Source organism: Vipera ursinii (genome assembly GCF_947247035.1).
Source record: "Vipera ursinii genome assembly, chromosome: 12".
NCBI classification, from domain to species: Eukaryota; Metazoa; Chordata; class Lepidosauria; order Squamata; family Viperidae; genus Vipera; species Vipera ursinii.
Genome location: NC_139525.1, coordinates 379978 through 514677, shown reverse-complemented (window position 1 = coordinate 514677; position 134700 = coordinate 379978). Strand labels below are relative to the sequence as shown.

General features: G+C 54.7%; 10 protein-coding genes across 22 annotated transcripts in view; 7 read left to right on the top strand and 3 right to left on the bottom strand.

The window, feature by feature from the left end:
- The window catches only part of TAF1 (TATA-box binding protein associated factor 1), a 19746-nt gene extending 13426 nt beyond the window's left edge, over nt 1-6320 (top strand). Inside the window, 11 exon segments of the mRNA XM_083372165.1 lie at nt 190-257; nt 846-968; nt 1324-1416; nt 1737-1821; nt 2108-2175; nt 2290-2406; nt 3080-3205; nt 4277-4375; nt 4619-4766; nt 5468-5645; nt 5744-6320. Coding sequence (XP_083228291.1) covers nt 190-257; nt 846-968; nt 1324-1416; nt 1737-1821; nt 2108-2175; nt 2290-2406; nt 3080-3205; nt 4277-4375; nt 4619-4766; nt 5468-5645; nt 5744-6002 — 1364 coding nt within the window. The 3' untranslated portion in view covers nt 6003-6320.
- A 170-nt stretch (nt 6321-6490) lies between these two features.
- Nucleotides 6491-20477, top strand: OGT (O-linked N-acetylglucosamine (GlcNAc) transferase). Of its 3 annotated transcripts, none has more exons than XM_083372085.1 (22): nt 6491-7006; nt 9459-9639; nt 10218-10461; nt 10993-11061; nt 13915-14031; nt 14491-14570; nt 14719-14914; nt 15061-15201; nt 15702-15802; nt 15901-16054; nt 16141-16242; nt 16330-16509; nt 16624-16782; nt 16945-17034; nt 17442-17567; nt 18062-18232; nt 18340-18456; nt 18626-18793; nt 18940-19092; nt 19197-19449; nt 19528-19651; nt 19829-20477. In XM_083372085.1, the coding sequence occupies exons 1-22, from the start codon at nt 6970-6972 to the stop codon at nt 19998-20000; spliced, it is 3135 nt and encodes a 1044-aa protein (XP_083228211.1). In that variant the 5' UTR covers nt 6491-6969; the 3' UTR covers nt 20001-20477. The 3 variants fall into 3 exon arrangements, with proteins under 3 accessions (XP_083228211.1, XP_083228212.1, XP_083228213.1); XM_083372086.1 differs by having other exon boundaries at nt 6492-7006; nt 9489-9639; XM_083372087.1 differs by lacking the exons at nt 6491-7006; nt 9459-9639; nt 10218-10461; nt 10993-11061 and adding an exon at nt 11106-12714.
- A 221-nt stretch (nt 20478-20698) lies between these two features.
- LOC310645976 (BTB/POZ domain-containing protein KCTD12-like) lies at nt 20699-30083 on the top strand. Of its 2 annotated transcripts, XM_083372110.1 has the most exons (6): nt 20699-21376; nt 21454-21603; nt 21690-21818; nt 21951-22088; nt 22171-22209; nt 28178-30083. In XM_083372110.1, exons 1-6 carry the CDS (start codon nt 21374-21376, stop codon nt 29069-29071), a joined length of 1353 nt encoding a protein of 450 aa, XP_083228236.1. In that variant the 5' UTR covers nt 20699-21373; the 3' UTR covers nt 29072-30083. The 2 variants fall into 2 exon arrangements, with proteins under 2 accessions (XP_083228236.1, XP_083228235.1); XM_083372109.1 differs by lacking the exon at nt 20699-21376 and having other exon boundaries at nt 21394-21603.
- Nucleotides 30084-42350: 12267 nt separating this feature from the next.
- On the top strand, nt 42351-56960 carry LOC310645833 (uncharacterized protein; the record flags this gene model as incomplete). The annotated part of the gene is made up of 5 exons (XM_083371852.1): nt 42351-42453; nt 43252-43311; nt 44077-44191; nt 51022-51288; nt 56807-56960. 5 exons carry the CDS (start codon nt 42351-42353, stop codon nt 56958-56960), a joined length of 699 nt encoding a protein of 232 aa, XP_083227978.1.
- Nucleotides 56961-58533: 1573 nt separating this feature from the next.
- LOC310645977 (Krueppel-like factor 5) lies at nt 58534-71978 on the top strand. The gene is made up of 4 exons (XM_083372111.1): nt 58534-58808; nt 65672-66569; nt 67071-67130; nt 69185-71978. The coding sequence occupies exons 1-4, from the start codon at nt 58641-58643 to the stop codon at nt 69361-69363; spliced, it is 1305 nt and encodes a 434-aa protein (XP_083228237.1). The 5' UTR covers nt 58534-58640; the 3' UTR covers nt 69364-71978.
- Nucleotides 71979-74882: 2904 nt separating this feature from the next.
- On the bottom strand, nt 74883-98214 carry KLF8 (KLF transcription factor 8). 7 transcript variants are annotated; one of them, XM_083372135.1, is made up of 5 exons: nt 97955-98214; nt 78252-78780; nt 77484-77586; nt 77213-77349; nt 74883-75980 (listed from the first exon to the last, which is right to left on the bottom strand). In XM_083372135.1, the coding sequence occupies exons 2-5, from the start codon at nt 78742-78744 to the stop codon at nt 75799-75801; spliced, it is 915 nt and encodes a 304-aa protein (XP_083228261.1). In that variant the 5' UTR covers nt 78745-78780; nt 97955-98214; the 3' UTR covers nt 74883-75798. The 7 variants fall into 7 exon arrangements, with proteins under 7 accessions (XP_083228261.1, XP_083228257.1, XP_083228256.1 ...); XM_083372131.1 differs by lacking the exon at nt 97955-98214 and adding an exon at nt 96286-96300; XM_083372130.1 differs by lacking the exon at nt 97955-98214 and adding an exon at nt 82467-82597.
- A 6321-nt stretch (nt 98215-104535) lies between these two features.
- On the bottom strand, nt 104536-108937 carry LOC310645989 (ras-related GTP-binding protein A). Its single transcript, XM_083372140.1, has 10 exons — nt 108698-108937; nt 108488-108521; nt 108311-108410; nt 107910-107976; nt 107417-107639; nt 106774-106869; nt 106311-106433; nt 105758-105849; nt 105191-105306; nt 104536-105001 (listed from the first exon to the last, which is right to left on the bottom strand). Exons 2-10 carry the CDS (start codon nt 108512-108514, stop codon nt 104904-104906), a joined length of 942 nt encoding a protein of 313 aa, XP_083228266.1. The 5' UTR covers nt 108515-108521; nt 108698-108937; the 3' UTR covers nt 104536-104903.
- On the top strand, nt 108919-113325 carry LOC310646003 (uncharacterized protein; the record flags this gene model as incomplete). 4 transcript variants are annotated; one of them, XM_083372160.1, is made up of 4 exons in its annotated part: nt 108919-109166; nt 110007-110096; nt 110521-110583; nt 110911-113325. In XM_083372160.1, the coding sequence occupies 4 exons, from the start codon at nt 109052-109054 to the stop codon at nt 110916-110918; spliced, it is 276 nt and encodes a 91-aa protein (XP_083228286.1). In that variant the 3' UTR covers nt 110919-113325. The 4 variants fall into 4 exon arrangements, 3 of the variants coding, with proteins under 3 accessions (XP_083228286.1, XP_083228285.1, XP_083228287.1); XM_083372159.1 differs by having other exon boundaries at nt 108988-109195; XM_083372161.1 differs by lacking the exon at nt 108919-109166 and adding an exon at nt 109226-109320.
- A 2234-nt stretch (nt 113326-115559) lies between these two features.
- CLCN5 (chloride voltage-gated channel 5) lies at nt 115560-127364 on the top strand. The gene is made up of 13 exons (XM_083372093.1): nt 115560-115664; nt 120042-120195; nt 121485-121636; nt 121970-122069; nt 122150-122337; nt 122442-122564; nt 122749-122955; nt 123124-123204; nt 123310-123852; nt 124827-125013; nt 125601-125999; nt 126113-126329; nt 127001-127364. The coding sequence occupies exons 2-13, from the start codon at nt 120060-120062 to the stop codon at nt 127089-127091; spliced, it is 2424 nt and encodes an 807-aa protein (XP_083228219.1). The 5' UTR covers nt 115560-115664; nt 120042-120059; the 3' UTR covers nt 127092-127364.
- A 226-nt stretch (nt 127365-127590) lies between these two features.
- Nucleotides 127591-134217, bottom strand: LOC310646009 (tumor necrosis factor ligand superfamily member 10-like). Its single transcript, XM_083372167.1, has 5 exons — nt 133953-134217; nt 130587-130733; nt 130165-130201; nt 129901-129996; nt 127591-129488 (listed from the first exon to the last, which is right to left on the bottom strand). The coding sequence occupies exons 1-5, from the start codon at nt 134193-134195 to the stop codon at nt 129043-129045; spliced, it is 969 nt and encodes a 322-aa protein (XP_083228293.1). The 5' UTR covers nt 134196-134217; the 3' UTR covers nt 127591-129042.
- Between the last annotated feature and the right edge of the window lie 483 nt (nt 134218-134700).

The following is a 134700-nucleotide window of genomic DNA, read 5'->3' as shown; positions in this document are numbered from 1 at the left end:
GCAGTAAGACCCTCAGAAGGGAAGTCTTGCTGTTTTACTATTGGTTTTTTAACTATTTGCTTTTGTTTCTGCTACTATGAATAGCCTAAGGATTATTGCTATCCACGACAATGTTATAGATGTAACCAAAGGGAGAGGGGTTGGGGCCCCAGGAGGAGCCTCACTCTGATATCCGCTCTGTTTTTGCAGGGCCAAAGCACTCCTTGACCCAGATTTCTCAGTCAATGTTGGACCTCTGTGACCAGAAACTGAAAGAGGCAAGTCTCTTTGTGAACGGAGAAAGAGCGAGCAACTGAGACGAAGCTTTAATTAAGCTTCATAATGCTATTATTAAAGCACCAATACACTTTCATAAAAGCACTGGTAGATCAGAGTTAGAAAGCCTTTGCACCCTTGCTGCTTGCTGCCTCTGGGCAGAGAGCTCACCATAGGGGGGCAATCCTTGGGGTACCTGCTTGAGATCAGAGGGCACAGACGTGGCATATTAAATGCTCCAACTTGACCTTGCTTGAAGTCAACCAATTTTAATGCCATGCTTTTTTTTCAATTTAAAAGTATTAAGTATTCCCACAATTAAAAAGGTAAACTGTATTGTGTGCCATTGACAGTGTGTAAAAAAGCTTTGGGGGCATGGAAAAATCAGCCAAAATTTCTGGAAAAATTGAGCAGCAGTTTGGTCCCCGTAATGAATGGGAGGCTTCACTGTTTGACAACCTACAGGTTGAAGAGCTAGAGCAGATTTGAAGTCTGGGTGGCAAAATTCATTTTGAAAAGTGAAACTGGAATTGGTTCGAGAATGTTGATCTCCGTAATTCTTGCCTTCCTGAACCTTGATGTCATTTCAGAAAGAAGATAAATTGGCTCGTTTGGAGAAGGCCATCAATCCCCTTCTGGACGACGATGACCAAGTAGCCTTTTCCTTTATTCTGGACAACATTGTGACCCAGAAGATGAAAGTGGTTCCTGATGTAGGTGTGCCCGTGGCAGACGGCGGAGGGGATGAAAGGGAGCTGTGGGGGGAGGGGGGCTGCGAGAGGGGCTCTTGGAGATGTCAGGAGGTAGGATCCCTGCTTCCTAGGGGACCCTCTTCTGCTTTGGTGCAGCTCATCTTCAATAGCCTTTTCTCCTGAGCTGCACTTGAGCAATGCTAGTTTTCGCAAGCCTTAATGGGCAGCTAGGAAAAAAACATACTTGTTCTGGAGCTTTCTCTCCTCCCTACCTTTTTGTGAGATTTGAATTGGGATTTGTTGGGAAACAGACATGCCTTTTGCTTTGAACTGATGTCTTCCAAAAGCTCTTTGTCGATGTTCTCTTTGCTTTCAGTCTTGGCCATTCCATCATCCTGTTAATAAGAAATTTGTGCCAGATTATTACAAAGTTATTGTCAGCCCAATGGATTTGGAGACTATCCGCAAGGTAGGTATGGAAGAAGTGCCTTGAGAGTGGCTGAAGCCAAGAGCTGCCCTGATGAGCCCCCTTCTGGGTCTGAAGCTCAAAAGCAGGTGGGGAGGGGATCGCCTTCCTCGGTTATGGCACAGTTCATGCGAAGTCAATCAGGAGAAGGCGTGAGGGTTTTGCCTTTGCTCCCCTAAACGTCCTAAGGGCTATCTTAGATAGGTCCTTGGGTGTGTTGCCTAAGATGGTGGGAAATGGAAACATAGCAGGGCAGCTAAGGAGGCCTTTGAACAGGCCGCTTGGGATCGGGGCTCTTCCTACGGTCCACTGATTTCTTCTAGAATATCTCCAAGCACAAGTACCAGAATCGAGAAGTCTTCCTAGATGATGTGAACCTGATCCTTGCAAATAGTATCAAATACAATGGTAGGTTTTCTTTGGCCGGAGTGTAAGACCATCCTCGGACCAGGGGTCTGGCCCACCGGAAAGTTTGCTTGGTTAAAATAGGCCATTTCTCAATGCCCCCTGCTCACTCTGGGGCCTCGCTGCCAGGCTCCCCTTTGTCTTCTGGCCCAGCCCTGCTGAGTGGGATTGGGCAGAGTTGGAGGAGGCCTTGCGGGCAGGTGTTGCCTATCTTTCTCTGCTCCCTGGCCCTGGAAAGCCAGTTGTCCCTTTGTGTTTCGAGGTACCTTGATTGGGCTTTTCAATGCAGGGCCGGACAGCCAGTACACCAAAACAGCTCAGGAGATTGTGAATATCTGCCACCAGACCTTAGCGGAGGTAAGGGGCACTGCTCTGAATCTGTCAGTCAGAATAGCTGTCAAGCAGAATCAGCTGTTTTCAAGTTTGGCGGCCTTGGATATTTTGTTCTTTCTTTCATCTTCCCTCCTTCAGTATGATGAGCACCTGACTCAGCTTGAAAGAGACATCTCAACTGCTAAAGAAGCAGCCCTGGAGGAAGCTGATCTGGAGAGCTTGGACCCCATGACTCCTGGGCCCTACACGCCACAGGTGGGTCTGGTTGTGACCAGAAGTGGGGCAGAGAGGGTGGGGGTGGGGCTGCACTTTTCTTGATCTGGTGAGGTTTCTGGGTAAACAGCTCAGTTGGACTCGTAGCTCAGGAGATGCTTGGTGGAGAGAAAGCCAGGACGGATTTTAATTGGCGTGTCCCTGGGGGGGGGGACTGGAGCTGGAGGGGGGAGTCCAGTTCAGTGGTAACCCATTGGGTCTTTCCCTGCCTTCGGTTTCTGCCACGATTGTCCACTGAAAGTGATTCTCAGGCTTTCCCTCTTGTAGAAGACCCACCAGGCTGCACTGGCTTCAAAGACTGTTTTCAGCCAAGTCTTCAAAAGCAAAATAGAAAAAGGTCAATAAAGCAGTGAAAGATAAGCGATAGGAATGAACACAGAAATGACTCGCTGGTTTTCCTGTTCCTTTCTGGGAATGTGGACCAGTGAGGGAGCAATCAATTTTCACTGTTCTTGCAGCGAGTCTGAGGGAGAGAGAGTGCACAGTGGAAATGCGCAGAGCTTTTTTTCTGAATAGGGATCAGCCTCATAGTCAGCATGCTTGATTCAGGATAGCTAAGAGAAGAAACAGAGGGGCTCACTTCTGAAAGCACAGGGAACCTGTATCTCATCTGAACTCCTGTGACCCCAATTTCCTTCTTCCAAACGCCCCTTAGCCACCCGATTTGTACGATACCAACACCTCTCTCAGTATGTCCCGGGATGCGTCCGTCTACCAAGATGAGAGCAATCTATCTGCTATGGACACCCCCACCACGACACCCGAGAAGCAGTCTGCGCAGGTCAGAAACGCACCCCAGCAAAATGGGCTGAGATCTCCGCAGGAAAAGAGAGGGGCGCCGACTGCAGGAAGGAAGAGTAGCTTTCCCACAGGAGCTGTAGACATGTTGAAATAGGGCCTGGCACAAGAAAGGCGGTACCTTCCTTCTCATTCCTGGTCAAAGGTGTGAAAACAGAGCTCTGTATAGGAAGATCTCTTACAGAAGGCCTTGCTTGATCAGACGATAGTTTCTGGGAATGATGGGTGCTACTATCTCATTGCTTTGAAAAGCCTTTGAAAGGGATTCCTCTATATTCTGAGCAGCCAGGAAAAGAAATGGGACCCAGCCCTGTTGACAGAGAGGAGGGGACTCCCCATGCCTTGCCTCTTGGCTCCAATTTCACATTAAGGGAGGAAAGTTTCTGAACATCCACAAAGCTTTGCACTGCCAGATTGTTGCTCCTTTTCTGGTTTCATTTAAGTGTGAAAATACGTGTGCCAGAAACGCAGAGGGTCATTTGAATTCTGGTAGTAATGGATGGAGGGTTCGCTTTGAAAATAATGGGGAAAGGGCAGTTCTTGGAAAATATAATATAGCTTAGCTAACCTGAGACAAATATGTTTACCCTGGTATGGTTTTTTAATGTGTTGGGTATAACTATTTGGTTTACACAAAGGAGAGGGAGAAAGTTGAGAAGGAATGGGAAGGATGCGTTCCCCGGGGGCTTTAGTGGGCGTCCACTTGGATGTGGTTTCCGTCAGCTGCCACAAAAGGTTGATTTCTTCCAGTCCAGGGAGGCAGTTCTGTCTCTAGGCCCCTGCGAGGCTGGAGAAGAGAAAGCTTGTTCCCAGGGCCTGGCACTTGGTGTTTTGGGGCTTGGGCCTGCTGCTCAGCTAGTCTAACGGGTAAAGCCCCGCAGAGCACAAGCAGGCATTGCCACGGTGGAGGCAGCAGAATAAGGGCGGCCAGGAAGTGCCCTCCACCCTGGGCGATTCCTCCCCTGGTGGCTTGGCTGGCCTGCTTTAAGAGCGTCTGTGTCCCCTCGGTGCCCGCTCCTTCCTCAGTGGCGTTATCTCTGTGTTCCTCACTCAGATGCGGCAGGGCCAAGGTAGGCTGGGCGAGGAAGACTCTGACGTAGATATTGAAGGGTTGGATGAGGATGAGGATGGGAAACCTAAGACTCCAGCCCCAGTGAGTATCCTTGACCCCACCTGTAGCTCACCTGTGGGCTTCTGCTCTCGTAGCAGAAGCTGAGGCAGTGCAGGGCCCTCTGGAGCGATTCTATCAGCAGCGGATGAAATGCTAGCCAAAGCAATCAGTTTTTAGGAAGAGCTGGCACTGCCGGTGCACCATGTCAGTGGGAAGGAAGCCAAGCATCCTTTTGCTCTGTTTCAACTTCTGACCTCCCCTTCTCCCTCCTGCTCCCCGTGACAGGAAGTGGAGGACGCAGAGGGAGACCTGGCTGATGAGGAAGAAGGCTTGGTTCAGCAGCCTCAGGCCAGCGTGCTCTACGAAGACCTGCTCATGTCAGATGGGGAGGACGATGACGGCAGCGATGAGGAGGGCGATAACCCCTTTTCATGTGAGTCGGCTGTTGGATTTCTGAAAAGGGCAGGAAGCCGCTGCGCAGGAACCATGCTGCCCTTCTTTGTTGTATCTGCTCCTAGTTCCAGGGAGAAAGACCCAGGAAGGCGTCCTCTCCCCCTCTTTCTGTACAAATATCGCCAGAGACACGGAGGGGGGAGAATGCAGGCTAAGCGCGAGACAGAAAAGGATGCTGATTTGAGCACAGGAAGTTTTCACTGGGTCGTATCAGTTTGTAAAGAGGTTTTGCTGCCTTCCCGGCCCAGGGATTTTTAGGAAAGGGGGGGAGAAGAGTCTCGGATGCTGTTGTGAAAAATGAAGCGCAGATTAAATAAGTGGAGAAGAGAGAGAGGTTGTGAATTAGAATAGGACAGTCACCACAGGAGCAATTGGGGAAATGTGTTTTATTTATTGGTTAGCATTTTTATACGACCCAGTAATTGATGCTCTCTGTAAAATGTATAATGATAATATAAACAGTACTTAATGTGAAAAAACCCAAACCTGCTTATTGGAGAAGTTCCAATGATTTACTATCTTTTTCTGATGTTTTTGGTTCTGTTAATTCAAGTCATGGCAGTGTGAAATGCTACTGAGGAAGTGAATGTCCTTGGAAGCCCACAGCAGTGATGGGGAAGTAAAAATGTTGCTGGCAAGCATGGCGCAACATCAGAGTGACCCTTTGGTTGTGTCTCCTAGCTATTCAGCTTAGTGAGAGTGGGAGTGATTCTGACGTGGAGCCCAGCGCAGTTCGGCCCAAGCAGCCTCACGTCCTCCAAGAGAACACGCGGATGGGCATGGACAACGAGGAGAGCATGATGTCCTACGAGGGGGCTGGAGGAGAGGCTTCTCACACCATGGAGGACAGCAACGCCAGGTGAGGACAGGCCATCAGGCGACCGATCATTCAGCAGAAAAATCTTAACGGTGTGGCTTCCTTTGGCATATAAGGACCTTTCTTGCTCCTTTTTCCAGTTACGGTAGCTACGAGGAGCCAGGCCCAAAGTCCAATACGCGAGATGCCAGTTTTAGTAGCCTGGGAGGGTACGAGATCTCAGAAGAGGAGGAGGAAGAGGAAGAAGAGGAAGAGGAAGAGGAGGAAGAAGAAGAAGAGGAGGAAGAGCAACGATGCGGCCCTAGCGTGCTAAGCCAGGTTCATCTGTCAGAGGATGAGGATGACAGCGAGGACTTCCACTCCATAGCTGGAGACAGCGATCTGGATTCTGATGAGTGAGGATGGCCTGGCATGGAGGCGGTCTTGGAGGGGAGCCACCCTGCTCTTCTTCCAAGCTCTGAAGAACAGGAGACCCTGGCCTTGGGGCACCATTGCCTGGCCTGCAGCACCGGACATATGTGTGTGTGTGTGTGTGTGTGTGTTTGTGGCCAACTGGCGTGCATGGCATAGCCAGCCTGGGAAGGGGTTGGTACCGATGGGCTGGCAGCAAATCCACAGGCGGTCCCCAAGTTATTTGGCATAGGGGGGCTATCAGGAAGGAGCAAGCAGGATGTGGACATTCTTCCCTAACTGTAAATAAACCTGTTTCTGAAACGCCCCGGGGACCTCTTGCTTTGGGGGGGCCGGGGGGGGGGGAAATGATGCTTCCCACTGCTGGGGAGGGAGGGACCCAGCTACAAAGGGGAGGGTGGTTCGGGAGGGGGAATCAGCACCGTTGCCCCCCCATCTCCGTCGGGGAGAGACGGCCATTTTGCCCTCTATGGGGGAGGGAGACGGAGCCCCGCCCCCTTGCGGTGCCCTTCCCCCGCCGTCCTGCAGCCGAAGTCTCGCCCTTTTCCTTCCCGTCGGCCATCGCGCGCCCTCCTCCCCCCTGGTTGCCCCCTTGTAAGGGAGGGGGAGGCTCGCCGACTAGCTACGGCGCATGCGTTTTGCGGGGTGAAGCGTCCGGCGGAGGACTACGGAGACGGCGCCGGGAGGGCTGTGTTTCTGCGCTTCTACCTGGGGCCTCGTTGGGAAGAGCGAGAGGCAGGAGGCTGTGAATCGCGCAGCGCCCTCCCCGTAAACCTCGCCCTTGCGGGAGGGAGCCAAGTCGCCCTCTCGAAGTCCGGGGACTATTTCGGGGGAGGAGGAAGAAGAGCCGGCGAGGCGCTTCGCTCGGGCGCTGTCTGCTTGCGCGCCGCCATTTCGGGAGGCGCAGCCTGAGGCGCGAGGAAGGCCGATTGCGAGCGAGGCGGCTGCTGGAGCCATGGCGGCGTCTGTGGGGAATGTGGCCGACAGCACAGGTATCTGTCGCCGCGGCCGCGCCTCCCGCCATTCACGGGTGGGGAGGGTGGCCGGGGTCCTCGTCGCGAGGGCGCCGGGCCGCCTCTCGCGTCTCCCTGGCCCGGAATCCTGCCCGGGCCTCCTCCGAGGCAGCCTCTCGACCCAGCTGGGCGGCGGTGCTAAGCCCTCGAGCAGCAGCGGCCCTTTAGCCGTTAGTGGGAAGGGGGACTCGGGACAGCCGGTGGTTTTCCCAGAGATGCGGCAGGGCTCGAGGCCCGGGGCCTCTGCCAGGACGGCGGGAGGTGCGCTGGATACACGTGGGGCCGGGCCTCTCCCTCCTCGGCCTGCGGCTGAAAGACCCGCCCGGCGCTGACAGTCGCCCTGCAGGCCGGGACGCCGGGACGCCTGCTTTTCCCAAGGTGGATTGGCCGCTCTTCTCGGGGAGGGGGGGTGCGACAGGCTGATGAGCTGCACATGCGCAGTTGGTCTGTGCGGTGTTTGGCCAGCGCCCTGGACGGGGCCGCTGCCTTCTGGCCCTGCCGTCGCCCCGGGATGGGGAAAGGTGGCCCGAGGACCCCCTCGCCACACTTCACGTCTTCCTTCCAAACAAAATGGTGGCTGGAGCACCCTTCTTCCCACATGAGGGTAAATTACAACTCCTGGCAGACTCTCAGGCCTTCGTGCCTTCCCATTCTTGTTTTAAATGCTGGAGGATTTGTCACTTGCCTCCAAGGGTAGTTATCCAGGGCAGCAGCTGTTGATAGCCTGGGGTCTGGGAGCTTATTTCATCGTAGTGCCATATGCGGGTGGTAGATAAAGATACCTGCGACCTCTGGGACAAGTTTGGCTTCTTATGATCACCAGAACAAACTTATGTACGAATATAGCATACAAACCTTTGAATGGAAATAACTGAATACTATATAATTTTTCATGTTTCAATATTTCAAATAGGATAACTGTAATTTTTAAGGAAATTTCCTAATTCATTTCTCAAAATTAGTGTGTGGTCTTGCTGTTAAAGGAATTGCACCTCTGCTGTGTGGCTCTTCCCCCCCACAGATGATAACCTTTCTTCTGATTAACTTGTGTTTTTTTTTTAAAAAAAATAGCTTCTATAGCAAAGGGATTTTGTATTTGTATTTGCTTGTATTAAATTTCTACCTCACTGTTGTAGACAAGTGAAATGCTATGGCTGTTTTCCTTCTATTTCTGGATGAATTTTTAATGTATAGAATCTTATTGCTGCATTACATAATAGTATAAGGTTGTTCTCAAGTGACTATATATAAAGAGTGAAAAGACAGTTCAAAATTATCAAAGAAATTCTTGCTTTGAATACATTTTGGGCAAGTGACTTTTACTTGCCTCTTAAACAGATATATAATTTTTGTTAGTAATGGAATAAATCACTTTGGGAAGGTTACAAATAGTTCAGATGAAAAACAGCTAAAAGGAAAAGAATTGGGTTCTCTCATACAATTTCTCTGTGGGCCCTTTATTGAGCAGCTCCTAGTCCCTTGAGGACTGTGATAATCAACTTTTTTTAAAAAAAAAAAAGTGGGCATTCTGATTCGGTAAATTATTTGCTAACTTACCATCTTGATGGAAAATTACCGGGAAGTGTTGTGCAAGCTTTTATCAGGCTTTTTGCAAAGCTTGTGCAAATCTTCCTTTTCTTCTCTGAAGATAAGTTCAGCTTCTCATCAAACTACTAGTTGACTTATTTTATTATTTGTAACACTGTAGTTTGTGGTAAATAATTTACTTCTTTAGTTCACAGCAGTTTATCAGACTTGAATTAATTTTATACATTGTTTCAGTGTTAATTTTCAAGTGTATTAGAAAACTTGATTCCTAGTCCAGCAAATGTTGAGTTTCATAATCTCCCTTCTCATGATTTTATCGGGGAGAGAATATTGCTCTGGTGCTGACAACAGATGATGAACACACAGGAAAACCAATGATCTATAGCTTTTTCTGAACAAAGTCTGGAGGTCGTCTCAGCAATGTTAAGTTTATTTGGTAGATAACAATACTTACTGTATGCAATCATTTCATTGCATGGAATCATGTTTTTATTTTCTTACATGGAACATTTTGATTTTAACATTACAGTAAGGCTTGTGTTGAACAATGGTATATTCCTCATATTGGCCTGTTTGAAAAAAGAATGAAAGATTGTCACCTAGACTAAATCAGATAGTCTGGGTCATGGCTGAGCTAAAGCTGAAGATGCTAAGATGGGGTTGGGGGAAGGGGGAGAATCGACATCTTTGAAGCTTGACAATGACCATCATTGAGTTAGGGAGTCCCTATGTCTCTGTCTAATCATCAAATACCTCTTGGACGTTGGCATTTCATCTTTTAATTTGTACACCATTATTTACCCATTGTTATTATCCATTGTTTATCCATTTTCTAACGTTTTGTTTCCCCCTCCTTCCCCTGAATGTTTTGGTGATCCCTCAGAACCAACGAAACGTATGCTTTCCTTCCAAGGCTTGGCGGAGTTGGCTCACCGGGAGTATCAAGCAGGAGATTTTGAAGCAGCCGAGAGGCACTGCATGCAGCTTTGGCGCCAAGAGCCTGACAACACGGGTGTGCTCTTACTACTCTCCTCCATTCACTTCCAGTGTCGCAGGCTGGACAGGTAAGGAAGCTGGTGCCTCTCTCCCTCTGTGTGTGTGTGTGTGTGTGTGTGATGTTTTCTGTGTTTGTATTATTGTAATACATGACAAAAGATACATTGCATATCAGCAGACCCTGGCTCTTAAGGCCGTCCAAGTGAGATTACCCTTGCTGCTACTGCAGCAGTAATTGTTGAAAAAGAGATTGTGCCCTGTCCCAGTGCTCTAGAGTAAGGTAGCTCTTGCTCATTGTTCTCTTCAGCAGGATGCCTTAAGTGGAAACTCAACTTCTCTGCCTGTCCCACAGGCTCACTGGAAGCAATAAGATTAAAATCTGCTTCTGTGGAAGAAGTGAATGTGTGCGTCCTATCACAGCTACCCAATTGTGTAGCCCTCAGGCTCAAAAAGATGGGAAGGTGCCTTCTAATGAATGGCAGTTAACTGTGGCCATCTGTAGGCAATTTTTTTTATGCACAATTAAAATGTCTTTTTCAGATGTTGAACTCTGATTCTGTTGATAGTTCTTAAACCATCAAAGATCCAGTGAACAATTATTACCTTGACAAAGGCACCTTCAGTCTTCAATCTGTGTCTTCTCCAGGTCTGCTCACTTCAGCACTTTGGCGATCAAGCAGAATCCCTTATTGGCAGAAGCCTACTCCAATCTGGGAAATGTGTATAAGGAACGTGGACAGCTGCAGGAGGCCATCGAACACTACCGGCACGCTCTTCGCCTCAAGCCAGACTTCATTGATGGATACATTAACCTCGCTGCTGCTTTGGTAGCTGCAGGAGACATGGAAGGGGCAGTGCAGGCCTATGTTTCTGCCCTGCAGTACAACCCTGTGAGTAGAGATGGTGCCGATCTCTTGGAAAAGCTTTTTTCTCCAAAAGAAGTTTGGAAAGGCCCCCTTTAACGCTGTGGGGGTAACAATGCTGGGTGGGCTGCTGACTTGTGTGAACCAATGTTCTCCAGTGTGGTGCCCTTGAGAAACCCTTGGTGGGTAACAGCTCCTGTCTATCCTGTTGGGAGAATTGGTATTTGGAGGGGTTTCTGTTCGCTATCCTGCACTGCTGCTTACCTGAGCAGCTTATTGGCTCTTCTCATCTTCTGCAAGGACAGGTGCCATCTCTTAATTTAGGCATCTCTCCTGCTCTTCCTGTAATGCGTTCCCCCATGCTTCTAAGTACGGTTCCCCCATGCTTCTAAGTATTTTCTCAGTTCCCAGTAAATTCCAACACCTTCCAGTCTTCCCCTTTACAGAAGATTATTAAAAGGACACTAGAAGCTTAGTTGATTAGTTTCTTTATTGCAGTGCTCTCGTGTTGATCTGGGTCGGCTGTGCTGGTGGTGATAGAACCCATTTGTTTTTCAGGACTTGTACTGTGTGCGTAGTGACCTGGGGAATCTGCTCAAAGCCCTGGGTCGCTTGGAAGAAGCCAAGGTAGGTGTTCTGTAGAGTCAGTCTTTTGAACAATGTGAACGCTTGCGCCAAGTCTTCCATTCTCCGTTGGCCTCCAAGAGTCCCGAGACGTGGCTGAACACTGAAGGCTCTGAGTTACCCCAGGGTAGTGGCAGGGCGAGATATGGCAGGCCCGTGTTAACCCTTGCTTTAAGGCGAGAAGTGGAACACTGAGTCTTGCTGCAGAATGAGACTATCCATTATGGTGAAGTGACTGGCAGGGGCGCCACTACTCTGATCTGGAAATAACATGGCCCCAAACTGAGGCTTGCCTGCTGATGCCAAGCCAGTGACTTAGTCCGTGCTTCCTGCGAATGCTCTTCTAAAGTCCTTTGTGGCTTGTAAGTGTAGAAGAACCTTATCAAATGTTACCCTATGAATATGGTATTAAAAAGATTCTTTAACCCCTCCCCTCCCCCGGCCCCAACCTGGTTAGTGGAAGAAAGGCTAGCAAACATCATGGTTGCAGTTGGGTTCTTCAGACGGATCTGTTTTTGCCCAAATGTTGAATAAAGGTGTTGGTTTGCTTGGAAAATGACCTGATCAAAGAAAAACTTGCTACATTAAGTGGAAAGGTGGCTTCTAGCAGTCTGGTTTCCAACTAAGAATTTGAATACCAGGATGGGTTTTGAGGCTCTTGGCGTGACAAAAACTTAGAATGCAAAAACAGGGAAAGAACAACTGGGAATAGTCTTGTTACAAGCCACCTTACGCATTTGCGCAGCAGGGGTGAGGAGTGTGGAGGAACCAGAAGGACCTCCGCGGCAGTCCTTCACTTCACGCCCCGCGCGCTTGCTACCAAGTGGAGTGTATGAGGAGTGTAGCTGTCTGGCTGGCTGCTGTGCCTCTGGGCTGGGGAGGGAATTTGGCTTGCCTGAAGGATTGGCGTTTGGGCTATGGAACTGGGTCTGGCCATGTAGCTGCCCTGGAAATGGATGCTGGCGGGTGTGAAATGTCTTTTTGAGAAGACCAGCAATGCTCAGCCTGTCGGGTGGACAGCTAACATGAACTGCACTTCACTGCAGCTTTTAGTGTGACTGGTATAGGCCAAGACGCCGCGCCTGCCTTAGATTGCTGACTTCTTTATTTCAGAGCTTGGAGACACCTAGATTGAAAGTGTGACTCTGTTTCTGTGAGAATTCCACTAAAAAAGGGCAAGATAACTAAAGAGACATACTTGAAATAAATTGCAATGTATTTCTTTGGCTGTCAGTGCATTTGTAAGATCAAACCAGCAAGAATATTTGCTATTTCAAGTAAAATTTAAGTTTTGTGGAAATTTCAGAGCCTTTCTTCCAAATGCCCTGCTGTTTGCAGTTATCCCCGATTAACCCTTTCCCATCTGCATGTCTCCCATGTTACAGAAAACTCCTGAACCCTTGTGTTAGACATATCCAGAGATTTTCAATTGCTTTGTTGAACTTTTTACTAATGATCTTGTTTTATTTTCTCTCTTGTTTTTGGTTTTTCACCATTGATATTGTATTTAGAAGGTTTCAGGTGGGTGAAACCTCCTATTCCATGCGTAAGGTGCCTCGCTGAAGGGAGCTCGAGGCCTGGATCTAGGGCAGACACACTCCTCCTCCTCCTCCTCTTCCAGCAAGGAACGCACCGAAAACTCTCATGAGAAATATGGTAACGGGTTTGTAACTGCCACAGCAAAACCATTTGCCTCCATGCCTGAATCTTCTGTCTTGTGGCTTCAGAAACAGTTTAAGTATTTAATGTACAAGAAGTAATGTTAGAGAATATTTTATAGTCCTAGCCACAATTCTTTCAAAGATATATTGTAAAAGTAAATTAAAGATATAAGAAATAATAATTGGAGTTACTATAGTTAAAGCTTCTAACTCTTCCTGGTTGTTCATTTTTTTCCTTTTTCTTCTTTGTTTGGATTGCAGCGTTCTGCTCTTCTGATGATGCGCTGTGATCCTGCAGTAGCGCAAAGGCTGCGCAGCGGAAATGCGCCTTGCGTGCGATTGCGCCCTTGTGAATGGTTGATCAGATATGATTCATCTCTAACTGCGTGGCTTACCAATCCCTGTGCTGTAGGATTTTTGATACAATTGGGTTTGCAGTGCATTCGGATTTCAGACACAAATTGAACACTAACAGTTTTCACAGAGGCCTCTCTGGTAGATTAATCAGTCTGGCTGGCCGTTCACAGTCTCCAGGGCCGTTCTACACAGTGCAGCAGTTTGCAGCGATAGCGCAGCGGCGCGCTGTTAGGGAGCGCTTGCGGCGTCTTGCGCTTGCATTGCAGGGACCTGAACCTTTGGGCAAACCTGGTATTTGAGGTTTTGGAAGCTGAAGGAAGCACTGAGATGAAGAGAAAGGCAGGATCAGGGCTGTGCCCTGGAGTTGAAAGGGGGCAGGGTCTTTTCCAGGCTGTCTCCTTAAAGGCACCATTGGCACGTGCTGCCTGTTTTAGGTAGCTCATTGGGAAAGTCGTGGTCAAGCGTCATCCAGCTGCTTTAGATGCTTTCTATTCAGCTTGTTTTCCAAGCCACTGTGTTAAAAGTTGCTTCTGTAGTTGATGCTTGCTTTGGATTCCACAGGGATGCGGTGAACCTGGAGGAGGTGGAAATTTCCTGAATTGATTAAGGGGTATGATGTGCAGGTGCAGATCAATCTAACTGAAGATGGTGGGTTTGCCCTTGGGTTTTGGTTTGCGCCAGCGCAGGATCAGCCAGCTGTTTACAACCCTTTAGTTTTGGCGCAAGCAAGCCTATACTGCAGGATCACTTTTGGCTGGTTGGAGAAGAAATACTAACAATGTTTTTCTCAATTTTCTTTGTGCAATTATTCCCTCCCCTTATCTTTAATCCTTCCAAGGCCTGTTATTTGAAGGCAATTGAAACGCAACCCAATTTCGCAGTTGCATGGAGTAATCTTGGCTGTGTATTCAATGCTCAAGGAGAAATCTGGCTTGCCATTCATCACTTTGAAAAGGTAACTGGGAGTGTTGACGTTCCATTTTCAAAATGCTTAGCAAAGAGAGGGAGCCTGGCTACCCGGGACAAAAGCAGGGTTGTGTCTCTCTATTCGTGGTCTGTGTGAATGAAGAGTGATGCCTTATAAGAAGCGACCAAAAAGAAAAATGGCTTTTGGAACCCCTGGATTTTTATCACTTCCAAACTTTGGGAGGATAATTATGAAGAGGAAGGAGGCCTGCAGTGTGATAATCACAATTAAAATGGGTGGTGGGTGAAATCTTAAGGATGGCTGTGTAGTCCTCTTGTTCCGTGTAAAAATTTACTATAGGAAAGCTGGTAAACTAGGAGATGAGATGAAAGAGACTTCCCAGGGATACTGCCTTCAAATGTGATTGCAGTATTACCTTTGTTTCAGTAGGAAATAGAGTCAGCTGGTCTAAAGCAGACCTCTTATGCTTGTTGTCAATTTTCTAAGGCTGTGACCCTTGACCCAAACTTCTTGGATGCTTACATCAATCTGGGGAATGTTTTGAAGGAAGCCCGGATATTCGACAGGTAATCCAACAAAACCAATCCTTCCCAGGCTAGGGCGTGGCTTTCTGTCTACCTGGGGGTGGAGGTAGGCCAGGGCAGTGTTCTGTGTAATCATTAATTCCTGCGCCCCGTGGATCATCAGCTTGATTTGTAGCATCTCTCATTTTAGAGCTGTTGCAGCCTACCTGAGAGCCCTGAGCCTGAGTCCAAACCATGCAGTTGTGCACGGCAACCTGGCCTGCGTCTATTATGAACAGGGGCTGATCGACCTGGCCATAGACACCTATAAGCGTGCCATTGAGCTGCAGCCACACTTCCCCGATGCTTACTGCAACCTGGCCAACGCCCTTAAGGAGAAAGGCAGCGTAAGACACCATTTCTCACTGGCTGGGGTGGGCTTGATCCAGTAGTGGAGCCTGGTTGCATCGTAAAAGCTTTGGCTCCAGTGTCTGAAAGAGTGTGGTCCTTCTCTTTTTTAAAATACTAAACTTAGCTTAATCTACGTTAACAGGTTGCTGAAGCAGAGGAATGTTACAACACAGCCCTTCGCCTGTGTCCCACTCACGCAGATTCCCTCAATAACCTGGCAAACATCAAGCGGGAACAAGGAAATATTGAAGAGGCTGTCCGCCTCTACCGTAAAGCTCTTGAGGTCCGCTTGTCAGTCATTATCCATGACAGTCGGCCTCACACGTGCTCCTAGGGAGCCTGGCCTGCCTTCCTTTAGTGTTTGGTAGCAATGAAATAAAGGTTAAGAACGTCTGCCTGGAAAAGAGGGAAGATTATTCTCTAGAATTTTGATTACCTCTTGGAAAGGGTTACATTGTGCTTCTGTTTCTATTGGGCCTCTTCAGGGATGTTGAAAATCCCTCTACTCTTTGTGGCCAGCTAGTGCAGGGAGAGAAGGATCAGAGAGCAGGAGCGATAGAAAGGAAGGGCTGTGTGGGAAAATATAACTTGATGAGTTAAACAGGGTGGGATGAGCAATTCACAGCACACAGTGGTTCTGGGCAGCTCCAGGATGATGTGGGGTATGTCATTCAATATACATCCATTATTTTTCAGTACTTTTTAAGTTAAAAATGATAAAAGTGATTTGGATCCTAGAGACAGATTTTCCTGGAAGAACTAAGGCCATTTTATTTCCTGCAGGTTTTCCCAGAATTTGCAGCCGCCCATTCCAATTTAGCAAGTGTTCTACAGCAGCAGGGAAAGCTGCAGGAGGCTCTCATGCATTACAAGGAAGCTATCAGGTAAGGCTTTAAACGTTTGGAATGGCTGAGAATTGATCGGGATTCTGCTGTGAACAGTGCTCTTCCTTACAACCCCCCCCCCTTTGTCTGTGGTTTAGAATCAGCCCCACATTTGCCGATGCCTACTCCAACATGGGGAACACCTTAAAGGAGATGCAGGATGTCCAGGGAGCTCTGCAGTGCTACACACGGGCCATCCAGATAAACCCTGCCTTTGCCGATGCTCACAGCAATCTGGCTTCCATCCACAAGGTAGGCCTGGTCTGGTCCAAGTCAGGCCTGGTAGCCGTGGCAGCAAGTCGCTCCTCCTCACTTGGCTCCTCTTCCTCTGCTTTCAGGATTCAGGGAACATACCGGAGGCCATTGCTTCATACCGCACTGCTTTGAAACTGAAACCCGACTTCCCGGATGCCTATTGCAATTTGGCACACTGTTTGCAGGTAAAGAGACTCGATTTGAGTTCTTTGAAAATCGGGCAGCTTTTCTGTATTAGCAAGCTACACAGACCACTGCTTGTTCTTTTTAAGATTGTTTGTGACTGGACTGATTATGATGAACGAATGAAGAAGCTAGTTACCATAGTTGCTGATCAGCTGGAGAAGAACCGACTCCCTTCCGTCCACCCTCACCATAGCATGCTGTACCCGCTGTCTCACAGCTTCCGAAAGGCTATAGCGGAACGACATGGAAACCTCTGTCTGGACAAGGTGGGTTCACTGCTCAAAAGCTTCGCAGCATCCATTCCTTTGGAAGACACAGGCTTGGAAGGAGGGGGGGGTCCCTTAATGCACTACAAGTAGCTGCCATTTTTTCCTTGCCAGATCAATGTGCTTCACAAACCCCCATATGAGCACCCTAAGGAGTTGAAGGCCAGCGAAGGCAGGCTCCGTGTGGGCTATGTCAGCTCCGACTTTGGGAATCACCCCACGTCGCATCTCATGCAGTCAATCCCAGGCATGCACAACCCAGACAAATTTGAGGTAAGGGGCCTTTGAAGGAAGTTGGCACCTTGCTTGAACTGATAGAATGTCCTGATCTGGAAGTTGCGCCCTTTATAAATGCAGCCCTTTTTGATCACGTGCTGTAGAAAGCAGCCTCTGGTGATCCTGAATCCCAAACATCGCAGTGTTGCTCCCTTCTAGGTGTTTTGCTATGCACTGAGCCCTGACGACGGCACAAACTTCCGAGTGAAAGTAATGGCTGAAGCAAATCATTTCATTGATTTATCTCAGGTAAGAGTGATTCCCAGGATGCAAAAAAAACTGTTGGTGTCTGAGCACAGGAAACTTCATAGAATAGCATGGCTTTGTTGTAAATTTGGTGGGGTGTAGTCTTAAACTTGAGATGAAAATGACTTTAGTTCCAATGTTGAGCAACACAGCGCAATCATGCTCTCTACTAGTTAACGACCTTGGCAATTAAAGGCCGCGCTCTAGCATTCAGAATAACTGGTCCATCTTTATGGCTTTATGTTTGGAGATTTAGAAGTTGCATCAAAATTTTTGCCGTCTTCTTGAATCTGTTTTTGGAAAACAAAAGTCAAATGTTGCCCTGATACATCAGTCCATGAATGTTGGTTGCCATCCTTGAACAAAGCAGAAAGATGGCTTAGCAAAATTTTTAAATTTTGGCCTCCTAGGTTCCATGCAATGGGAAAGCCGCTGATCGCATCCACCAAGACGGCATACATATCCTCATTAACATGAATGGCTACACCAAGGGAGCCCGGAACGAGCTGTTTGCCCTCAGGCCAGCACCAATCCAGGTAACACAGCTGCCCTGAAGTCACTTCAGAGGCTTCTTTCTGTGAAAATTACCTCCTTTCTCCCTACTTCCTTTGGATTTCATTTTATGTGAGCGGTAGGCGAATTTTGCTCACACTATTACAAAGGAATAACAATGCTTTTGGTGCATGATAAAAACTGTTTGTCCTGCCTTGAAGTTGGGTCACAGGAATGCCCCAAATTTCATATTACAAATAGAGTGTTTCAGTCTTTAAATCCCCTTGCTTGCAATAATTTAAAATTTATCTAAACTGGTTGTTTAATTTTATTTTTAAAAACTCGTGCTCTTAGTTATCCACTAAATACATGAAGTAGTCATCAGCTCTATGTTGTCTCCTGAAATTTTCTGAAAGACGTTTTTGTGGCTGGTTGTGATAATTGCTATTTTGTAAATATATACTGTAGGGTTCTTTCAGGACACTGTTGGAGATTTGGGGTGACCTTGACCCCAGACATGCTTTATCTTCATTTCTAGGCTATGTGGCTGGGCTATCCAGGGACTAGCGGTGCCTTATTCATGGATTATATCATCACAGACAGAGAAACTTCACCCATAGAGGTAGCTGAGCAGTACTCCGAAAAGCTGGCTTACATGCCCAATACATTCTTCATTGGAGATCATGCAAATATGTTCCCACACCTGAAGGTACTGTGGAGTTCAGTGAGCAAGGCTAGAGTCGGCCAGCTTTGTTTCTCTCTGAAGTTAACATAAGCTCAATTTCCAGCCTCCTCAAAACATTTCTTTTCTTTCAGAAAAAAGCAGTTATTGACTTCAAATCGAATGGGCATATTTACGATAACAGAATTGTTCTGAACGGCATCGATCTAAAGGCCTTTCTCGATAGCCTACCTGATGTAAAAATGGTAAAGGTGAGAACATTTCAGGAACATGGATAGCACAGCATGAACATGGAGACAACTCAGCAGTATCTTGTAAAGGGCTGCAAATGGGGAAATGAGAAGGCTAAACTGTTTGACTAGCTGGCTGGCTGCCTCCTCTTTCTGAAGACAAATGGGGTTTGCTTGTCTTGGTTTCTAGATGAAATGTCCTGATGGAGGAGACAACGCAGACAGCAGCGCTGGTCTCAGCATGCCCGTCATCCCCATGAACACAATTGCAGAAGCTGTGATTGACATGATAAATCGTGGACAAATTCAGATAACAATAAATGGATTCAACATTAGCAATGGATTAGCAACTACTCAGGTGAAAATCTGCATCTCCTGTTTTGGGATTCTGGAGCTCCGAAAGTTGAGGGTCTTGGTTGGGGAAGGAGGGAGGAAGGGGGAACTGGCCTTGTGAAAGGCAGTGGAGGAAGGCCTGCAGCACCCTGAGTGAATTCTTACATTTAGATCAACAATAAAGCTGCAACTGGTGAGGAGGTTCCACGCACCATCATTGTCACCACTCGATCCCAGTATGGGCTCCCTGAAGATTCAGTTGTCTATTGTAACTTCAATCAGCTTTATAAGATTGACCCGTCCACTCTGCAAATGTGGGCTAATGTGAGTAATTAGGTTCTTTTTAAAACGTGGACTTGAGGGTGGAGTTTTGTCTAGGTCATGTTGCACGTGCCTAAAGCCTCTCATTTTGTCTTTCCTGCCTTTAGATCCTGAAGCATGTTCCAAACAGTGTTTTATGGCTGTTGCGATTCCCAGCTGTGGGGGAGCCAAATATCCAGCAGTATGCTCAAAACATGGGCCTGCCCCAGAACCGCATCATCTTCTCCCCTGTTGCTCCCAAAGAAGAGCATGTGAGGAGGGGCCAACTGGCCGATGTCTGCCTCGACACTCCCCTTTGTAATGGCCACACCACAGGGATGGACGTGCTCTGGGCTGGGACTCCAATGGTCACAATGCCAGGTAAGCGGGGGAGGCTCTGCCCAGTAAGGAAGTGGCGTGTGCCTGAGCAGCTGTGACCATCTTGTCTTCTGCCTCCAGGAGAGACACTGGCCTCCCGGGTGGCGGCCTCCCAGCTGACTTGCCTTGGCTGCCCTGAACTCATCGCAAAGAGTCGGCAGGAATATGAAGATATTGCAGTGAAACTGGGAACGGATCTAGAATAGTAAGTGTGTTTCTGAGGTATGGGAACCCTAGTGGGTTCAGTCCTGAAAGTGCCCAGAGGAAGAGTCGTTGGGACTGGAGGAACGATTAGCCTGCGCCAAATAGTTGGAACGTGAGAAAGGATGAGTGTCTGAAGCCAAGGGCTTCTAAGCACTGGGGGTTTGTTCTTCCCCTGCAGCCTGAAGAAGATTCGTGGCAAGGTCTGGAAGCAGAGAATATCCAGCCCCCTGTTCAACACCAAGCAGTACACGATGGAGTTGGAGCGGCTTTATCTCCTGATGTGGGAGCACTGTGCAGCTGGCAACAAGCCAGAGCACATCAATTCCCTGGAGAGTGGCGAATCCGCCTAAATCACTGGTGTGTGGAAGCTGTCAGGAGGCTCCTGGGCAGAAGCCACAAACAGGGACTTTGCCTCTGCTTCGTCTACCTGGAACTTGTAGCAGAAACGATCTATGGCTGGAACTGGAGAGAGCAGCCGGACTTGCCTCTTGCATGATGGAGGAGGTGGAACTGCCTGTCCTGGCCAAGCTTTTGCCGCCGGGCTCAGCTGGGCCCCGATGTGCGTCTCTGGGCTGGGCTTTACAAGGAGAGGTGTAAAACAGCCAGGCAGCTGCAATTTCATGGATTGATTCAGTTTTCCTAGAAGTTAGATCTCTCTCTTCCTTCGTGGATTGGAACTGGAGCTTTTTTTTTAACGATTGGTTTTCGGGTATTCCTGTTGGTACACATGTGGGTCTGACAAGGTTTCCAGCTAGTTTGAGTTGCTCCTCCCCGAGAATCTCTGCTGGTGAAGCTTTTTTATGGGTTTTATAAACCACTCGAGCCAACATCAGCCTCCTTAATGTCTGACACGTCTCTTAGGCTTTGTGTGCTGTCTTGACTCTGATGAGGGCTTTTTTTAAAGCCTCACGCTGTCAGTTCACTTCAGAACGGCACACTTCTATGTAGGAAAGATAAATTGAATTTAAAATGCAATCTCCCCATCTTTCTCCGAAATATGTGGAGAAACCCAACCTGGTGCCAAATGCTTATCCTTCAGGAAAAATAATTATGTACAGAATTGCAAAGACTTGAAAAATAAAGCTCTGGTTTGACCAGGTTGGCCCCGGGATGGGGGTCTGGCCCTTCCTCGACAAAGCCGTTCTGTGGCCTGCCTTGGAGGCTCCCTTACTAAGCCAAGCTCCTCTTGACCAGCAGAAATGCCACCCCAGGTAAGTATGGATTTTCTTTTCAGTGTCTGCCTCCCGTCGGAGGAGTGCTGTTCACTGCCCACCTTTCCAAGGAGCACCCAGAGGCTGGGGGGCAAAACTGCCCCCTTTCTGAGCAGGCAGGAAGAATCGGCTCCCCCACTGAATCTGCTCTGGGCCTGCAATTCACAACGGCTCCCCAGAGTGCTGGTAGAGCAACCCTCCCTCCGTCCTACTCGCCCCCCAGGCAGCACCCCATGGGTGCCCCAAAGGAAGGGGGGCCTTGCGTGTCCTGAAGGGAGAATGCTGCGGGGGGGGGGCAGGCGGGCAAAGAGAGGCGAAGCTGCTAGCACTGTTGACCTGTACCAGCCTGTGTGTCCGGATGCGCGTCTGACAAATACAGATGAAACCACTGGCCCGGCTCTGCCTCTTTTCTCGGCGGAGGCGGCTGCTTCCGGGTGGGGGCGGGGGAGCTCGGGGCGCCTTTGGGGCGGGCGGTCGCCCCGGCAACGCCAGTGGCGGCGGAGAAGCGGCGGATGGTGAGGCGGGCGGCAGCTGGGCGGGCGGGATGGGAAGAGAGGGAGCCCGGCGGTCATCGAGGCTGTCGCCCGTCCAGGCCCACAAAGGGAAGGGGGCGGCGGCCTCGCCGCGGAGGAAGCTCGGCCCGAAGCTGGAGCTCAGCGCGGCCCACAAGCGGCAGATGCGGGAGGCCTTCGACCTGCTGGACGCGGACGGGACCGGCACCATCGACGTGCAGGACCTGAAGGCGAGCGGGGCCGGCTGCGGCGGGGAGCGCTGGGCGGGGGGGGGTTCTCCCTTCGCCCCTCGTTCTCACCGCCTCCCCTCGCCCAGGTCTCCGTCCGCGCCCTGGGCTTCGACCCCCCGAAGGAGGAGCTGCGCCGGCTGGTGGCCGAGGTGGACAAGGAGGGCGCGGGCAAGATCGGCTTCGACGCCTTCTACTCCGTCATGGCCCAGAAGATGGTAGGGCCCGCAGCCCGAGGGGAGGGGAGGGGAGGGGAGGGGAGGGGGCGGCCGGGGCAGCTCTTCCTAAAGGAGGGGGGGATCGGGTCGGAAGCCCCCCTCCGCCCACTCGCCCCCCTCCCGGTCCCGTAGTCGGAAACCGATTCCCCAGAGGACGTCCTGAAGGCCTTCCAGCTCTTCGCGGACAAGGACAGCGGCCGGATCGCTTTCGAGAACCTGAAGCGGATCGCGGCTGAGATCGGGGAGACGCCCACCGATGAAGAGCTTCAGGTGAGCTCGGGCCCCCTCCCGCAGCCCCCCCCCGCCCGCTGCCCCCTCCGCGCAGGCTCCGCCCTCTTTCTCTGCCCCGCAGGAAATGATTGATGCAGCCGACCTGGACGGAGACGGGCAGGTGAGCGAGCAGGAGTTCCTGAGGGTCCTGAGGAGGCGCGATTTCTAGGTGAGCCCCTCCCTGGCGGCTGAGCGCTCGGGGCGGCCCGGACGGCAGGGCCGGGAATCACCCGATGGTGAGGTGGGCCGCATGGAGAGACAACCGGCCAAGGAGCCCCAGGGCCCGGCTGGCTGACCCTGGAGCAGCCCTCTCCCCCCAGGGCCTCCTCCCAGACCTGCTGGACCGCGAGGCTCCCTTTGTCTCTGCTTCGCTAAGGGGGGGGGATGGGAGCCCAGGAACCTATGACGCTTTCCGGCCAATGGACACAGCTCCGTAGGGGGCATGGTAACCTCATAGCTCAAAAGCACATATTTTTCCTCCCAAAGCTGTTCCCACAGCTGGATTTGGGAGTTCCTGCATGCAAAGCAGGTCATCTGCCCAGACGTGTGAATGAGGGGTTGGGTTTTCTTCACTCAGCTGTGTGAGCCCAGCCACAGCATCCCAGGCTGAATAAGGATTCTGACTGAGGAGCATCACGACGATCGAAAGAGACACAGAGTCATCTTCAGCAGCAGAGATCCCACTAAAAGTCAAAAGCACAGGAATTGCCTGAGATTTTGTGAAGGCAAAATGTCCACAGAACGGGTGGTCGGGTGGTGGTCAGAAGGTGCCCAGCAGGTGAGAGTGGTTGGACTGTCCAGTTTCCCTCGGAGAGCCTCAGCTTTCCCTCCTCTGCTGAATGGGATGGTTTGTTCTGATGGTTTGCAAACATTTCCGCCAAAGGGGAAGGGGCAGCTCTGCACAAAGATAACGCCTGCCCTGAAAAATAAAGTTGAATATGTTGGAATTGCTTCTCCCTGGTGGTTGAGAGAAGCAACTGTGAGTGTGTCCCAAGAGAGGGACCAACACTTGGTGTCCCCAAGAAAGACTGAGAACTTCATTGCAACTGATGAAAAGCAAGCCAAGCAGCCAAGGAAGGAAAAGAGGCGGCCGGGGGGGGGGGGAGAATAAAAAGCAACAAGCAACGGCTTCCTGCTGCTCATCCTCCTTGGTGGTGAGATTGGCCAAGGATCAGGAGGTGGGCTAGCGGGGCTTGCAGACCCAAACAGAAAGAACGCTGGAAAGGAGCAGAAATCACGAGCGCTTCTTGGCTTGTGTTTTTCTGTTCTTGAATCTTCTGTGACCTCACGGGAGTCCCACCAATGGCTGAGCTTGCTCTTGACCCGCAGCCAGAGATGCGGCTGCAGCCGTTTCCCTGCACACGAGCAAGCAGCTCTGCCACCCCACCTGGAGAACCTCCTGCCGCAGTCTCACTCTGCATTCCATGTCCAGAGGGAGGGAAGCCCACATTTATCGTTATCGAAAGCAGTAAAAATAAGAGGGTTGGACTTGGTATTGATGAATTCAGCCCTCTGGCCTTCCACAGCCCTTGCCCGCACTTCCTCCTGTGATCCATCACACCCCAGCCCTGCTTTATGGGCCCAAGAGTAAGTTGACAGAGCACCTCTGAAGGAGATTTATGGCCAGCATATATTATGCCTTACAGGGAGCTGCAGAAGAATGGGAGACCCTGGTAATTACTTCGTAAATATTAATGCCCATCCCCTGGAGAAGCAAGAGGTGGAAGACAGGCTGTTTCTTCAGAGTCAAGCTCTGGAGGTAGCAGCAGGCGGCCCAGCTCTCCAGCAGGAACGCTCAGAGTGACGCCTCAGTGGGTGACGAGCTGAGCCTGTTCATTCCCCTGGCATTAGTGGGGAGTGTGCCCTGAGGACTTTTGAACTGACGTCCCCTCTCCTCAAAGCCCCGCTGGTCAGGCTCCTTGCTCCCTGAAAAACGTGGATGCACAATTAGGGGCACTTGGCTTACTTTGCCCTTCCCTCCCCGCCCCCCTTTTCTCTACCAATTCTGCTCCAATTCAAGGTGACTCACTGCTTGGGTACCCTGGCTGAAAAGCATTTTAAGTCACATAAATAATTATTTGTAAGTAGGCTGCCTTGTTCAAAGAGTAGAAGAGCCACTGCTTCTAGAAGTTTCCACCAAGCAAGGACATATTTGAACCTGGTGTTTTCTGAGCTTGGCTGTTGCCCTGCAGACATCTCATTACCAAACTAGGGAATGTAATCAGTTTTAGCATCAGGGATTCCACTGTCCAGACTAGACTGCTGGTCCTCTGCCCCCCCTCCCCACCCCCGGGTTTTCCTGGCCCAGCAGCCTCTTTCTTTCCCTCTTTCTCGCCTGCTCCATGCTAGGATGGATTGGCTTCTCATGAATAGGAAGCAAAGAGTAGAAACTGCTCAATTCTGTTCCAAATGCTGATTCAGACAGACCAACATCTGCACAGCTGTGTTGATTCCAAGCAGGTGAAGGAGAAGGGAGAACCGCTTGGACTGTCTCAAAGCTCAACTACTGGGAAATCCCCCTTTGAGCTCTCCTGCTTTCATCTCAGCAGAATAATTTGCTGGCTTGGGCAGATCATGCCCCCCCATCTCACAGTGACACCCCTGCCTCAGCCAGCCAGAGCTGGGCCTTTGGGAGTCCAGCCGGCAGGAGGGGCTTCTGCCCTCACTGGCAGCACAAGGCAACCAGCCTGCAAGAGGCACAAGAGCCTAGTGATCCCTCTGGTGGCAGAGGCGATACTCCCCAGACGCAACCTAGAGAGCGGCACATGCGATGGCCGCACCTAAAGACCCTTGGAGCCTCCCGGCCCCTCCCCATCTTTTCTCCTCTCAGGTTCCCTTCACTGGGGATAAGGCAGCAGCGTTGCGCCAGGGAATGACAGGCAAGGAAGGTGAACATTCCCCGGGGCTCTGGTAGCTGGTAGCCTCCCTGGGGTCAGACCATCTTCTGGGGCATTGGGCCAGAGTGGATCTCAAGCTAAGGCAAAAGAGTTGGGCTCTGATGGAAGAAATAATGGGTGCTCCAGGAAAAGCTGTGATCCTGGTGTCCTGAGTAAAATCCGTTGAAGAGGATTGCAGACTTGTTTGTGTGCCAAGCAGAGGCCGCCCCAGCCAGATCCCAGGATCTCCTTTTTCAGCGCAGCTCAGGAGGCCAGCATTCTTGCACCACCATTTGCCATCATCAGCTCTTGCACAAGCATGTGGAAGATGTGTGCAAGAATATACAGTATAAGCTCCCAAAGGCAGCTTGGTGGCTGCTTCATCCTAGCCTGTGCTGGCTTGCTTCCCCCCCCCCCCCCCGCATCCTTTGCTTGGCATCCTCCCTCTTTCTGCCCCTGATACCCTGCCAGGCTGGGCAGTGACTCCAGGTTGCTTTCTTCCCTTGGTGCTATCTTGCTCCAGAACCAAACCTCTGAGTCAGGAAGCGTCCCTAAGAGCACAGGCTAGAAAGCTCCCCCCACCCCCAGCACTGGGATGAGCCCAGAGATTGGGGTGCATCGGGGTTACGTTGTGGATGCTGCTTTGTTTTATCACTGCTGGTGTGTGAGTCAGTCAGAGTTATGGCAGATAGGATGGGCAGCCATACCAGTCTGAATTAATTCTAAAACGGCCTAAGTCAGCATGAAGACCCACGTTTGTTAATCCACGTGAATCGTGGTCGAACGGCGAATTCCAGCCTGTCCTCGCCCCCTCCCCCCCGCTGCCTCCGGCCCGGGTGGTGCTCCGAGCCAATGAGCAAGAGAGCGCCGCGCCGCCGTCGAGCTGAAGGCGCGGCGGGGCTGGGCGGCCGGGCAGTCCGGAGAGGGGCTTTCCTGTCCCTTCGCGCGCGGCCCAGGGAGGGGAAGGGCGGCGGCGGCGGCTGGGCCGCCGGAGGAGGGAGGGGAGGGGGCGGGGGCGAGGCGCGTGTCGTCAAGCGGCCGGGGGAGGGCCTGCCGAGGCGCCCGCGCATAAAAGTGGTCGGGGCGAGGCGAGCGAGGGAACCGCCGCGCAAAGGGGCCAGGGCAGCGCGGGAGCGGCGTTCTCCGGCCAAGCCGCCTCTCCTCCCCACAGCAGACGTCCCGGCCCTCGCCGACCCCTGCCCCGCCTGGATGCGCCTGGCGCGGGGGACGTCGCGGGGCCGCGATCGGGGTCGGGCGGGAGCGCCTGCGGCGTGAGCGGCTCGGCCCGGCCTCGGAGACCTGGCGCTCGCAGCCCGGAGGAGCCGCTGCTGTTGAGGTGGGCGTGAGACGGGAGCGCGCTTGGCGCAGTGCATCCCCCGGGGGGGCGGGGATCGGCCGCCAGATTGCCCGGGGTTTCCAGGAACGTAGGCGGCGGCCCGGGGCGGGGTAAAGCCGAGGGCCTGCTGGGCAGCGCTCTTGGCGGGACGAGGCGGTTCCGCGCGTGAGGTAGGGCAGGTGGCCACCGGCCCGTCTCTGGCATCTAGTTTCGAGGGGCACACGTGTTCTCCAGAGGAACTTTTCAGCGGGGGCGGCTCGCCGTTGGGAGAACCGTTTCCACGCGCGGAATTCTCCACATTCAGTACAGCCGGCCGTGGAAGTTCGCGAGGTGAGGCCGGGGCGCCGAACTCGCAGGAAAAGGCGTCTTTATCTGAAGGAACGGCAGAATAACGGAATGGGGCAACGCGTGGGGAGAGCTCTGTAACAAAGGAAGCGTCCTTCCCTTCCGAGGGTTTCTGGAGCGGCTGGGCGTCTGTCACCAGGCCCAGAAGGAGGCCGGGGTGTGCCGGAGCCTTTTCCCGTTCATCCGGCTTCCGAAGCCCTGTTTGGCGTCCTTTAAAGGCGGCCCTGGCCTCGGCGGGCGTCTCAGCGGGCGGCTGACCCGCTTTTGGCGCAGCGTCTTTGACCCAGAGGGAGCTGCGCGCCTGGCAATAAATGCCCCTTCCCTTTCGCGGCTCTGGAAACATCCATCCCTAGCCCCCCCCCCCCCCAGTTTATAATTCCAGCCAGTGGTGGGATTCAAATAGGTGAACCACCGGTTCTCTGTGTGGATGCTGTTTCCGGAACTCCATTCTGGGCCTGGGAAATAAAAAATTAGCTACCGGTTCTGCCGAAGTGGTGCGAACTGGCTGAATCCCACCACTGATTCCAGCCCTTCGCTTTGTTTTGCACGTGAACAGGAGGTAAGAAACCTGTGATAGAAAAGCCAAAAAGCCATTCGGCTTTATTTCCTGCATTCTCTGATTCCTCCAGGCTCAACTGTCCAAAGCAGGAGTGGGGGGAGCCTTGTGAACAGCAGGCGGAGAGAAGGTCCCCCCAGGGCCAAGCCCAGACCCCTGGTACACTTCCCTGCTCAGCTGATGGACCGACAGAGACTGCTCAGATGCAGTCAGTTATTTGCTCAGAAAAGCAAAGGGACTTTTGATTCATAGGTGTGAGCCAAATTTGAGACCAACCATCCAGCGACCTACTAGAGGGCTGCAGGTAGGAAGGGGTTCTGCCAAGCCCTCCCCGCCTCCTGTCCCAGTCCTGCAGGCTCTTGTAAGGGACATGCAGCAGGGACTCCTGCACCAGCCTTTCTTCCCATTGGGTCAGCTGCATGAATTCGCCTCTGAGCCTGGTGGACTGCGAAGTCTCTCGGTGACTGCAGCAGTTTGGGGGGGGGGGAGAGGCAGTGCATGGCCCTTGCTGGAGGGCTTGGGCGATAACTGGGACTCTGCTGGGAGAGGAATTTCATCTTCTAAAGAGCCTGAACAGGATGCTAAATGGATTGAAATGGGTCTTGTCATCGGGTTCTGCAAGCTTTCTTTGGAAATGAGGCATTTGTCTTCTTTTTATCTATATCCAAATTAAACTGACCAACAAACTCCATCCCATCAACTCTTTTTTTTAACTGAGCAAAACTCCCATGTTGGGCATTTCCATTCTCCCACCTGGCACCAGAATGGTGGGTATAGTTTTGGGCAGAGGTCAAATTGCTGCCCCAAAACCTAAATCATCATGGCTGTCAGTCCCTCCTGGAACAGCGATGATGGCAAAAGGACGGTTTGCGGGGTTCAGACGTGTGCACACGGGGGGCAGGCAGCCCTGGTCCCAGGAGCACCGTCCCACCTGGACAGGGGAAGCCTAACCTTCCTGCGCTTCCATCTTTTCCAGGGCGGGCTCAAGATGGCCTTAGCAGACGACACCAGCACTGCCAGACTCATGGAGGGTTCGGCTTTCCCAGAGATTGTGGAGCTGAACGTGGGTGGGCAGGTCTACCTGACCCGCCACAGCACCCTGCGGGGTGTGCCTGGCTCCTTCCTCTGGGACCTCTTCAGCCAGCAGGGTGCCCAGTCCTTGGCCCGGGACAGCAAAGGCCGCTTCTTCATTGACCGGGACGGTTTCCTATTCCGCTACATCCTGGACTACCTGAGGGACCGGCAACTGGTGCTTCCCGAGCGCTTCCCCGAGAGGAGCCGCCTGCAGCGGGAGGCTGAATTCTTCAAGCTGCCCGACCTGGCCAAGAGCCTGGCGCCCAAGATCAGCAAGCAAGACTCCCTGGGCGAGGAGCCCTGCGCCAGCGACCCTGAGGAGCTCTCCCCCAGCACAGAGGCCGTCCGCACCCCGGGGGCAGCTGGCACACACTTGGCCAGCCTCCCTGGCAGCTCCCTGGCACCTGCAGCTGGGGTCAGCATGGGGCAGGAGGCCCGACGGTCCGGCTTCATCACCATCGGCTACCGGGGTTCTTACACTCTGGGGAGAGACAGCCAAACAGACGCCAAGTTCCGGCGGGTGGCAAGGATCATGGTGTGCGGGAAGACCTCCCTGGCGAAGGAGGTCTTTGGGGAGACCCTCAATGAGAGCAGGGATCCTGACCGCCCCCCTGAACGCTATACCTCCAGGTACTACCTCAAGTTCACATTCCTGGAGCAGGCCTTCGACCGATTGGCTGATGCCGGCTTCCACATGGTGGCCTGCAACTCCACTGGGACGTGCGCCTTTGCTCACGAACAGACGGACGACAAGATCTGGACCTCGTACACAGAGTACGTTTTCCACCGTGAATGAACCTCGAGCCCCTGCAAAGCCAAAGCGCCAAAGCTGTGCTGATGCCCGTTTCATTCAATGCCCTCCAACTTTGAGTCTCTTCCCTTCCACGTTTCCAGCCTGAGCCCCGGCAGCTCCTGAGGGATGCCAATTCTGCCCTGCCACAGCCCCCTGAATGATGGACGCGGTACTGCTGGAGGAGGAGGAAGAGGAGGACAGTGTGCTGGGGGTGTGGGGGGGTCCCTGCAGGACTGTGCAGCAATACTCTGCTGGCTCCTGCAGAGCCAAGATGGGGGTGGCGGCTTCATTGTGGGCATTGCAGTGAAGCAAGTTGGGAAGGACCCTGACTGGACCCACGGGTGCTTGCCAGGCATTCTGCTGCCAGCCCTTATGCCGTCACTCCTTTGAGCAGCTGCGCCCATCGGGTGTGGGGGCTTTTGAATGGCAGTGAGCCAAAAGCACTAAAACCCCTTGTCTCATATGCCCACCTGGCATGGCTAAATGCACCCATTTCCCTTGATTGAAGTGGGCATGACTGTGACTTTGGCGCCCAGTTTGAGGAGGTGCCGGGGTCAACGGGGGAAGTGGATTATTTGCTCACCGAAAAACTCGCTCACTTTCTAAAGTGCCATCAAAAGTTTGTTAGAAAGAAGGAGAATGTGGGGAGGGGGTGCAGGAAGCATGCCCACCACCCAGCATACAAGCAGGGCATATTCACCAACCTGGGGATGCTTGGGGGCAAATAGTGTTGTCTTGCAGAGCCCCACATATAAGAGGCCATGTTATGTTTGCAGAAAGCCTTTGCTTGAGGAGAGTGTTTTGCTCAGGTGGGCAGCGGCAGAAGCCCCAAGTGCTTAGAGGCTACCCTTGATTGTCCTTCTCCCATGCCCACAGTTGTTTGAGTTAGGAAGGGGAAGTCTACAGGTGAGCATTGTCCAAGCTGGAGATCAGCGAAGCTGTGCACTCTGTATTTTGACCTGGGTTGCCACTGTTGCAGGATCAGGGGCCACACACAATAAAGGAACGAAAGAGATCTTGGCACTCGTCTCCTCCTTAATAGATCAAGGAGCCTCTGTGGGAGAGGATGCTGTTGGCAGAGGCAGAAGGTAAGCCAGAGGTGTTTCGCAAGAAGAGTGCCTGTCCTCCCTCCCACTGTGAAAATGCCCAAAGTGTCACCGTGGCATCCTTCCCTCTGGAATGGCCCAAGCCTTAGTCTGCAGGGGTCATCAAACAGCCCTTCACTCTCTCTCTGTCTAAGGTCAGTAGAAGGCTAGTAGCTAATCTTGAGGAGAAGGTCCAGAACCTCCTCATGGGTCACCCCACTTCTGCTGAGGTGAGACACCCCACCACCACCACCCGAGATCTCCCTCTCAAGCTACTTGGTGTGTAAGGAGTAACCAGGTCCCAGGATCAGAAAGCCTGGGAGTTGGGGACCAGGACACGTAGAGGACAGGAGGGAAGACCGTGAGGGACCCTCTGCTAATGAGGCAGCTACAAGGGGGACATTCACGCAACATGCTCACATCAATCACAGGGTTAACGCACTTTCAGAGTTCATCCTACAATGAAGAATACATAAAATCCAGCTTTGTTTTGCAAAAAACCCAAACCATGGAAAACAAGCCAATTCCACCAGGCCTCCTTCAGTTTGGTCCTCCCAAGGTTTTTGCTCTTTTTCCAAACGCTGGAACAATGAAGATGGGAGGGGGCTTGCCCTTTCTTGAGCCCATGGTTGGCCATAGGGGATGGGGGGATGGGTGGGACCTGCCCTGAACTCTCTGGCCTAAATGTTCATAGATGGACCCTCTGCAAGTGCTCTTTCCTGAATCCTGTCACCCTAGTCTTTCTCAAGCAGCAAATGCAACTTTATCACTTCAATTAAAAGGATCGTGAATCTCCACATTTCCTGAAGAGAGGGCCCCTGCCCATCTTTACCCGAGGGCCTGGGGCCCCAATCCTTGGCAGTGGGAAGGCTGATTAGGCCCAGGTTCTCTGTATTCTCAGTTTGGACAAATCATTTGCCAAAATGTCTCTTTGGCCTGGCCCTCCCCTCCAGCTTCAACACGCTGGGCCCACATGCTCTCAGCATGGCCCCTGTGGATGGAAGGAGGACTTGTGGGGGTGGCAGAAGGGAAAGTGGTGCCCGAGGGGGCCTTTACTCAGCCTCCCCTGCCTGCTGCACGATTAAGGGCCTTGCTGGAGCTATTCACGGTCTTTGCTCAGGTGCCTTGGGCAGCAGTGGGGAGGAGGACCTGGCCTGAAGGGAAGGTGGGCTCTGGAGGGGCCCAGATGCCTTGCCTGAGCCTTAGGAACACAGGGCCAGGAGGGAGGGCTGCAGCTCCCCGAGGCCACCTTTTGTAGAAGGATCTTCATAAAGGAACTGCATGTTCCCTGAGATCTAATTTGGAAGAGTGCCAAAGTCCTTCAACTGGTGCAACCACAGAAGCAGCCTCTCCTCCCCTTCCACCCAGCTCCAGAAAGCTGGCAGCTGACCAGACCCGCTGCAGTAGCTGAGATGTGAAGCTTGACGTCAGGAGAGCTCCGGGCTGCTTTGTCCTTGTCTTCCCTGGAATGCGGAAGAGTTGGATTCTGGGGAGGGGACGCCCTTGTCACAGGCTGAGCCTTGAATCCGGGGCGGCCAAATGCTTTGCCCAGCCGGCCAAGAGGCTGCTAAGCAAAGTGCAGAGGGGCCTCCAGGTGTCAGCCCCCTGCACAACAATAACAGGCAAGAAGCCCTGGGGGAGAGTGGCTGCACGGTCCGTCTCCCCCCTGGGAAAGAGGATGCCTTTGTGGGTCTCTCTGTGTGTCTTCCTGCCAAAGAGGCCCCACAAACACTGGACGGGGGTAGGGTGGGCATCGGCATTAGTTCCTCAATCTGAGCTGCCCAGATTGATGGGATCCACCACCAACTCCAACACGCTTACCTGCATTGGCTGGGCCTCCTGAGCAGCAAAATGCCCCTCACCCTCTTGGCACAAGAAAGGGGCTGGGAGGGGCTCTGGGCCGGAGGATCCCACCACGAGCAGTGCAGAGATTAAGGAAGGTGACCCAAATTGAAGATGGCTCTCCTTTTCGCCCAGTTCCTTGACAGGACAAGCCAGGGATGCCATCTCTGGGCAATGGTGGTTTCTCTCGCCTGCCTCTCAGAGCCACAAATAGAAGGTGCCGGGTTCCCTTCCAGGATCCAGCTACCACCTCAGCTGGACAGCTCCTGGCCCTTCTGAGCTTCCCGCTCAAGGGTCCTCCTTTGCCTTCTGCCCAACACCAGCCCCACAGAGCCCCTCGGTTCTCCCAGTGGGGTCTGCTCCCCAAAGCCCAGGCTGAGGGCAGAGGCTGCTTCCGGGAGCTCTGAGGAACGGCAGGACTTCCCACTTTGCAAAGTGCTGTTCCAGAGGCCTGGTTGCTGGCCGGATCCTGCATCTCTGAGGCGGGGCATGACGGAGCCTTCCATGACCACGGTTTGCATGAAAGAAACGGAGGTCAGCCAGAGTTCAGCACTTCTTGCTTGTGGTTCACTCCCCTTTCCCGGGTTCCAGACAGCAAACGTAGCAGCAGAAGCTTGTTTTGTTGGGCCTGGCTAGGCTTCTCCCTATTGTTGGTACACTGTGGCTCAGAAAAAGGTAACATTGCAGCCACTTTCCATAACGTGATTTCTGAGCAGAAATTGAGGAAAGCAGCTCAGGAGGGGGAGATGAACGGCTTGTTGATCCAAGCGTTGTGGAGAAGAAGCCAGCCTAGTCTAAAATGTCCTCGTTGGTTTGCCTCAGGTTCTTCCTTTCAAGACAACAATCCGGGAAGTGCAAACCAAGGTGGGGGGGGGTTGTTTGCTACAGGGGCCCAGCTCAGCCCACGACTCTCAGACAGGCAGGCAGCTTGGAGGGGAAATACCTTGGTCTGTTGCCTCACCATCTTTAATCACTGGACTTGCACAGCAGCCAAATCTTCCTTGGGTCACGTTTAGCAATAATATATATGTAAATAAAAAGTCACACAACCCCAGCTATTTGGATAAAGTCACTTTATCAGGAGGGCTTTGCACGGCATCTAAAATTTAGGGCAAGATTCCAGGCTCCAGCAGAGACGTGAAGTTTTAGCCACAGAAAGCCTGGTTTAGGCTTCCAAGAAAAGGTTGATTTTGCTAAAATGCCAAAATTAAACTAAGATTCTGCCTAAAAGCACATTGTAGCTGGGAAGTTGGATCCATGCCTTTGCATAGTCCCAGGCGGGTTGCTTCCTGTGTCTAAAATTATTCCATGGGTGCCTTCCAGATATTGCCCACGCTCTCTCCCTCACTTCTGCTTTCGGAATTCTAAAAGTTCAAGACTTGAAAAGGCCCACATTCCTTTTCCTAATAGTAAAAAGATAGCAAAGGGGTTGGGAAGCACAAGGAGGCTCCAAAGGGGCATGATGTGCTTCTGGGCTGCATGTTTAATTCCAAGAAAAAAGCCAGGCGATTGCACAGTAACCCCCCCCCCCCAGCCCACCCCAAAGTCTCCAAACCTCAGACCAGGCAGCAGGTTTGTGGGAGGGGATGATGGATGATTTGGGATTATAATAACCATCTGGAGCTGCCTTCTCCCCAAAGCCCCACATTTACCACTCCCTGTTTCTAACCTTTTGGGAGTGCAAGGCTGAAAAGTGACAGGCAGCTGCTCTAGCACTGCCAGACTGCTGGAGGCAGCTTGTCTGTTGCCCTGGGCGGTTTGGCAGAAATCCTCCTCTTTGGCTCTTCTCAGATGAAGCCAGGGGGACCCTCACATTTCCCTGAAGCCAAGATTCAAGGGGAATTGGGGGCTGAAAATGAAACCAGGAAGGGATTCAGCTCGTCGATTGCTGGCCATGAAGAGGGAATCAAGGGCTGTGCTGCCAGCCACAAAGAGTTTCAAAATCAGCAGGTTCTCAGAATCTTTGCCCATTGCCCACTACAGACAATCCAACCCCCTGCTAGATCTCAGCAGCAGCACCGCCCCAGGCAGCCTGTCTCCCTTCCCCAGGCAGCTGCTGAGATGAATAGCTGCCCTTCTCTAATATGCCCTTCGGTGCTTTTTGGGGGTGTGTGCCTGTTCTGTTTCTGGAAAACCACGGAGGTTACAGGGTGGGCTGTGTGTGTGTGTTTATGTGGGCAGAGATGGAGATGCCAAGTGGGGTTAAATGTAGACATTAAACCCTGAAACCAGAGAGGCTCCATTGAAAGGACCAGCTCCTGGGAAGGAGGCAGGCAGAACGGCTGGCCCAGAAGAGGGAGCTTTCCATTGCCTGAACTGTTAGGCTTAGCACAGAGGTTGTGGCTGGGGACAAATACAGCAAAATGGACATCGCCAACAAACTCGGAGTGCTTGGGTATGATTAGGAGGGCACTTACCTTTCTAGGCTGCCCTATCTATGTTTCCTGGTAAAATACATGGGAAAATCCCATTGGAGGAAAATTCCACTTAGGATTAGGGTTAGGTCACCATGAACTCTGAGCACAAAATGGACATCGCCAACACATATTAGGAGCGTGTTAGGTTAGGAGTGAAGGAAGGAGCACTCTCTGGGTTCTTGAATGGGATTTTCCCATGTATTTTACCAGGAAACATAGATAGGGCAGCCTAGAAAAGTAAGTGCCCTCCTAACCATACCCAAGCACTCCGAGCTTGTTGGCGATGTCCATTTGCTCTCCGAGTTCATGGCGATGTAATCCTAACCCTAAGTCCATGGTGGCGAACCTATGGCATGCATGCCACAGGTGGCGCGCAGAGCCCTCTCTGTGGGCATGTGCACCGTCGCACCAGTCCTAGGCCTTCAGCTGGGTTTTATAAAAACTTTTCGCTTTAGGCTCTGCCGTGTGCAAAAAGATAGTTCAATCAATCAATCAATTTCAACTTCTCACAGGAAAAAAAAGATGTTTCAAATTTGGAATTGATTGACTGAACTTTTTAGTCCCACTCAGTCTGCCATTACCACCACAGCCGTGCCCAACCAATGGGCCTCGCCCACCCAATGGGCCATGCCCACCTGGCACCCGATGATACATAAGTGGGCTTTGCATTGCAGTTTGGGCACTCGGTCTCTAAAAGGTTTGCCATCACTGCCCTATACCATATCAGTCAAATGGTTGTTCAATTTCTTCTTAAAAACGTCCAGTGTTGGAGTATTTACAACTTCTGGAGGCAGGTTGTTCCACTGGTTAATTGTTCTCACTGTCAGAAAATTTCTCCTTAGTTCCAGGTTGCTTCTCTCCTTGATTATTTTCCATCTGTTGCTTCTCGTCCTGCCTTCAGGTGCTTTGGAGAATAGCTTGACTCCCTCTTCTTTGGGGCAGCCCCTGAGATATTGGAAGAGTGCTATGCACACAACCCACCTGTTTATTTCAGAAGGTCATTTCAAGATCCAAGGCTCTTTACTGCTGTTACTGCATAAAAACTTTGGCAAAAGAAAACAGTTCGGAAGTCCTCTAAATCAGGAAGTGTCCATCATTTATGTCTGGTAATGATTTCAGCCATGGCCAGGTCAAGGATGCAGCATCTAAGCTTGGCCTCCCTTGGAGGTACAGTCCAACTAACACAGTTTTGAAATAGTTGATATGAGAATTTGTTATTTGCGATGGGGACTTTCTGATGTGCACTATTTAGAGTCCAATTGGACTAGAATGGCATCAAAATCTTATAACTAAGAAGGAGTCATTTGCATTGTGTCACAAAAGCAGCTGCAGATGGCTCAGCTCCAGATTCACAAAAGTGGGAGGGGCCTGAAAGGTGGGGCATATGAGGTGGGTGGAGCTTGGAAAGGAAATGGGTGGAGTCAGAGTTCTGGCCATGGAGGATCTCAAGGTCATGGGCTCAAGGTCAATGGCCAAGGGCTGATCTCCCTTCGCCTTCCGTCAGCGTGACCTGCTGCCCTCACTGCCTGACAGAGAAGAACCCACACTTTCTCCAAGGCCTGATCCATCTGGAACACAAGGCTTGGGGTGGGCTGGGTCAGCTTCTGCGCTGCTCTCCTGCAGTCCTCTGCACACCCTGCCCAGGCTTGTCTTTCAGTCCCTAATAAGCACTGGCAGGCAGTGGAGAGCACCAGAGGAGAGCGCTTCCTTGGCCTGCTGAGCAGCTGCTCAGGCAGAAGAGAAAGCAGCCCAGGCCAGCTGGGAGGCAGGAGGGAGTCGGCCACCAAGCTGACTGCAAAGGCTCTTCTGCCTGGAGGGGCTAGCCTCCCCCTCCCGGGGAGGTTTGGATTGGGGGATGCAGCTGCTCTCTTCCTGGGCCAAGGGAGGCTCTGTGGAAGGGTCCCAAACTGGTGGTCCCAGCCCTCCCGCCCCTTGCAATGTTGCCTTCCAGGAGCGGAATTGCAGAGAGTCAGGAAACTCGAAGGGGGTAAACTCCTCAAAGTCGCATTTTCTTAACTCACATTTACCGAATGTATAGAAAAAATAACAGAGCACCAAGCTAACGAACTATTAATTCCTACCGTCAAGGTCTAAACCCCCAAGATCTTTCTGAAACATTTCCGAGGGGTTTGGGAGGGGCTACTCCCTTGGGCGGGGGGTGGGGTTGTCGTTGCCCAATCCCCCTTCTGGCATCCCAACCCATTTCGGACGATCGGGAGACCAGCTGCCCTTCACACCGCGCCCTTTTGGTCCTCGCTTCGGCGGGCGGCTCACAGGAAGCAGGAGGGCGGCGGGGCCTTTTACAGACCGGCAGGGCGAACGGGGACGCGGGACAGCAGGGCAGGAGCCGCGCTCGGCAGCTCATTAACGCGCAGCGGCAGAAGCCGGGCCCGTCGGGGGGTCTCTAATTGGCCGCTCACTCGCTCGCTGCGGGCCGCGGGCGCCCTGCCCGGCCAATTAGCGGCAGTCCCCCCCCCCGAGAGATCGGCTGACAAGATTGGGCGCGCGCCGGGGCGAGGGGCTTCTGCGGGAGGAACCCAACAGCTAGCGAATCCCAGTCCCGGCCCGGGGTTCTTTCCGGAGGGGCCCCCGCGGGCACCCGGCCCCCTTCCCAGACCTCCGCCCGGCCGAGCGCTGAAGAGCCGAAGCCAGATGGTCTTATGAGATTGGGGGGGGGGGGGCAGAGAAGTTCTTGTCTTCAAAGCCACTCTTGGACAGACCCCTGGCCCCTTGCAGGCTGCCCCCACTGATGTGAGTGCTCCTTCCTTCCCTGAGTCACTTCTTCAGGGGGAGGCCCCACTCCCATCTAGGCTGTCATGCGGACCCCTTTTTAAACGCACAAAGACCATGTTGCTGGGCTTCCCTGGGTCTTCCTTTCTTGGTCATTTGCCAGATCTGGCTCAGGGACTCAGCCCAGCCCTTGGCCTCCTTCCCAGTGGCGTAGCGTGGGTTGTCAGCACCCGGGGCAAGGCAAGTGATGTCACGGCACCGCCGAAAAGACGTGCCCCGCAGCAGCGTAGACTTTCCAAGAAGAGTCGCGCGCATGCGGGATGCTTCTGGGTCCCTCTCGAGGGCGGCTGGGCAGGGCTCCGACCTGCAAGAGCCGCTGCATTCAAGCTCGCACGTGAGCCCCGCTAAATAAAGCCACGCATGCACATGAAGCTAGGCCGGCCGGCCGGCGGGTCCATCTTCGCTCGGCCAAGCCTGCCGGGGCACCTGCGGGGCGCTTGCGGTTGGCCTGAGCCTGGGCGGAGAGTTGGGCACTTCTATTTATTTTATTCAGTTTATGTGGCCGCCCATCTCACCTGCCGGACTCGTTTCACTTTGCAAGAAAGAGCAGCTCGAGAGCGGAGCCAAGCCGACTCTGTGCAGCCCTTGGGGCTCCCTGAGCAGCTCAGTGTGAGCGCCCCCCCCAGATGTTGCGCCCGGTGCGGCCGGCCCCCCCTGCACCCCCCACGCTACGCCACTGCTCCTTCCTCCTGCTGATAGAGCCCCTGGAAGCTTGCAGAAGCCCTTGTGGCCTTTCCCAGAAAGTTCCTAGTTTTTTGTGACTCTTGCCTTGTGAACCAAAATTCCACAGGGTGGGGAGTCTGTTATAAGCCTGTTTGCACTGGTGCCTTAGCCTCACGGGAAGCTGGGAGACTTGTTGCATGAGGCAGGGCAACATCTTTCTCAAGGCTCCTGTGCTGAGTCCATTGGAGCTAATAGATGGAGATAAATAATTCTCCAGGGGATGCACTTGAGTCAAGAGAAATCTCAGCCTGCCTGAAAATCTTACAGACAAAATGCCATCCACAAATTCTAGTAAGGATGTTTTTACGTGTTAACGCCATCACCAAGGAAATTAACTGCAGTGGGACGGCGGAGATCATTCACCAGACAGCATAACTTTGTCAAAGGTTTGTGAAAGAAAGAGGGTTCTCCCTAGACTCCTAGGAAGCACCCATTTCAGCGCCAGTGTATGCTCCTCACTGCTAGATCGGATGGAAAAGTAAGGCAGTTCCTGCTTTATTAGCCAGCCCCCCTCTCCCCACTAGGAATCACTTACTGGGACTGGATTAATGGAGCTCAACTGGAATCTGACATGCATTCAGGAAGCACCAAGCTCTCAGTAGGAAGTTAAAACTTACTGGATATTTTACATTTTGCATTTTAGGTCTCCCAAAAGCATCCTTCAGTTTTTGTGAACTTTAAGTCAGCGCTCTTTTTTTGCGGCTCTTGTGGGTTCATCCAAGAGTGCCCATCAATGAGGTTCGGTGGCTGCAGTTGCCACTGTTTGCAGCCTCTGTCTGCAGAGAGCAGGGTGAGCGGAGCCCCAGGGCCTCTTGACCCCTTCTTGGGGCCTTGAGGGAGGGGCCTTCATTGTGATCCCTCCAGGCTTCATCCCCATAAATGGAGGCCGTCTGATCCCTGGGAAATTGGCAACTCTTTGGAAACGACACCGGCCATCTTTGTATTTCAGATACAAGTTCGGTTTCTGAAAGACTGCAGAAACCCGATTTGGTTTGCAGCTCTTGCTAATGGAAAGGCACGGCCATCCACTTTGGCATTCATGACCCGCCCCTCCTGTTGCTTTCTAAGATTTCCCAAAATCCAGAACTCTGGGTGTGTCCCAGATCTATGGCAATGTTCCTAGTGGAGTTTAGAAATGACCTTGACTATTGTCATTGTGGCCAGGCATTCCTTATCTCCCTCCTTGACATGGTCTCTCTTTTCAGCTTCTCCAAACCTGGGGGGGGGGAGCGTCTGGAGAACTGCAGCAGCACTGAGCCTCACCCACCTTCTATTCTGCTTGCTACAACTCCTGCGGCTGCTTCATTGGCTGAGCACAGCTGCTCTGCGATTTTAATCCCAGCCAACTCCACCCGGCCTGGCCCTTCCTGGCCCTAAGCCAGCCTCCCCAGCAATGAAGGACAAGCAAGAGAGGCACAGGAAGTGGCCGATTCCTCAGACTCAGCACTGCTGACGCTTCCAAGATGCTCCATGTTCAGCCTGGCAGAGGAACTGAGGGCGCTCTGCAGACGTCTCGCCCCGCTGGGCACCTGCACCTCACAGCCTTTCTCAGGGCCCCTGAGTTTCAAGGCCTCGGCCAAATCCATCGAACAAGGACTGGGCTGAAGTTCATTGAAAGACCCCCCAAAAGGAGGGAACTGCTGGGTTTGGGGAAAATACTTAGCGGCGCGGAGGGGCTGGCTGCCGGGAACCAGTTGCTGAAACGATGCTGTGGAGCAGAGGACAGGGAGTGGCCACAAGGGGAGGGGCTGCAGGATGGCCGTGAGACTCCAGCACCCCAGGGAAATAGACCCACCTGTCCCAGCTAAGCAAAAACTGATGTTATGGGGGTCCCCAGTCGACCTCTCTTCCCAGCCAGAAGCCCCAGTGGCAAGAGGAGCTGCTGAGAAGGGCCAGCTTGGAGGGAAGAACTGCTTTCTGCAGCCAGGAGGCCTCCCGAAAAGCCTCCGACCCTTTTGCTGCCAGCACAGAAAAAATGCCCCTTTGGTGTTCTCTAAAGGATCTTGCTCAGAGGAATCCCCCCCCAATGTCCTCAGGAGGCACTGCTGAACCCACCTCCCTTCTTACCCAGGATAAAAGGCAGGAGACAAGGATCGCAATTCCCCTGATGTGAAGACCAAGCCTTGTTCTGAAGCAACAATAAACTCTGGTTGGCCAGAGGGTGCTGGGGAGATGGATTCCTGGAGACACCCCCCCAGTGGGTTGGGCTGAATGGTTGCAATGGGGGGGTTCCTATTGGCCTTGGGGACAAGGGGCATTCTGTTCCCGAACAGAGAGGCTGGGTAGGGCAAGGCAGGCTCTGGTCACCGCCAGCCTTCAGCTGGTGTTCCAGACAAGACAGAGGGTTGCTGTGGAAGGTTGGATGCCCTCCATTCAGAAGTGTTCTTTCTGCACATTTTGAATCCCTTGCATGTGTGTATATGTGTCTGAGCGACACAATTCAGCTCTTTTGCAAGGAAATCAGCATTGTCTGTAACTCAAAAAAGGATTATATGCCAAAGCTGGCTTAAAGTTGACCTTGCTCTCTCAGGACATTTGGGGAAGACGTGGCTTGGCCCAGATCCAATGGAGTAGCCTTCTTTCTGCCTTTTCCCTCCCCCCTTTTAATCCATCCCTACTGTGCTTCCAGTTTCAGAGGGGGAGGGGAAATCATCAGGCAGAGCCACTTGAGGGCAACAATAGATGCTGGGAGGGGGAATTCAAGGGCATGCAGCCCCCTGTCGCCACCTAAACCCACTCCTAGGCCTCCCAACTTATTTGCCCCCCTCATGTCTGGAAGAAGCCCCCTTTGGAAGCTCTGCTCTAAGGTGACACCCGTTTGCCACAGGGCCCCCCTCCAGCACTGCAAGGAAATTGAGCAATGCTCCTTTGCTCAATGCCTTTTCCAGGCAGTTCCTGTCTGTAGAAAACCACTTTCATCTCTCAAGGGCCTCTTGGCAGAAGCTTTTAGTTATTCATGCCACCTCCCGCCCTCCTGGCTGACTCTGGTGGACACCTTGCTGGGTTTCAACAGCCTGTCCAGGGTCTTTCAGCCACTTCAAGCTGCAGGGTATGACTGCTGGGGGGCTTTGCCGGAGCTAAGAAGATGCCCTGAGTAGGTCAGAGAGGGGAGGGGGTCTGTGAGGCCCCTGCCCACAGGAGGGGCAGAAAGGTTGGTCGCTCCTGAGGGCAGGTAAGGGTCTCCGACTGACCCTTAATCTTTCCACAAAGCTCCAAAAGCAGAAGCCTCCCAAGCAGCAGAGGTGATAGCTGGGCTCAACTCACTTGCTTGGCTTGCTAAAGGAACAATCTGGGGCGGGGGGGGGGGGGGAGATGTGGAGAAACCACAATGGGAAAGAAGAAACGATTCAGGCCCCTGTTTGGGTAATTCCTTTCTCGGGGGAACTGAGGGGTCCCTGGGACTGTGCAGCCTCTCCAGTTCTTTTTCAGTTCTTTGGTGGCGAACAAAGCAAAAGGGGGGGGGAGGAGAATCAGGCCCTAAACTAGAGAAGAGCTGCCTGCCTGCAGCAATCCCTCCCCCCCCCAGCCCGCATGGTCCTTCCTGGTGGGAGGGGCACCTTCCATTCCTCCCATCAGGCAACTCCTTGCTTTTCCTCTCCTCTCCCAGGGAGGGCACTCAGAGGCCGATCTTCTGAAAGGGAAGGGGGGGGGGGAAAGCTCCCGGGTTCCCTGCAAAGGAGAGGGCCATGCAGTCCAACAGCCACAAATGCTGCCAAGGGAGCCCCTCCAGCCAAGAGCCCAACAAGTGCCAGGCCAGGGGGAACCGGACTCAGGGCCGCGGCCCCTTTTCTGTCTCTCCCGGAGAAGGATGGCATTTGACCTCTTCGAAGAAGCCCCTGGGCCAGCACGCCATCTCCGGGGGCAACTGGGCTCCCCTCTTTCTTGTGCCCACCCCTTTAGGAGCAGCAGGGAGACCCCTTGGTCTACCAGCCATGCTGACCTTTCCGCAAGTGCTTCAGAGTGGTCCAGCAGGCTGGGGGCCAAGCGTCTGTTCTCCTCCTCAGGGGTCCTGGAGAGGACCATGGAGAGCCAGGACTTACACCAAGGGTATTTAGAGAATGGCCACCCGTGGCAAGCCCTGGGAGAGTGTTCCATGACCTTGGAGAACCTCCTCAGATGCCCCTCAGCACAGTCCTGCTGCTTTGGCTGCTTTGACCACCCAGGCAAAGCCAGCTAGAAAGACACTGTGGGACAGACTAGACCCACATTCTTCCTCTTGCTGAGGCTCTGCTGGCCCAGGTCAGGTTTCCCAGCTTGGCTGCCAAAGGACCTGTGGGCCTCTGTGCCCATCTCTATAAATTATGTTGCAAATGAATTTAAAATCACTCTCTGGCCAGGGCAGGAAATTGAACTGGAGATTTTTCATATGCTTATTTTAAGGCGAGCAATGCTGCATCCCATTTGGGCCATGAAGGATGTGCCTGTATGCAAAACTTCGTTATCACGGAAATATCAGAGAAGCAGAAGGAGGAAGGGGCTGCAAGAAAGCACCCAAGCCCTTGCTTGAACGACATGCGCTCACGGATAGGTTGGACGCCATGGAGAGAGCATGGAATGGATTGGACAACATCCATTGTGCTGCACAACATCTGGCTAGCATGCCAGTCAAGGACACACAAAGGACTGCGACATAAGCTTAATGGGGAGGGGACGGGAGAAGGGGCTCCATTTTCCAGTAACCAGACTGAGGAGATTTTCTCCTTCATATTTCTTAAAAGGGATTTGTAGCCTTGCATGTCTACTCCATCTTTCAGCTCCGAGGCATGAAGGCAATCAGGATGCGATCCTTTCGCAGGTAAAGGCTGCTGTGAGAAGGAAGCAAAATGGAAATCTGGAGACCCCCCCCCCCAGAATCGCTCCCCTGGCTGGATAGGACAGGACAGAGCCGGTGGCAAAATTCACCCTCTCTCCTGTCTCCCAGAGTGGAAACCTGAACTGATGCTCTGGGGCCCAGCTTGCAGGCTCTCCAAAGGTTTCTCCTTTGCAGACGCAGGTGGAGACTGTTCATTTCCTCTTGAACTGCAGCGCCTTCCGCTGTTTCGGCTGGACTCCAGAAAACTTTCCAAAACGCTTCCATTACTGCATGCATTTTGAACAGGGGATTAATGTCATTTTAAGACTACCCATTTTATTTCTATACAATCCAATATAATGTTTTTTTATTTCAATTAACTGATGGTTTAAAAATAATTACTGAAAACATTTCTTCCTGTCTGTAGATTCTTACAATTTGCAGAAAGTATTTTTTGTTACCGAACCTTAGAATCAACTTGCAAATTTTGCAAGGTTTCTAATGCTTCTCTCTTCTGGATTGTTCTGTTTCCAGCACTGAAGCGGGTAAAGAAAGAAAACAACGTGGGAGAAACACCTGGAGGTGGAGACAAGGGTGGGAAAGAGACCCACCAGCTCCCATCAGGCCTTCCTTCCATAGGTCCTGGGAGAGCCTGGGGCTTCGCTAGGGGGCGTGGCAGGCCAGAGGAAGGGAGGGGGGAGAAGGGGTAGAGTTGGACCAGTTAGAGAAGGGGAGGGGGCAGCTGAGGGGCCTCCATTTCTTTCTCTCCTTGGAGGGCAGGTGTCTTTCCCTCCTCCAGCAGCCTGGTACAGCCAGAGGCCCAGGAGCCAGTGGGGGCTTTCTTGGGGAGGGGAGCCAGGACAGAAGGCTTTTCCCAGCAGTTGACCAGCCACACGTTCTCTGGCTCTCGGGCTGTGCAAGGAGCACGCTTGGGGTCAGATGGCTCAGTAGTCAGAATGGCAAGCCCACCCCCTAAGGAGCTTGTTCAGCCCCACCCCTCACCAATGGCCCCTCTCCCAGTGGGGCTTTGGGGGACAGCACAGGAAAGAGGCAGCGAGGAGCACCACGTCTGTTTAGATATGGTGACCCCCACGCTCTCACTGCTAAAGGGGCTTCTCTGCTTACACTTTGGGGAGGGACGGAGGGAGATTAACGGAGGATTTCTTTCTTGAAATGAAGTTCACCAGCAGAGGAGAAGGAAGTGTGGAACAGTGATATTTCCATGAAAGCATCCACAACCAGTCCAGTAGGTGAGATGGGTAGTTTGATGGTAGACAAGGCAAAGTTTTCCCTCTCCCTGGCATACACAAAGTCCACCCCTCAAGAAAAGCCATGAAACCCTGCTCCACTCCTCCACAGGGGAGACCTCCCAGCCGAGCCAAGGTGCTAATCGAGCAAAGGAGGGGACTTTTGGGGACTGGTTGAACAGCTTGGAGGCCCGACACCCTTGCTGTCCTGGCTGGTGTGGCAGCAGGTAAGGCAGCTGCTGGCATCTCTCTGGCAACGGCTTAGGTGGGATTAGGTGTCTCCTTGCCTGGGCCGCTGGGTGTGGGGGCACATTTTTTTTGGGGGGGGAAATGAGAGACGGCCACGGCAGCCTCTTGTGGATGGAGGTGGTGGTGCCCATGTTTCTCTGGCTGTCAGGGGGAGTTGGCCAGGCGCATTTGGCCTGGGCCCCGAGACCAAACGTTCAGCTTCTCTGAGGAGGTCTAATATGCTTCCTCAAGGAGCTGTTTGGCCAAACAGGGATGGTCCCAGGAGCTTCTTTCTGCAGGAGGCCCATCCGGCGTAGCCCTGCCGGGGGTGGGGGTGGGGTGGTAAACGGGCTGCTGAGGGCTGAGCTTAGCGGCTCTTTGCGGGCAGAAGTTCCTGCCTGGCATTGGAGACTCCGTGGGCTCTGCTGCCAGGGGGCGCTTTGTGGCTGCAATGGGGAAGCTTTCCTGGCCGTGCAGGGCCAGTGCAGGCTTGACCTTGGCCCATTTTATCACCACCAATAGCTGCTTAGACGGAAGCAAGGGGCTCCTCTGCAGGCAATCCAGTGCCCAGATTTCCGACAGTTAGAAGAGCCCGGAGAGGGGCCAGCCTGCTTCTCCCAAGCGGAGGCGCCCCTTCTTTGCACCAGCCAGGGCTCTGTTCTGGGGACTCAGGCTTAGCAGAGGGCCAGCCAGCCAGAGCCGAACATTTATTCAGCCCCTTATATCTACCTTTGTTCTTTTCATAAATACGTCAAGATGGCAAACTTACCTAATAGTTTTTTCCCCTTCTATAACAACAACCCTGCAAGGTGGATTGGGTTAAGAGAGAGTGACTGTTCCAATTCACCCTACTGGCTTTTACGCCACAGCAGGGTTAGAATTCACCGTCTCCTGGTTTCAAGGCTAGCACCTGATCCATCTCATGCTATTTATTGCCCGTTTCTTAAACATTAAACCCATTTAATCCAGGAGAAAAGAGGAGGCAGCAAAAGGCCACAGAGTGGTTGGTGCCTGCAGCTGGCACAAATGCCAAGTCAGGTTTGTCCTTCCTCCCCGCTTGCTTTCCCTAGCCCTTTATTGCCCCAATTAAGAAGTCCTAAAATGTAATCATTAACCTGAACAGTCCAGCCTTGTCGCCTCTGAGGAAGGGGCCAGTGAGATCCAGAGGGGGGGGCTAAAGTCACAGACCTCCCCCAGCAAGGCACTGGGGGCATGCTGGCCACAGACACTGCAGAGGCTGGTGGTTGGGAACTGCTTGCCAGCTGCCTAGATACCTCTGCCTGGGCAATCCAGGGCTAGGACTAGGACAGACCCCCTCCCCACTGCAAATGCTGGGAAGGCAGAGCCTTAGTTGGTGTGTGGGGGGTCTTTTCTAGAGAGCCCTGCTCTAAATGTGGCCAAGAGAATGGATGAACCCAGAGCCTGGGCTGGCGGAGAAGCCCAGACTGGTGAGCACTGGGGCCCTCTGGGCTTACCCCCCTGAGCAGGTAGGAGGAGCAGGGCCCTCTGCTCAGCGGGCTTCCCTCCTGTGTGAGCCCCCTTGGGAAGAGTCTGGTTTTCTTCTCAGGTTTATTTCCTTATCTATTTAATTGTGTTGCCCCCCCAATTCCTCTGGGGACCTCCCACTGAGCCAGCCCTTCTCTGGGTTTGGGGTGGCTGTGAGTGGGAGCAATGGAGGAATTTCTCCATGGGGTTCAGAATCAGGCCAGCAGAAGCAGAAGCTCTTTTTTTCCCACCACTTTCCCAGGGCTGGGTTTATTTTTATTTATTTTATTTTTATTTTTTGATGTATAAAGTGTCCCTAGGAAGCAGCCAGGCAGACACCGCCCTGGCCAAAGGAAGCGGGGACTGGACTCTGTCCCTTACAAAAAAGTGGGGCCACACAAAGTAAGCAGAGGGAGTGACCAGAAAGGGGGGGTCCCAGAGACCCCACCAAGCTACCAAGACTTCAGTGCATTTGTGCTCATCGGGAAGGAACTAAAAGTATCTCTGCTAGGTTGCTTACCTCCAGGCGCAGAGACAAGGGAGGGGGAAGGGCGGAGGTTGGCTGTGCACAATTGACTTCTGCTTATCACTCCAAGAATTGAAACAGGGAAGGGCCCTCTCCTTCTCTGCCCAGGGATGTTTGTTTGGGGGACAGCGGCCCCAAAGCAACAACATCTGAACGCCCAGTTGCTTTTTTCATGCTTGCTGACAAGCTTTGGATTCCAGGCACATGCTGGCATTTCTGAAGTGCCAACTAGCCATCATAAGGAAGGCAGTGTTGAAAAAGAACTCAGGACAATAGGTGTTGCATCACCAGGGGGACCCGGCAGGCTGTGGGGAGCCACTTGCACCCTCCAGCTTCCCCTACGTGACCCAGAGGATCGGTGCCACTTGCCTTTGTGCTGTGTGTGTGGCGGGAAAGTGAGGCTGAAAGCCAGCAGGAGGCCAGTCTTACTGTTGGCCCTTTATTTATTTTAATCCCATTTATATCCCGCCCTTCTCCGAAGACTCAGGGCGGCTTACAAGCTTAGCAGTAGCCTTCATTCTATGTATATGCCTGCTTATTAGGGCTTTCACACACACACACCCCAAGCGGCATTATTACAAAGTCAGCTTATTGCCCCCAACAATCTGGGTCCTCATTTTACCTACCTCAGAAGGATGGAAGGCTGAGTCTACCTTCAGCCTGGTGGGATGCGAACCTGCACTAATTGCAGGCAGCTGGTGTTACTTAAGGAGGCATTAGCCCACTGCGCCACCAAGGCTCTCTGGCTTGGCAGGCAGCCCCGTGGCAATGAGTGGCCCAGCTCCCTTGTGTGTGGGGGGAAACAACTTGCCCTCCCTATTCCTGATTCTGCCGGAAGAGAAGGCTCTTCTCTAAAGTCAGCGCCATTTACAGTTACTCCAGCAATTCTCCAGGCTGCAAGAGAGACCCTTGGCAGGGCAGGAGTTGCTAGGCAGGCATCCCGCAGCATTTCATGGCCTTGTCCAGGTTCTGTTTTTGGCTCTCACCTTTGCTCATGCACCCCTAAAACTGAGAGTGGTTGGGCCAAGGCCAGCCCATTCGCCTGGCACCGCTGCCTTTCCAGAAAGTTTCCTTGTTGGACCCTAACCACTCAGCTTCAAGGAAGCCCATCCTCATTGTCCATTCAGCCGGCCTTAGGCTCCCTGAGATGCAGGAGAAGGGTTTGAGTGTTGCCCTTTGTATCCTGTTCCTCCCACACCCCCTGCCCCTTGGAATGGCCAGTCCTTCAAGGCAGACCAGCCCAGGAAAGCAATGCTATGCATGGCTTTTATCTGGCTTGGTAGCAGCCTTTCTCCCATCCTTTGAGGCCGTTGTCTTTGCTTTCTTTGTTGCCAACATCTCATCCACTCGGCTGTCATTCTGTGGGGTTTGGGATTCAGGCCAGGTCTGGTAGTCAAAGCAGGTATCAGGCTGGCCCACGTTGGTGGTGTGACTTACCATGAAATGCAGAGCAGCAGCAGCTGTGATGGGGTCTGCCCTCCCTCCCCCGCTCCTGGGCACCTGGCTTCAAAAACCCACCTTCACAGACTCCGGGAGGACACAGCCTGCATGGCTGGGGTGGAGAGGCTCCACCTGGCATGGAAAGCCCTCTTTTCATGCTGGAATGTCCACAGTGGCCTCGGTGCGAAGAGCAGAAAGTTCCAGGGGGCTGTAGCTCTGCCCTGACCTTCCTTTGGCTGTGGCTGTGCCCTTGGATGCCCTGTTGAGTCAGCTGTCCCAGGTGGGGAGAAGGAGGCTCTGCTCAGTTGCCTCCTGGCATTTGGGATGTGGGCCAACTTGGGAAACCAGAGGCTTCCCTTCACTGGGGCTTCCCCAGCTGAAGTCTCACTGCAAGGGAAGAGGGCTGCGCGGCCTCCTGTGCAGCCCAGCAGCACGGCCGAGCCAGGCCAGCTGGAAGGACACGCATTCATCCAGAGGAGGGGAAGCTGCAGGAAGGGGAGGCTTCCCTGGTGTGGCGTTCATTGGTTTTCCTCTGCCAAGAGTTCTACTTCTGATTGATGGAACAAAATGCCAGCGTGAGACAGGATTGCTTTAGTGCAGTGGCCGTTTAAACAAAAGAATTAAAAGCAGACCTTCTGGAACACAGGCCCTCAGCCTGTGGATTTCCTCTTCTTCACTGGCGGGATGTCAGGAGTCCTCTGAGTGAATGGGATGGGGACCAAGAAGAGATCCTGCTCAGCATAGACTTCTGGAAAATCTGCAGTTATGTGCAGGGAAGAGTTACACCGCGAAGCCCAACACAGGGTCAAAGAAGGCAAATGCTCAGCTGGAAGCTTCCAAACAGCCTGAAGTGTTACCAAAAGCATAGTGGATATTATTTTATTTTTCATTATATGTTAGCGAATAGGGAGCAAAGATGAATGGTGAGTGTCATTAAGAACAGGCGAAACAGCGAACATTTAAGGGAAATGTTGATTATTTTCAAGTGGGGATCTAGTCTCCTTGGAGGGGTGGCCAAAACACCAGGAAATCTTGCCCTGCTTTGCAAAACGTCTGCAAAGGGGCACAGTTTCTGCCACTTAGAGCCCAGAGCCAGGAAGGCCTGGCCCGGCCTCGCTTTTGCCTTTGAGGAGGAGGCTCAGGGTCCCGAGATCGGCATCTGCACCAAAGGCGAGGGCCGCTCTCCAATGACTGGGCGGCTGCCCCTCACGCCCTTCCTCAGCCCAGCCTCCAAGGCTCACGGGAAGCTGGAGCTCCAGAGCTTTTCTTTTACCAGCCCAATTGCAGCCATCTCACCACAATTCTAGTTTGTGTTTCCTTTTGCACTTTTTCAAACAACTCCAGAAAAGAACACCCTGATTTTCATATGTGATTCAAAGTGGCTTCCTCTCCCATGAAGGGGCTTGGTATAGGGATCCCTACCCCCTTGGAGGGCAGTGACTGCAAATTACAGGCAAGATTTGCATTTTACAATTTCTGGCACTCCACAAGGAACACAATGGTCAGAGGCACCACACAGGTTGATCTGTGGCTGCAATGTTTCTGTCTCTTTCAATGCCAGTTTCCTTCTGCCCTGCTCGTCTTTGGCTCCTTCTTCCACTTGCAAAGAGGCTGGAGGGAAGATGCTCTCCAGCCACCCGTCAGGCTCTGCTCAGGAGGTGTGCTGAGAGCGCCTGGCAAGTGGGGATTTGAAAGACCTTCAATTAATTTCTGTAGTCATTGGGAACCTTTTGGCTTTTCCCCTCTGCTGCCTGCATTCCAGGCTGCTTCCATCTTAACTTCCAATGGGGAACAAAAAGGTAAATGAAAAAGGAATTCTTCTTGGGGAGATTTGTTTAAATCCTTAAAAAACATGGAAATATATAACCCAACTTGAACTTTACTGGGGGTAGAATTACAAGATTATTAATTGCCTAAAAATGCTACTAACCGCTGAAGAGAGATCTTTACAGTCCAGACACCCTCCAGGGTCTTGCAGCTGGAAAGCCATTCTGGGCTCATTGGATGACCTCAGGAGTGCCCAAATACTGGACAGCAGCTTCCCCTTTGTTCTGCCTAAGGCCTGGATGCCCAGAAGCCAATGAAGACCTCTTGCAGCCCTGAGGAATCCCAGTGTTGCTGCATTCACACATAGATCTTCGGAGACCTCAGGCACTTCAACACCCCTGTGGTTTTGATGGAGCCCTCAAAATAGTTTGTGGCAATCTGGCAGAGGAAAATTTATTTAATTCATGGAGAGTTATCGTATCAGCTGCTTTTAATTAATTACACATGGCTTGTTAAATGTTGTTTGATTTCCCACCTACCTGGGGGAGGGTAGCCCTCAAGTGATCCTTCCTATGTCGTACATGGATTAGAAAAGACACATTTCCCCTGTAAATCAGCCAAAGGAGTGAGAACATTGTGTGCAGTGGAGAAGACAGGCCTCTCTCCCCCTTCCTCCAGAAAGGGTCTGTGCAACCATTCGGCAGAGAGAACATGTGCACACCCGTCACTCTGTGGGTGGCAACCAAGCAAAAATATTTACCATGGCAACCGATGAAGGGAGCACCCAGCAAGTTGTTGCAAGCCAAACAAAGGAAGTTCGACTTCTCAAGCCTTCTCAGCTTCTCCTGCCTGGTGTTGACTAGGGGCTGTTCTCTGCAGACGGCTGCTCATATTTTTGCCTACCCATGTGACAAGCATTGGTTTCTTTTTACTTAAGTTTGATCTGAAAGGGTCTCTGTCTTGGAAACAGCTGTCTGAGCTAAGAGTCTCTGAACCAATTACATGTAGTTTGTATAATGAAATCTGGGTGGTCGCCTCTCAAAGAAGTTCTTAGTTGTCCTGTGAAAATGAAGCACCAGCAAAAGCAGCTGAGATGGAAGTCCAGATGCCAGACCCACCAGGGACCCCCTTCCTCCAGTACAGCTCAGTGGGGAACTGGGAGAGTGTTTGAGGGACGGAGGTATTAATAGGTCCGCTTGGCTGGTCCGAGTAATCAGAAGAGCGGCTCTGAAAGGCTCTTCCTTCTGTAGTTTTCATTCCCCCCCCCCACTAAGGTCAGCATTCCAGCAGTACAGACAAGATTAGGAAGGAGAGGAGGAGGGAGTTAAACCAAGGAGCAATTAAGTGAGCAGTTTTAGGCAAGGGACGGTGTGATTCGGCAATGTGCTTTACCGCTAAGAGCAAAAATGAACTTATGTCAGCCCTTAATTCTGGGATTCACCACACTCACAAATATGTTCCCCTTTCTGAACATCCTTATTTACTTAATATACTGCATGGCTGCTTATTGTGGAAGGAGAAGATAATATAATCAGCCATGATGCCCATTTCAGTAAAGTATATGTTTGTGGGGGCTTAATCAGTAGTTTACATCTTTTTGCTGCTCTGCAGGACTAATGTTGGACAGCTGTTGCAAGCAATAAGCTCCACCAGGAAGCAAATGCTGTGGACACAGAAGGGTGAACTACCAGATGCCCGGATATTTTCCCCTGAACCAGTGAAACCCACTTGCTGGGAGCTGCAGGATCTCCTCTTGGCCTTCAGCTGCAATTGGCCAGCTGGGCAAAGCTTTCTCCATCCCCAAACCGCCCCCTTGGTTAACCCTGCTCGGAGCAGCTCACCAGCTGCACATGTTTCTGTGTGCCAATTACTATTGAGGTAAGCAAGAGCAGCAGAGTTCACAGGAAGGAAGGGTGAGAATTCACAAATCTCATGTGCCTTTTGTGCAGTTTTTCCGGTGTAGACTCCAGCCAGAGTTGCTATTTCATCTGTTAAATCAACACTTTTCCCAAAACAAGAAAAAGCGGATTGCGCATAAACAGTTGCGAATAATATGGCAAGGATTTGGCAATCCTCCCCCTTGAGTTTATACGGTACACAATCTCCGGTCCTGCTTGTGTAAGGCACCGTCTGCCACACCACAGCCAGATCGGAGAACAAAAGACCAGGAATGGCGACATGCCCTGGCTTGAGCCTTCCCTTTCCCAGCCAGGGAATCTGTGATGATTCCCGAAGGGCCACAGGTGAGTCAGTGGCCACCAGCAGCAGAGACGGAAGCGGCCTGCAGTCTCCTGGGGGGGGGGGCTTTGCTGACATGGAGGGAGGGGAAGGAAAGGACCCAGGAGGCAGGAAGGAGACAGGCAGCAAACAAGGAGAAGTGGAGCGGGGCTGTACATCGCCTCCTAACGCTGGGAAATCAGGGCACAAAATAGTCCACAGTCCTGAGAAGAATGTGGACAATCTGCACAACTGACGACATGGGGGGGGGATGGTTCTCTTCTTGGGAAGACTCACATCCTTTGACATCATTTGGAAGGGAACTCTGTCATGGGGACTTTCTTGGCCTGTTGTAGTTCTCTCAGCCCCCCTGCAGCATTTTCCCAGCTGCAGCTCCTCCTTGGCACCAGCCCTGAGCAGGTCCCTGGCCTTCGCTGGACACTTTTTCACACACATTGAACCGCCTGAAGCTCAGAGGACACAGAACATGTGTGAGTAACAGATTACGCACAACAATTTCTCTGCTGAGCGCAGGCTGGTCCCAGCCTGGAATGGCAAGGTTCTTCTCCTTCCTTTCGGTAGCCTTGATTTTTATACAATGCCCCGAAAAGGAAACAAATGCACACCCCAAACCCTGCACAGGTCTGAGCACGTCCTGTTGAGAGACTTCTGGCCCTCCAGAGAAGGGGAGACTCAGCAATCTCTGCAGCCGATACCGATGAGTCAGTGATCCCGGCAAGATTTCCAGCTGGTGGGGGCAATGACACACAATTGCCCAATGTGTATTTTCACAAGGATCCATCTTATCACCTGAGGCTTCCCTGGTTATGAGCAGATTTTGAGCAGATCCCCCATTTTCATGTTCTGTAGCTTCTCAGGGCTTGCCCACCTCTGTGAGGGAGGGGAATCTCTACCCCAGGAAGCAGCTTCAGGACACGGCAGCCCTTGCCCCCCCCCCAATGGAAGAGAAGAAGAGGCTGGGGCTCCCTGCTCTAAGACCTGAACCCCTGGATGTCCCCCCCAAAGTCACGTTCAAAGAAGGGACTGCTTTTCTTCCAGGGAATAAGGAGGCAGGGTTTGGGGAAAAAGGGGTCTGATCTCTCCCTCCCCCCCAGCTGCTGGGCAGGGCTGGCAAATGCTGGGCAGCAGCAGAGGAGGCGGCAGAAGGGAACCAGGGTGCCTGCTAGAGCCGCTTCCTGCTGCCAGGCGGGCCTTGCCCCTCCTGGCATCAGGGCCACTAGGCAAACACTTGGCTCCTGTTGATATGGCAGGGAACATCAAGGTCCGATTGCAAGTGTGGGAAAGGTGACGCTGGCGGTTGGACAGGAAGTGGCAGGCCCAGCCTGGCCGCCACTGAGATCCACCTGGGCCTGCAGCCTCAGCATGCCAGCCCAGCCCCCTTCCTGTCCTCGCCGACACTGCCCTGTGCTCAGCCTGTCTGTCCGAGGTGGTTGGCCAGTTGAGGGGCCCCCTCCTATGCCTATGTACACGGGCTATGAAATGGTTTGGGGGCCCAGAGGGCCCGTGAGCTGTGGGCTCCTCCCTCGATGCTATTCCTGCTTGCTGTTTCCACCACCCTCCCCCATCGACCCCCAAGGCTGGAGGAGCCCCAGGCTGGGTGCTCTTGGCCTTGGGCCAAGGCGAGTCCATTGTGCGTGTGCTGAATTTCACACTGCTCCAGAGAGGCTCCTGCCTGGCTCTGGGCTGGAAGAGCCGTCCAGTCCAGCCCTAGCCAGTTGTTGTCCCGCCAAGGTAAATGTTATCACCCGTGTTTTGAAGCTTCGTTGCTTTTAAAGAATTGTTTCCATGAGAAACCAGCTTTGCAAACACTCCTCACCGAGGAGGCCAGAGGTGAAAGGAATAATAGGCACATTCCTGCAACATGACACACGCACTTTGCACGCACACACCAGCTTAACTCTTCGCCTGCTGCGGCCGCCTTGTTTATTGCTCTGGGATTCCAATCTGTGGGGCTGGTGCCTGCCCCAACTCGTCTTCCCTGGCTCCTCTCTCTCCTGGCTGGCTGGGGAGGCCCCCCCTCCAGGCAGCCGCTCCCTGTGATGGCTCCCCAATTGGCCCCCCAATGCGCAGACAGCGGAAACTGCTCTGGAATGAGCTTCCCATTTATTATTTCAGGCTACGGAATTTAATTTCCTTTTAATTTGTTTTCTCTTGTGTTTAACTGTTTTAAAGCCGTTGAAATAGCCAGCCATTCTAATAGGCTAATAGAAACAACCGTTGCTCTGCCCTGGAGAGGTTTCTTCCCTGTTTGCCCTTCTTTCCCGCCACGTTTTGTGCAGAAACCCGGCTGCCTTCCCTGCCCCCGGCATCCTGGCGCTGCTCTCTCCTCCCTGCCCAGGAGAGGCTCCTTGTCAGATGACCGCAAGGCCAATCCTGGGACCAAGGGGACGAAAGAAGGTGGGGGCTCTCACTGGGGGCTGCCTCCCCCTGACTCCCTCCAGGCAAAATACTGGGCATCAGACTCAAATCCAGGGGGACAGTAGACCAGCCACCTGGTCTCTTGGCCCAGAGGGGACCCACAAGCTCTGCAGACCAGCTTCCCTGTCACGTCAAGTCTGGCTTTGTGCCCCAGGCTGGGCTCCAGGAAAGGGTCTCCAGCTGCAGCTGAATGTTGGGAGGAGAGCAAAGGAAAGAGCTCCCTCAGGGGCCTCAGGATGCCTGGGGAGGGGCGGGGTGTCCTATGTTTGCCCCTTGTGGCCAGCAGAGTCTGGGGGGGGGGAAGGAATCGGAGTGCAAGTCCGGCTCTCTTCTGGGGCCACCCAGAGCCTGGTCTGCAGCTCACAGACACCCAGTTCCCTGGTCTTCCTGTTGATGGGGGACAGTGGGCTCACAGACTGCACAGGCTGCTTTGGCAAAAGCACATGTGTTTGTAAGTGTGTGTGTGCACATACACACTTATTCACACTCTTCTTACTGTGGTTGTCTGTCTGAGCCTCCTCACCACCCTCTCCCAAAATCATTTCTCCCATGGTAGTCGGGGGTGATGGTGGCAACTTTCAAAGCCAGGAAGCAACTTGCTTGGGGGTCAAAGGTGTGTAAATCACACTCACCAGCCCAGAAGGAGAGGAGCAGAGAACTCAGGGCACACCAGTCGATGGGACCCGGCTGATCTCAGGACAGGCCGTCTTCCACCGAAGCCCAAAGGCAGAGCAGCTGAGGGACACTCTCCCTCCACCAGCAGGGGGCTGGGTGGGTGTCTGAGGCTCCCTGCCCCCCACTGCTTTTGCGGGGGGGGGGACTTGCCAAACCCCATGGGTTGGAGCAAGACCCCTGCCCCACGTGCAGCCCCTTTCCCTTCCGCCCCAGCCGACTCTGTCAATGATTGCTGGGAGGAAAGGTGCTCCTCATTTCAGCAATAAAAGCAAAGCAATGTGTCAATCTCTTATCTTGCCCGCAAAGGTACGGCCTTGATCCTGTCAGCAACTCCCTTCTTGGACTGCCAGAAAGAGCCACACACGTGAAGCAATGATCTTCTGCTTGGGCAGTGGGCAACATTAGTAGGCCTTTGTGTCCATGGAAGCTGCCCGGCTGTCCCCAGTTGAGGGTCAGTTGTGATGGAGATACAATGGGCCTCCCGAGACAGAGGTTGGGCCCAGAGGAAGAAGACCTGGGGATGAGGGGGAGGACGGTAATGGGGGTTGCCAAGAGAGCCTGTAACCAGGACTGTGAAGAAAAGCAGCATCTGCCGGCAATTCCTCTGCAACCCAAGCATTGGTTCTTTAAAGTGGGAAGGACATGGAAAGAACACTGAATGTCCAAGTTAGGATGCACAAGGTCGGTGCTGCAAATATTCATGATAATAAATTTGCCATAAAAAGTTGTAGGAAAATTATAAGGGTGAAGTTTGAACTCAGATTCCACCAGCACTGGAAGTAAGTTCAGATCACTCTATTTAGACTCCAGTAAAAGCAAATTAAAAGTAAAAGCAGTAGGGACGTGGTGGCTCAGTGGGTTAGGATGCTGAGCTTGTCGATCAGAAGGTCGGCAGTTTGGCGGGTTGAATCCCGAGTGCCGCGTAACAGAGTGAGCGCCTGTTACTCGTCCCAGCTTCTGCCAACCTAGCAGTTCGAAAGCACGTAAAAATGCAAGTAGAAAAATAGGGACCACTACGGTGGGAAGGTAACGGCGTTCCGTGCGCCTTTGGCGTCTAGTCATGCCGGCCACGGAGACGTCCTCGGACAAGCGCTGGCTCTTCGGCTTTGAAACGGAGATGAGCACCGGCCCCTAGAGTCGGAAACGACTAGCACGCATGTGCGGGGGAACCTTTACCTTTACCTTTTAAAAGCAAATCCTCCCTGAGTCCCAAATCCCCACCAAGCTCTCTGCTCCGACTCCTGTCCTTTTTCTGGCCCAAGAGGGCATGAAGGTTGAAGAGGCTGCCGTTATCCACACAGCCTGGGAGGCGAGTGCAAATGCCAAATGGTGCAAACTTGGCACGCAAGGAAAGGCAAAACTGAATCAGGAATCTTTGGCAGCTGCCATAGGTCTTTGCGCTCCAGATACCTCCCAACTGCAGCTGTTGTTGATGGAAGGCCTGAGCTGCTGTTCTTCCAAGTATGAGCAGAAAAACATTCTTCCTCCTCCTTGGAAGTGCTCTAGGGAATGCGAAGTTGCATTAAAGTGGGTAGGAGCAGCAGCTGGCCACCTTCGGCAGATATTAAGGGTCCTGGGGACCTCACCTTTATGGACACCAACTTTGCAGTATCATCTTTTGCACCCAGAGCATGGGGCTGCCCCTATGTTCAGCCGGAGGGCCTAGTATGGAAACCCCCCTTGCTTGGAGAGGCTTCGGACTTTTTCTTCTCTCTTACCCGGGGAAAAGGAAGAGGATCGGTTTGGGTGGAGCCCCAGCCCCTCGTCTGGGAAAGGCTGAGAGACACCTTGTCTGTGCCATTAAGAGCAGGATGGCAAAGCTCCAGATGGCTGAGGGAGGCGACGGGCTGGACGATCACCTGTGGGGATGCTGGAATCCCGGGATGTTGCAAGCTGGGTGTTGCCTGCCAGCCCTTTTCCAAGCCTGGATTCTACCTTCCTCAGCAACATGGACCCCGATGGGTTCCGCAGGGTGAGCAAAAGTCCCTGCAAAGACCCTCAGCTGCTTGTCTGCTCAGAGGCCTCTCCTTCCCGCCTTTCTTTCTGATCTTGGTCCCTTTTGCAGGATCGTGTTTCAAGCAACTGCTGAGAGGACTGCACTGAAAATCTCCAACTGCAAAGGCTGGTTTGTCCAGAGGCCTCCAAAATTTATCCAGATTCATCCTTTCCCCTTTTCAGAAGGGAAAGCTCGGTCTGTTGACTTCATCCAGTTTAACTAAGAAATAAAGGAGGTCTGTACACAGTTTCCTTCCAGTTTGTTTACAGCCCCATTCCCCAATCTTGCATTTATCGGTCTGAAATTCTCTACCACAATTCTCTTCCCCCACAAATGGCTACTCCTCAGGATTTTAAACAATTCCCTATATACCTATATGTGTAAATGTATATGTATTCTTTCCCCCACAATTATAGAAAAGGAATTTAAAGTAAATCATGAGATTTATGAATCAATCCCAGATTTTACTAAAAAAAACCCTCTTGTGGTCCCACTGCACTTTCAGGCCTGTTAATCATATAAAATGTCTGCTTTCAATTCCTCTCTTCTTTGGCCTTGAACATATAATAATAATAATAATAATAATAATAATAATAATAATAATAATAATAATAATAATAATAATAATAATAATAATAATAATTATTTTATTTATATACCGCCCTTCTCCCGGAGGACTCAGGGCAGTGAACAGGGCAAGCATAAAAAATTCAGAGATACAAAAGTTAAAAGGGATTAAATATATGCCCAACTAAAAACAGTAAATACAAATATTAAAATAACAATAACCCCCCCATCCCCCATCAGGCCAGGCCAGCTTGTTCAAATAAGAATGTCTTTAGATGAGTTTTATCCTTCTGCAAAATAGCAACTAGATAAGAGCTAAACTCTTGTAACAACACTGAAATCCACCATTGTTCTCATTTTGAAACGTGGACTTTTTCTGGACTTGGTCAGTTAATTTTGGAATCAGGCATTTTTTCCCATGGCTGTTGAGTGGCCGTCAGAGGACAGGGCCTTTTTGTATCCTGATTTCACTGCCTGGTAAAATCAGCCCAACACGGTGAGGTCCTGGACTCTCAGTCTTGCCCACTGGATGGGGGGAAGCAAGGGAAGGAGCTCAGATCTGTGGCAAGGCAAAGCAGGGCTAGCCAAGAGAGCCCAGCCTCACCCAAGAGCCAGGGTATCATGCCCGCCTGGCTGCCCAACCGTCTGCAGATAGACCCCTGCAAGGGACAGGAGGCATCTTCGTAGGCCCAGTTCTTTGAGGCATCCGAGACTCACCATCGGGGTTCTCTAGCACCGGGCCTTTGGGCTGAGGACAGAGATGAGAGGGGAGTCATTCGAAAGGCCCAGTGGCCCTTCACCCCAACCCAGAGCTGGCATGGAGCAGTGGGGCTGGAAGACAATGGCAAGAGGGCCCAGATAAGCCGAGGGCGGGGACGGCTTGCAAAGGACCCTGCCCACTGCAACTTAGCCGTTCCCCCTAGAAGCTCCTGGCAGGCACCCCTGGCCTTCTTCCCCCCACGTAACATGGCTGAGGGCCACAACCCCAGCCCTCCGCCTGGCTCTCTCACTCTCCACTAGGCATTGTGTCTTCTGTTGCCTGAAGGAAAAGGCCGTTGGCTCTGCCATTGGCTAGAGTGGCGCTCGCTTCCTCCCCAATTGGCTGGGGAGGCCTGCCGCAGTCTTTGCCAGGTAGGAGTACCTCCCACTGCAGGACAGGTGAAGATTTTCTGAGGCAGATTGGGATTCTTAAGGCTACAGAGCACCTGGATTCCTCAAGATCAGGAACAGCAGGCATGCCTCAGAACGCCTGATTGTTGCCCTTCCAAAAACTTGTTTTTCCTCTCTGATTTGGGTTTCGCAACTCAGCAAGGTGGGAGAGGGGCACGCAAACAGGATGAGCGGTGGTGGGCTTGTCATACGCTCCCCAATCTCCGAGGAAAGTGCAGCCTTTACGCCCTTGAAGCCCGTTGCGATGGCAAGGGAATCCAGTGATGACATGGCTGTCTTTGAAGACATCAAACCACCCGTACGAATCTCGGAGAATCCACAGGATTTGGCCCAGGTAAGAGAAGTGTGGAACTTCTGGGCGTAAGGTGTATTCTGTTGTACTTGGGATGGGCAGAAAAACATTCTTTTGCAAAGTTAATGCTGCTGCTTTAATCAGAAAGGTTGATGAGTTCAACTATGACAAAGATTCAGAACTGGCCATATTCTTCTTTTCCGTGTAATTATGGATTTGGGGTGGCTATAAGGCAGAAAAGTTGCTGGAGATTTTAGGGTTGGAAACGACTGTGGTTCACCAAACTTTATACTGGATCTGGAGTCAGCCTGAAACGTAAAGTTTTTGTGTACAAATAGGCGATAGATCAACTTGGACTGAAACGAGCACTAAGAAAATGAAAGTTTTTGAGAAAGAGGCTCCTGAGTTTGGCCTTGTTTTCTTGCGCCAGAGATAAGGTTACCAGGGTGCTGCTTTTTAGGGTGGGAATGTTCCCCAGCAAGGGAGGCTCCTGGGGTGGTTTGGGTTGTTTCCCTTTGTGGGAAGGGGGGGGCTTGAGGGAGAGAGAAAGAGGGGGGTGTCTCTGGCCAGGTGCCAAAAGGCTGCTCCGAGGAAGAGCCCCCGCTGAGCTTACCTGCCCTTCTTGCTGTCTGGGCTGCTGCCTTTGGAAAACACAGGAGTGGAATTCTCCTTGAGGTTTCCCAGCTGTGAGCCCCCCTGCCTCCTCCTCCTCCCCCGAGATGGCGGGCTGGATCAAGGGGTGGAGGCAGAGCGCCCTCCTGGCCCACCTCTGCGGACTCTCCCATCTGGCCAAAGATGCTGGCCGTCTTTCCTGTTTCCTTCCAATGTGTGAAAGAAACACACAGGCCGCCAGGCATGCTTTGTAGGGCCAGGCCAAAGGCAGGCTGGAGGTTGTGCTGTTACTGTGCATGTGGGGAAGACTCTCTCCCCACTGCTGAGCTGGTGCTTGGTGTTTGTGGATGGGGGGGAGCAAGGAAGCTCTCCTCCAGCCCTCTCTGCAAGCAACGGGAGGCCAGGTCAAAGCCAGAGGCCCTCGTGGGAGGGAGGTGGCTCTCCTCAGGCCTTGTGCACCAGGGTATGGAGGCCCCGAGAGCTGGCCGTCTGCCTCATCTTGGTCTAGGCAGAGTCAGCAGCAGCTCGCACTATGGAGAGAGAGCAAGGCAGGAACTTCAGTGGAAATCAGCTGACCTCAAGGAGGCCTTCTGAGGTTCGGGTCAGGGCCTATGTGACCTGCAGGTAACCACAGTGGTGAGAAGATCTCCCCAGCCCTCTAGAAACGCTTCCACGATGGAGGAGCTGTCTTGCCCCACATACCATCAGCTTGTCATATCAAGGGGCACTCTATCTTGGAGACCTTGCTCTGGCAGGTCAGTCTGCTTAGCTGCCCTGCTTTTGTGACTTGATCCAGGCATCAGATTTGGCTTCTCAGCCGCTCATCCTAAATTCTTGACCTGGCTGCAGAAAAGGAGAGGCAGCCAATTTGCCGTCCTCCCCAAGGGGCCACTTCAGTGACCTCCTCAAGGGACCTTCTCGGAAAAATGGCTCCAGAGAAGAACAGAAACAGGCCTACTTCTCCAATGATACCGAAATTTGTCTTCTATTTGCATAACATTAAAGGAAATGTTGATTTCAAGAGAACTGGCTCTCCAGTTTCACGTTTGCAGAGGTATGCAACCCCAACCCTGAGAGAATTATTTATTTTATGCCAATCCTCCCTCCATTTTCTCTTGCTCAGTCGGTCCAACAAACGAGGTAATGATTAACTTCAAGTGCAAGGCTTCCTGGCGCCATTTTGTTGACAGGGAAGACGGCGGGTCTCCGATAGAGAACGCTGAGAAGATGCCGCAGAGAAGGGCCCTGGCAAGTGGGGGGGGGCTCTTGGCATTTGGAGGGAAGGCAGCTCTGAGAACGTGAGACTTTTGAATGTGACACCTTTTTGTCACACCAGACTGTGCCCCACTCTAACAAATCGGAATCCTTCTTCTTCACGGAGGAGAACAGCAGTTCCTCTCCCACCAGGGCTAGAATATCCCAGACTGCAAACCTGAGTCGCCATTTGAAACACACTTTTCGTAATGTCAGTTTGTAAGGCCCGATTAGGCCCATATTCTTTATTCCTGAAATGGGAGGTGAGGGGCGGTACAGGGACCACCCCAAGCCCCGTTGGATGCTCTACCAGCAGAATGATGGCTTTGGCTTCCCCGCCTTTAGGCTTCTTTCTGGGATTTCCCGGAATGCACAATCTAGAGCATCTTTCAGAGTGGAGATCTGGCTAAATTCTTTTGATCCATGAAGCGAAGACTTTGTTTTACTTGCCAGACAAGGTGACTGCGAGGTTGGCGGCTGCATTTTCCCTTGCAAAGGTCATCAAAGTCTGTCTTCTGGAAACTCAGGAGAACAAACCTATTTCCAGCCTCAGTTCAACTTCCCATTTCCCTCTGAAATGTTGACCTTCCCTCCCTCTGTTTAGTTTATTCTGCTCTTTTCTAAAATAAACTTTCATAGGAAACTCACACTCAAGATCAGGCAAGTAGCTAATCCACCCTAACCCTAACCCTCTGGGGTCGATCCAGGCCTGCAAAAGAACCTGCCCTGCGTTTCCTTTCCCCGAGGATTCCCAGGGGCCAGGGGGCTCTGACGGAAGGGCTGCACAGGGAAGGAGGCCCAGCCCAGGCATCCCAGGCTCCAGGCACAGTGGGCAGGGAAGTTCACAAGAGACTTTGTACAGAATCTGCTCTTGGTCTGTAACTGCAGCCTGGATTAATGGATGCATCGGGATAGAAGGCAGTTGGTATCTGATATTTCCATAGGAGATTGCAAGAATCTTTCTCAATTCGTGGCTTGTCCCTCTGGCCAGCAGCCACGTGCTCCATTCCAGAAGAAGCACCACAGACAGGGTCCTGCATGGTCAGTCGAGGCAGCCATGTAGGACTTCCAGCGATGGGAAAACATTCAAGTGAACTGGGTGCCTAAATAAACACAGGTTCATACACAGACAAGCCATCTCATTACTCATTGGCCCATTGAAACAGCTTTTTTGAAGGAATATTATCTTCAAAATAAATGTGGCCCATAGCAAAAGAGCTCTGTTTTCTTACCTAGACCTGGTAGATAAACTGTACACCCTTGTCATTCTACACATAATATGGTATCCCCCAAGATTATTAAGGTTCTCAGGATTTTGAGCTCTAACTAAGACCATCCGGCATGTTTGTTGCAAGGCTGACTTGACCAGGTAGACACACAGGTAGACTAAGAGAGCGGATGGAGGTCCAAAGGAGGTATTGCCAGAGACTATGAATTTGCTCCTCAAGGTTCCAAATTAATGGTAACTGTGAAATCTCCCTTACTTGACCTTCTCTACGCAGGATAACTTTTATTTCTCTGACCAGAAATGACCTATCAAAAATGAGGATGTAAGATCAAAAGAATGAGGTGTTTTTCAGATTGTTGATTACAAGAAGAACGATAATCAGATAAAACAGGATTCTTCTAGATTGCCAAAGAATATGAAAAGTTCTGAAATAAAATTCAGGTAATTTAATTTAACGCAATGATAAATCTGGTGCCATTTTGGTTGCTGACTGAAATGCTGCACATACTGAGGAGGCAACTCTGTTTCCTGTAGGAAGCCATTCAGCCAATGGCAGCCAGTCCTCCCCCCTCCTTTGCTGTGTCCTTCTGTCCTACACGTGGGCAGCTTTCAGGGAGCTTCCGGCTGTGAAGTCAGCTGGGGGACGTACAGTTACCTGCAATGGGGAGGAAGAACAGGCTGAGCCCCCCCCCAATGCACCTCAACTTCCCTGGAGGATCCAAACCCCAACCCCATTGAACCCAACCGTGAGCTTCTCTTAGCTTTGATTCGGGGAGAGCTGACTGTGGCTCATGGTGTCCGTACCCCTCCCCTCCAGTTTCTGCCTAGATGCCAGGTTATGCCCCCACCTGGAGTGAGACTGCCAGCTCCAAAGGAGTGGCACTTCCCCTGAGCAGCCTGCTGGCGTCAGCACACAGGCCTGGCGCAACCTTTGTGACTTGAAAGCATCGGGATCAGTTCCCCCCCAGCCCCCATCTATTATGGAGGCTTATTTCCTGATAGGTCTGTGAAATGCGGCCAGAGCCAATGTTTCCCTCCTCAAAAACTGGAAGAGGGCTGTGTGCTGTGTGGTCCCTCTGCCGGGTGAGATTTGGGGAGGTGCCCCTGGGCCAGGATAGGCAACCCTCTTGTCCCAAACTGCACCCCAGAGAGTTCTAGAAAGACTGCCAAAAGCCAGCACCACCACCACCACCATCCCGCCCCCAGCCTGAGGTCAATACCAAGACTGAATGATCAGAGAAGCAAATATTGACTCTGGTCAATTTTTTACTAGAGAGACAATAAAGATTGACATTGAGCCAAACAAAAAGTATAAGTGCTTTCAATTGAAATCCAGCCTCTTTTGAAGGAATGCAGACAAAGAGGAGGATGGATTTTTTTAACCAGGCTTTTCCTCCAAATCTGTTTAATTACAATTTTTAGAGATTGAAAGGCCACTTTTGCAGAGAGGGGAGGGATCCTCTCAGTCCACGGAGGTCCTGATGGGGGTGGGGCTGGCTTCCCACCCTTTCCTGCCTCCACAGCCGTACCTTGCCCCATCAGTATCTGCTGGGTCTGGGCACAATCAGGGGATCAAAGGCCGGGATCTCCCGTTCTGTGGGATAATCCCGAGGAATGTTTGGCCAGGGAGGGTGCTGGGTGCAAGGTGTTGAACCCGCTCGCCCCCCTCGAGGAAGTCCACCCAAGGGGCCCGCAGCACCGTCTCCGATCCCTCTGCCCAGGTGCAGGGTGCTAAGTGGCCTCGCTCAGGCCGAGAGGAAGGTCGGACCACCAGCTGCCCTGTCTTCTGCTGCAGCTCACTGCTGAAAAATGGGTTGGGATGGCTTTGTGCAGATATAAAGTTTGGCACAAAGGAACAGTTGTAAAATTTGTTTTTTATCGATGGATTTTAAAAAGTTAACTACTTTGTTTCTGTTTAATGGATTGTTTTCCTTTTTGTTTTTAGCTTTGTTTTGATTTTTTTAAGTGTAACAATTTTCCTAAAAGTGTTATTGTTTATACATACAGTAAACTTGTACCCATTTATAACTATTTAGGAAGGTTTGTAAGACAACTGAATTTTTTAAGATACTGCGTAAATAGAAAGCATATATGAAGAGGTATCAACCCAGACAAAAGAATTAAAACCAAAAGTGAGCTGATAGATGCTCGTACAACGTGGGATATCAGGATCCTGGCAGAAAGTCCTCATTTCCAGGACTTGACAAAAATTTTTGCAGAATTATGGGTATTCCTTGACTTAACAGTCATTCCTTTAGCAAATGTTTGAAGTTACAATGGCGCTGAAAAATTGAGTTATGACTGGTCCTCATATTTACAACCATGGTCATGTGATCACAATTTGGGCACTTGTAACCGTTCTGCATTTATGACGGTTGCATCATCCTGGGATAATGTGATATCGCCCTTTGTGACCCTCCCAGACAGCTTCCGCCAGGCAAAGTCAGGTTCACTTAACAATTGCAATGATTTGCTTAACAACTGTGGCAAAAAGAGATCAGGTGCAACCCACTTAACAACCGCCTTGCTTAGCAAAAGGAATTCTGTTCCCAGTTGTGCACGTAGGTCAGGGACCAGCTCAAATCTGAGCCAAACATTCCCCTTGCCGGCCATCACCCGCTGCCCTTGCTGGTCAGCCCTCAAATCCTCCTCAAGGCAAAGAGGCGTCCTTCACGTCCAGAGGGGAATCGAATCTCTCGCCGAGTGTCCCAGAGCAGCACAGAATGAGAAGCGCTTTGCTCACCATCAGTAGGAAAAGCAGGAGAGGCAGTTCTGAGGTGGAATCGTTATTTTGCTTGCAAGAGAGGAAACTAGAGGCCCTTCTGAAAACAGGTGCCATTTTCTCCTGCTAACCAGCAGAATGTAAAGTGCTTTTCTTGTTGAACTAAGAAGATACTTCCAACAGTCCCCCCAATTAGCCCTTGGGGCTTGCAGATCCCTGGGCTCCTTTTTGGGCCAATCTACTCAGGAAGGCACGGGCACAGGCCCCCTCCTCTGTGGAGAATGTGGGCAGCCCATGGCTGGACATGGCTGATGGGAAAGATGGGTGGACAGTGGAAAGCTAGAGGGGGTAGCAGACCTTCCACTGGGTGCTCCCCAGCTCCCCTCGCTGTAGAGGCAGCTTGGCCCTTGAAGCTCCCTGTCATCTTGGAGCAAGTGAGCCCTGCCTTCATCCATATGTGCTTGGCATTTGGGCCTCTGGGTAGTTTCCTGGCACCGTCCCACGGGTATTTGCTTCTGAATTTAAAAATAACTGCCTGGAAAGGAGCTGGCGATGGAGAGGCTGTTCCAATGAAAACAGCTCCTCCTCAGGGCTAGAGAAGAGGAAGCTGGCAAATACCCCTCTGGCAACAGAGGCAACTGGGCAGCCATTGCGCCAACACACCTGTCTTCCACTCATCTAACAAAACTTTCTTTCCCGAGCTTGCAAGCACTGAAAGTGAGGCCAGACAGTTGTAAGCTATGGAAGCAGTGGTCTGTTGGGATGCTGACCTGGCTCCAAATTGGGGATTTGGGGGCTCCAAGATGCTTCCTTGCAGCTGGATGGAGGTCTTCCTCTGATGCAGCTTTGCAGGGACATCACAACCAGCCAGCTCTGTCCACAGGTGGGGCTTTCTACGCAAGGGGAGCCTGTGAGTGGCTGGCATGGCTCAGGCGCAGCAACCACTAACATCAGGAACCACAGCAACGGCTGCCAATATGGGATGGGGGCTGCCATCTGGCACCTGACACAGGTGAGGGATGCCAGCTGCACAGAGACCTCAGGCCTTTCTTTCCTCACTGTTCATTCCTTTTCTGGGCTTCCACTCAGGCACGGACCGAGATGGACAAGTACCTCTCTGGCCAAATGCCCCCCACACCGACAGCAACAGACAAGAAGTATCGCCGGGAAAGCGCCTCTGTGGTGGATGAGTATTTCTCCACTGAAAAACCTCTGTCTGCACCCTACAGTGTCAACATCAATGTGATCCTTCCGGACACCACGCACTTGCGCACAGGGATCTACCGGCCAGCTAAGCCTTCTGTGCCCTTTCCCCAAATCAAAATGGAGCCCAGCCCCTGCTTTGCCCAGCCCTGCCCTGCCAGCAGCGGGCCGACCCAGACCCTGCCAGACTTCACCAGCGTCTTCAGTGTGCCGCAGTCTGTGGCTGCCAGCAGCATCTTTGTCAAGCAAGAACTGCGCTGCCCTGAAATCCCTCATTCCATCAGCCCCCAGCCAGGCCTGCTCTACCAGCTCCCCGCAGAGATGACCACCATGGCCTCCTCCACCTGTGGGACCACGGCCACCAGCAGCGTCCACGGGGTAGCCATGTCTACTGGCAGCTCCATGCTGGACTCCAGAGCCTTTGCCCAGCCCCTGCGGCCAGCAGGGCAGCTCAAGTCATTCCCAGCGACCTCCCAAAGCCTCAGCGGCTTCAGTGTGCCAGAGGAGTTCTACCCCGTCCCAGCAGTGAGTCTGCCCCCTTCACCCCCCAACTCACAGCCCGGAAGCCCCGAAAACCAGCCTGAACCCATAAATACCATTTCGCCTCCACCCCCCTATGAGGCCACATTTGGACTGAAACTGCCCCCCGCAGGCCACATCACCTCTGGGCCCAGCACCATCAAGACCATCCCGCAGGGACACCTCATCCTGCCAAGCCCCAAGTACAACCGGAGGAACAATCCAGAACTGGAGAAGAGAAGGATCCACCATTGTGACTATCCCGGTAGGAGTCTGACAACCTTTCAGTCTGGCTAATCTCCCCCCTCCCCTCCCCTCCCCTCCCCATGCACAACTGGCACCAATCTAGCTGAAATTGGAGCAGTATTTTGGCTGTCTCAGGGAAAAGGCAATAAACGTTGCTTCCCTTAACCTTGAATTCAGTTCTTGTAGGGATGAGATTTTAGGGAGTTGGGCGTCCCTTAATTTTAATGCACGGGCTCCCCACTAAAGTCACAAAAACTCTGAAAAATGTGCAGAGCAGGAGAGGTTTCAGGAAAAGGAGGGAGGGGCCTTCAGGTAAAGGTCCTAGTGCCGGCACCCTAATTACACCTTTAGCAATGGTAGAAGGTAGAAAAAGAGGCAGAGAACAGAAGCCCTTGGAGCAGCTCTGTGCCTAACAATGAACCAGCAGCCTCTCCACCCATTTATCTTCCAGCCTCTCCACTGCTGCTTCATCTTGGCCCTCTGTGCTCAGCCATTCATTCTTCCTTCTGATTTTTCCCAGGGTGCACCAAGGTTTACACCAAGAGTTCACACCTGAAGGCGCACCAAAGGACTCACACTGGTAGGTTGACATGTCGAGGCAGATCTTTTCTCAAAATGCAAACCATCTTTCTGAGTCCTCAGATAGAGAATATTTGTTTGGAGGGCAGGGGGGGTTCCATTTCCCAAGACCTGCTGCTGTTCTGAAAACAGACACAGACTGGAGCCTTGGAAAAATCTGCTGCAAAGGGGAGAGGTGGGGTGGACTCTCACATGGTCTCTGATGTCTGGGAGGGCTGCAGGAAGCAGGAGCTGTCCAGGGGCATGTTGTGGCCCCTGGAAGAGAGACGTCCTCCTCTTCCATCCCTTCCTGCTTCGCCAGGAAGGGCAAAGCGAGAGCACCCAGCCCCTTCCCTTCCAGCCCTGGAGTTTGAGCCCTATCCTGGGGTTGAACGGTGAGAACGGAAGGCTTCCGCTCCGAGTGCAAACAAAAGAGTGCAATTCCAAAGGGTCGTGCAATTTCTCCGCAGTTTCTGAATACGTTCAGCAGCTGAACAAGGCCAGGGTCTCCCCTCCGTGCACAGTCTGCAGCCTAAACTTGGTCAAGTGGCTGAAGGTCCCTCGAGAGAATCAAAAGAATCGGCACAGGAGAGCAGCAGAGGGCGGGGCAGCTCCTGCATGCAGTTGGAAGGCCTGGTGGCTTCTCTGGAGGAGTAGCTCAGCCACTCTCCGGAAGGGCTGTCACAATTTGCCATGGAGGAAGTGGAAGGTCCTAAGAGAACTGCAGGAGACTCTGCACTTCTGACAGAGGCAGGCTGGAGCCACCCCCACCCCCTGTGAGATGGTGACCTTAGGGCAGTGCAAAAGACCTTGGGGGGGGGGCTAAGGAATCCCTCACCACCCTCAACCACAAGGGGGTCTTCCTTTTTTGCTCCATCAGGCTTGGGAATTACATCCACCCTCAGCCCGCCCCCAGCCACTTTTCCAGGGCCCATTGTTTCCAGCTGCTCTGACAGGCTGCCCTGGTAAGGAGCTGCTGTGGGGACAATTGCAAACATTCAGGTTTCGATCCCGGAAACTCGCTCGAGTATTGTTTGAAGCAGAGTGTGACCTTCCAGGGACAATGGCTTTGACTCACAAAGCCTGTAAAATAGCCTGCCAGTGGGGTTCGCACAATCCTTCACAGGGAAGCTGTAACACTCTCTGGAGGTTTCTCTTTTGGCTCCACCTGTGCTAAATTCTGCTCAGGCCTCAGCTGGTTGAGGACCAAAAGGGCAGCACCTGCCTGCCAAGATGCAGGCATGGTCTTCAAGGCACATGCTAAGGATCCACACAGAACATCCATGATGTTGTCACACATGGCAGTGAAGGCCTTCAGCCGGGACTTGGGTGTTTCTGGGCATCACTAATCCCCTTCCGTGGCTGCTCTGGGAAAGAGGGTGGGATGGAGGAGACCTTTGGGGAGCCCCTTTGAATGCGGGAATAAAACACAGCAAAATGGCCTCTCTTGTATTGAGTGCCCCATTGCCCCCAACCCACGTCCCCCACACCAGCATATTCTGGGTGATGAACAGGAAGAGATCTGACTTTCCCTCTGAAGACACAGAAGAAATGTGGGGCAATTTGCAACTGGACATAAACAGCAGTTGCTGTGTTATTTGGAAGGCTGCCTTCCACCCCAGGATTCAAAAAGCCCCTTGCCCCTGTTGCCTGTGACAAGGGAGCCACCTTCTCTTGGCCGGATTGGGCCATGGGAGTTGTCCAGTGGGCTCAGCAGCCCCACTCCTGTCACCAAGGGGGCACCCGGGAGGCAGTCTTGGACAGTCTTAGAACCCCCGTTTTAGGACTGGGTTAGCTTTTACGCAGGGCAAGCCAATATTTGCCACTGCCTTTGACAAAATGCCCAGTTTCAGCCCTTCTTCCTTAGCCCATTCCTGGCTCTTTTCTAGCCACTCCAGTTCCACCCCTCACCATTTCCTCCCCTCCTTGCAACTGCTCACCAGGCGAGTTATCCCGGAGCCATCCAGGGTCAGCGGACACAGCACACACACACACACAGGCCCACCCAGGGGAAGCAGGGTGGGCAGCTGCAAGCCTTCCTCCTGTGTGACAGGCTCCTGTTTTCCTTCGTCCCAGGTGAGAAGCCCTACCGCTGCAGCTGGGATGGCTGCGACTGGCGCTTTGCCCGCTCGGATGAGCTCACCCGACACTACCGCAAGCACACCGGAGCCAAGCCCTTCAAGTGCCTGGCCTGTGGCCGCTGCTTCTCCCGCTCAGACCACCTGGCTCTGCACATGAAGCGGCACCAGAACTAGGCCTGAGGCACAGCCTCCTTCCAGCAGAGCCGCCCTGTGGCCCTCCCTCCCTCCCTGGCTGCATGGCGGTCAAGGCCAGGCGCATGGCCAGCACCTCTGCCTTTGACACCTGGTGACGCCCAGGAAGGAAGGCTGGGCCAGCAACAAGACATCCCTATTTATTTCTGCCTCCATAAAACCAGCCTGTTGAGTCCTGAACATTGGAAGGTGTGGGACCTATGGAACGTCAGAAGGATGTTGGCCGTTGAGCCACTCTCAGCTCTCGCAAGACACATGGAATATTGCTGGCCTTGGCTTGCTTGAAGGATCAAAGCAGCACAAATTAAATTGTGGCTTAAATTGCCGTTTCCACAGCTAAAAGGGAAAAAATCCCAATGTTTTACACCTACAGCTTCATTATCAACAGAAAGAAATGGAAGTGAACTTCATTCTTTTGCCAAAACCTCTTAAATGTCCAACCACAACTTTCTGGCCTGCCTCGGAGTTGGGTCTCTTCTTCCCACTTTGGGGAAGGTGATCTCCTTGGAGTCGGGGGGACCCTCAGCCTCGCATCCAGGGAAGGAAAATGGCTGCAGTCCAATGTTCCTCTCTTTCTCTTCTCCCTCCCTTTTGCTGCACCAGGTCCACGGACGTTTCAGGCAACAGTGGGAACAGTTCCCAGCCATGCCGGCCCCCTTTCCAGAGAGAGGGGGACCTTCCCCTACCTCACTTTCACTCAGAGTGGCAAACAGCCAGGACAGCAGGAACAAAGTAGAGAAGAAATTCTCCCGGGAATCTCTGGGGGAGGCGCCCCCATTGAGGATCCCCCCCCTCTCAAGTCCTTCGCTTCTGGAAGCTGACGTCTTGGTGTGCCTGGAGTCCCTGTGGAGAAAGCCGAGGAAGCCGAGGAGCCATCCTTTCCTTTGATCCTGCTTATAAGGGGCATTAAAGGCTGGCCTGATTCCAAGGTTGGCACCTCCCTCTTGGCCTGGATTTTGCCCACCAGGACACTTGGGCTTTCGTGGTCCCATCCACACACCCCGTCAGCCTCGGGGAACTCCAGCCTGGAGCCTCTTGCCAGCTCTGGCACAGCCAAGAGCTTTTTTTGGCTCTGCTAAAAGAGCGGCAAGAGGCCCTGTGTGGCAGCTGGCACGTGCGTGGCCAGCTCAGTGCCAAATCTTTTTCTGCAAGAGACTGCTGAAGCAGGGTAGCCCTGGTCTTGGGGCTCCTCAATGTTGCTTGCACATTTGAGTGCACACCTGTATCTGGAGCCAGAGCCTGGCAAGGTCCCCCGGATTCACCGTCTGGCACCCACCCCCGCCCTGCAAGTGGCGCAGCCGCTTCTCTGGTGGCATCCGGCAAAATGCAGCAGAAGTCTTGTTTTCCATTCCAGTTAGGGATCCTTGCAGTTTACAGGGAGCAGGGAAAGAGCATTCCTTTTCATGTAACGGATTAATATGGAACAGGATTGCCTCAAAAGGGCTTCATTTGACTAGATTGTGTCTCTCCACCTGAATGTTTCATTGTTTTCAGTGAAGTGAGCGCATGCTACATGTGTAATTAACATCAATGGGATTTCAAAAGCTTTGTTTTGGATTATAACTGTGGCTGCTTGGTTAATTGGTAGGCATCCTGCAAAATTGAATCCAAGAAAAAAATGGATTTTTCAACTTTTTAACAAGTTCCACGTTTGTGCAAACATTTGCCTTAATTCTTAGAACTTTTTTCAATCACCTTCTCTAAAAGAGCCGCTGAACCTCATTTCCTCTCCTTAATCACACAGAACTTCTGAGGATGCAGATCAACCCTTTTTGAGGCATATTGATTAGCCACCTGTAAGTGGAATTTGGGAGGCATCTTGAACCAACAGGCTGGACCAGTTGCTGCTTTGAAAACACCCCTTTTTGCTTTGCTACTCAAATATTTCTTCACAGCACTTCCTGCATTGAGTGATTTCCAGTTAACGTTTTGAGTTCCCAAACATGCAACCCACCTCCCCATCTGCACTTTGTGTTCAGCCGACCAAGCGGTGCCTGGATTAGCCTTGCTGCCCAACCCCTCCCGGCAATCACACACCCACTTTCACCAGGCCATCTGTCTGTGCTGGGGAGCTCCCAGCAGCCCCCTGGACAGGCAAGAAGAGTCTTCAAGGGTGACCAGAGCTGCTTCTGGCCTGGCAGGAGGGCAGTGGCTCACCGGCGGGGCTGGGATGTTGGCAGGAGAGGTAAGGAAATGGCTGGAAGCAGCTGGCTCAGACAAGGCTCCTATGGTTTTGCTTACCAATTGCCCCGCCCCAGGTGGGGTATGTATGTACAGGATAGTTGTACAGATTTTTGTATATGCAACCTGAAAGGATGATATAGCTTTTTTTATGTATGTAAATTGAATCTGAGCATGTGAACTCTGGCAGATGGAAAAGGGCTGTTGTCACCATAACACACTTCTGCAAAACACCCTGTGGTGACGATGGGGCAACCCTCAGGCTCCCAAACCCAGATCCCCCCCCCTTGCCCCAGACCCACACCTCCTCTCCTCCTGCTGTGGATTCCTTCTCCCATGTTTCCTCCATTCCTGGGCAGGTGAGCCTAAAATTGACTTGTCACCTCCTGTTTTGTTTCAAGAATAAATAAAGAGAAAGCGTGAAGTGGCCCATCAGGCTTCCTTGGCTCCTGTGGGGATTACGCCCCCTCTCCTTTCCCCCAGGTGCTCCTGGCATAAAAGGGTGAGCTCTCATTGCGCTCCTTCCTTTGGGCTGGGCTCAAACTGTCCTTCAGCAGCTGGTGTTGCTTGTCAGTTGTTGTCAACAAAGGCCTCAGCACCATTGGTCGTGTTCAAACTAAACGTGGGGAGTCCAAAGCTGACGGGTCAGGCCAGCCCAGGCACAGGGTGGTCTGGCACACATGTACAGCTAGGGCACTTGTTGCACTGATGGCTCTAAACGTCTGCAGCAGACATGCGCTTCTGCAGTGTGCCTAATTTTGTGAACTCAACAGCTTTTGCGAATGAGGCCGTGCCGGGCATTTTGTCCTGGCGTCTCCCAGTGGCCATGCCTACGTCAAGAGACTTCAGAGAGGCTTTTGAAGGATCTTTGAAAGTTTCTTCTGCCCTCCAGGTGAGTGTTTTCCAGCAGGGAATTCCTGTTCCTGAGGCAACCTGCTCTCCTCAGCCCCGAGTGGAGGCATGGCAGACTCGCTCGACAGACTTTGGTGTCCAGTAATTTATCCAGCCACTGGATACGTATACTTGGCAAGGACAAGTCCGGTAGAAACGGTCGAGCCTTCTTGTGTGTCTTCAATGCACAGTCCATGTTTCACAGGCCTGCCGAAGGGAAGTGAGTCCCAGGGCTCTGTGGACCTTCAATTTCGTTGCTGGACTGATTCCTCAACATTCCTGCCCAGTGCAGCACAGATGACTGAAAGCAAAATTCTTCTGCGCTTGACTTCAGTCTGAGCTGCCCCTGCTTGGGCCAGGCTGCAGCGGGGGTGGGGGTGGGGTGGGTGTTGAATGGCTCCGCTCTCTGAGGTTTCTGCCCTTTGATCGTGCTTTGGAGTTCAGCGTGTGGTACATGAGCAACAGGCTGGAGTATGACATCAGTCCTTTGAGCATAGATGGCGAGTCCAAAGTTGTCAAAAGTCGAAGAGAATTTTGCCATGCTGACTTGCATCTCTGGCTCTGAGCCACCATTCAGGGTTGGTATGCATTTCCTTTGGACTCCCAACATTTAGTTTTAACTAAAACATTTAGTTTTAAGACCACCAATTTCCACCTTTAGTCAAAGGTAAGGGAGCACCCCAATGGGGGAAAGTCGAGCTTATCTGGCAACAGCGCATTTCCTGCGTCAGTTGTATCTTAGTGCAGTTCAAAGGCTGTTTTTCCCACCACAAAAATGTTGTGGGGGGCAAGTTGAGCAAAGGAAGAGCAACTGCCCCTAAGTTCACCCTTGCACCCCCAGTGCTAAGGGTGGATCAAAACCTCGGAGCCCCTGGCCTTCTTTGCAGGGCTGCACTTTGTGCCAGGCATTTCAGTCATGGGAAGCTGAAGTTCTACCCCGGGGCAACAGTCTGCACAGTTATAATAATACTGATCTCATTAATGCTTCTTTGCCATTTAACTACAGTCTGCCTGGGATCCAAGGGAACATCAGAGCAAAGTCTTCACCCACCAGGCATTTTGACCACCCACAATATGGTAAGGGGTTCAAACATCAAGCAGGGTCGCCCCCACCCCTCCAACCTTGCACTGTAATCCAGAGTTTGTCAAATGCCCGTCCAAGGCAGGAGGCAGTAAAACATCTCAAAACCCACTTCTGGAAATACTGTTCGTTAAGGCAGGCGGCTTGTCATACAGAAGGGACAGAGCAAAACGGTTCTCTGGGTTCTCTCTTGCAAACTCCAGTTTCTCTTCTGGGAAGAGGGGGGTGGACACCAGCACAGGGAGCCAGCTCCACCAGGCTTGTGGGAACTGAGACCCCCATGAGGGGGGCACAACTCATAAGGCACCTTCAGCCAACATGAGAAGCCAGCAAGCCTACAGCGCCCTCTGCTGGTAGAAAAGGAGCACCAGCTAGCACCAACAAAGCAAGCGGGGGGGGGGGGGGGGGGGAGCCTTTCCTGCCTGGCCCTGAAGGGAGGCCCAGATTTCTGGCCCTGGGAAGCCCAGGGTACCCGATGAGGCCTGAGGAAATGGGGGGCTTTCTCTGGACAGCGAGATGAGGCCCCCTTTGTGATCAGCTGACTAGAGCGTGGCCAGAACCGGCAACTGGGCAGGCTGGCTCCACAGGCAGAGGAACCCAGGGCTCTCCTTTTCCGGCGAAGCAGTAGCAGCAGGAAGGCCATCCCGACAGGCAAGGAGGACTGGAGGCAGCAGCCAGAGAGGACTGGCCCACCCAAGACCAGGCCCTCCTGTGCCACGGAGAAGAAGGACAAGCCCGGTTGCCCAGAAGTACAGCTGGCCAGGCGTGTGGGAGGTCACATTCTCTCCCTTTTGAGACATTTGCACCCAGCTGCAGAGAGGCAGCTTTGGGAGGGGGAGAACCAGAGTTGGAAGCAGCTCCCTGTCCCACTGCAATTAAATGTGACAGCAGCTGGTCAATGTGCCCCCCCCCCCGCGGCGCTCACCCTTTGCGCAGGGAATCCCTGCCCCCAAAGGCCGGCAGATGCAGGAATGCACCATTGGGTTGCATCTTCCCATTGCCCCTCCCCCACCCGAACCCTTCTGCTCCCTTCCCCCACTTGACTACATCAGCACCCAACAGCTGGAAAAGCTCCTCTTCTTCCTCCCCCAAACTTGCTCCACTTCTTGAAGAGCCACCAGTTCAGTTCACACCTGGGAAGACCAAAAAATAACAGCAGCCTCACTCACATACACATGCACACACCTGCACAGGCACACAATTTGGAAGGACATCCCCAGATCTGAGAAAAATGACAAAAAGGAAAGCAAGTTCTCAAAATCTCAGCAGGGGGACCACCTCGACCCACACCCCCACAGCGCCCCCGTCGAACTATATACAGAAATGCATCCAGTTGCAGGTTGCCAGGTTCAAAATTTATCTGCCCTTCCTGACTTTGTGGCAGAATTACTAGTAGGAACCACTGCCACCCTCACCTGTCACAGTTCTGCATTCCCCAACTCCTTCCTCTGCCTAGCCCCTCTGTCCCCTTCTCCACCAAGCCAGGTTCTCTTCTAAGTAGGGCTCAGGAGGGGCTCAGCTCTGCCCCGCTTTAATCAGAGTGGCGCCCCTCCCTTTCCCCTTCCCCAAATGCAATAGAGTTTTAAAATTCAAAAACAGTGAACTGGGATTCAAAGTGTCTCTCGAGAGGACAGCTGCAGTCCTGAGCAGGAAGAGGGCGATGCGCAATTCATCCAACCCCGCCTGGCCCGTCCAGAAGCAAATCAGTCCCGCCTGTGGGGTCTTGGAGGGAGGGGATTCCAAACCAGAATTCAGACACAGACTGTTTCAGTGCTCATAAAAATGTAGTTAAAAGCAATCAACCCCAAGCCCACCCCCCAGTCCAGCACACAGGTTACTTCCTGGTATTATGGGATTTCTGTTCTTGTGCTGTGAGCAAGAAGTGCAGGCCGAGACCTGGGAACCCCCCGGCCACGTAGAGAAGGTCCCCGTGCTTGGGCGTGGCACGTGCTCCCCCAAGGAAACCACATGTGGCAGTTTCCTGGCCTGAGTCCAACTGCAGGAGCCCCTCTGCACGACGACCCGTCTCTTCCAGCAACCCACCGGTGTCCCTCGCTGGGCTCCAGAGGTCCGGATTCTCCCCAGACCCTGAAGCTTCCCAGCCACGGAGACCGAAGACCAGTCTTGGGGGGGCACAGACGGCACTAAGGCTCTTTCTGTGCAAACCGCTGGGTTGGTGGCTGCCGCTGGCTGCAGAGGCCCCGCTCAGCAGGGGGAGCTGCTTCAGGGGCTGATGGGACGCAGGCCGCGCACCCCTGCCCTGCTCACATCATGATGTGCCTCCGGCGGTGCAGAGCCAGGTGGTCGGAGCGTGAGAAGCTGCGGTCGCAGTCCGAGCAGTGGAAGGGCTTGAGGCCCGTGTGCTTGCGGAAATGCCTGGTCAGCTCATCAGAGCGAGCAAACTTCCAGGTGCAGCCCTCCCAGGTGCACCTATAGGGTTTCTCTCCTGCAGGGAGAAAAGGGAGGGACGGGCGTGAGGCAACTCCCTCAATTTGTGCTGGGGGCATTTCGGTCTCTGCAGCACAGCTGACGAGTGGGGGCAGAGAGAGACGGGCATCAACCTTGGACAGACTCAGCTGCACAGAGGCTCCCTGGGGCCACTCTCTCTCCTCCAGCCCCCAGGCCCAGGCCCGGCCTTCTGAGAGGACCCGTGGCAGTGGCCAGAGGATCGTTGTGCTTTTCTGATGTGGGGAAAGCAAGAGAAAGGGAAGGTCACTGCTCCATCGTGCCTCTGATGTGGATCCGGCAGGCAGACAGCCCCCTCCCACACCTGGGCAGAAGGACAGAGCCCTCTTCACTGGAAATACTGAAGACCAAATCTGGCCGCTTTGCAAATAACGGTGGGATAATAAAGAAACAGCAGCCAGCTAGCCGGCTGATTGCCTGGTGCTGATGCAGCAAAGAGCTTGGATGCTCTGTCTCTGCCTCCTTCTCCTCAACTCCCCCTCACCTTTGGCAGCCTGGGCCATGGTGGGAGAAGAAAGAGTAGGCTGTTTTTTCAAGACCCTCCTCTTTTCCTCCTTCAGAATGAAGCCCTTGTGTGCAGGGAAAATGTGTGCTTGCCCCTGGTTGTTGCCCACCACCTGTGAGATGCAGGAGGGAAGCAGCTGGTCTGTGCCATGGGCAGGAGGGGAGACACAGGCCCACGGGCCACGGGTCTGGATGCCAGCCCAGCCAGCTTCGCATTCCAGGGATGACAGAGGGATGCAGAGAGCTGGCAAAGGATGTGCTTTGGGAGAGAGCAGGTGGGATTGTGCAGGGAGGGGGTTGCTAGGAGACTCGGCTAAAAGGATTCCAGCCTGAAAGATGGAACAGGTTGCTAGGAAACGTTATGTGGGAGGATCCGGGACCGATTCCGTTGCTAGGATGCCTTGTGGGCAAGGGGAAGAACTAACAGTCTCAGGCCCACAGGAGCAGAGCAGGCTGAAGATGGGCTCAGAAAAGCCACCTTCAATTTTAGCAGGGGGGGTGGGGCTTGGGGGGTGGGCATCCACAGGCAGCCACCCGGTGGAGCCAAAAGGGGCAGTATGCTTTGGGCACAAAGATGGGTCTTAATGGCTGCTTAATCCCAGCTTCCGTGGGGGGGGGGATTTGTCTCTGGCATGCAATAGGCATTAAAGAATCCAGAGGTGATCCTGAGAAGTGTGGCTGCAGGGCAGTGCCCCCCCAAGCACCCACCAGTGTGTATCCTCCGGTGTGCTTTCAAGTGGGAGCTCTTGGTGTAAACTTTGTTGCACCCCTCGAAGTCGCACTGGTGGGTCCGCCTCTTCTTCAGGTCGGGCGACTCCGTTCGGGGCGGTCTGCCCCCCGACGGCCTGGCAAAGACATTTGGAGAGCCACAGCCAGTGTTCAGAGGGTGCTCCGGGAGTGCCTGCCAGAACTGCATCCCCAGCAGGATTGGGCCATTCGTGGGAGGAGCCCCCCCACCTCTGGCTGGGTCGTGACTCACTCTTTCTGTGGGTCAGGGAAGGAGGCCGGCCCGCTCTCCGAGGCGCTGTCCTCACTGTCGCTCTGGATCTCCACGGGGCACATGGAACTGGGGTCGACTTTCACTGTAGGAGGAACACAGACCCTGTCAGAGGTCAGGCTGGCAGCTGCTCAAGAAACCGAAGACCACCGGCCTGTTGGAGCCGCAGCAGGCCCCCTTGCCAACGGCGGCAGGCATGAGCGTCAGGGCAGAGAGCTCCTATTACAACCCCCCCACTCACCTCCTCCACTCCACCCCCCTGGAAAGTTCTGCCATGAAGACACAGTGTGCCAACCTTGTCCTTGGTGCAGAGGGGGGGCACTCCACTTCCAATGCAAGGGAGCATTCCTATTTATCTTTCTTCTCACTGGGCATTTCTCTCCCCGCCACTGCCAAGCAAGGCAGGGCACATTCAGGGAGGTCTGCAAGCTGCATCAACTCAAGCCCAGCATTCCTCTTCTGCTCAGCCCCCGCCCCAAGGAAAGGTGACTCCGTCCTGGACTGCACGGCCTCAGAGGCCCACATCCAGAGGAGACCTCCAGCCTTGCAGCCCCCCTCTTTCCAACATGATCAAAGAGGGAGGGAGAGAGGAGAACCCTTCCGATGATCCAGAGAAACAGCCCTCCAGCTAGGATGGGTCACACCCATGGGGCCAGAACAGGGAGGCTCCCATTGCAGGCAGCAAGAGGGAGGCCGATGCCCGCCCTTCCCAATCCTGTGGTAAGTGGCAAGATGGCAGGCAGAGCTCACCAGATCCAGCGTTCTTGCCATCTCCCCCGATCAGTGGCACCGTGATGGCAGCTGTGACGCCGTCGCTGGGCATGGTAGTGTAGACCACAGGCAGGGACTGCACCACCACTGGGATGGTCTGGAGGTTGCCCATCTTGCTGGGCAAGTTGACCGAAGGGATGGTGTGGATGACGTGCAGAATCTGCTGCCCACCACTGCCCTGGGTGGACGCCAGGATGGAGCCGGGCGAGAGCACGGCAGGGATGGCTGAGGAGCCCAGCCCAGCAGGGGGCATGGAAACCACGGGGGCCGGGGGTGCAGGTGGCATGGATGCCGAGCGGATGGTGGGAGGCTGTAGGGAGCCTTTGGCCTTATGCAGAGACAGGTCCACCGGCTCGGCCTGAGGCTGGTTGCAGTCGGTTGCCAGCAGCTCTTCGGGGGGCTCCGTCTTGATGTCGCTCAGCAGCACCGGGGGCTCGAGGGAGCTCTCTCCCAGCAGCGAGGAGGAACTCATGCTGGGCTGGGCCTTGCCCTGGGCCGGCCCTGCCAACTGCAAAGGTGAAAGGGAAGGAGCGTAAGAGGCCCCCAACCCAGAAACGCATCTGCACTGGGCTCCAGGCGTCCTGGGAACAGCCTCTCCCCACATGCAGGAAACCGCTTCAGCATCCAGGTTGCCCACATAAACCTCCAAGATTGCAAGAGAGACTCCAAGCAGCAGCTGGAGGAGGAGCCCCTGGGACCACACCCAACCCTGATGGCTCCTGCCCCCAAGGGGCTTGGGAAGGGGGAAGCCCCCAAAGGCAGGAGGAGCTGGAGGGGTTAATGCAAAGCCAGAGTGTGGGAGGCTGAGGAGCCCCCCCAGTACTTGGAGGGACGCAAATCTCCCAACCCCGAAAGCAGCAAGCTTGTGGGGGGGGGGATGTTGGAGGCAGTCCAGCTGCAGATCGGGGCTGGCCCAGGGGGGTGGAGAAGCACTCTGGTCCAGCTGGCCAGAGGGGCGAGGGTGAAGGGCAGGGGGCGAAGAGCTGCATGGCTGCTTTCCATGGGCTTTGGATGCAAAGCTCCCACTGAGAGGCCTCCCTTTGGTGCTGCGAGCCTTCCCAGGAATGGTCAAACCAGCAAGCCCCACACAAGCCCCTCCACTGGCAGGGCGAGGCAGGTGTCCTTCCCCAAACTTTCTGGATGGGCTCAGGCTGGTGGTTGGTCCTCCAGCCTTTCAAGATCTGGGACAAGCAGGCTCCCCTCTCCCCTCCCTTCCCTGCTTTGCTTTGAGCAGAGGATAAGCTGCACAGCTTTTCTGGGGGAGCAGCCCTCTCCCCGCCCCTCCTGCAGCACTGGCTCAGGTATTGCCAGCCCTCCCCCTGAGCATGGAAAGCCCCGAGAGAGGGGCACAGAAGGGACTTCCGTTGCCCCCCTTCTGTCCTGCTCCTCGGAGCACAGGCTGCTGGAGGCCTCAGGCGGGCCCTTAGAAGAGATTAAGCCATTTGTGTGGAGGGGAGAACAAGCCAGGTGTGGGTTCCCCTCTTGACTTTCAGAAGCGGTCGCCAGGGTGGCCAGGTGCACATCTGCAGAGCTGAGTCACTGCAACCTCTGTGAGGGTCTCTCGGAGACAGCCATGGGGCAGAGAACCCCACTCTGCTTCCCCCGGATTGGGAGCAGCTGCAGGGGGCGCTGCTGCACTCTGGCATCAAGGGGTTAATTCTGATTTTCAAGCCTGGCCCACAAGCGTCCCCATTACACCAGATGCCCTCTGGCTGAGGAGGAGTGACCGCCCAGCCTGCTTCTATTTGCAGTTTAAGGCTTGCAGGGGGGGAGGGGGGGACAGGTGCCATCACAGAGAATTTTTTACCAGAGAAAGCTCAGCCTTTTACGTAATGATCCATATATATTTTCTGTCCATAAAACAAAAAGGGTATATTAAAAAGGGTCTTGCTTTTCCACCAGACTCGATGCAAGAAACTACAGGATGCAGAATCTTTCCAACCACCCAGGGGCTTCTTCCTCGCCAGACCCTCCCGCTGCACTTCTGCCAAGCATCCACCAGCACCTGCCATTCTGCCCCTCCCTCCCTCCCCCTGCTGCTTTAATCCGCAGCCTACCCACCCACTGTCCCTCCCTCCCCCTGGCCATCAGCTCCTCCTCACTCAGCACACCCACCCTGCCTGGAAACCCTTCAGATGAGTTGGTTGCCAACACTACAGAAGCAGGTCGGATCCTGGACTCCCTTAGCCCCAGAAGCACGGAGAGAAGCAGAATTACAGCCTTTCCGCTTTGCAGAGGATCTGTACCTCAGCAGCAGCCTTTAAAGGAGCCCTGACGGAAGACTTGGTTGTTCATGGACCCCCCCTTGTAGTACTCCCCAGGGCCAATGGGAATTGCAGGAATAGAGAGCCAAGGAGTGTAGGGCACCCTGGTTCTCCTCCTCCTCCTCCTCCGCACCTAAGGCCTGCATAGGGCTTGCTTAGCCCCAGTTTGGGAGCAGGACAAGGCCACAGCTTCTCATAGGGTTGACTCAGCCTTCCATCCTTCCGAGGTAGGTAAAATGAGGACCCAGATTGTTGGGGGCAATTAAGCTGACTTTGTAATAATGCCGCTTGGGGGTGTGTGTGAAAGCCCTAATAAGCAGGCATATACATAGAATGAAGGCTACTGCTAAGCTTGTAAGCCGCCCTGAGTCTTCGGAGAAGGGCGGGATATAAATGGAATTAAAATAAATAAATAAAATAGGAGCCCCCAGGGCTGTTTGGCTTCCTGAGTCACCATTATAGAGGACCCCTTCCTTCTCTAGGAGGGTCAGTCTGGATGGCCTGGAGAAAGAGAGCCAAGAGAGGCAGCTCCACTCTTCACCCCACCCTGCTGGGCAGCAATCTGAACCACATGATCTCTGCCACAAATGCCAGGGAAGTGAGAACAGGAGCTGTTGGGTGGGTGGGTGGAGGGGGGGGGAAGAATGAAGAGCAGCACTCTTCCTTATGCTCAGGGAGAGGTAGGTTTGGGAAAGCAAAGCTGAACCCCCTCCCCCCAAAGTTCCAGAGGCCCCCACCAGCCTCAGCCCACTAGCCAACGGGTCAGTGAGGAAATCACCGGGGGGGGGGGGCGATGTAGCCCCAGTAGTGTCTTTCATGCCAGTCCAAGGAAGAGCTCAGCCCACAGCAGGAGGAGGAAGAGGCGGAAGGGAGGGGATCCAGCAGAACCTTTTGAGGAGCAGCCAAGAATTCACAAAGGAGGGGTGGGGGTGGGGGTGAAAAAGCTGCTCTCCTCTGCACAATCCATGAACCTCCATCTTCCAGCAGGGTGGGGGCATTATTGCTCCTGAGCCAGGATGGGAGGAGTTGACACCCCCACACACACACACAACAGCAGCCCTTTCCCACCGTTACCCATAGCAGCAGCTGCAGCACAGAGACACGCAAAACTGAAAGTGGTTTTTAGTGTGGAGGGGCTACAACTCCCCCCAGCGTCCTGTGCCCTGAACAACCACCAAGTTCTCTGACCGTCTCTCTGGTCAACTCTCGGGAAGACTTCCGTGAAGGGCCTGCAGCTCTTCCCCAGGTGGCCTCTGCCCTTTACTCATTTATGGAGGGGACAGGAAGAAGCCCACCTGGACAGGTGTTTAGTCTTGAACCGGCATCTGCCGCCAAAGGGCACTTGCAGACGTCACAAACCTGCCCCTTCTCCATCCAAGGCGTGCTCAACGGGGAGAGCTTGGATCTCTTCAGTTCAGAGCTGCTCAGAGAGCCCGGGAGAGGGGGAGCGCAGGCGGACGGCTCACTGCCTCAAGGAGAAGCCCACCCCGTCACCCAGACACCCTCCCCGCCCCAGAACTGCCGCGAGCCACGGAGGTCCCGCCAGCTGCCACCGATGCTACCTGTCAACAGATCAGCTCCGAAAATGCGGGGAGGCCGAGAGGGGCAGCCTGGCAGCTAATCAAACGGATGCCTCCAGCCTGCAACTGGGGAACGCGGGGGGGGGAGGATTGCCGAGCTCCTTTGCTCCCGCCTCCCCACCCTGCCCGCGCTCCAGAGAAGCCCCACCCGGTGCCCGCACGGTGCCCCATCGCCCCTGCCAGCCCGGCGAGCGCCTTGCAGCCCAACGCAGCCGTCCCATTCGCCCATGTGGGCCAAGCGCTCCCTTCCCCCTCGGCCTCGCCACCTGCCTCCCGAGCGCGCCGCTTCCTGCCGCCGGACGCCGCGGGGACGGGCGAGGGCGCTCCGCCTCTCCCCGCGGCGCACTCACCAGCCAGGCCCTCCGCGCGGCGCTCGACCTCTCCGCGGGCAGGATCATCCCGAGCCGGCAAGCGGCGGGCTGGCTGACCGGCTACGCGACGGTTTCGGCGGTCCGGTGGCGGCGCCCGCCTCCCTCGCTCCGCAGCGGACTGCGCGCTCTGCCTTCGGCGTCTGCCGGATGGGCGGGTGGGTGCGCCCTCATGGCAGCCCCACCCTGGGGAGGGGTCCGGCCAAAGAGGCGGCGGCGGCGGCGCCGGCGTTTGGGGAGCTCCGCCCGGCGCTGGTCGCGGCAAGCCCGCCCAGGGTTGCGGAGGGCGACCAGGCGCGGGGGGTACGTCGGTCCCGTTGGCCGAGCCCCTGCAGGTGGACGGACCCGCCCCGGGTGGGGAAGGGCAGGCGCGCTAAGGGCCGGCCGGGTGTGCCAAAACTTGCTTCGCAGTCCGCGTTCAATCGCGAAGTCGGCAAGCAACGAGAACCATCAGCCAAGCCCGCGCCCGGCTCTTCGGCTGCTTTGCCCGTGCACTTCCCGACCGTGTGGATGCTCGGCACCGGCGCCAGGGAGGACCCAGAAGCCCGCCCGCAAACCGTTTCATCTCGCCCCAGGACCTAGCTGGCCGCTAAGCGCTGTTCCCGCTTTACTGGACGGGCAGGCGCCCCGCGAGAGGGGAGAGGTTCCTCCTTGCCCCACTTCGCGCTCATTGCGCCGCCCCCAGTTTTGCTCGGCAGGGAGGGACATCGCCCCCCCATGGCCCCCTGCCTGCCCCTCCCCCCTCCATGCAGCAAGTGTGACCAAGAGACCTATCGCACAAAAACGAGGCCTGGAGAAGGCAGCACGGCTGCTTTGACCTGAGCAAAGGAAGCCTTGAAGGGGCCCTGCCTCTGGGTGGGCTATGGGTCGGGTTTGCAGCTGGTAGTGGCTTTTGGGTGATAGATTTATGGACTTTGCTTTAAAGACCCAGCAAGCCGTTAGTCCAGCTAACCCCATCAGCACCGTATTCTTCTCCAGGCAGAAACCAGCCCCCAACTCCCCAGGCGCAGTGGGAAGCAACCTGAGCAGGGGTCTTTGCTCCTAGTGATGCTGGTCATCCTCCCTGCAACTTTGGGGAGCCCACTAGGTCCCTGCAGGGGCTGCAGCAAGAGGCACCGCCCAGCCTTGGCTTTCAGTAGCCCACTTGGCATTGGTCGTCTCACCCCCTCCCCTCCCCTCCAAAAGGCATCCAGTTGGAAGAGCCGCTGCTAGACCTCAGGTTTTCTTCCACCTGAAGAAAGAGAAGTCCCCAAAGAATAAATCGTAGCCCCTTCCCCCATTATTCTTGCTTTTCAAATGTCTGGAAAAGTTGGGGGGAAGTTCCTGGCAGAGCCAGAGATGAGTTAATCTTTTAACTGGCTGAGGGTTCAATTAGGTGAAAGCAGAAAAGAAATCAAGGCATCTCTCGTAGGGGGTCCTGTGGGTAGACCCCCACAGGGACGCTGTTCCCAAGGCTTTGGCCCCTTGCTGTGCAGGATCCTCCCTTTTCTACATGCTTAAAACAGGGACACTGAATGGAACCGGATCTGTCCTCTCTGAGGGGAGCCAGAATGTCCTGATCCCCCAGAAGAGGGACATTCTGCCCAGCTTGTGTCCACAGGTGGCTCTGGGAATGCTGTACCAAGACACCAGGCAGCTGGGTCATCCACAAATGTCACACACCCCTCCCCAAGAACCCAGGGCTTTCCTTCCACCTGTGAGCCCCCATCTGAAATTAGTTGTCCTAATTTAAACAGCCCCTGGCTGAAACCCTGGTTAGATTTATCTAGGCGGAAAATGCTGGGCAGCAGGGCCTGTCCCCTCGCCCTCTTCTGCGCTGGCCTTATGCAAAGTGCTGCACCATTGGTGCAGCTGCCAAGCTGTGCCTGATTCTGGAGGCCAGACCGCTCTTCCAAGGACAGCCAACATTGAGGGAACAGGAGAGGGGGGGGGCAGGCCAGCTGGCAGCCGGGCAAGAGCCCTGCCAGGCTCCCATCCCCCAACTTGCCTCCGCCCAGGGTGGACAGGCAATTCCTGCCTGCTTGGGTGAAGCTGCACACCAGCCCCCGCCCTGCCCCAGGCCAATCACTGGAGGAGCAGCCCCACCCCTCGCAGCAGGCGGCCTCCTCCCTAGAGAGCAGAGGGCGTGGGGAGGGGGGAGGGAGGCAGCTGAATGGGCTGGATCACATTCTTCCAGCCCTGAACAGTGTGTGTGTGTGTGTCTGGAGGGGGGGAAGCGGGGGGGGGGGGGGAAGGCAGGAAAATCAGGCAGGTCTGATTTAGGAGGGGGATTCTCCTTCTTGGTGGGAGGTGGCGCTGGGCAGGATTCCCATCTTCCTGTGCCAAGAGGACACCCTACCTCCCACTCTGATCTCAATCACAAAAGGGCAGAACTCCCACCTGCAGCGCTCCCCAACCCTCTGAAAACTCGGCTGTGAGGGTCCCCACCATTTGGGGGTGGGAATGGCATTGAGTCTTTAGATTGTACTCAAATACAAGCTTAGCCCTGCGCGAAAAGAGAGGCCCTCCGGCTACAAAGGTTGACCTTCCCTACTGGAGAAAACCTAGGTGACCCCAACTCCCATCTCTCTTTGGCTGCGTCTCCTGAAGGCCAAGGAGGTCACCCCCTCGGAAAGGAAAGAGTCAAGAAGCCAGGGGCGCATTGGGCGGCCCCGCCCTCTCCCGAAGCCCCTGGTGCTGGAAGAAGAGGGGGAGCAAGCGGAAATCTACTCCTCCTCCTCCCCCTCCTGGAGTCAGCTTCTCTGCCTGAAATGAAGGCTTTTCTGCTGCCCCCCCCCCTTGCAGGGCCAGTGCTTGTATTCAGGAGCGGGCTGGGGGTGGAGGGCAGAAACTGGCTCTGCCACTCCTGCTTTTGCAGCAGATTTCCCAGCCTGACCAGGGGGCCTTCCCCAAAGGGCTATCACAGGCACTTGAGGGGTCCGAGGAATAACCCAACCCTTTTTTTCACTAGAAAAACAATTTTTTGGATACATGTGCAAAAACTAACACAGAGTAGCCGAAAAGGCTGGGAGCAACTTAATGCTGCAGTCATCAGAAACCAAAGTGGAGGAACGTTGCAGACACCAGCAAATGTCACTTCCTGGCACAGGAGGGGCGAAGGGTGGCCTGGATGCCCAGGCGGAGCCCCAGGGACTCTCAGGCCAGGGGCTGATCCAGAACTCCCTCAAAAGGGGCCGGGAGGGGCCTTTCTCTTTGCAACTGGGAGGGGGGGCTCCACCCTTTGCGTACCCCTTCCACAGCCTGCAAGCTGGTGTGCCAGGAGGAGGCGGCTAGAGCTGGCCAAGCCCCACAAGCCCCCACTTCCTAAGACGGAGCAGTGCCCAGGCTCCTCTGAGTTTGGGCCCAGAGCCGCCAGCAAACAAGGCCTCCTCTGCCTCCACCCGCCCGTAGAAGTTCCTCTGCAGCACCAGAAGTCTTTCTGAGCTCAACTCCAGGGACTCGAAACCTTCCGGCCGGGGTAGAAGAAGCTTCTGAGGACTCGGCGTTTGCCGTGGGAGCCCCCGTCACCCCCAGATCCAAAGAAAAGAAGCAGACTGAAAGCCAGGCCAACACCCTTCCCGGCCCGGAGAAAGGACAGGACAACGCTTCCTCCTTTTCTCTCTTCCTATCCTAGGCTAGTGGTAGACTACTTCCTGATAGGGAGGTTTCACTTTCAATCCCAGACATACCTGCTGTTGTGCAATGCTAAAAGAAGAAAGCCCCCCCCTTCCTTTCAGAGAGCCACTGGAGTAAGGGGCCCCATGTGTTGCAACAGTGAGTTTCAGTTCTCCCTTCCAAAGGGGGCCCAGAGGGAGGAGCTTCTGCTTCCCCTTTTCCCAGATAACCAGAACTATCTTGCACTCCCATTTCTGACACTGAGCGCTTGGCTGCTCTCTGCGCTCTCTGCGAGGGTCATCTGGCCTGCTCCCTTCCAGGAGCAAAGAGGGGCTCATTCGGGAACTGGAGCTGCCCCTCCCGGCATCCCAGCAGTGGGATGAAGAGGAGGGCACAAGCACAGCTGCCTTGGCTGCCCTGAAAATAGGGGAAGCCCCCCCCCCAGGAAGGATCCACCCAGCCACAGAGGCAAGAGCCACAAAAAGGGGCTGTGCTGCCAGGCACAAGAGGGCACAGACAGGCAGTGGCCACTTGGTACTACTCCGAAGGAGGCTGCAGTGCCTCCCTACGCTACGTTGTAAGCAGTAGCAGGGATTCCCCTCACCCCAGAAATCCTTACAGGGCGAAGAATCCAGCCTCCTCAGCTGGGACTAGCACATCCCCTGTGGTCTCTCCCACTGAACCACAGAGCTGGCACCGCCAGTGGCCGTATACAACATCTACGGCTACCCTTAAGGGAGCCACATACGAAGCCAGGAGCTTTCCCAGATTCACTACAAGCCAGGGCTGAACAAGTTGTGGTGGTCTGAAGTGCACAAAATACCAACACACAGATTTCAACAAACGAAGACGACCATGCTTTACTGCTGGGTGAACATGGCATCTGGCTAGAGATTAACAAAGAGGGTCTGCAGAGGCACCAGCAGAAGGCCCCAATCCCACAATCCTGGCTGGAGACACGCCCCATGCCAGTTACACATTAACCTCCCTGGCTTTATTCTCCATCAGAGGGCCTGTCCTCTGTTGGCTGCAAGGCCAGGAAGGGGTCTGGAAAGGGGACAAGGCAGGGATGGAGATAAAAGCCCCCAACTTCAGGCACCTTGTACTGTGGGAAGCGACAATCTGCTTTCACAAGTACATTAATATTTCATTGGGAAAAGTCATCCCTGTCTGAGAGCGGCTTGGGTCAAAGCCATCCCCGTGGCTGCAGCCGATGAGCCACATGCCATGCCTCCCTGGCCACCCATTTCTCGCACTCAGCGCAGAGCAAAGTGCCAGGGACCAGGGCACAGCAGAGACAGACAGGATGCCAGCAAGTGGGGCACACTAACCCAATTGCTGAGAGAGCCGCCAGCAGAGAGAGGGACAGCTCAGGCATCTGCTGAATGGCGACTGGCCTTGAGGGAGCACCAGGGAGACTCTGCCCTTCCCCTGAACAGTGGGAGAAAGCCCAGAACAGGCCCTCCCGGGACCCCCACTCTTGGCCAAATCTTTGAACAGGAAAGACCTCCGGCCAGGCAAAAAGCAGCTCTCTGTGGCCCCACTGGGGATTCTGGAAGGAGCCCAAATCCTTTCCTTCTGCTCCAAAGACTGCCAAAGCACCAAGCAGACCTCATCCCCACTGACTGCTCCCCCCACTGCTGATCTCCTGCCGACATGAAACGTGGCCCCAACCACAGGTCCTTCAGTGAAGGAAGGCTCCATGCTGCGGAGGCCACGCACAAGGGGCTGCTCCTCAAAAGCTGCCCTCGTCAGCAGAGCCCACATTTCCACTGGTGGGTTTCCGTAGCAGACAGAGGAGCCCCCTTTAACAGGCAAGAACTCGTCCAGAGGGAGCAACCGCTGGGCAGCAGCTCGAGCTGGGCCTGGATCAGTACAAGGGGAACTGCCTGGTGACGCCCCGCCCCACCCAGGGCCGAGAGACCGGCTGCCAGATGGGAGGAGGGCGGCTCCCCCCATCCTGAGCCCGGCAAGGCGGAGCCCCAGATACCGTCTGGCTGAGAGGGACACACCCAGCCGCTCTGCTGTCCACACCTCCTGCAGGAATTTCCTCCTGGCCCAGCCTTGCCCTGCTCCTCCGCCAAAGGAGATGCTGGCAGGCAGAGGCAGATGGCACTGAGAGGCAGGGAGGAGGCAGGTGGCCAAGCCTGTCAGCACGGTTGCCTAGAGAACTCACACGCCCAGTGGGGGAGGACCTGCTTTGCATCCCCTCCACTGCCAAGAGCCCAGCAAAGTCACTGGCAGGGCCAGGTGGGCACCTGGCAGGCAGGCAAGCTTTGGGTCCGGCGGCCCCTGGTGAGGAAGGCAGCCCCTCAGTGGTGGCACCTGCACACAAACTTTGGAAGGTGGCAAGCTCCCTCCTCTCCCTTCTGCTTTTAATACTAGGCTGATTGCAGGGGTGAGCTGCTCTGGCTTATTGTCCAGCTCAGCTGGAGAGGAATTCCAGACACGCAGCTGGACAGAGAGATTGGGGGCCCAGGACTTTGAAGGGCTCTCTTATCCAAACCCCCTTAAGGGGGAGGAGAGTGAAAACTGAATGCCAAAAGTGCAGCCTCAGGTCTCTCTCAGAGGAGAAAGGTCCCCAAGGTAGGAGTGGGAGGCTTTGCAATCCAGGAGAGGATCTGAGGATCTCCCTCCTTGCCCACAAGGACAGAAATGAGACCGTGTACAGTAAAGCAAGCAGGCAGCACCAAGGGGGGGGGCTAACCGTGGTGTGTAACTGGTTGCATTCAGGAAGCAGGGATCAAAGGGAAAAAATGAAACTGGCTTATGAATTTAGTACAATTGATAGAATTGATCTCGATTCTTTCCACGTCTGTCGCATTAACAGAGGCAAAGCAATGGAAAACTTTCAGAGCTTTGAGGCTGCCCAGGACCTCCAGGGCTGCTTCCAAGTGGCACCTCCCCGGTAGGCTGGGCTGGGGGCAGAAGTACCAGGAGCCAGTCAGCTGCAAGGCTTCCCCAACAGCTCCAGGCAGAGGCAGACGTGCCAACTCTCCTGGCACGCTTGGTCATGCCAGGGCACTTGTGCACCCAGGGCCAAAGGTCCTGCCACCAGAACTGTCCCTCTCTTCTGCCCACTGATGCTTACAGCCTCTAACCCCCACCCCCAGGCCACCCATCCTGCTAAGCCGTGGAGTGGCAGAATGCCCATGGAGGGGTTCGAAAGCAAGAACAGCTGAAAATTAACCCCCCACACACGTGTGTGTTGAGGGGGCTTGTCTCATCTTGCTTAATCTGCTTTGGGAAAGGAGCCCCCGGCCAACTGCGTTCAGCTCCCAGATTAAGGAAGTGGGGGACAGGAAGGTCTCGAGGGAGGACCCTGCCGGGCCCCTGCTGCTCCCCTCCTGCCTGGCCGGGCAGAGTTTTCTTGGCTTCCTGGGGAAGGTGTGTGAAGGAGCGGTTGCTAAGCAACTACAAGACACCTCCGGAGATGGGGGGGCAGAAAAGAAGATTCAGAGGCTACAACTGCTCCAGTTGTTGCTGCCTCCCTCCTGGAGGGGGGCACATGCCAATTCCCAGCCCCTCCCTTCCCCCACGCCTGCCCGCCCCTGCCTGTAGCTTCTGAAGCTATCCAAAGCTAAGGCACCCAGGAGGAGGTGGCGGGGAGGCAAGTACTAGAAGTTGCCAAGCAACCCCTCCCAGCCACATTCCCAAACTGCAGGGTGGTGGCCCTGGGCTGCCAATGGGGCAGAGGAAGAGGAGGGCTGCCCTGGACCACGGGGAATCCCTGCTGGCCAGGAGCCAGCCATCACCATTCGGAGGAGGTTGTGGGGCAGCAGGAGGTGAAAGAGAAAAGCCAGGGTTGCTGCAGTGGCCAGAGAGGAAGGGTCAGCTCACCAGGAGCACAAATCTACCCAAACACCATTGCAAAACAAGGAATATTTTGTACTAGTCAGCAGCGCTGTTCTCCCTCCCCCACCCCAGGCCAACCCTTGCACCCCCAAAAGCTGACTGGTCAGCCAGAAAATGTTCCCCTTTCCTAACTCCTGTGGGGGGGGGATGTCTTTCCAGATCAGAGGCCAGCCCCCTCCCTCTTCCATGCATCTGTCAGCAGCTTCAGCCGGCAGGGGGCTGGATGGCCTGAGGAACACTGCCCACCTCTGGGATATGAGACTGGCAGCAACAGGAGATGTGAGTGCCAGCCCAGCCCCGTAGCCTCCAAACGAATGCTTGCCACTGACTCAGCGCCCTCCCATAGAGGAAGCACATGTGCTGTTAATCCATGGCACCCCGTTGAAAGCCACTCAACTTGCGGCTCTCATGGCTTCCAGCATCAACCTTGACTGCCTTTTTTGCCTCCACAACTTGAGGCTTGCCAGGAGGAATTAACTGAGGGGTCTTCTGCCTTCCCTTCCCCACCTTGAGCAGCAAATCAAGAAGTTGCTGCAAGTGACAAACAGAGAAGCTTTTGTTTAATGTCTGCATTTATTATTTTCAAGCACTGGGATATGCTGATAGTTGTACTAGAAACCGAGAAACCTATTGTGTGATTCTGTGGGAGAAAGAGAAATCAGGCAACAAAGAATGCTGGACTGGCAAAGGAGGCCCCCAAGGCCCCCACCAATCCTCAGGCATGCACCCCAACAGAGCCGTCCCAGCAGTGGGTCCCGCCCATCTGCTCCCCTGGGGCAACAGCCCCTGCTCTGCTCCAGAGGAGCAGTGGGGAGCCCATGTCCATCATGGAGAATGGCTAACCCAAGGGGGCACCCCACTTTCTGGCAACCTCTCTATAATCCTGCTCCCAGCGTTGCCAAGTGTGGAAAAACCCAGAGTCTCCCTCTGCCCAGCGGCTCAGGGCTGCCTCTGCATGCAGGGCCTTGTGTTACAGGCCCAGTCCCCTAAGGGCTATGTGGGCAGAGCCATCCAGCTGGCAGTGCCATCTGCAAAGGAGGAAGGAAATGCACTGCTCTCTACAGAAGACCTTCTGCCACCCCATACCCCTTTGCTGCAGGAGCCTGCTTTTCCCAGGGCACCTTTGTTTAACTTCAGGCGGCACCTTCCGAGGATGCCTCCTGGGTGCCACTGGGCCTCAGCAGGTGGCCTCACTTGCAGTACCCGCGCTCGCCAACCCACTTCCTCCCACGCTGGTGAAGCCACCAAGACGGAAGAGGGCTGGGGGCCGGCGTCTCTCATTCGGATCTGAAGGCAGCTGCACTGAACAGGAAGGGGGGGTCCCTGGGAAAATGTCCTGCTTCTAACGCCATCCTGACCGAGGGCCGTTCAAGCAGTGCTTGGCTGGGAGAGCTGCAGCTCCGACCCGGGGGTGGTGAGCCAAGCCTGTCCAGAGGGCACCCGTTGGTAAGGCTGGGCTTGTTCTCAATTATAACACTGTGCCAAGAGGAGGGGGAGCTGAATGGCGGAAGGCCCCTCTCCCTCACGGATTCCTCCTGGGTGGCCCCAGTGCTCCCAGCAACCAAGAGCCTTGCTGAGCATCTGCCAGACTGACCGCCCCCACCCCAGGTGGCCAGGCTGGGCCTACAGCCAGGCTGAGAGGGCCCCCAATGCCACCCCCTTCAGAAGGCGGAGGATGTAGCCATCACTTCCTTTTTCCCAGATTGCAAGAAAGGACAGTTCTGGTGGGCAGGGGAGGGAAGGGAGGGGCTACTCAAAAGGAAAAAATGCCCGAGAGGCAGACACTCCCAAAAGCCACTCAGGCCAGAAGTAGACCAGGCTTGATGGAGGAGCTTCTGGCCCTGGATGGATGTTGATGGTCAGCCTGTCCTCAGCTGAGGTGCTGCTTCCAGCAGGCCCAGTTCTCTAGGAAAATGACCCCTTGGACCCCCCTTTTGGCCGAGCCATAGGAGCCTCTGACCGGAAGAAGATTCCTATGGGCCCAGAGGGGCTGAATGGCAACGTAGGCTCACCCCACCTTCTGAAACTTCTCGTTCCCTGAAACCCTCCTGCTCTGTACAAGCGACCCCCCCCAGCTTCACCTTCAGTGAAAGGCAAGTGGGAGGAGTTCACTAGCAGGGCAGCATCCCTTGGGATCAGAAGACCCCCATGCCCAGATTGTGCTCATCCACCTGGAATATTCACAACTGAAAACCAACACCTTGGCAAGAGAGCTGCTCCTGTGCGAGCTGCTCCTGTGCACTGGCGCTCTGCTTTCTGGGCATGCAAATAGGACAAGGGAAGCCTGTGGAGGAAGTTGGGGGTATTCTACTGCACAGTAGAGGGCATGGGATGGGCACAGGGAGCAAGCGAGACATAAGCAGTTGGATAACCCCAAAGCAGGAGAAGCAGCAGAACCTCTGCACAGATCTAAACCAGAGAAATCTGGCAGGAGAAGCCCGGAGCCGCACTCGGCATCTCTGCCAAAATCCAGCCACCCCAGGCAACACCAAGCCTGTCGTCTTCTTCCCACAGCTAACAGCCATGGTCGGGTTAGATGCTCGGCCAGGACTTGCCAGTCTTGAGCCAGAGCACAGTTCCAGCCGCGTTCCCCACCACCCTGCCTGAAAAACAGGTTCTGGGCCCAGACGCTCCAGAGGCGGCCCAGCCCTGCGCAAGAATGAGGCAGCCCCCGAGAACTCAGCCGACCCAGCTCAAGAGACTGTCAGCTTGGAGCTGCTGCCAGCCCAAATGGATTCTGGATCCTTTTTCACATGTCCCAGGGCAGCTAAGCCCTGGCACTGCACGCAGGTCTTGGACCCGCACCTGGCACCCGACATCTCTCCAGCCATCTTTGGTGCATGTAAGCTGCTCCAGAGATGCTGTGGCCACTGGCTCTGGGGAGGTGGCTCTGGGCAGCCTCCCTGTGGAGGTCCAGGCAGCCAAGGGTGCAAGAGGAGCCCCCTCTGCCACACAGCTGGGGGAGTCACTCCTTCAATTTATACCCTCCCCACTGCCTGCCCACGAGCATTCATGACAGCTCAAAATGAAGCAGAAAACAGAAACAAATAAAATTAAAGGAATTGAAGCCTCTCCTGAAAAGGCCTCCTCTGCCAGGCAGCTGTGCAGCAGAGGGCACCCCTTCCCACTGGCAGAGCACATGGGGGGAATATCATTCAGTCACAGGAGGAAGAACCAAGAAGGTTGCACAGACACACACACACCCTCAGGGACAGAAGCCCAAGTCTCAGCCAGATACCATCTTGGGACAACGGGGTGTGTGGGCTTCCCCTCTCCCTCCCCCTTTTCAGGCAGAACACTGCTGGGGCGCTTCCCCCTCTCCTGCCCCCCCTCCAGGCACATCCTTCCTGCTCACAGCTGCGACCTTCCAAGCATATCACTGGCTCTGCTTCCCAGCGCTAGAGGGAGGGCAGGGGGAGGCAGCTTTGAATGTGCCAATTGCAGGCTGTCCCTGCGGTTCCCCCTGCACAGCTAGGTGGGACAGAAAGGATCCCATATCGAGGGGGGGCAGGTTGCACCTCTGCTGTGTCCTGTTAGAAAAAATGGGTTTCTGCAGAAAGTTCCCCCCCCCCAACACCCAAAGCAAGCAAGTAGGTGAAGGAAGGGGGCTTTCTCTACTGACATGTGACAACCGCTGCCAGAATTCCCGTGTTAGGGCTGATGAACTTGTTCCCACAACTGCCTAGGAGTTGCTCTGGCCCCAAATGCTGGCTGTGTGGCGTCTTGTAGCGGGAAGAGGACTCAGGCAAAAAAACAGTCCAAGAAGCCTGAAAGCTGTTTCACATTCTTTAAAAGCAAGACACACACTGCCCGCAACTACTCATGGTAGAGAGACAAGATACATCATGAACCCCCAGCCTCCAGTCCTGATGCAAGTTAGGAGGGCAGCCTGCAGCCACTGGAGCGGGGTGCAAAGTGCTGGAAGAGGATACCTTCCCCATCTGCCTTGACCCAAATCCTGGCAGCCCAGTAGCCTTTGGGGAGCAGCAGGGAACCCCATCCCTAGACAGCAGAAACTGCAACGTTGCACAGTTCTTCTTTTGATCGTAAAATAATAGATGGACCACAATGGGGAACTGGCGAATAATACAAATGCATGTGTATCACCTCTCTGGCAGGAGCTGCCTTGGCTGCCAATTTGCTTCTGGGGCCAATTCAAGATGCTGGTTGTCACCTTTAAAGCGCTACATGACTTGGGACCAGGTTATCCGAGGGACTGCCCTTTGCTAGTCACATCTACCTGACCCACCAGAGCGGGGAGGGAGGGATGCTATGGGGCCCCTCCCCTAAGGAGGTCCATTGAGCAGGACCAAGAAGTAGGGCCTTCCTCCCTGGGAACACCATCCCCTTGGAGATTAGACCGGCCCCCCCTTTGACGCTCTTTCGGAATGGCCCAGGAGACCTGGGCAGCTCAGAGTGGGATGGAGCCCATCAAGTGGCTCATCTCACTGTGTGTTGTCGCCAGTGGGGAAATTGTCTATTTTCTATACTGGGTTTTTACTTTTTGCAGGCCGCCCAGAGTAGCTCAGAGCGTGTGGGTGGCCACATAAATCTCCCAGATAAATAAATAATCAGATGAAATTCTTGAAGACACTGCCTCAGAGCAGTCCTTCCTTCCTGATCCCTTCATTTCAGAATGCTAAAACACATTTCTTTTCAAAAGAAGTGGGCATTTTATTGCCTGTCAAAGATCATCTTCCCAAAAGTAAAAACAAAAAACAAAATTAGAATAAAGGGACATTAACCCTTTTTATTTAGAGAAATCCACAGAGAGAAAGAACAGGCTAGAGCACAAAAATGGTGCAAAATATTGTTAAATCTTTCCTGCCATTGTAGGCCACGCAGGAGAATTCAGCTCAGATTAGTAAAGTGGAAAATCCCCAGGGCTTTACGAGGAAAGCAGGCCGAAGGCACAGTGGACCCTGGGGCTAGGCACAGACCTCAGCCTAGAAACGGTCCTGCGTGCAGACAGCCTGCGGACCAAGCTCCGGGCTCTTCCAGCGTCACGGGGGGGACAGTCCACAGGCCAGCGAGGCCACAGGTAAGGCCTAGCATGGTGCATCTCACCTGGCAACTTCCAGATGTCCAGACCGGTGTTTCTCAGCCTTGGCTACTTTAAGCAGTGTGGACAACTCCCAGAATTCCCCAGCCAGCACAGCCACTATCAGTGCTGAGAATTCTGGGAGTTGAGGTTCCTGCCTATGAGGCTGACCAGGTTGGTCCTTTCAAACTGCCTGAACTTTGCCCTCTGCTGGGATGGTCCAGCAAGCACCTCTGTGCTCCCATTCCAAGCCAAACCGCCCTGCAGAGTCAGTTGCAAGACAAGACCGGCCGTCTTACTATGCGACGCTCATCTGGACAAGTGGCCAGAAGGGAGGTCAGTTTCTCCTGCCAGTGAACTGGCTGCCGAAAGGGCCGGAGTTCACTCAGAGAGACCCCGGAGCCACTCAGCCACAGCGGGAGGGGCAGGTGAGCCCAGGGAGGAAGTCAGGTGGGACTGCATCAGTGGCACCGCAGGAGCAACACCCACAGACTTCCTGGCCCCCCTCCAGAAGCAGGAACCACAAGCTGGCCTCCTCTTCAGAAAGTGTCTGCAAGGGACAAACTTCGGCCTCCTCCACACTTCTGGAAAAGACAGGAGGCAGGACGGCCCAGACCCATCCGGGAGCATCCCACAGATCCAAAGACAGGCTGCTCAAAAGAGACGGAAAGCCTCTAGATTCAAGGACGACATTCGCCTGCAAGCAAGAACAGGCAGAGGGATGGAGGAGAAAGCAGAGCTGGGAAGGTGAACGGCACCCCCAGATACGATTAACGGGGAGCCAGCAGGAGAACCGGCTCACCTTGGGCATTCTCCAGCCAAAGCCCAGAGCCCTCCTGAGGACTCACAGCTTTAGCCTGCAAAGAAGCATATCTCAACGCTTGTATTCCTTATTCTAAGGGAAAAAATATGATATTCATCTTTTTTTAGGTGGCTGCCATTTGGCCAAGAACAAGGAAGGACGGGATAGAGTCATGCATGGCGAAGGCGATGAACGACAGAGGAAGCCTGCTGAGAGGCCACAAGTTGGAAAGGCAGGTTAAGTCAGGATTCCTCTGTTGGGACTTTGGACTCCTGCTTGTGCAGAGAATAACCCTTAATGGCAGCAAAGGACCTTTGGAACTCATGGCCACTGCAAAGTGCCCATCTGGAGAAGGCTCACCCCTTCCTAGAGCAAAGCCACCCCAGAGGACCTCTGCGGGAGAAAGGCAGTACAGCAGTTAGAGGGATTGGACCTGGGGACGAGCCCTTTCCAACCACAGGGCCCCCAAGATACTCTGGACTGCTTCCTCTCCCTCCCCCCCCACCTACCTCACAGAGGGGTTGTTGTGGGGATAATGGAAGGAGAAGCCTCCCCACCGAGCTGGCCTTGGTGGCTTCCCCAAAGGATGCTTCATGGGTCCTGGGTCCCAAAACTGATGCTCCACCCTAGGAGGCCCGTAAACTCCTGCTGTCAAAACTCAGCCTCTTGAGTGGTCCCTCCCATAAGCTTGGGAACCCCCTGGGCTGTCCTGCTCCTCCGGCAAGCCAGAAAGCAGTCTGACCCCACAGCCTTGGAGATCGGTGCCCAAGCAGCCCAGGTTAAGCCCGGGTTAAGCCCTCGCTGCACCGGGGAGGTCAGATCCAGAGATGCAGCTTCTTTCGTAGAGACCTTTTTGCCAAACTCACCAGCTTCACTTGGGTTTTCACTGGGGAAAACCTCCCAGACCACCAGGCTCCTCCCCATCGCCTCGCAGGGCACAATGGGTCAGGAAAGCCAGTGAGCCCCAGGTGGGCACCAAGCGCCCCTCCTGACCCAGAGAAACAGCAGTTCTCCCCAGAGTGCCAAGGGTGGGGAGGACCCTGAAAGCGAATCCCAGGGAAGGGAGCAGATGGAGGGCCCCCACCGCTATGCCAACCGCACACTTGGCACAGGCTGAGGCCAAGCCCTCCCGGGAGCCTGCTCTGCCAGCCTTCCACAAAGGGAAAACCTCCCGTTCAGAGAGCTGCTCTCCCATAAACCAGGCCTTGGGCGGGCTGGACCCCCGAAGCGGGAGGGTCAGCCAACTTTCTACTCACATCCGGCATCTCCGCACTCCGCGACCAATCAGTTTCCTGGCAATTCTTAAAGGTGCTTTGGGGACCCTACGGAATATGTGTGCAGTCCCTTCCCGCCTTCTCAGGATGAATGGTCGGCGCCGAGAAGCCTTCAGAGCTGCTTCCGTTCGCACCCCCGGCGCCCGCCAGCATCACGCTCCGCTAGAAGCCTCGGGCCGCGCAAGAGCGCTCCGAGGCGAGTACAGAGAGCTCCGCGGGATGGGGGGAAAGCGTGCCCCACCGTGAGACGCCCAACCAGCGTCATCCCAAATCCCGTGGCTGACCTCGCTCCGGGCACTGCCTCCCCACCCGCGAGCAACCCGCCCAAGCCAGCCAGGCACCCGGGAGGGGCCGCAGCCGAAGGGGACGCTCCTTCCAGCCCGACCCCGCCCACCTGCTGCTCAGCCCCGCCCCCTCGGGCTCCAGACCACGGGCCCTCCCCTCTTCTGCCTTCGGGGACCCGAAGCCCAGGGCGCCGGAGGGGCGTCGGGGGCGCGCCCAGCCTCCCCAGCTGTCAGCTCCGCAGCAGCCGCGTCAAGGAGGCAGCGCGAGGGCGGCGGCGGCCGACCGAAGAAGCTCCTGCGGCCGCCCCTCTCGAACGCCGCCCGACGCGCGCTCCGGGGCAGCAGCGCCCTCCACCCTCGCCCGGCGACAGCGAACCGGCCGGCGGAGCCGGCCAGGTGGAAAGGTCACTGGCGGAAACCGGGAAGGGCCGCCCGGTCCGCGCGGAGACGGAGGCTGCCGGCGCCCGGCCGGGTACTCCGCAAGCTGCCGCCGGTGACAGGCGCTCCGCCGCCGCCGCCGCCGCTTCCTGGGGTGGCGCCGCTTCCTCTTCCTCCCCCACCCTCCGCCCGGCCCGCCTCTCCGCCTCGCCCGCTCGCTCGCGCGCCCCGCGCCGACTTACTTTGCCTCGGCTCCTCCCGCGCTGCTGCCGGTCGAGGCCCGGAGAGGCGGTGGCTGGCTGGGTGGGCGGCTGAGCGGCTTTCGCGGCGCCGGTGCCCGCCGGCCTGTCCGTCCGTCCGCTGGGCTGGCAGCCTCCGCTCTTCTCGCTCTTCTCTCGGCGCCTCGGCTCCCCACCCAGCCGCCAGCCCTGACCCCACCCAGGGCTCCACCCAGCCGGGCTGCACACGCTGTCAATCACCCGCCCCTCGCAGGCGCCGCGGCCAACTTGCTCCCGGCGGCTCCGGAGGAGGCTCGGCGCGCGGGTGGGGCAGCCACGCCCCGCCGACTCCGCAGAGCCGGGCGGGCTGGACGGCCGCCGCCTCCTCCATCCGGAGCACCGGCGGCCGTAGCTGAGCGGGGGGCCCCGCCCGCCCCGCCCCGCTTAGCCCGCCCCTGCCTCCCGCGCCCAGGGGAGGAAGGGCCGGGCGGCCAGCCAGGTGAGCGCGGCGAGGGCGCCGCTGCCTCCACCGCGCTCCGGCCCCGGTCGGGTGGCCGTGCCCAGCCCTCGCCCCGCGACCCGCCGAACAAAGGGCCCGCTGGGCAGGCTGACCCTGGAGCGGGGCCTTCCCGGATGCTCGCGAAAGCTACGCGGTTGTCAGTTCGGCGGCGCAACCCGAGCGGGGGGGGGGAGTACCGCCCGGATCGGTTGCCTTGGCGGACAATCTCCGGCAGGGCGAGTCGACTTTGGCCAGATGGCTGGAAGCCAAGTAGGCAGCTGCGAAGGAGTGCAGGAGTAGCGCCTGGGCTGGTGGGAGCCTCTTGCCCTCTGCCCCCTCCCAGGGCAGACGCTGCATCGATCCGCTGCCAGTCAGGCCAAGGTCAGCTCTGGAGCTCAGTTTCCAAGTAGCTCATTGGAGTTCTCTCCGGAGAACTCTCCCCCTGGAGCCCCCCCCCCCCAGCCCCAAGGCTGCTTCTGGGTCTGGCTCAGAATAAGCCCCTCAGCGTAGGCGGGACCAAGGTATTGCTTATTTGGGGGCCGCTCCTCAGAGCTCTGCAGGCAGGAGGCCGTTCAGGCAGCTACCGCTGCTCCTCTGTCCCCAGAGCCAGAGAGAGACCACACTAGCCCAGAATCTTTGAAGTCAAAGGAAGGCAGCCTACTGGCCGCCCTGCCAGATGAACTGCGTGCAAAAGGTGCCAGGTGAAACCTCTGGCATGACCTACCTTGATGGATTATGGCAGCTTCTTAAGATAACCGTCACCTGCAAGACTGGCTGTGTCAACTTCTGTGAACTGTGACAGCAGAACACACACCCCCTGCCCCCAATAGGCCAAGGTGGCTGAGTGGCCCCTGACCGGAGCTCCTGCTGGCCTCCCTGAGCCCAGGAGCCATTCCCTCCTGGGGTTTGGTGGGGACTGCTGCTTTTCCCACTGACCTGTCCCAGAGGACCATTCAACTTCGTTGGAGGTCCTGAAAGGGCTGGCTGGGGATACAGAGGAAACTGGCGGGCGGCAGCCACAGATCCTGCAGGTACTGCAACAAACCGCTTTGCGTGGAAGGGCTGGCCCCCCATTTCCTCCATGCTAGTCCCCACCATTTTCTGAGTGGCTTGGGAACACCTGCTATTCCAGGATCGTCCAGCACCAGCTCCCCTCCAATCTTGCCAACTTCTCCATGGCAACCTCAGCAAATAACACTGGAGGCAGCAGTTTCCTTGAGCCTTTCCCATGGAAACAAGCTCCTCCAGCCCCATCCAGCCCAGCCTGAACCCCAACGACTCTGGAGAGAGACCTCCAAAGAGGTGGGAAAGAAGGAGCATCAGGGACAGGATGGATCTGGAAGAGAGAGGAAGACGAGGATAGTGTGAGCAAGATGGCACTACTGTTGGGCTTATTTGCCAGCACACACACACACAGAGAGAGAGAGAGAGAGAGAGAGAGAGAGAGAGAGAGAGAGAGAGTGCCACAGCCTAGGACTTCATCTTCTCAAGATGGCCAGATCAGGGAGGCAAAGAAGAGGGTCATCAGATTGGCAGTCAACCCTCAAAGGCAGAATCAAGCACAAGGATAATTTGGGGAAGAGGCTACAATACAGTGGATGCCCCAATACAGGACACGTTGCCAGATGTTGGGCAATGTGAGTCTTAATGAGCTGCACTGACAGAAAGTTGGTGTCCCACTCCTGGGCAGCATAGCCGGGTCCTCTTCCCCTCCTCCCGACTTCACAGCTTGGTGCCACAGCTGGGAAATGGCTGGCTGGATACATACATGAAGACATTCTTCCTCACTTTTATTGACCTCCATTCAACAATTCAGGACCAGAAGGGAGGCCAGTGTCCTCCAGATGACTGTGGCATGGGACTGTGCAACCCATGGTGCACAATACACAGAGGAACCATGTTCCTTTGCTCAGAACTGTAACAGAACCCCGTCCTCCTAGACATGACCCTCTCTTGCCTTGTGCCTGAAGGGCTGCTGCAGAGGCTGGTCTTCCCTGTGAAGGAAAGCAGCCACCAGGAACCAAAATCCCCCTGCCGAGCCAGTCATCTGCTGGGCCAAAGGGCTTCTGGGCCTCACTTCCTGCTTATCCAGCTGTTGTTCTGAGGAGGTTTGCTGAAAGGCGGGGGGGGGGGGTTGCACTCTTATTGATTGGCAGCCGTTCTTTTGCTGGAGAAGCAGGATGGTCACTCTGGGAGAGCCAGCTTGGAGGTCAACTGCAGGCCTCATCCTTGGCAATGCAGAGATGGCTCTGTCCCCTTGGGCGGAGCTTCCTTGGCAGCTTTGGATTCTGGAGGAAAGTCCACTTCTCAGCCAAGGAGAGGCAGGCTCGGCCTGAACAGGCAGCTTGGTTTCAGTCTCGGCGGGTACCTAAGTTTACCTTGGTCCCTTTGCTCTGAAGAACTGAAGGAAGAGGTTGCAGCCCACACACACACACACACACACATTAAAGAAACCTTTGGTCAATGTACCAAATGTGCTTTCATCACATAGTTGCCTACGAGATCTTCCCTGTTTATTTCAGTTTGCCCCTTAAGTTCTCTGATTAAATTAAGAGCCATGAAAACCCACACAACTCAGGCAAGAAGCAGAAGAGTCGACATCAGTGTGGGAGAACAATACGCAGAGCCCACAAGTTCCTGGTTTAATGTGTTACACACAGAAGGACATTTCTGGGACCCAGTGATGAATTCTAGGCAGGGGCAAAGAAGGGGGGCTTTCCTTGCTGCTGGGGTGGAGTGGGGCACTCCGCAAATGGGCCATGGCTGCTGACAGCATCCTCTTTAATTAGGGAAGCAGACAAGCAGATTTGAGCAACTTCATTATTTGGATACCAACATCAACTGGAGAAGCTCCAAGAGGCCATCCAATCCAACCTTTTCTGCCCTTCTGATTGAGAATTCTTGGAGCTCTGATTCCATCTGGAGGGCACCAGGTTGGAAAAGGTCGATATAAACAACCATCCAGTTCTCTTCCCAGCATGATCTACCTGGCATCCAGCAGAGCCCCATCCAAGAGCCAATGAGCTTCCTGGGCTTATCGCACCTGGACAACTCCAAAGCCAGCCAAGCCAGGTGCTGCTGTGCTGAAGAGCCATGTGAGGCCTCCGTGGGGAAGCGTTCCGCCCGGGTGCTGTTTGCAACAAAGCAGACTTTTTGAATTTGGAAGCAGCGCCTCAGAAGCATAACTGCAACATGAATGGACCAGCCGGACATTTGTGGGGGCAGAGAGATGCAAACAGGAACTCCCTTAATTCTGGTGGTCCAGCAGGAGCAAGTGGTGACATCACCAGCAGCCAATCCTATGCCTTGAAGTCTATCCAGGGTTGCCATAGCAACAGATGTGCCCTTCCAAGTTCTGTTCTGCTGGATCCTCTCTTGTGCAAACTGGAGACGGGTCAGGAAGCAGAGAAGGGCCTGGGCTACACAGGCAAGGAGCAGCTGGAACCTGGTGCTGCAGCTTTTGCGCCCAGCTATCCACTGCTCTCGCCAAGGACAGCGGGTCACAGTCCCTCTGCACTCTCAGTGAGTCTGATGGCTTTGCTCTTCCCTCTCCAGAGTCCAGTGTGCCACATTCTCCTTTGCCAGCCAGTGTTGTGATTTCCCCCATGGCATTTCTGTGCCTTGCTGCCTTCTGGGGCATCCTACTGTTTTAAGAGAGGTGAGACGAGACTTGGCACCACACCTATACTTACCAGGAGAGGGAAGTGTGTGTATGTGGGGGGGTGCACACGCACACACATGTAGGATAGACAGAGATGTTCCATTGTAGGTGCAATGGCTCAGTGTACTTCTGACAACCCATCAACCTAGTAGTTGGTTCAGGTCCATACATGCCAGTTACTGCAGTTGCAACAGATGGAAAGTGGTTATGTGTACAACTGATCCCAGAGACATTTTTGTCCTCAAATGCACCACATTCTGTGGCCTGGATCCTGAAGACCCTGAGGCACGGTTTGTGCTGTATTCCACAACTAAATTTTAAACTGGGCTTCTAGGAAGCCATAAAGCACCTCTGCCAATCCCAGTGGCTGAGGTTATGCTGCTAGCCAGAGGAGCTTAGCCTGGTTTAAGCTCGAGCCTCCAGCTCGTGAAGCATCCTGATGCATCAGCAGGTCCCTCCGGAAAGTTTTTTTCCCTTTTTCTTTTGGAGCGAAGGTGGTTGCTGCCTTGTTCCAGGGAAGGTGGGGATAGGCAGCTGAGCAGGCTGAACATGAGGCCAGTCCAAGCAAAAGCAGTTTTGTAATTGCAGCTCAGCCTCTGCCAAGGACCTCTTTTCCATGGGGGAGGGGGGAACCTTCCCTGCTGGCTCAAGATCTCTTGCTGACTCCTGCAGATCCTCGGAAGGAGCCTCAGAGCTGACTGTGCCACGGGGTGGCAGTGCAGGCTACAAAGGCACTTCAAAGCCTGAGCTGCCATTCTGAAGGCTCCACGCAGAACCTCCACCTTCCCGAAGGGGGAAAGTGAGACGCCTCCCAGAGCGTCTGCAGAGGGCAAATGAGAAAATGAAAGTGGCAACCTTGTGACATAACATGCCCCGCTCCTGTGCCTTGGGTGTGTGCTGTGAGGGACATAAGGGGAAGGCTTGTGCTAGAAGACCGTGATGGCCATCTGGCCTTTCCAATGAAACTGCTGCATTCTGCAGGTGCCTCTGACAACCCATCAACCTAGTAGTTGGTTCAGGTCCATACATGCCAGTTACTGCAGTTGCAACAGATGGAAAGTGGTTATGCGTACAACTGATCCCAGAGCAAGTTCTGGGGGTCTTCCTCTGCCAGGGAGGGAGTACCTCCCTTTCCCCTTGTGAGGAAGTGAAACGCAGGCTGGGGAAGCGCTCCAGCATCTTACAAATCAGCCAACCCTTGGGAAAATTCCTGACTTTCCCCCATTTGCCAAGAGCACGGCCAGAACTCTGCAGTGAGGGTCCCTGCTGCGGAAATGGGGGTGGGGGGCACCTGCCCAAACTCTCCCTTCTTCTGCCAGGAAGGTCCCTCCCCAAGTTGTCCTCTGGCCATCCGTCGCCCGCAGGTGGTTTAGAGGCTCAGTGGACGTGTCCTGGGAGGAGGCAGGTTGGTTGGCTGCTCAGCCCCTTTCAGGAGAGCCTTGGCCCTAATCTCAGTGGCAGAGCCTGGGAAGTGCCCCAGATTGTGGGGAAGAAGCATGCTTCTTTTAGCTCATGCTGCAACTTTCAGCTCTGGTGCAGCTGCAGGAAGCTTTGCACAGCAATCCCTCTGCAGATGACGTGGGTTTCTGGGTGGTTGGCAGCCGGAAGCAGGGTTGAGTTTTGCCTGCAAAGGATCCCCAGGGCGAGAGAGCAAGCTGTGCTTGTTGCATCAGCTGACGGGGACACCCCCTTCTCTTGTGTACAGAATTCCAGGGTATCAAGCCCACCAACGCAGTGCGGTAGGGGGAGCAAGAGGACAGCAATCCTCAGGAAAGAGGGTAACCTAGATTCACACACATCACCTGGTTACGTGATATGTTGCCACTTGCTGACATTGGAATCATCACCAGAGCTATCTGAAGTGCACAGGAAGGAAGTGGTTGAAATATGTTTGCCTAACGTGGCTTCTTCAGCTCTCTGGAAGGTTTAATACAAGTACACATCAAGCTGTGATCTTCTAGCAGAGCCCCCTAAGATGAGACAGAAGGGCCACCTGGAGCTGAGAAGGTCCGCAAATCCACCCATTTCTCCCTAGCAGGCAAGACTCCCAGGCCACAGACCTCAGCTGCTCCTGACCAGATGGACCCCCATGCGGAGCTGGATCATCTCCATAACTTTTGTCCTAATCAGGTGGGGAATGGACTTCCAAATAGAATCAATGCAATACTTGAAACTATTTATGTGCAAGAAAGAACTCAGGGCGCAGACCGAACTGGCTCCAGCTCCCCAGGAGTCCTCCATGGACTTGGTGGTCTGGTTGCTGGGACTGGTCCTCAGGCAGTTGGCAAGCCTTCCCGGAGTATTCTTGGGAACGGCCCAACACTGGCTCTTGGAAAAACACCAAACTTCCAGGCAGAGGCTCAGGTTCACCTCTGCAGCACACAACAGGTGGGGGGGAAGGGGGAGAGGAAAAAACACACACGTGGAGCTCTGGAAACCCACACGTCCTTGGTAAACAAAATTTTATTGTCATGATTGAAGACAAGATTATAAACGTACTCTAGCAACTTGTTGATAAAATAGCAAGTATCCCAAGTTTGTAGTTTATTGTCATTTGGAACAGAATGGGAAACTAGGAAAGGGTTATGATGTCCGTGACATTTGGACCTTCCACACCACTTTGGTGGTGGCAGAAGCAGCAGGTCCACAAGGTCCACCATGTGCCCAACACCCCCGGGGAGACCAGCATCCAAGGTGAAAAGAAGAAGAGAGCGGTGGAAAGCAGTGCACGTATTTCAAAGCCCACAAAACAGCCACCATGGTTGAAGTCTCTGAGGAAGAGAGTGTTTCCACTGCCGTAGCCAGAGAGGAGCTCAGCGTACCAGCAGGCTATGCTTGGGGCCATCCACCCTTTCCAGCTTCTCAAAGTGTTTCCTGGCATTTCGGATGTTTATCAGTGTTGCTGCAGAAGCTGGAAAAGAGGGATGAGGTGAGACCATCCGCATGACCGGACGGGTCTGGGACAGGAAGGGCAGGCCTCCTTCCAGAAACCCCTCCAGCACAGCAGCCCGGCCTAGGTGAAACAATCTTCCTCCAGAGGGCCACAGGCAGCGCCCCCAAAGGTCAGCCCGAGCAAGAACAGCTCTGCTCTCCAACTTACGGATGGAAGGATCCGACATGACGACCATCACGTAGGTGTTGGATGTGAAGATGTCAATGAAGTCAGCAAAGTTGGAATTCCTCACCTCCATGCTCTGGAAAGATGCAGCCAACTTACTGTGGGGGAGAGAGAGAAAGGAGGGGAGAATCTTAATTGCTCCATCCCAAACAGCCCTCTTACTCTTCAGGTCTCCCTCCCCACATTACTCTGATGACGCAGAGGCCTTTGCTTGTTCATGAACTCCAGAGAAAGGCAGCCCCACCCCAATGAAAGGCCTCCTTGTCAGTCAAGAACAGCTGAGATAAAATGGCCTGGATGGGCTCCAGGAATCCCATGGGGTCAACGAGAACGGCAATGGACATCAGTGGTAAAAAAGCAGAATACGGGCTGGCCTGCCCAGCGGGCACGGGGAATGAATCTTTCCAGAAGCAGCCTCCCGAGTCTGGGGGTGCAAGTCTCTGTTTTCTCTAGGCAGAAACGAGCCCCGCCCAGCCTGGCGGGTCTGGAGGCCACCCGGTGGCCCTGGCCGACGCAGAGGAGCTCTCTGGGACAGACCTGTGCTCTCACCTGCAGCTCAGCTTGAACTGCTTAATGATGTTGCTGATTTTCTCAAAACGGTGAATGTCCCGCTGCTCTTTGCACTGGTAGTGCGAAATGACCTGTGAAGAGGCGTGAACGCATCAGGCCGGCTTTCTCAGCCGAGCAAGAATTCAGCCGAGGACCAAACTCCCAGCCAGGGGAAAGATGAAGCATCCAAGCTACGCTGGGCCTTCAGGGGCCCAAGAGGGTATTCCCAATCCATACTCACCAACCACTGTGGCGGAGCCACAGAGGACAAAGGAGCGAGTGGATACAGTCCTCATCACAAGCTTGTATGGAGGAGCTTTACCACCCAGTAGAGCTGTGCACCATGGTTCTCCAAGCGCCAGAGAGAACCAGAGTTCAAGCTACGCCCACCACAAGACTACCAGAATGGATGGAGGCCTATTCTCGCAAGGGAACATCCTGGCTTCCACTTTTGTAAACCAGAGCAAGACATGTGGGAGGCTTGGAGGAGCCCTCCCCAGCCCGTGCCCGAGGTGGGCTCCACCCTTGGAAACTAGTCCATCTTCTTGCTCACCAAAAATGTGGCTCTTTCAAACAGAAGAACTTCATCAGCTTCAATGATCTGAGCAAAATTCCTGAGGTTCATTTCCAGCTGCTGAACATTAGGAATAAGCTGGTAGACTATGCTGGACCACGCCTGCCAAAGAGGAAGCACAGAAGACAGTTGAACTCTTGTCCCATCCTGAGATCGACCCAAAGTGAAGAGAGCAGCAGGACTCTCCTCTTGGCAGTCAGCAAACGGAGGAAAGCGCCCATTAGAAGTAAGGGACTCGCCTCCGGACAAAACAGCCCAATTTTCATCTCTGCTACCCCACAGCCCAGAGGGATTTGAGAAGCTGTTGATGAGGCAGGAGGATTACCTACTGCTCACAAACTGAAACCCCCACTTTTACAGTCTGTAGCTAAGCAAGCTTCCTCCAGCTCCTGGCTTATAACTTGGTCATGATTAGCGACCATAATGGCACGGAAGCACAAACCTTGTAGAGGGTCTCATCCCAGATGGATGTTCTGAAGCAAGAGCATTCCAAAGGGCGGGACAACCGCTTTAAATCCTCTTCCCGTTCCTTGAAAATCTAATCAAAATAAACGAAAGAAGACAAATTCCCCCAATCAATATAAGCACCACCAATGAAGCTGCCCTCTTTGAGAGAGAGGATCACAGTCATCTCAGCAAGGCCACCGCTACTGGGAAAAGGGGGCAAACTGGAAAGGCCTCAGCAAGAAATCTTCAGAGAAAAAGGGAAAAAATTCCCAGAGTTGATTAAAAACGGAGTCAGGCCTTTGCGCTCGCAGTTGCCTGCCAGACTCAGGGAATTCTGCAGTTGGAGAGCTTGTGTCATCTGCAGACTCTCATTGCACCCTCAGCTGTTGGTAGAGGCAACAGACATTTTGGCGAAGCCTACAGCAAAAGGAAAATGGAAAAGCAGCAGTTTCTGAAAGAGGAAAGCTTAGATGCTTTAGCAAGTGGAGCTGCAGTAACCCCACCAGGTGCAGCAGTGCACACCCAGAGTGAAAACCAGGAGGGAGGATGGCCTTGTTACCTCCCAAAGGCTGCAGTTCCTGCCAGAACTCTTTGACCGAAAGCGATGCCTCCCGTTTTACCTGGAGGTTGACCCTCACCAGATCACGCTGATCCTCCTGTACTAAATCCATTTTGTGGACAAGGCAGAAAATCTTGGCATCGGGAGAATTCTGGAGAATGGCCTCCAGGCATGACTGATAGTAGTGCATGTCTTTTTCCAGCTCTCTGCTCTCCACATCAAACACGTAAATAAGAACCTCCACATTGCGAAAGATGTTGTCACGCTGACTGGTGAAGTAGTTCTCCATGAAGGTGTCCTGGCTGGAAGGAGAAGAGCCACCCTCAAAGACCAAGTCAGACAGAAAGAGGAAGAGAGGAGGAGCTCTCAGCTGGGGACACACTCCTGGGGGAGGAGAGGGGATTCCTTCCCCATATCTGGAGAAGAGACCTGCTTCTGCTCTGATCTCCCAGCAGGGAGGCCCCTTCTGAACTCCCTGGAGATCTCGGTTGCGCTTGCTCTCCTGGGGCCATCCTTCCTCCTAGAAGTGCCCTTGGACCCAAAAGTAGGGGAAGGGCAGAGAAAATAATTACCCGCCACAGTCCCAAAGATTTAATACCAGGTTGCCCAGAAAGCGAACATGTGAATGCTCCACGTCAACTGGAGAAAAAGATAAGAAGTGAATTACAGAGATGTGAAACCATTCCCAGCAGCCTCAGAAGGAACCTGTGGTAAAGCACAGAACAGCAGGTTTGCTGAATAACCACGGCCTGCTGAATGAGCCCCACTTGCTCAAGTCCACGCAAGCGCTCCCTTCACACGACGCTAAGTCTAAGCCAAAGAAAGCAGCTGTTGCAGGTGGGGGGTGTGTGCGTGTCTGGGGGGCTCCGCTGCCCTTTCTTAAGCCGCTTCCGCAACCGGCGATTCACCCACAGCGCCTTCTTTGCGCCGCCGAGCAAAGCTCCGCGAGTCGCAACCGCCGCCGAGCCCTTACTTGTGGCTCCCAGGCGCCGCGTGTCCCGCGCGATGTAGTTGGCGAAAATGATGGACCGCATGCTGGTCTTGCCGGAGCCGCTCTTCCCCATCAGCAGCACCTGGGCGGCGGGAGAAGAGCCAACGTAGCCGCTGCGGAGACGCCCCCCGCCCCCCCCGGCCCGCCCGCCCGGCCTACCTTCTTCTTCATGGCTGCGTTCGGCATCCCACGCCTGCAAAGACACGGGGGGAGCAGGGGGCGTCAGGGGGCGGCAAGGGCCGGAGACCCGCGGCCTGTGCCGGCTCCCGGGAGGCTCCCTTCGGCCGCCGCGGCCCTCCCCGGACGGGACCCGGCGCGGCGGGGGCGGCCCCGGGCGGGTGCGGAAGCGGGGCGGGCGGGCAACCCCACCTGTGCTCGGGACTTGCCCTGCGGCCGAGGGGCGCGGGAGCAGCAGGCTCTCCGCGTCGTCGTCCTGCTCCCCGAAGGCCTCACAGCCCCAGCCTCGCGTGGGTCGCTCGCCCGCCTTCGCCCGGCTCCGGACAGCCCAGCCCACCGCGGCGCCTCGGGACGGTCACGTGAGCCGCGCCGTCGCCGCGCCGGAGACTCCGCCCTCCTTCGGTCAGGTGATGTAACGCGACGCGCCGACCACGGAGGCAGCAGCGCCTAGAGCGACCCTCCCGTGCGAAGCCGCAGGAGCCATGCTTCTTGAGGGTGCCGCGCTCTCCGGAGCCCTGCCTGGAAAAGCAGTTATGCGCGAAGGGAATGACGGTTCCCCGCGGCGGCAAGGCCGGGTTTGCTGTTCACGTGCAAAGGACGTTGCGGGGATGTCGAAGCCCAGATTGGTGTTCTCTCTGCAGGCCGGCAGGCGGCACTATGGGTACGCTGCCTCTACAGAGGGAGGCTTCGGTAAGGGCGGAACTCCCGGGCCGCGCCAGATGTGGCGATGTGGCACAGCCTTTGCTATCACCTCCCATATGGTCTAGCGGTTAGGATTCCTGGTTTTCACCCAGGCGGCCCGGGTTCGACTCCCGGTATGGGAAAGCGACTTTTTTTTTTTTGCTCTACTGCGGGGGGATCGGGCGCCCTCCCCCCTCGGAAGCCCCACCTCTGCTTCCTCACCAGGGACTAGCCCCTTGGCCGACAGGGCAGCCGTGGGGAACAGCTGCCTGGAGGCCTTGCCGCTTTCGGCGCTTGGACGGCCCGGTTCCGCGGGCCGGGGCCTGGGGAAGAAAATGTACCTGCGGGGCTGCCTGGGGTGGAGGGGCGATGGCGGCGGCAGGTGAGCGCCGGGGCGTGGGCCGAGTCTGCTGGGCAACCGGGCTCTTTGCCCTCGCCTCGCTTCTCTTCCCCCGGCCGAGCTCGCATCCCTCGGACGCTGCGCTGATCCTGGTGGAGAGAAGCCAAGCCAAGCCAGAGCAGTGCCCGGCTCTGCTTCTGGCCCTCGGCCTCGCTACACAACCCTGGAGAAGCGCGGGCCCCCTTCACAAGTCGCTTCTCTCCTTTTGCTGCTGAAGGCAGCAACCATCCGAGAGGCGCACAAGCCCAATAAAGGATTAAATGTGCTTGTTTACTTCCCCTGACTGGTTCTGCCGATGAGCTGCTACCTCCTCGGCTTCCTCTCCAAGCATTTGCTGAAGATAGCGGCCCTGGACTGGGGAGGGGAGGGGGAACAAAGGGCCACCGGCTGAGGCAGCCTTTCTCTTTGCTTTCCCTGCAGGCAAAAGCATCTCTCCCAGCAGCAGCCTGAACAGCAGGGAGGAGGACCTCTGTGCTGGTGTGGCTTCTTCTGAGACTCCTGACTCCACAGGTACAACTTTGAAGCGCAAGGGGAGAGGATGTGGGCAAACGGAGGGGAGCTGCCCGTGTTTCCATTTGTGGACCAGAAACAACAATTTGGGATTCTTTTATTGTCCCTGGAAAGGTCGAGTCCCCAAATGGAGTCAGAACAGACCCCCTTGGGACCCATTTGACTCCTTGGGATGTCTCCCTCTCCCTCTTCCCCTCCCTCTGTCTCCCCCCTCCCTCCTAAGTCTCTAGTTCCACCAGCCTGTATGGACCTTCATGACTAAGACAGAATAAACACCATGTGACTGAAAGTTTTGTTTAGCTTTTTTTTTCTTTTGGTATTGCCGAGATCCAATTATTCCAATCTTTAATTTACTCTGATCTTTGATTCAATCAAGATTTGTTAGGATGAGGAAACTGATAAGCTATCACATCTTATCTTGTAGCTAAGCTAGGTGACACCCACAAACTGGAAGCATTCATTGCAGACCTGGACCAAATCCTGAAAGGTAGGTCTGGGCCCTGTAGGAAGAAGCCCAAAAGATCCCACCCCCACCCCGCACATCATGCTTCTGCCTTTGCCAGCAAGGGCTTCTGGCAAGCCCCTCAGGGCAGAAATGGTGGCACAGTTGCCGCAGATGCATTTGCAGAATCTTTGGACTTTAAGAGAAGTGCTCACTTGAGGTCAGTGATTGGGGAAGCTTTCCAAACCCTCTTGGAGGATTACCGGCCTGGGTTTCAGTAGACTCTGTGCCTCTGACTGATGCAGAGCAGGCTGGGAGGGGCCCAAGGCAGAAGTTTCTAGAAGGTTTAGCCCAAGTATTCTTTTCTCATAGAAATATGACCAGGTTTCCTCCTGTGCTCTTCAAGATGAAAATCTGCCTGCTGATGTCTCGCTGAATGGACCCCAGCTTTTTTGGCCTGGGAGAAGCCACCCACCAAAATGCCTGATGCATCAGCTCTGACTGCCCCCAAAGCCAGCCTACTTTGCACCTGGCTTCTCTGCAGGGAAGGGATCACTGTTCGCCAAATACTTTTGTTCTAAAAGTCAAAGCAGAAATCCAGTAACTCTGAATCCCAAAGACTGTTCTGCCATTGGTTTTATTTTTGAAATTCGGCAACCTGCCGAAGCCCGAGCGTGGGGCAGATGGGTGGCTTCGGGACTGTCCTCTCTCAGCAAGCGGGAGGGAGGGAGGGGAGGGGGCCCAGGTTGCTCGTGCTCCCACCACAAGGAACAAGGTGGCCGAGGTTCTTCGCACTCAGCCTCAGTGGCTTCAGCCTCAAGAGACGGTTGCTTAGAATCGGTTTGCAGGTGAGCTTCAGAGGAAGGAGGAGGCAGTTGCCTGGAGCATCGCCCTGATGCCCTTCCTTCGAAAGTTCTAGGCTGAAAGTGGCCGAGCCCCAGAACATCGCCTCCCCGCGGGTGAAACCCCCACCCACCCCGGGGCTGCAGGTAGCCACTGCCAAACGGAGAAGCCCATGGCTGACACTTGTAGCATCCTGGGGAAGAACCGGCTGTTCTCTGAATCCCGGATCGCCCAGTTTTCCTGCCGAGAACTGGGAAGGCGAACATAAACCCAGGTGGAGGGAGCACCCCCAAATTCCCTTCTGCTGGGGGAGGGAAGTCCCTGGTCAGCATCCAGAGACTAGGTGTCTAGCCCCACAGAGACCCCTCCCTGTAGGGTTTTCTTCCTGGGGGGCATTCATTTCCCTCCTGTCCGAGCAAAGAATGGCTTTCAAGGAGATCTAAGGAATAATACATTCAGGTACTTTGCCCCCTGCCTCTGGTAAAAAGGCTCCTGCAGGCCCCAGGCTCAGTCTGTAGTCATAACAGACCCGTAGGACCAGAAGGGAATGGTTCTATCTGGAAATTGGATTTTTAAAAAACAAATGAGAAATCTTCTAGGTGTTTTTCAAAAGTGTCATAGTTTGTTAGATCTCTGAGGTAGGGTCTCTGTTCTGTGAGCCTTCCACATTATCCCAAATGTGCCATGTTCAAACTCACAAGGGCTACAAGTTTCAAAGAAAGAAGACATAATGGCCAGTTCATGCATAATGCTAAACCATGATTGTAGAATAAACCCTGAGTGGCTGATTAACTGAAGTACTCAGCCCAAAAACATGGTTTCTAAACCACCACGTTGGCAGCCACATCTCTTGGCAAGCACTTCTCAGCCTTGGCCCCAGTGGATTGCCATCCAGATGATTCCAGAGTGGGCACTCAGGACAGAGGCCCTGTCTGTCTGTCTGTCCCTGAGATGATTCTCCGGGGGCTGGCCTGGTGCTGCCTCCTCCAGATCAGAGCGGTCGAGGCACAGGCAAGTGAGCTCCCGGCCCCATCTTCCCTGCTGGGGCTGTGTCACTTTGAGGAGAACCTGGCTCCTCAGCTCCAATTAGCCCAGAAGTCAAAATAGGGCTCTTCCTGCCCACTTGCCCACTATCTTATGTGCACATGGCTGCCTACTCAGCTACACTCATGGCTGCCTGGGGCCTTATTGTGGCTAGTGAGTATTGATAGCCAACCGTCTTCCTGGCTTGCTATCTCTCATGGTGAGGAGCTCTTGAAGCTCAACCAGACAAGATTTCTATGAAACAATTTAGAAGGCTGGCTTGCAGTGGGGGAGGGGAACAGGCAGTGACTGACCTCTGTGGGGCTTTGGACCCCCCCCCTGCTGAGATTACAATTTCAATTCCTTTCTCTTCGGCATTTTCCTTTCTGAAGCAGGATGTGAAGATAGTGACTGATGCTGTAGCAAGAAGCCAGGCGGCAACTCCTAAGGAAGGAGTTTGGGTTCACTGGGGGATTTCCTGGGAAACCCCAGTGGAGAAACGAAGGCAGTCATGAAGCACCCAACCTTTTGCCTTCAGTTTCTAGACGCTGCAGCAGAGAAGTTGCCTGTCTTGGCAGGCCAGGTTGGGAAGAGCAGCACCAGAGCAGGAGACCCAGATCCCTCCTGTAGCCTCTTGTCCTGGCCTTAGGAAGGGGCTGTGTGTTGGAACAAGCTGATCCTGTCCAGGAAGGATTGGGCGGTCCTCCTCTGTCTACGTCTCTCCTCCCCAGGCAAGGTACTTTGTGGTGTCACTCCCAGGCTGCAGAAGGGCTGCTCCCTATTTTCAGCTGGCACAGAGTTTTTAACAGAACTACCTATCTATATAGATCTATCTGTCCGTCCGTCCATCCTTCCTTCCATCCATGAATTTGTTTGTATCCTACCCTTTAAAATTATTTTTACAAATAAATCAGCGAATAGATCCAACACGCCTTCCTCCTATTTTCTCCACAACTGTGAGATGTTTTAGACTGAGAGTGACTGGCTCAAAATAACCCAGCTGACTGTCATGCATAAGGCAGGATTTGAACTCACGGTCTCTTGCTTTTTAACCTGGTGCCCTAAGGACAAGACCAAATTGGCTCTATTAAACATTAAAATAAGGGTTTTAGTAGAACATCAAATGCTGGGAAAGGTTGAGGGCAATAGAAGAAGGGGACGACAGAGAATGAGGTGGCTGGATGGAGTCATTGAAGCAGTAGGCGTGAGTTTAGATGGACTACAGAAGATGGTAGAGGACAGGAAGGCCTGGAGGAACATTGTCCTTAGGGTCGCGATGGGTCGGACACGACTTCGCAACTAACAACAACAACAACAGAACATCAAAGAAACATAAATATATAACACTTCATTCAGATTAGGTAAATCAAAAAGAGTTCCTTCAGCTCCAGGTTAAGTTCAGTTGGGGGAAGAATTAGTGGCTGAAATAGTTCCAATTCAAACAAACTCGGAGGCAGGTCAAACCATCTTCCTGTCCAACCCTGTTTTGGAAACTTGCAAGCACTCAGCTCCTCCCATAAGGTGAATGTCACAAGAGGCATCCAAAGTGCGAGAAAAAGACACCTGAGATCTTTTCTTTTGGTTCTCTTGGTCCCTGCCCCCTGGGCAGCAAGAGACCTCCTGACCCCAGTTTGTTCCCCAGGGCCACCCATATTTGGACTCTCTGGAGCTTCTTCACAAGGATGTGGCTAGCAGGGAGCTCGGCCTCCAGGAGTGAGAAAGGAGCCCGAGGTTGCCAGGAAGTTGCAAGAGGCGGTGAGCAGGCCTTCTGTGACGAATGGCAGCCCAGCCGCAGAACAGAACTGCCCAGGGGTCACCGTTGCTCTGTCTTCAAAGAGAAAACTGGTGGGAAATGATGACTCGGTGCCCTCAAGTCCTCTGAGCAAAACAGGAGTGCCCAAACTGGTGTGGCATCCAGGAGTCGAGAGGGAGAAAGCCTCCGGGGCTCTCTCAGCTGACCTGTGTCACAAGGCATTTGGGGGATAGTGGGGGGAGGGGCAGGGGTTTTTCCTCTTGGTTCCTCAGGAGAGTTTTAGGATGACAAAGATCCTGTTCTCGTCCAGCAACCAGCATTGGTGGGAGGGAAAGTGAAACTCCGCAACCCTCCTGCCCTCTCTGAGCCAGAGCTCCCTCTCCTCTCCCCTCCGGGGCCCAAACGTGGCAAAGCCATGTAGATTCACCCGGAGGGGGGGCACGGTCATGATTTTATCCTCCTCTCCGAGGGCGACCCTTCAGATGAGCTGGCCACGGCAGAGCCCGAAAAAGCAACGGGCCGAGGCTCAGCCTCGCCTCCTTCCTTTAGCCTGGGAATGGCAGAAAGGATCGAGTAAAAGAGCCGTTGGACATTGGTGAAATGGATCACTCGATGGTTTCTGAGTTAGGTTCCCTTACGTAGCATTTGTTACTTTAACCTCTGCTGAGCCTCCCCGTGGGTAGACCGAGCCCCACCGGGTGCCCGGGGAGCAACCGCGCTTCATTCGTCTACGCTGCGCGGGTTCCGTGTCCGGATTGAAACTTTAGCAGAATCTGCAGGGGACGAACGGAGAGTTTCTCAAGTCAGCAACTCTTCGGGAGACCTTTGGGGCAGAGAGCGACGGCTCCCCCCACGCCCACATCGATTGTAATGAAATGGAAAAAAAGAGATTTCTCCCGCAAGGCGGAGCACACCAAGAATAGCGCCCGTGAATTGCCCCGCGCGCTCCCGTTGAAGCCGCCGCGAACGGGAGCCCCGCCCAGCGCAGAGCATCGTTTCCCGGGGGAGCCTCGAGCGCCCGCCGAGGGTCCTGCAGGAACCGCCTTTGCGAGACGGGGCGAGAATTGGCGGCGGCCCCGCGGTTGGGGGAAGGCGCCCACCGGCCTCGGGCTCCCGGCTTTCCTGGACTTTCTTCCTAGAGAGCCCCAGCCGGCCACGCACCGAAGCGGGCGGCTGGGCGATCCGTCCGGAGGGCGCCGCGTTGGGGACGCCGCTGGGTCCCACCTAGAAGCAACCTCCAGAGCAGCCGAGAAGGGGCGCCGGCACATGGCTGGGACAGCGCCCGAGACAAACATGGCGACTCCGGGGCCGGCCCCTCCTTCCGACCTGCGCGCTGGAAAGACCCGCCCCTCGTTCCGCGGCCGCCCGGGAGAGGGCTGTTCCCGCAGTCACGTGACCTGCCCCTGCCCGCGCGTCCGAATGGCGCCGCCCTTTCCTGGCCGGTGGCCGCCCGCCCGCTGAGAGGAGGAGGCGGCGGAGGCGGAGGAGCCCCGCCGGCGCCGCGCAGGTGAGGGGCGAGGGCCGCGTCGGGAACCCGACCGTCCGCCTGGGGGAGGAGAGCCCGCCCGGGGCTGGACCCGCCGCCGCTGCCCCCCGCCCGCCCGCCCGCGGACCCTCTGGCGCCGGGGGGACGAGAGCGGGCCCGGCCGGTGGGCGGCGGAGCGGCGCCGCGTTTCCCTTTCGCCCCGCGTGGCGTGCCCCGGGAGCGGCCTCGTGGCCGGGGGCTGCCCGCTGCTTCCCGCGGCTACGGGCGGAGAGCCGCGTCTCGGAGCCGCCGCCGCCGCCTCCCGGGCACCGCAGCGAGCGTCCTGCCCGGCTCTCTGCGGTCCCACCGGCGGCTCCGCGGCCCCGTCTTGCCGCTTGCAAAGAGCAGAGAGCGAAGCCGCGTCTGGCCGGGCGGGCGGAGGCTGCTCTGCGGGGCTTCGCTTGAGCGGGCGGCCCGGCTGCACTTATCCCCTGCCTTCTTGCCCCGAGCGAGATGCGGGCTCTTAATGACCGTCCCGGGCGGCTTGTTTTCTGGGACCCCCGCAGCCGGGTCAGAGCTTGACAGCCCGCGACCCTCAGACCGGAGGAGGAGGAGGAGGGGGCGCCGCGACGGGGAGGTGCTGCGTCAGGGGAGCCTTCCCGAGTCCGCACCGGCCGGCGCGAGGGTGCCTGGGGCCCCATCCCGGGATCGGCATCGGAGCTTCTGTGCCACCTGGGCCCTGACCAGCCCAGGGGGAGGAACGGCCTCCCTGCTGGGACACTTCCAGGCTTAGGAAGAGTCATAGATAGGAATGGCCCAGGGGAAGATGCCTCTTCTTGCAGCTTGGGAACGCTGGAATTGTCCCCAGGGATTCAAGATGAGGAGAAAGAAGTGCTGCTTCTCTGAATTGCCAGCAGCCAGTGGGGTTCCCAACCACTTGGCTCCAGGGAGAGTTGGAGGCATCAGAGCCTCGGTCTGGATGGCAGTTACTGGAGAGACACACTGGCTTTGTCGCTCTTGGGCCTCCTGGATCAGAGGGAGCCCAAATCGCTGGCCAGGTGGTTTTGGCCCTTTCAGCAGGGAATCCCTGGTGTCCATTTGAAATCCATGTGGAGTTCTTTTTTCCTCCCCACCCCTCTGGCCACTGCTGGTGATGGCATTTGGGAGTGAGGAGCTGCCTTGATCGGATCCAGCCGCTCGTGTCGAGTGCTTTTGAAATCCAGCTATGTCCAGCTCAGTTTGTCAAGTGGTGCAGGGTTGTCTGGTAAAAGGCCAGAAAACCAAAGGCCTGCTGGGGCCCAGAACATGGTCACGATTCCAGGATGCACTCAGTCTGGCAGTTCCCTTGGCCACTGTTGACAGTGGCAAAACAGCGGGCCCTGAGCTGTGCTTCTCCCTCCCAGCAGCTGTTCTCAATTTGTCCGTGGAAGGGACTAGCGCTGAACTTCTGACTATGGAGGAGCCTAATTGGCATCTTGCACACAAAACAGAGAATCCACTTTTCTCTACAGACTTGATTGCTCAAGATTCTGGTGTGGATTGTGTTTACTTTTCTTCCTGGGAAGCCCATAAGCCTGGCCAGGTCCAGATGAAGTGCTGACATCCGTCTCCTGTGCCCTTGTAGGGATGTCGAAGGTCAAACCTCCCTGAACAGACGTAGGCAACTTGTGCTTTCTGGTCAGAAATATTTGGACAAGGGAAGCAAATGTTGCAAAGTCTGCCAATCCCTGTTAACTCAAACGGACCCGCTGCAATGCAGATTTGGCCTTGCTCAGCATGGAGGAAGGAAGTCAGTTCTCCTGGTTCTTGGAAGGGGAACCAGACATTTTCAAGGAAAACACACTTTCTGTTCTGCTTTCTCAGTCCCTTCCCTGGAAACCAAACTGCTCCTTTCTGTGGAAACCTTTTAGGCTAACTGTTCTTCAGACGTGAATATGCTTAGATCAGAGCTGTTTGAGGGCCTAGCTGCTTTTTCCTGGCCCTGAGAATGGACCTTTCTTCAGGCCAGAATATGCCGTTGGAGTTATGTCTGCTTTGCCCTTAGATAGTTTGGCTCAGGTTGTGGGCCCCAGATGCAGAGCGCTTGTAAATGGTCAGCGTGGTGACCTATTTGGACGTGTGATGTTGAGATTGCCTGCTGTTTTAATGTGGATTTGATGAGACCAGGCATTAAGCAGAGGCTCTACTTGGACAATGGCAGTGATGCCTATTGTGAGTCACTTGGACTTGGTTAGAGAGATCAGAAAGCTTTGAGGAGAGAAAGCAAGCCTGGTCTTCAGGGCCGGGCAACCTTCTTCAGAAAGTGATCTTGCAAAGGCATGCCCCACCCCAAAAAGCAGGTAGTGAAGCTGTGTCCCTTGCCTAGGAACTCATGGGCACCGTGTTTTGCCATAGGGTTTGGGCTCCTAAGCACCTGCTCAGGTAGCTGCAACTCAGATCAAGAGCTGGATGCAGCCTGGGTGCCTGGCACCTGTGACTTTGGCTTCTGGGTTGATGGACGGAGCAAGAGAAGACCTCCACAACTGGCTTAAGGCCTTTTATATTCCTGATTCTGCACAGCTGGCTGGGGGCTCACCCAGTTCAGAAATAGATCCCTGACTTCTCCTTCTCAGACCTTGCTTGCCTCGGTCGCTTTGATCAGATGGAAGCTTCTGACTTGGTGGCCTCCGATGCTCTTCATCCAGCTTCTCCTTGAGCCACCCATTCCCCTCTCTCCATGCCCTTTTTTAAGCTCAGGAGGTCCAAATCTTAAAAAGGATTCTGACCCAAAATTCTGATTTTCTGGCTCAGCTTTCGTAGATAAATAGGAAATTGCTGTCTGTTTCAAAATCTGTTCACATAAGTGCTCCAGAAGCACTGCAGCTGTTTGGGTAGGTGGGCCAATGGGTGAACCACTTCCGACCAAGTGCTCTTGGTGGAACATCCCTATTGTGAAATTGCTCTGGGAGTGCAAAGGTTTGTGTGTTCGGCTGCCAAGTCACTGCTGATCAAGGCAATTGTGTGAGTTGGCCCTTGAAGCAAGTTAGAGGGGAGCCTGGAGCCCAGTAGGGCAGAGAGGGAATGGGGCACTTCCCTGGGGAAGGAGGACCTCTTCAGTCCTAGTTTGGCAGTGAAATGCCTGCAAGAAAACAGCCCAGCTCCAAGAGCACGGAGGACCCCGGAGCTCTTCCCGTTGTAGGCAACCTTTGCTTATTTATGCCCCGTAAGTAGCCAGGGCAACATCCACCCTCCACTGTGATGAAATAGCTGCTTCCTGTGAAACCTCCCCTCCCAAGTCCCAACCATTCTCTCTGCAAATGGAGCCACAGGTGGAATATTTTGGCTAAAGTGGGTGCTGACCTGTCGTCCAGCCAAGCCTGGAGAGGTGGATGGGATGGATGGCTGCTTCCTCCTTCCTGCTTCATAGCTGCCTGTCAGTTGCCCCTTTGCTTTAGAAGGATCAACCTTCTAAAGCAAAGGGGCAACTGTTTTGGGAAGCCACACAAATTGTCTGGTGCCAGGTCTCTGCTGGCCAGGCCCCTCCTCCGCACTTGAGGGGTGACACATAAGCCCTATCTGGGAGCCCTCCCCTGCCACTTCCTGCTCCCTTCCTGGGCCTGATCCTCCACACGGGGCAGCCTTGCTTAATCTTTGGCCCAGAACGCGGCAGGCATTTCCAAAAGGAAGAGAGAGGGAGGGGGGAGGGAATGTGTTGGGCTGGGCTGGAGGCTGGGGGGAAGTAGAGGGTGGCTTTCCAGCCTGCTCACCTGACTGCCTCACTCGTGTTTCACACTGCAGCTCTTCAGTTCTCGTCAGCGAGGGAACCACCTGGCAGGTGTCCCCCCCCCCCCCCCGCTTATCTCTGTGACCTTAGATAAGTCTCCCTCAAGATGTTTCCTGAGCTTCCACAGACAGCTTTTAAATGCCTCCCAAACACAGAGCGCCTTCTCCTCTCGGCCCTTGACTTTCTCCTCTTGCCTGGTGGGCCACGAATGCGGTGGGTGGTGGGGGAGGCTTCGGGTGGGGATTTCTCAGTTGTTGTGTCTTAGAAATCTCCCCTTGGGATTGGGACTCTAGACAGGAGGGCAATGAGAGGGGAAGTGATGGTGCCTGGTGTGGCTAAAGTGGCCACTCAGAGGCTGTTATCCCCTTCCCCAAATAACAGAATAAAGGCCAACCTATGAAACGGGCAAAAGATTCTTTGGGTGCATGATGCTACCTGGGCTTCCTCTGGCTGGCGACCAGCATGGCTAACCTTCCAAATGGGCTGGGCCAACGGAGTCCTGGGCCTTGCTGGTGGTGGGAGGGCCGGCTTCCCGGGGCAGTCGGTGAGAGAACTGGCTGCTGGGAGAGACAGGCCAGGGGCCCGATCCAACGGTGCGGGGCTTAGGGTCTCAGCAGGGCCCCCTCAGCAGAAGTGACCCCTGCTTCCCATTGCAGGTGTGGTGCCCTTTGGCCATGAATCATACGGGTTGCCGGCATGGGAGTTTCCAGGGCAGCAGCAGCGATGAAGACCTGGTGGAGGTTGCAGAGGGAAGGCTGGATTTCTCCATGGCAGATGACGTCCCTCCTCTGGACAGAGAGTTGGCGGAAGGTAACCTGAGCCAGCCGGCGATGCCTGCTTTGTGTTTCTTCCACTGGTGCCCTGCGGCTGCCCTGGCTCAGCCAAGGCACGGTTGCTGTGCGAAGCAGAGGAAAAGACTGGCCGTTCGGGAAACCTTTGCAGTCCACATTGAATGCTGACCCAGTGGAACAGAGTCCCAGGAGATGCAGCCTCAGCCTGGGGGGAAGGGGTGCTCACACGCTTGAATAGGAAATATTTGAGGATGTTTGGCGAGGGGTCGGATGTTCCAGGGGTTCCAGTTACAATGGCGGCAGGGTTCCCTTGTGCAGATATTTAAGCAGGAGGTCACCAAATTAGCATCTGTGCTGGGACCTTTTAGCTCCTGAAAATTTGATGGTATTTATCCCATCATGGCTTGCGGTAGAGCTTTCCCATATTGCACCAGTGTGATTGGCACCAGGGCTGTCCACGGCTTTGCTCCTCCCAAGCCACGATGGCCTCGTTTTTGTGTATGCTCCAAGTTTCCTCAAAGCCATCCAGAATCTTGCACTGAGAGTTCCTCTACTTTCCCAGACAGCTGATCCCAAACTACTGTATTGGGAATTCTCTAGATTTTACGAACAAGTGGAGAGAGACTTTCCACTGGACTGATTAAGATGATGAAGCCTGAGCTTTCAGACTATACCTGGCGCACTGGGAGCAGAAACCTGGTGCCTGAGTTTGGCTCTGATTCTCTGTACAAATCAGAGCTGAGCCAACTGGCGCCCGGATCCCATCTGACGTAAGGTCAGGTTTTCTGCACCCAGCAATGCCAAGGAAGAAAGGCTATGTATCCATCCAACCCAGTGACTTTTTCCTGCCCATTAGAGTGGGACTGAGTTTTGGCAAGGAGCGTGGCAAATGTCTGTAGAGGGGAAATGTCTGCATCGACATGGGCATCCTGTCACCTCTGGTGGGAGCTACGTCTTGGTGTCTGTTACGTGCTGAGATCCTGAAGCTCTTCCTTGAAGCCCCCCCCCCCCCGGGGTCTTCTTAAGGTCTGTGGGCTGCAGCAAAAAAGAAAGCTGGCATTTAGCAGGCAGCAGAGAGGAGGGTTGTCAGCAGCCTATTTTAACAAACAAAATTGGTCTTGCCTCTTAAGTTCAGCCAGGGGCTCAGAGCTTTTTTGCAGCCATTTTACTGCCCCTCCTTCCTCTCCCCTGAAGCTGCTTAAAGATTAACTCGGCTCCTCGGCAGACACCTTTGTTTTCCTGGGACTTTGCATTCCGTCCTTTGGCGGTTGGAAGGAAAGCGAGGTGGCGTCTCCTGACCCCTTGCAGGTTTCTCCTCATACAGTGGAGGTGGGATGAATGGGCCGAGGCAGGTGATGGACTTTCTGCAGGAGCCGCTCCCAGGTGTGGGGACCTACGAAGACTTCAACACCATCGACTGGGTGCGCGAGAAGTCTCGGGATCGTGACCGGCACCGAGAGGTCAGTCGGGCTTCCTCTGGGATTGGACTGTGGCCAGCGGGAGGGCCGGCAAGTTGGATGGGCAAGGGCTTTGTGCAAACATTTTGTTTCAAGGGGAACAGCCTGGAATCAGAGCTGGGAAAAGGCTGATCTCTCCCTGGCGGTGATCACAAGCGCTTAGGAGGAATGTGCTGGGCTGAGCAGGGAGGGAGGAAAAGGCGGCCCCTGCTCTGCTCTGTATTGTAACTAGGGGGGATGTGGGCTCCCCCCCCCCCGTGGAGCTCCCTGATCCCAGACATGGGCTCCCTGTGGGGGTGGTGAGGAAGCCTGCTCTAAACGCCTCTCCCTCCTCAGATCGCCAATAAGAGCAAGGAGTCCACCTGGGCCTTGGTGCGCAGCGTCAGTGACGCTTTCTCAGGATGGCTGTTGATGCTGCTCATCGGCTTGTGGGCAGGTGAGGGGCCGGAGCTGCTGGGCGGACCAGGGGTCTCGGTCAAGCCCCTCCCCTTCCATGGTGACCTTTTCTGCCCACAGGGCTGCTGGCCGGCCTGATTGACATCACTGCCCACTGGATGACGGATCTGAAGGAGGGGGTCTGCCTGAACGGCTTCTGGTACAACCATGAGCACTGCTGCTGGAACTCGTCCAACATCACCTTCCAGGACAGGGACAAGTGCCCTGAGTGGAGGACCTGGGCGCAGTTGCTGACTGGCAAAGAGGAGGTACGTGTCGGGGGGGGGGGAACCTGTTTCACCAGGTAGCAAGCCAGCCCTGCAGGTGAGTCGAGTGTGCTTCATGGGCCGCCCTCCCTTTCTCGCCCTGACAGGGAGCCCTGAGTTACATCCTCAACTACTTCCTCTACGTCCTCTGGGCGCTGCTCTTCTCCTTCCTGGCTGTGTTGCTCGTCCGGGGCTTTGCTCCCTACGCCTGCGGCTCGGGGATCCCAGAGGCGAGTCCACTGGCGACTGTGAAGCTGGGGGCTCTGGATCCTCCCAGGGCCTCTGCCCTCTTTCATCACCCCCACTTCTTGTGACGCCCCTCCTTCCTTCCCAGAGCTGCGTTGCTTTCCCAAGCGCTCCTGCACTCAAGATGGGCCAAAGGCCGCCATCCACGGAAGCCTTTTTGCCTTCCAGATCAAAACTATTCTCAGTGGCTTCATCATCCGAGGCTACCTGGGCAAATGGACGCTGCTCATCAAGACCGTCACCCTGGTGCTGGCTGTTTCCTCAGGCCTGAGCCTGGGCAAGGAGGGTCCCCTGGTCCACGTGGCCTGCTGCTGTGGCAACATCTTGTGCCACCTCTTCACCAAGTATCGGAAGAATGAGGCCAAGCGCCGGGAAGTAAGCTCTGGGGTGGGCTGCAATTTGGTCTAGGCCTGGCATGGACATGGAAATAGTCATGAGCTGCCCGCAACTTGCTCCAAGGCTGCTGAGAGATGGAGAGGAATTGGTGGCTGCTTCTGGCCTCTTTTGGCCCCATGGCTCTGCTGACAACTGTTCTCCATGCAGGTGTTGTCAGCTGCTGCGGCCGCTGGCGTGTCAGTGGCCTTTGGTGCCCCCATTGGAGGTGTCCTGTTCAGTCTGGAAGAGGTAAGGACACCCCCTAGGGCCTTGCTCCAAGAACTGCCCCTATTCAGACAGTCCTTGGGCTGCGAGCAGGCGGCTGAGTGGGCCCCTTCCCTCTCTTTTCTGCAGGTGAGCTACTACTTCCCGCTAAAGACCCTCTGGCGCTCCTTCTTCGCTGCGCTGGTGGCAGCCTTCACCCTGCGCTCCATCAACCCATTTGGCAACAGCCGCCTGGTGCTCTTCTACGTGGAGTTCCACAGCCCCTGGCACCTGCTGGAGCTGGCGCCTTTCATCCTGCTGGGCATCTTCGGGGGGCTCTGGGGGGCCTTCTTCATCCGCAGCAACATTGCCTGGTGCAGGCGGCGCAAGACGACCAAGCTGGGCAGGTACCCGGTGCTGGAGGTGCTGGTGGTCACGGCTCTGACCGCCCTGCTAGCCTTTCCAAACAAGTACACCCGCATGAGCACCAGCGAGCTGATCTCGGAGCTCTTCAATGACTGCAGCCTCCTGGACTCCTCCCAGCTCTGCGACTACCTCAGTGCCCCCAACAGCACCCAGGGGGATGACCTGCCTGACCGGGCTGCTGGGCCAGGCATCCACGTAGCCTCGTGGCAGCTGGTGCTGGCTCTCCTGCTGAAGATCTTCATCACCATCTTCACCTTCGGCATGAAGGTGGGGGAGCCCGCAGCCCCCTGAGATTGGCTGTTGGAGGGGGGTGGGGATGGGCGAGAGGGCTGCTGAACAGGAGAGGCCGGTTGGGGGGCTGGGCCCTGCCACGATCTCCCTCCTGAGCCGTGAGGCTTTTGGCTGTCTTGGGGTTGGAGGTTGGAGCAGTGGGCTAATGCCTCCTTAAGTAACACCAGCTGCCTGCAATTAGTGCAGGTTCGAGTCCCACCAGGCTCAAGATTGACTCAGCCTTCCATCCTTCCGAGGTAGGTAAAATGAGGACCCAGATTGTTGGGGGCAATAAGCTGACTTTGTAATAATGCCACTTGGTGTGTGTGTGAAAGCCCTAATAAGCAGGCATATACATAGAATGAAGGCTACTGCTAAGCTTGTAAGCCGCCCTGAGTCTTCGGAGAAGGGCGGGATATAAATGGAATTAAAATAAATAAAATAAATAAATAGTCTGACGTGCAGGTAGCCTTTGACTTGTGACCGTTTAACAACAATTCAGAGTTATGACTGCCTCATAAAAAGTGATCTATGACCTGTAGTCAAAAGCACACCTGCAGCAGCACCGCCACAGTAGCATGATTTCAGTTTGGATGCCCACATTTATGCCCAGTTGTAGCATCCTGTGGCGATTTGCAGCCTGTTTTGCTGATTTCTGGCATAAAACACCCATTGTAGGAGCTGGATTCACTCAATGACCGCTATGATTCAGCAATGACCACTGTAAAAATTGTTACAACATCAGGTCCAACTGGACTTACGACTATAAGGGCTTACGATGGAAATTTCAGCTCTGATTGTGGTTGTAAGTTGAGGCCTCCTGCCGCTCGATCCGGTGGCCGAACTGGGGCGAGGAGACGGGCTCTCCCAGCCCTCCTGAGGGCCCATCTGCGCAGGCCTGGGCGGCCTCTTCCCCTGCGGACCCAGGGAAGAAGAGGTGAGGGTGCCGTTTGATGCCATTTTCCCCGCAGGTGCCATCCGGCCTCTTCATCCCCAGCATGGCGGTGGGCGCCATTGCGGGCCGGTTGCTGGGTGTGGGCATGGAGCAGCTGGCCTATCACCATCACGACTGGCAGATCTTCCAGGGTTGGTGCAGTCCCGGGGCCGACTGCATCACGCCCGGCCTCTACGCCATGGTGGGGGCTGCCGCCTGCCTGGGTGAGTAGTGACGGAACCCATCCAACTGGGTGGGTACCTGGGCATTTCCAGCTGCCCTTGAGTTGCAGACCCGTTGTGGCCGAGAAGGGGCAGCTGCCTTTAAATGAATGTAAACGGGGGGGGGACAAGGAGGGCTGCTCCCCTGCCCCCCCAGGCCTGAGCCTTGAAAGAGGCTTTTCAGCATGATTGTTGTGGGGCATTGAGCTCAGGGGCAGAAGGTGGGGAAGATGAGCTTGAGGGTCAACTGGAAGTGCTTTGGCCAGATCCATCCGCTGGCAGTAGGAAAAGGCCTCACCACTGAAGCCCCTTCCGGTTGCTGTTCATTGAAATGACCCTCCTGAGCCTTCCCTGCTGGCAGACGTGAACTGCTGACTTCCCCCTTTCTGGGAAGGAGGGGGGCAGGCAGGCAATGGGGCGGGCAAGGGCTCGAAACTGGGGCCAAGAAGATTGGCAGCCACTTCTTTAGATATTTTATCATTCTTCGCTTTTATCCCTTTGTAATCTTTTTCTGTGTTTCTGTAGTTTTTAAATTTTTCTGGTAAAAGAAATTATCCGTAAATAGATAAGGGTCCCTCTGGCTCTTACAGGCGGAGTGACCCGCATGACTGTCTCCCTGGTGGTCATCATGTTTGAGCTCACGGGAGGGCTGGAGTACATCGTGCCCCTGATGGCTGCTGCCATGACCAGCAAGTGGGTGGCCGATGCCATCGGCCGGGAGGGCATCTATGATGCCCACATCCGCCTGAATGGCTACCCCTTTCTGGAGGCCAAGGAGGAGTTCAGCCACAAGACCCTGGCCATGGACGTCATGCGGCCCCGGCGCAGCGACCCCGCCTTGACCATCCTCACGCAGGACAGCATGACGGTAGAGGATGTGGAGACCATCATCGGCGAGACCACCTACAGTGGCTATCCCGTGGTGGTGTCCAGGGAGTCTCAGCGCCTCGTGGGCTTCGTCCTCCGACGAGACCTGGTCATCTCCATTGGTGAGCAGGCCCAGAAGCACCCTGGCAATGCCCGATTGTGGCCGCCTCCATTTCCAGGTGGGGTGCGGGCTGCCCCTCTAGTTCTGACTCTCTTCTCCCCACCCCCACCCCAGAAAGCGCCCGGAAGAAGCAAGAAGGGATTGTCAGCAGCTCAGTTATTTATTTCACGGACCACTGCCCCCCGCTGCCGCCCTGCTCCCCCTCCATGCTCAAGCTGCGGAGCCTTCTCGACCTCAGCCCCTTTACTGTGACAGACCAAACCCCCATGGAAATCGTGGTGGACATTTTCCGAAAACTTGGGCTGCGCCAGTGCCTGGTCACACACAATGGGTGAGAAGGGGCCCTGCCGAGCTTCCTTCCCTTGCGCTAGGCCACCGCGGGCTTGCGTGATGGATGCCAGAATCGCAAGATTGGGGTGGGCAACGGACAAATAGCGTCACTGTGAGCGGTGAAGGGCGCCCATTCTGAGACTTTCTCCACTGGGGCAGAATGGGGTGGGTCGCACGTCCAACAAAGGAATGGAAACACTTTAGCTGGCCGGGCCCCTTGTGGTTTGGGGGAGCTCTTTGTGTTTGCTTTAGGACTTCAAAACGAAAGACAGGACAATTCACTAGCAGTAATGAAAAAATATATTGTATGTACAAATCATATGTGGCTGGCAGTAAAATTCTCCACTGCTGAAAAAGCTGACAAGGAATTCAGGGCAGTCCAGAATGGCAGCTCTTTAAAAAATGCTCCATTTGGAAGACTCAAGTGGCTCCTCCTCTGCCGGACCTCGAATTGTCACCCAAGGTCCCCTTGCTGATGCCAGCAGCCCGGAAGGAGCTCCAATGACCAGGAGCCTCCGGGCTGGGTGGGAAGGTGGCCCCGTTGCCCCTCCCTCCCTCCCTCCCTCCCTCTGCTGGGCCACACACAGCTCCTCTCCTGTGGCCGGACTGGTGGTGGGGCAGAAGGGAGCCCCCATTCTCCACTGAGGTCAGTCGCTTCTCTCTCTGTTTCAGGAAGCTGCTAGGGATTATTACCAAAAAGGACGTATTGAAGCACATAGCACAGATGGCAAACCAGGATCCAGACTCGATCTTGTTCAACTGAAGCCCAGGAGGTGCCAGAGGCTTTCCTTTGCCCCACGGACCTTGGCCAGGGGGACCTGAGCTTTCCCTCTCTTACTGAGGAGCCGGAGCTGTCTTCAGGTTCTCCGCGTGGAGCAAGCGATAATCATGTTTTATTTTTTTCTACAAGATAACCAATTGCACTATATAATCTGTGGAAAGTAATCTCGGGAAGGAGAGCCCGATTGTAGCCTTGTTTGGGAGCTGCGCTGGGAAGGAGGTTCCACGCCAGAGTAAAAGAAACAAATCTAACCGAGCTGGCAGTGGCTGCTTCTTGCCTAACCCAGAGGCGGGGGGGGGGGGAAGAGCCCCTCTAAATTGGTACGGAAGGTCAGGTTTGGGCTGCAGCTGCCTTCCTTCCAGGCTGCCTAGAGCGCGTCTAGGGGCTCATTTTCCTGCCTCTTCCCAAGTGGCACCAGATAACCCCAAGCCAACAAGCTGAACCTCCGGGCAGTCTCCTGTCCGCTGCCTCTTCTTGCAGCTGCCCAGGAACAAGGTGGCAGCCGCAGGAGCAACACTGCTAGCTTTGCCTGGCCCAGCCCATCTCACACGCCTGGCCTGGGGCTGCCCGAGGGAGCAGCCGCCTGAAAGCCTCCTGCCTTGAGGTATCCCCCTCTTTAGGCACAGGGGCAAGGGGGGAAGAGGCCAAAGTGGAAGAACCGCCTGGACTGGGGTTTGACCAGGTTGTGCTAGTTTCTGGGCTGAACAGGCCACGTTCACGCACCACACTCCCGTGACTCGTGGCCGACAGCCAAGGGTGGGCGTTGTCTTTCAGAGAAGCCAGAAGAGACCCTGTGGCCAAGGAAGCCGAGTCAAAGGCTGGTGCCCCAGTCCAAATGTGGGGCTCAGCCTGGTTAGGAACAGAGGGCTTCCTGTGCCTCTGGTGACTGCACTTGCCCACCCTTTCAGTGTTCGTAATGGCAGCCTGCTCTTTTGCCTCCACCCCACAGTCTGGGTGCATGCAGCTCACTGAACCGTGCACTGACAATGGGGGGCATGCAGAATGCTAAGCCACAAATAAAGGCTGCATGGGACCTGGCCGTTGTGGATGCAGCTCCTGATATGACACGACCTGGGCAATCCCTCAAGAAAACCAGTAAAGGAGAAAAGCCATTTCCTGCCAAGGTCCAGGACACAGACCTGAAGGTCAACCTCCCTCCAGGAAGGGCTAGGCAGACGCTTGGGCTGCCACCCCAGTTGCCCAGCTGGCACAGGCTCCGGTTGCTCCAGGTCAGCCAGCTTTGGCTAGGGTACTCGGTGCCAATGCCATTCAGGGTCACACCCAAAGTGTATGTGGGGAGAGGCAGCGGGAAGGTGCACCTCATGCCTCCCTGGCGGGGCTCGCTTGCCCAGGTGACACACTGACTTACATTCTTGCCCTGGCTATAAGCATTGTGAACTGCTGCTTGCTGTGTGAGCAGCTCAGCTTGTTTGAGGCACAGGAGGAGGGAGCCCAGAAGTGTTCCTCCTTGGCAGGAGGCAATCCCACATTTCTCAGCTGGACTGGGGGAAGGCAGTGGGGAGGGCAGGAGGTCGCATGGAGAGGAGGGCTCTGCAGCAGAAGGCAACGGGGCATGTCCGGGAGAGTCAGAAGCCTGGTGGTTGCCAGCCGTCTGGCCTGCTCACCTTCATCACCTTTCTACCTGCTTCAGAGACATGGCTACAACAAAGCATCTCCCCATGGCGCAGGGTGTGCAGTGGAGGCCCACAGCAGACGAGCTTTGGAAGGGGCCCCAGCAGCCTCCCAGGGTCTCTTGCAGCAGGAGGGCTGCAGATTCCCCCCCCCCCACCGCCTTTGCGTCCAGGGCAGCTTGGTGACTACCACTAACAGGAGAAGGAACAGTGATATGGAGCACGGGCATCCTACAGTGGTTCTGCGTGGGGGGATAATGAGGCCCCAACGCCAGGGTTCCCTTGTGTGCAATCTCCCAGCGTCACATGTCAAGGCGGAAGGCTCCAAAATAGCTCCCTGCCTCATCGTCGTAGTTGACGTCCAGCGATGAGACGGACACGAAGAGCCTGTCACCGGCTTTGAGGTCAAAGAGGCCTCCCTGGTAAAGGGCATGGAGCCCATAGGCTGCATCCTGTTGCCAGTACTTGGTGCCCACCCCCTTCAGCAGGAGGATGGTCTGCCCGTACACACTCTGGAGATTGATGCACTGCACCAGCTGGTGGCCCAGGGAGCGGGCATCGGCCCCCTCAGTAGGGTAGCGGAAGTAGATCTGGGCATACACGTAGTACTTGCCCGCCTCGCTCACCTGTAGCTGCCCATCCTGGTAGGTGAAGTTCTGGAGGTGGGCATGCATGGTCCTGCTGGCCCAGTGGCGGATGGGATGCCGGCAGGACTGCTGCAGGTCCTGGAACACCGGTCCCAGGCCTCCTGGGGAGGAGACCCGGAAAGTCACCCCAGGAGGTGGAGGAGATGTATACCTAACCCTGGAGCTTCTGGGAGGGGCTGTTTGGGAGGACCCCAAGGGCAAAGAGCTGAGAAAAACCCCACAACCTCTCCAAGGACAAAAGCTCACATCCAGCCAGCCCTCCCTCTTGAGCTGAGCAAGGCCCTGCTCCAGCCCTTCTCTGGGAGAAGCTCAAGCGAGGCCCAGCTGGCCCCCCCTCCCCCTGGCATGAAGGGAACTTGCCACCTCATTTTCTGCCCGGCTGTAGAGAGGCAGGCAAAGGAGAGGCCCAGGGGGGCCAGCAAGGAGCACTTGCTGAGCAACTCAGCCCAGTCAGCCCCACAGCACTCAGGACAGCTCAAATAGGGCACCCGGGCCAGCTGTCTGCAGACTCACCTGGCTGGGAAGGGCTCGGCCTCCTGAGAGTGAGGTGTGCCAAGGGCCGGCTGCCCAGCTGCCAGCTGGAGTTCCTCTGCTTCTGAGAGGCACTGACTAGGAAGGAAGGGGCAGAGGGCGGCAGAATGAGAGAGGGAGGGGAGCTGCTTGCTCATCTCTGGGGGGCCCTCTGCAAACAAGATGCCCCTTACTCTGCCTCCCTGATAGGTTCTCCCTCCCCTCCAGGTCTGGCCCAGTCCCTTTGCACCCCGTTTGCAGACTCACCCCTTGGGGTGCTCCTTCGGATGACATTTTCAGTAATCTGGAAGGGAGTGAGATGAGACTTAAGGCGTAGGTCCAACACTGCCTCCAACTGGGGTCATTCTGGATCCCCCCCACCCATGGGGTCAGCCTCCAAGTGGACAGGGGAGGACATGCAGGAACCCTTTAATAAAGGTGGACCTGCCTGAGCAAAGCTGTGGATTCAAGAGGGGTGGAAACCGACAAACAGGGCAGGGCAGGGAGACAGATGCCCGGCCAGAGGGCAAAACACTGCTTGGGTATATTTCAGAGAGGACTGACCTACCCCTCCCCCCACGTTTCCCGTCAGACCTCCCTGCAGCCCCACAACCTAAACTCCTTGACTGGGCTCAGGATTTTGGGCTCCAGAATCCCCATGGAAGTAGCAATGTGGAGAGGCTTCTCACCATGGCAACGTAGTCCTGGATGCCAAGTGCCAGTCTGAAGCACGGCTGGCTACTCATCAGCTTCTCCAGCTCCTGCAGCTCCTGCAGCCTGTTGAGCAGCTGGAGGCACCTCAGCTCTTCCGAGGTGCCCTGTGTTTGGGCCTTGAGCTGGGAAGGAAAGGTGGAGGGGTCAGGTGGGGGGTGCCAAGTGGTAGTAGCAGCTGGGGGGAAGGGTGGCTTCCCACTGCTCTGCCCACTGGGGCAGGCAGCCTCCATTCAGACCTGCCACCTTTGCTACGAGGATGCCCATTTAAGGACATGGCAGAGACCTTTGCTCGCCAAGCTTGGCATTAGGTTGTGGCCCTGGAAATGGCAAGGGGAATTGCTTTACAATATTCCAGGGGGAACAGGACCCCTGGGGACCTCCCTCCCCTTGCCATGAATCTCCCCAGCAGTTGGAAAAGGCAAACCCAGCCCAAATGCCCCAGTGGTGACTCACTCTAGCTGGCACGCTACCCAGCCTGAGACCAGGAACTGGGTCAGGTTTTGTGAAATCAGCACCAGTTGTAAACAAAGGGCTGCACACACAATTGCTGCTGGGCTTTGGTGATGCCAGTCAGCACACATCCTGGGCCAGAGCTCCCACAGGACCCCCCCCCCCGTCCCTAAGAGCTTGCTCAAAAAAGCCTCTCCCCACCAGCGATGAGGGGCACATGGAGATGACCCCCTTTTCGCTACTGCAGGATGGTTCGACTCCTTCTGCAGATGAAGGGTTTAACCTTTCCCAAGTGCCCTTAAGCACCCCAGCCACAGCCAACCACGAATGCTGTTCCTGGTTCTGCCTGGGGGAAACGCCACCCTTATCTGTAGCATCGACTTAGCTGCTAGAAAGACTCGGAGTGCTCCAGAGCCAGAGACAAGGCAGCGGGGGTGGGGGGCAGGGGGCTCTGCGTAGGCCTCGTGAGGAACACATCAAAGAGGCCTTCCTAGCAGCACAGGCTCCCTGTGTGTTTTTTCAATCTCAAAGATTTGGCATGGCAATTAAAAGAAAATGAAAGCCAAACTAAGCCTGCAAGTTGCTTAATTCAGGAAACTTTGGTCGCACCCATCCTTCCCTCATCACAAAACAAGCACACGCATGCAAAGCCCTTGCCAGCTCTTTCTCCCAAGCGATAGCAGGATTGAGGGCTGAGCAAAGAAGGCCTGCGTGAGTAGTGTTGTAAACATTCTGAGCAAAAGGCCTCAAACTGGTACACAGCACAACCGCTCTAGAAGCTGCAGGACCTTCTAGCTGGGCTCTGGGGTGACAGTGCAGGCCCCAAACGCCAAGGGGAAAGGGGTGGACATGGCAGCTCCCCCCAGCTCTGGGCAGCTTTGTTTTGGAAGGTCTGTAAAAGTTTTAACGGCAGATTCCAAGAAGTGACAAGGAAGTGCCTTTCCCAGCAAGGTTAATTATTATACTGAAAGTTTTCCTCCAAGTCAGGGCAACACCTTGAGGGCCCAGCACAGCGGCCATCTGCTTCCCGTTGGCTCAAGAGGAAGGCTGGCTTCTTGTCCCAACATGGCCTCCTCTGAAAATCATGGAACCCCATTCAGGCTGCCTGAAGTTATGGGCCGTGCGTCTGACTGAAGTGAGGCTCTGAGAGTCACTCTCAATCCCTCCAAGCCTGACCAGGAAGCCCCAAAGAGGCTACAGTGAATGCTATCCCTGCCCCTCGACAGCCCTCCAACTAATACTCCCCACAGCATTCACCAGTGGAGGTGGGCAGAAGCAGCTCAGACCCTCCCTCTCGGTGGAGCTGGAGAACCCCTCCCCCTCCTTCTCCAGCCAGGGTGAAGGGTTTGTGTTGCTACAGGACTAGGCCAAGTCTCTCTTGTAGACGCTTTTGTCCTGGGACCCACAGCTCTGTTCTTTCCAGCAGCCAATGCTCCGGGGAGGAACAGATCATTGGAGGAGGTGAAAGGGACGGCCGGGCTGGGCAAAGCAAGCAAGGCCACTCCATGAACCACAATCTCCCCTGCGCCTTATCTTTGCCCTTGGAGGCATCAGGCCCCTGGCCACAGCTCACTTGCCCTCTGGTCAGCTCGGAGGGGTGGAACGGATTGGGGGTGGGGCCAGCCAGGCAGTCGGAGCCCTGGTCAGGGCAGGGTCCACTGTAAGCATCCTAAGCAGATGGGCTGCAGGAACAGATCCCGCAAAGGGAACACATCACATTTGGCTCCCTGCTCCAGTCAAAAGGTTTTTACATCATTAGGATATTTTTCCTAATACTTGGAATCTACTTCCTCTGTTGTTATTATGCCTCTCCCGCAGGTCTAGTCCTTCTCCCTGCGGCCTCTCTCCAGCTCCTCTCCACCCCCAAGCACCCTTTCTCTCAGCCCTGAACTTACCGGATCCTTTCCTCTCTTTGCCCCACTCTTGATCACCCCTCTTCCCTGCTCAGCCCGCAAGCAGAGGGGAGGGGGCTCCAACCAAGGCAGAGTGCATGAAGGCTTCGGGTTAACGTGATTAAAAATTATATTCCTCTATTAAACCAGCACTTTTCTTTCTTTTTCTTTTCTTTTTTTGCATCCACTCCCCTGCTGGCTCACATTCAGCTGGCAACCTTCTACTCTGCCAAGATCTTTTTCAAAAGTATTGTTTCCAAGCCTGGTGCTCCTCCACTTACATGTTGTATTTCATTTTTGTGTCCTAAACAATTTGGGACTTCTCTGTGTTGCCTTTCAACTCTCTTGCTTTGCTAAGCACTCCGGATCATTTCTGGGCTATTCAGTAGCTCACTGGAGCTGCAGATTTGATCAACTCTTTCCAAATTGTTATTACTGAGCAAGTCTGGAATAATTCTTTCGGCATCCACTCCAGTCTTCAGTCAGGGCACCCCCCCTTAGTCCTCATGCCACACCCAGCTGCACTTGAGAAAGGGGGATCTGTTTCGGCAAACACCTTTCCAGAGATGCTTATAGCATCGATGGATAACACGGAGCCACCAAACGGCCACAGTTACTGTGGCAAGACGTTCGGGGCAGGCCTCCGCCTTCTGCCATATAACGACTTGTAGGTCGCAACTCTAAATGCTTCTCAAGTACGGATGCCCCAAAACTCTCGGGACAAAACCGAAACTCGAAGCCGCCTCCTCCTGTGCGCCATCCTCTCCGGCAGCTGGGGTACCAGATGCGCCGCCCCGCCGCCCAAGGACCCTTTGGGGCTCCCCTCCCCGCCTCCCGCCCTTGTTGTCGTCTGCCGCGCTGCCCATACACAACCCCCGCCGCCGCCGCCGCCGCGGGGCCAGGCAAAGGGGCGCCCTGGGGCCTCTTCCCAAAGGCTGGGATCTGCGGTCGCTCCAGCTCCGCCAGCGCGCCTTTGTTGCGAGCGGCCCCCCGGCCTACCTTGGCGATGGACATGGTGAAGTAGACGAAGAGGCCGGTGGCCGAGGCGATCTGCAGCGCCACGATGCCCATGGCGGCCACGGCCAGCCAGACGGGGCTGCAGCGCTTGGGGCGGCGGCGCTTCTCAGGCCGGGCGGGCAGCTCGCCCTCGGAGCCGTTCGGGCTGCCCAGCATGTAGGCGGCCGAGTCGCTGCTGTCCGAGCGGAAGTACTGCTGGCCCGCCGGGGCCGCCGCTGGAGCCATGCGGGGCAAGGGACGGGGAAGGCGCTCGCCCGGCGGCCAGGGGCGTCTGCGCTCTCTGGGGCTCCCTCCGCAGGGCGCGGGGCGCGTTTGTTGGCGGCCGGGCGGGCCCGCCTCCTTGGCAGCGTGCGGAGGGCGGGACGGGCGAAGGCCCGGCCGTCGGATAAACAAAGGGGGAGCCGCTGCAGCGCCCCCCGCGGCCCGGGTCTCCTCCGGCGCCCCTCGGCGGTCGCCGCCTGGCGGTGGGGGGCGCAGTAGCGGCCCCTCGAACGCCCCGCGACCACCGAACAAATGCGGTCCGTTGAAATAAGCGAGGGCTGTTTTGCTGTGGTCCGCAGCCAGCCATTGCAACCGTTCGGCTCTGGTCTCTGAATACAGCGAGGAAAGTTTACGCCCCATGTGAAAATGCATTGAGAGCATGCCTTTTCTATACCTCTTTCTCCTCCGTTTTATTCATTTCTTTATCAAATTTCTACGTTATTATTTTCGGTTGGTCTACGCATTGTCT

Coding starts and splice junctions, on each gene's coding strand:
- CLCN5 (XM_083372093.1), top strand. CDS start 120,060: ATGAATCATACGGGTTGCCGGCATGGGAGTTTCCAGGGCAGCAGCAGC. Junction 122,070..122,149: donor GCTCATCGGCTTGTGGGCAG/GTGAGGGGCCGG, acceptor TTCTGCCCACAG/GGCTGCTGGCCGGCCTGATT. Junction 122,956..123,123: donor ATGAGGCCAAGCGCCGGGAA/GTAAGCTCTGGG, acceptor TTCTCCATGCAG/GTGTTGTCAGCTGCTGCGGC.
- LOC310646009 (XM_083372167.1), bottom strand. CDS start 134,195: ATGGCTCCAGCGGCGGCCCCGGCGGGCCAGCAGTACTTCCGCTCGGAC. Junction 129,997..130,164: donor CCGAAGGAGCACCCCAAGGG/GTGAGTCTGCAA, acceptor CTTCCTTCCTAG/TCAGTGCCTCTCAGAAGCAG. Junction 129,489..129,900: donor GCCGAGCCCTTCCCAGCCAG/GTGAGTCTGCAG, acceptor TCTCCTCCCCAG/GAGGCCTGGGACCGGTGTTC.
- LOC310645977 (XM_083372111.1), top strand. CDS start 58,641: ATGAGCGGTGGTGGGCTTGTCATACGCTCCCCAATCTCCGAGGAAAGT. Junction 66,570..67,070: donor CCACCATTGTGACTATCCCG/GTAGGAGTCTGA, acceptor GATTTTTCCCAG/GGTGCACCAAGGTTTACACC. Junction 67,131..69,184: donor GCACCAAAGGACTCACACTG/GTAGGTTGACAT, acceptor CCTTCGTCCCAG/GTGAGAAGCCCTACCGCTGC.
- KLF8 (XM_083372129.1), bottom strand. CDS start 78,876: ATGTGGGGAGAGGCTGTTCCCAGGACGCCTGGAGCCCAGTGCAGATGC. Junction 77,587..78,251: donor TGGCAAGAACGCTGGATCTG/GTGAGCTCTGCC, acceptor TTCCTCCTACAG/TGAAAGTCGACCCCAGTTCC. Junction 75,981..77,212: donor ACACCGGAGGATACACACTG/GTGGGTGCTTGG, acceptor TTCTCCCTGCAG/GAGAGAAACCCTATAGGTGC.
- LOC310645976 (XM_083372109.1), top strand. CDS start 21,406: ATGGGAAGAGAGGGAGCCCGGCGGTCATCGAGGCTGTCGCCCGTCCAG. Junction 21,604..21,689: donor TCGACGTGCAGGACCTGAAG/GCGAGCGGGGCC, acceptor CCCCTCGCCCAG/GTCTCCGTCCGCGCCCTGGG. Junction 22,089..22,170: donor CCACCGATGAAGAGCTTCAG/GTGAGCTCGGGC, acceptor TCTGCCCCGCAG/GAAATGATTGATGCAGCCGA.
- LOC310645989 (XM_083372140.1), bottom strand. CDS start 108,514: ATGCCGAACGCAGCCATGAAGAAGAAG. Junction 108,411..108,487: donor ACGCAGCCATGAAGAAGAAG/GTAGGCCGGGCG, acceptor CCCGCCGCCCAG/GTGCTGCTGATGGGGAAGAG. Junction 105,307..105,757: donor CAGTTCAAGCTGAGCTGCAG/GTGAGAGCACAG, acceptor TCTCCCCCACAG/TAAGTTGGCTGCATCTTTCC.
- OGT (XM_083372085.1), top strand. CDS start 6,970: ATGGCGGCGTCTGTGGGGAATGTGGCCGACAGCACAG. Junction 10,462..10,992: donor CTGCCCTGCAGTACAACCCT/GTGAGTAGAGAT, acceptor TTTGTTTTTCAG/GACTTGTACTGTGTGCGTAG. Junction 16,055..16,140: donor ATCTGGCTTCCATCCACAAG/GTAGGCCTGGTC, acceptor CTCTGCTTTCAG/GATTCAGGGAACATACCGGA.